Source organism: Bicyclus anynana, chromosome 15 (assembly GCF_947172395.1).
Source record: "Bicyclus anynana chromosome 15, ilBicAnyn1.1, whole genome shotgun sequence".
Classification (NCBI taxonomy): domain Eukaryota; kingdom Metazoa; phylum Arthropoda; class Insecta; order Lepidoptera; family Nymphalidae; genus Bicyclus; species Bicyclus anynana.
Window position 1 is genome coordinate 12,832,920 of NC_069097.1, and position 109,552 is coordinate 12,942,471.

General features: G+C 37.0%; 9 protein-coding genes across 11 annotated transcripts; 4 read left to right on the plus strand and 5 right to left on the minus strand.

Moving 5' to 3' along the window:
* Positions 1-2,262: 2,262 nt before the first annotated feature.
* On the minus strand, positions 2,263-15,103 carry LOC112055064 (condensin complex subunit 2). Its single transcript, XM_052885743.1, has 12 exons — positions 14,833-15,103; positions 13,384-13,548; positions 12,544-12,744; positions 11,702-11,861; positions 10,652-10,760; positions 10,032-10,205; positions 9,118-9,242; positions 7,991-8,200; positions 7,256-7,496; positions 5,959-6,133; positions 4,543-4,653; positions 2,263-3,534 (listed from the first exon to the last, which is right to left on the minus strand). Exons 1-12 carry the CDS (start codon positions 14,956-14,958, stop codon positions 3,229-3,231), a joined length of 2,103 nt encoding a protein of 700 aa, XP_052741703.1. The 5' UTR covers positions 14,959-15,103; the 3' UTR covers positions 2,263-3,228.
* A 689-nt stretch (positions 15,104-15,792) lies between these two features.
* LOC112055061 (protein LSM14 homolog B) lies at positions 15,793-29,480 on the plus strand. Of its 3 annotated transcripts, none has more exons than XM_052885746.1 (9): positions 15,793-16,019; positions 17,838-18,248; positions 19,867-19,976; positions 20,243-20,618; positions 21,236-21,435; positions 22,188-22,342; positions 24,057-24,221; positions 25,225-25,373; positions 25,955-29,480. In XM_052885746.1, the coding sequence occupies exons 1-9, from the start codon at positions 15,899-15,901 to the stop codon at positions 25,960-25,962; spliced, it is 1,695 nt and encodes a 564-aa protein (XP_052741706.1). In that variant the 5' UTR covers positions 15,793-15,898; the 3' UTR covers positions 25,963-29,480. The 3 variants fall into 3 exon arrangements, with proteins under 3 accessions (XP_052741706.1, XP_052741705.1, XP_052741707.1); XM_052885745.1 differs by having other exon boundaries at positions 15,794-16,019; positions 20,243-20,633; XM_052885747.1 differs by having other exon boundaries at positions 15,795-16,019; positions 17,838-18,140; positions 20,243-20,633.
* Positions 29,311-41,005, minus strand: LOC112055062 (15-hydroxyprostaglandin dehydrogenase [NAD(+)]-like). Its single transcript, XM_024095049.2, has 6 exons — positions 40,796-41,005; positions 36,958-37,081; positions 36,396-36,502; positions 35,410-35,583; positions 34,203-34,357; positions 29,311-32,849 (listed from the first exon to the last, which is right to left on the minus strand). The coding sequence occupies exons 1-6, from the start codon at positions 40,886-40,888 to the stop codon at positions 32,744-32,746; spliced, it is 759 nt and encodes a 252-aa protein (XP_023950817.1). The 5' UTR covers positions 40,889-41,005; the 3' UTR covers positions 29,311-32,743.
* A 239-nt stretch (positions 41,006-41,244) lies between these two features.
* LOC112055060 (kelch-like protein 10) lies at positions 41,245-48,375 on the minus strand. Its single transcript, XM_024095045.2, has 7 exons — positions 47,400-48,375; positions 47,139-47,320; positions 46,691-46,902; positions 45,545-45,693; positions 43,972-44,158; positions 42,601-42,723; positions 41,245-42,165 (listed from the first exon to the last, which is right to left on the minus strand). Exons 1-7 carry the CDS (start codon positions 48,240-48,242, stop codon positions 41,975-41,977), a joined length of 1,887 nt encoding a protein of 628 aa, XP_023950813.2. The 5' UTR covers positions 48,243-48,375; the 3' UTR covers positions 41,245-41,974.
* A 139-nt stretch (positions 48,376-48,514) lies between these two features.
* On the plus strand, positions 48,515-50,760 carry LOC112055063 (60S ribosomal protein L18). The gene is made up of 4 exons (XM_024095050.2): positions 48,515-48,602; positions 48,732-48,818; positions 48,903-49,164; positions 50,534-50,760. The coding sequence occupies exons 1-4, from the start codon at positions 48,600-48,602 to the stop codon at positions 50,731-50,733; spliced, it is 552 nt and encodes a 183-aa protein (XP_023950818.1). The 5' UTR covers positions 48,515-48,599; the 3' UTR covers positions 50,734-50,760.
* Positions 50,761-51,091: 331 nt separating this feature from the next.
* On the minus strand, positions 51,092-60,214 carry LOC112055057 (folliculin). Its single transcript, XM_024095041.2, has 7 exons — positions 59,798-60,214; positions 58,679-58,864; positions 58,013-58,148; positions 57,358-57,611; positions 56,759-56,963; positions 56,362-56,464; positions 51,092-51,317 (listed from the first exon to the last, which is right to left on the minus strand). Exons 1-7 carry the CDS (start codon positions 60,062-60,064, stop codon positions 51,185-51,187), a joined length of 1,284 nt encoding a protein of 427 aa, XP_023950809.2. The 5' UTR covers positions 60,065-60,214; the 3' UTR covers positions 51,092-51,184.
* Positions 60,215-60,583: 369 nt separating this feature from the next.
* LOC112055058 (cytochrome c1, heme protein, mitochondrial) lies at positions 60,584-68,741 on the minus strand. The gene is made up of 7 exons (XM_024095042.2): positions 68,589-68,741; positions 68,241-68,291; positions 67,154-67,302; positions 64,415-64,541; positions 63,722-63,839; positions 62,422-62,603; positions 60,584-61,205 (listed from the first exon to the last, which is right to left on the minus strand). The coding sequence occupies exons 1-7, from the start codon at positions 68,655-68,657 to the stop codon at positions 60,975-60,977; spliced, it is 927 nt and encodes a 308-aa protein (XP_023950810.1). The 5' UTR covers positions 68,658-68,741; the 3' UTR covers positions 60,584-60,974.
* Positions 68,742-69,011: 270 nt separating this feature from the next.
* LOC112055059 (protein arginine N-methyltransferase 7) lies at positions 69,012-78,214 on the plus strand. Its single transcript, XM_024095044.2, has 9 exons — positions 69,012-69,170; positions 69,260-69,501; positions 70,192-70,437; positions 71,427-71,605; positions 72,699-72,924; positions 73,804-74,579; positions 75,575-75,723; positions 76,221-76,380; positions 77,985-78,214. The coding sequence occupies exons 1-9, from the start codon at positions 69,121-69,123 to the stop codon at positions 78,093-78,095; spliced, it is 2,139 nt and encodes a 712-aa protein (XP_023950812.2). The 5' UTR covers positions 69,012-69,120; the 3' UTR covers positions 78,096-78,214.
* Positions 78,215-96,762: 18,548 nt separating this feature from the next.
* On the plus strand, positions 96,763-98,907 carry LOC128198776 (uncharacterized). The gene is made up of 2 exons (XM_052885749.1): positions 96,763-97,037; positions 97,888-98,907. The coding sequence occupies exons 1-2, from the start codon at positions 96,763-96,765 to the stop codon at positions 98,771-98,773; spliced, it is 1,161 nt and encodes a 386-aa protein (XP_052741709.1). The 3' UTR covers positions 98,774-98,907.
* The last annotated feature ends 10,645 nt before the right edge of the window (positions 98,908-109,552 follow it).

Here is a 109,552-nt window from a genome sequence, read left to right on the forward strand (position 1 = left end):
TCGTGCGTGCGGGGAAGTGACGTGCATCAGTTGTGGGTTTTTCATTCATCGATACACGCCCCCCGGCCCGCGCGGTGCTTCGGGAGTGTTGCCAAGCTATAGAAGTTAACATATTGGATTGAGTCTGATAGCCAGACACCTAGACAGGTTGAGGTGAGGAGGTTGTATAGCCAGAGGTTGATGGTCAGGGCTCATGTAACCTACTATAGCTTGGCAACTTCGTTCGTAACACTCCCAATGTTCCGCTCGGGGCGGGAGCGTGTAGCTTTGAATGAAAAACCCACGACAGATGCACGTCACTTCCCCGCACGTATGATGTAACACCTACGTCTTTCCGCCCGTCACCCGCATATCATGGGAGTGTTATCAACAAACTAGCCTGACTATACCTTTTATAGCCACAACAGTTCGTACTATAATTGGCTACCATATTTCTATGGTAGGAGCATAGAGACCTTTTGTGGAAGGCAGAAATTACAGAGGTGAAAAGTGAATTTTGGTTCGAGAGCACATTCTTCAATACTATTGGTTAAGGGATCCGTTATGAGGAAAAGTGACAAAATACATCAATCAGTGAAACCACCATGGTTACTTTTATAACTTGAAGTAAGAAATAAGTAGGAGATGAATCCTACATAATTTAACAGCACAATTAGTAAAGTTGTATCAGTTTTTTGTTTGAATTGAGTTTACACAGCTTTGAAATCTCTGGAAAACGATTACCAAATTGTGCGCTGAATTGTCTTTCAATGCGGAATCTATTGTTTTTCTAAAATTCTAATTAAGTGGTGTGCATTTCATAAATGCACTGCTTACCCAGAGGACTTTGAACATTGTATTGGCAAAGGAACTTTCGTAGGTATGATTTCTACCCTAGTTAGATACTTTGTGCACGCCATCGGGGGCTATAAATTGTGCTTACCAATAACATTAAGCAATAGCATTATGAAATGCACACCACTGACATTTAGAATTAGAAAAACAACACATTCCGCATTGAAAGACAATTCAGCACACAATTTGGTAATCGTTTTCTATAGTGTTACGTAAATAATAATTTATGTTTTTAAACCTTCCTATACAATTACTTTTTAAAATTTAACGACGTATATTTTGGAAAAGCCAAGTTTTACCACTACGATTTATTTGTTTTAGGCGACTAATAATAACATTTAAAAAAAGAAATACGTATCTCGCAACTTTCTAGTTATTAAATAAAAAATATTGTATGTTATTAAGTTAACCACAGAAATATTGTTGTTGTGAAATACTAATTTTTTTTATTTTTAAAGTACATAATGCCTTTTTACAAAATGTTCATAACAGTTTAGGGCTAAGAAGAAGAAAATTGTTTTTTTTTTTATTTAAATAAAAGTGTAATTTTCACTAAAACGCTTTTTCTTTTTTATATTAATAATACATAGCTTTGCAAAAATATTCGTTTATTACCTACCCAGTTGACAAATTCCGCCTTATTATAATTGCGCTGTAAAAATTTTCAAAATTAATTAAAAATTACTAGTTACTCAAAATCTACTCAACCGATTTTTAAAGTTTCACTATTAGCAGCTATATCTTTACCGAGTCACAAGTATAGATATCATCATCATATCATCCGATGGGCGTCCACTGCAGGACTTAGGCCTTTTTTAAGGACTTCCAAAAGTCACAATCCCGAATAGATATCCAGCTAATTTCTACGACTCGCTTGATGTCGTCAGTCCACCTGGTGGGGGTCTACTAACACTACGCTTCCTAATGCGGGGTCGACATTCTAGCAACTTAGGACCCTAACGTCCAGCTCTTCGAACTATGAGCCCCGCCTATTGTCGCAGTATTTTATAATTCATACAAATACCTACGAATAACATAAATGTGGTTTCGAATATCAAAAAAAATACATCTCTAACATAAAAATTAATCTTCAGTCTTCAACGAGAACGGCTGAACCGATTTTATTAAAACTTTTTTTAGAATACTCCTTGAAGTACGAGGATGGTTCTTACAGAGAGAAAATTTTAAAGTCTAAAAAAAAACTACGCCCATACAAACGATTCTTTTAGGGTACGGGTTAGGGATACTTTAAGTAGGTAGGGGTAGGATGGGAGTAGGGTAGGGTAAAACAGGGGTAGGGAATGAGCCAAAGCGAAGCATGACCGGCTCCACTAGTATTTGAATACATATTCAATTCCGCAATATATTATTTTTTTCGCAGGGGCCATGTAATAAATGGAAATATATTTTCAAATGAAAATGCCGAACTCTCCATAAAATCATTTATTTATTATCGATAATTATCATTAATAAAGTACGTAGGTATACAAAAATAAATCCCTAAAAATAATCTGTACACTGTCGAATATATTCGATGTCATGCAATGATTATATACTATTAGATATGGCACTAGCGTCACCAAAGTCATCTAATTAGCTTCATTTAATTTAATGTTATAGTAAACAATCAAAGTTATCTACAATGCCGAGTTGTGTAGCCCCTGTAGCCAAGTGATACGTCGATTCTCTTTCTACGATCGCAAACGCTTCGAAAACTAGAAAAATGTATTAGAATGACAGATCTTGATCACGTGACCTGTCGATAGCAAATGTCATTCCCATACATTTTTCTACATTTCGAAGCGTTTGCGATCGTAGAAAGAGAATCGACGTGCTACTTGGCTACAGGGGCACGAAGTGTAAAAACTATAAATATACCTAAATATATAATGTAAGTTAACACAAAATTGTGCATGTGTGCGCCCAGTAGAGTGGCTGAATTTGGAACACTTAGCTGCGGATTTTGTAGGCACGTAACATATCTAATAGCATAAAATCATTGGTGTCATGCAAAATGTGATGTCACTACAGAATATCTTTCACTAATATAAAAAAAAACATACGTTAAAATATTTACAAGACGAAACATGTCCAGCATATATAAACAAAGTATAGTTAAATGGCAACTGGTGTTTTCAAAAAAAAAAATGCATCAAAATAATCATATATTAATGAATTTAATAATATTAATTAATGTACTTATATTTTTAAAATGTTAAAACATGAAGCTTGGCAACTTCGTTCGTAACACTCCCGATGTTGCGCGCGGGTCGGGGGGCGTGTAACGATGAATGAAAAACCCACGACTGATGCACGTCACGTCTTTCCCCCCGTCGCCCGCATATCATGGGAGAGTTATCAACGACCTTGCCAGACTATATATAGACAATGGAATTAATTCTTAATTAAACCCAAAATGTCGAAGTCCTTGAGGTCGTCCCTTTTCTCCAGTATGAGGCCCTTTTCATTGGCCGTATGGAGTATAGATAATAAAGCTAGTGGCACACTAAGCGCCTCCCTCATACTTGGAGACAGTTTGTTCGGCAATCGGTTATAGATGGTAGCGAATGTGGTTGGTGTGACATCTTCTTTTTGTCCCAACGGAGTGTGCTCCGTGAGCATTTTCCACGTGGTGAGTTTCAATAATTTCATGTCTACCTTCTTCGCTCGCATTGCGTACGGTATGAAGATTTTTGCAACCTGTAGAAATATTAAAAAAAAAATAATGAAAAAATTTACGCCCACACTAGTAACTCAGATATTTTTTGAAAGTTTTCCACGACCAGAATACCATCATCATATCCTGACATGATAACTATGGGACCGCATGGGGAGTACATTAAAACAAAAAAAAATCGGTTGTCTGTAAAGACGGTTTACTGACGATAGTTTAATGTTGCATTTTTTCAAAAGAAAATGTTGGTTTTTATAAAATACTGTTTAATAATCTTAAAAAAGTTGGCAACCTAGAGCTAGGGAACGACGCATGACGTCATCTTTTTTCGAGTGTGCAGCCGACTCCATCGAGTTATCGAGTCACGTCAAAAATAATTTTTCAAATTGGTTTGGGCATCTTCGAGTAATCAGTGTACAATTGTACATACATAAAAAACATACCAATCAACTTGAGAATTTGTTCCTTTTTGAAGTCAGTTGAAAATTGATTTAAATTATCCTATCTACTGATATTATAATCGTGATAGCCTAAGATCCATATTAGAAACAACCTTCACCCATCTGTTTATTGGATGAAGTGTTTTTTTTTTATCAAATTTAGTACGTTAAAATTTTGCGAGTAGGTTGGCTAGTTACCACCCTACCGACAAAGACACACCGCCAAGCGATTTAGCGTTCCAGTACGATGTCGTGTAGAAACCGAAAGGGGTGTGGATTTTCATCCTCCTAACAAGTTAGCCCTCTTCCATCTTAGATTGCATCATCATTTACCATCAGGTGAGATTGTAATCAAGGGCTAACTTGTAAAAAGTAAAAAAAAAAAAATCTTCCCCAGTTTTACATCCCACAACTTTTAAACGGCTTAACCGATTTTCATCAAACATGTCAAAGAACACTCGCACATAAGTCACCTTTAATATGGAAAAAGACTAAATTGATATCGCTTCATCCGGTTGGGATATTTGGTGCCACAGACAGACAGAGACACGTCAAATTTTTAACACCTCTAAGGCCAGGAACAAAGAAAGATACCTTAGTGGGAGGTTCCAACATGTCGCCGATCTCCTCCAGCTCCGCCGACTTGGCCTGCTCGTGCAAGTCGCCCGCCGCCGCGCCGTCTTCGTTGCACCAATCGTCTGCATCCTACAAATAAACAAGTAATACAGGAATGCCATGGGAACTTAGAAGAACGTGAAATCTTTATGAAGCAGCGCCATCTACATTCTAGATTTAAGATTCCAGGATAGTAAATTCAATGACTTAAGGTGTGTATGTAATAAAATGTTTTTAGAGATTGAAACCGTATAAGCACAGAAAAAAAAAGAATTATTTTTCCTTTTAATTATGACGCGTAATAGGAAGAATGTGTTTGTATTTCTAAAGCAAAGGGATTATTTAAGAAAGACAGTAAGTGTACATTAATTTCAACAACGCTCCACATAGTCATTTGGCCTAGTGGTGTATAACAAAGGTACGATTTAATAACCCTGAGTTTCGAGCCTGGGGGTATCATTGGAAAACTTTTTGTCTTTTTTTTTGTTTTTCTCTATTGGTTTCTTCAACTATTACAAAATCAAAAATCTCTCTCCTTTACAAAAAATATGCATTATTATTTTTATAACAATAATGGATACTAAAAATACCGTAGCTAGTTACTAGATGGCGCTATCACAGGCGTTCCGAAAAAAATTAGAGTAGCCTATCCAATAATACATTGTAATCTTTGATACAGGATACGAGCCGTGGTAGCCCAGTTAAACTTTATCAGAAATAAAATACAGAGCGCCATCTATTAGCCTCAGACGTAACTACATCGCAACAAGGTTCTTGAAGTGTACAGAAATGGATTGTTTCAAAGTTATCTGAGAACGCCATCTACTGGTAGTTTAAAATAACAAACACTGTTTCATTGTGCCATTAGATGGCAGCACGCAAATAGCCTTGCCTGATTACAATTTTCGTAACGAGTTCGCCATGTTACTCCCCAAGTCGAGCGTGCCTAAGTTTTACTACTTCCAGAATTTCAATAGCAGTCGTCCGTGTTTACATATTGTCTAAAGGATAAACCTGGCTGAGTTTGTTGTGGGCTCTTCTCGGACCAAGGCGCGTTTGGAACCCTCGTAAATTTAATTTTTCGAATAATTATTTATCAAATTATCTTAAGTTTAATATTATTACCTAACGTTTCGAAAGAGCTTGTAAACTAAGCCTATTTGAAATAAATGAATTTTGACTTTTGTTTTACACTTTCTACCCTCAGAGAATACCTAACTACTAAAAGCCTATGTGCTGTACTGCTAAGGAACTATCATAGTGGAGGAATTGAGACTACTCTTTTATTTGGAAAAATAAAATTTACAATATTAATATTATTGAATGTTTCCCGGCTTCCTTTCAACACACAATGAATTTTGTCGGTAGAAGGCTGACCCCTGGGCAGTCACTTACCATCACGTGGTTGGGGCAGTAGGACGCGTCGTTCTCGTTGTTGTAGTCGTACTCCTTGCTCTCCTCCACGGTGAGCGGCTCGGCGCTGCGCTCGGCCGGCTGCTCGTCGCGCTCGCGGCTCAGCAGCACGCTGCGCCGCAGGAACAGCTTGCGGAAGTGTGTCTCGTCCAGGCCTCTGCGACAAATACAATATTACAAGTTGTCATAGACAATATAACAAATCATGCTCATATATAACAATTTAACGGTAGACATAAGATGCCGCAGAATTTAATGTACAACTCTTAATGGTTAACAATTCTGTCATGTATTATTTTTGCGTAACTAACCGATTACAACGACCAACGACGTAACGACGACCAATAGGAACAGAGCATCCATGAAAAATGTAGCTTTATATAAATAACAGAAATATCGTTGGACATACATAAAAAAAAACACATACAACCGAACGTAGAACCTCCTTTTTGGAAGTCGGTTAAAAAGCTGTGTAATCGGTTAGTTACGCAAAAATGATGTATGACAGAATTGTTAACCTTTAAAAGTTGTACATTAAATTCTGCGGCATCATATCTCTACCCTTTAAGGATAACTCACTATAATCTTTTTTATGGCAATCCAAAATTTGTTCTAAAATAACAAATTATTTTGCCAAAATAATTTGTTATTTGTCATTAAAATTATATTAATTTCAATCCAAATGAGTACAATATTCATCACAAGTATTTAATTTCCAACAAAATCGCCCTTGACATCGTTTGCTTTTAATTAATATCTTACGATATATCACAGTTAAAAAAAATATTTTAGTCAAAACAAAATCATACTCAAATAGGTATACTACACACACAAATCCGCGGACCAGTCGAAGCAGCTTGAAACACATTCTTTCCTCACTTTATTAAAAAAAACATATCCCGGGATTAACAATATTTTATACAGTTCATTTATAATTATTAATATACTTAATAGTGGGGGATTTTAATTTATTAGTAATTTATAATTTATTTGAGGAAGATTATATTATATTAAAGAGTATATTTATTTTATTATTTATAGGATTCGTTTCTGGGAGATCATTAGATTAATATTTTTTTCTTATCCGTATATAATTTATTTAACTTTTAATATAAAAATAATAGTAATTTATGTTAGATTAATGGAATTAATTATAGGAATTATAAAAATTTATTCTTTAAATAAATTTATGATAACTTATAATTTGAGTTTTTTTTACTATATGGATGTCTTGTTTTTTAAATACAGTGTTCTGTCATAGTAGTCTGTCAAATCTCACCGGTCCACAGGAGTCTTGTAGTTGGCCTCGTTCCACGTGTGGCCAGTGTTGAGGGTCTTCTTGCTGATGGCGATCTTGGCGGGCTGCGCGGGCTCGTAGTCGGGCACGTTGTTGGTGCGCGCGTCGAACGCCAGCCCCGCGCCCATGAAGTCCAACTGCTTCTTCGTGCGCGCCGGCCGCTTGCCCTCCACCGTCGAGCGGCCCGCCGCCGTCGACTGTGTGCGCTCGGACAGCTTCGATGCTACAGGAATGGAATAGGGTAGTTGACTCATAGCAAAAATACAAAAAATAATAATTTCGTGTAGTACAACAAATAAGGGTCCGAAATATATCGAAATTAATTAATAAAAGTTAAGGGTTTCATAGAAAACTTAACTTTTATTAATATTTCCGAACGTCAAAAATCACGTTAAAGTAAACGCAAATTTATATGGAATTTAAACAGTTGTGCAGTAGTGCCACTAGATGGCGCTGTTTCAATTCCTTAGAAATTCGCGTTTACGTTACGTGACAGTAGTATCAAACTGCCACTAGGCCCTCAGATAAGTAAATACACATACTAGTAAAGCGTCCATCGCATCCCCTTGAAAAAAATCCTGTACTAGTTTCTATTTTTTCATTTAATGACAAGATAGCACAATTCCAAGTAACAGCCCTCAGTCTCGGGGAGTATGTTTAAGGCAGCACTTTGAGGCGCTTCTCTTCACTTGAGACGATGTCTCCCCCGGCACGTACCTCTATTGTTCTTGAGGCGCCAGTGCGAGGGCCCGGCCCAGGCGGCGACGATGGCGGCGCAGTAGCTGTACTCGAGGCGCGAGTGGCCCGGCGCGCTGGGCCGCATGTCGGTGAGGCGCGCGGGGGGCTCCGCCGGCAGCCGCGCCACGCACGCCGCCACCGCCACGTCCGCCTCCTCGTCACTAGAGATGCCCCCCAGCGGCTCATCGTCTGAAAAAAAGAACGAGTGCGCTATAGACCACACGACTGAAGAAGAAGAAGAAATACTTTATTGCACACAAAAATACAATTATAAAATAAAACAATAAAAAGATAAATTAAACTTAGCATGCAAAGGCGGCCTTATTACTAAAAGTAATCTCTACCCCTGACGAGAGAACTTGCGAAGAAAGAGCGGGAAGGTGCAATACAATATATGTAATTATATATATAATTACATATATGACATATATAATTACATATATGACTGAAGTAAAAGTTCTGTCAAAAATGAAAAACAAAGCGCCATCTATGAGCCTCGGGCATAACTACAACGCAAAGGGTCCTTGAAGTGTACCAGAAGGGATTGTTTCAAAGTTCTCTAAGAACGCCATCTACTGGTAGTTTAAAGTTAACACATTCACTATGTATGTCCAGCGACTCGTCATCTGAAGATTAAAAATCGAGTGTGCTATAGACCACACAACTGAAGTAAGACTTCTTTCAAAAATTAAAAACAAAGCGCCATCTATGAGCCTCAGGCATAACTACATCGCAACGGATTCTTGAAATGTACAAGAAGGGATTGTTTCAAAGTTCTCTAAGAACGCCATTTACTGGAAGTTTAAAATAACTATCACTTTCACTATGTAGATGGCACGCATCTTAATGAATCTCGCCCGATTACACTTTTCGTAAAGACGTATTCACCATGTTTTTTTTTTATTCTTTACAAGTTAGCCCTTGACTACAATCTCACCTGATGGTAAGTGATGATGCAATCTAAGATGGAAGCGGGCTAACTTGTAAGGAGTATGATAAAATCCACACCTAAAGCTAAATCGTTTGGCGGTACTTCTATGCCTGTAGGGTGGTAACTAGCCACGGCCGAAGTCTCCTACCAGCCAGTTTGGCTTTAGTATAGTTACCATATAGATCGTTGTGCGCATCCTCGAGTGGGATGGGCTCGACATCAGCGTTGACGTCGAAGGCGAGCGCCTGCTGCGACAGGTTCAGCCGGTTGTTCTCCTCCACCCAGTTCGTGACGCGCTCGCTGCAACCGATGAAACAACGTTGTTTGGTTTCCAGTCACCAATGAAACTGTCGTTTTGAGTTCAAGTCACAGATGAAACAACGTTGTTTGAACTACAAGTTCAAGTCAATGAATAAATGAGACTAATGATTGTGGCGTAACCATCTAAGACCTGTAGCGAATCTACTTAAAGAAAAGCGTAAAGTCAAATATTGAAACTTTTTGATGTACAAAGATGAAATTTATTAATTTATTTACATTAACAACTAAATGTAGAGACATGCACAAATAAATAATGTTAATAAATAGCTCACATTCACTTATATGTGTATCTATGATGAGTGCACCCAACACTCACAAAAAATTATAAAAAATTGGCAGGGAGATATTTTACAGATAGTAGATGTCAGCTAAGAACAGATTTTGCGACAGGGCCGGATTAAGGAGATATAAGGGCGGACGAAGTCGCGGGTATATAAATAACTTTCGAAACTTTCGGGATAATTAAGAATATTAAGTAACGCATTTAATGTTGGACATTTTTGAGCGCCCCACGGCAAAGATGTCTCATACTTCGATACTAAAAACCACAGTTAACCTGTTACTTCTACTAAATTTATCTGCTAGTAACGTACTTTTAAGATATATAATAATAAAAAATGGCCTACTAAAGCTACGAGACCCCAGAAAAATAGTCGCATTTTTTTTAATGTCTATGATTACTTCAAAAGGTCAGAACTCGGACCATGGGCCCTTGGCACTTGGCCAGCGCTACCGTCACTGCGATGGCGTTTAGTAAAAAATGCTTACTTGTCCTCAGTATCAGGGTCCCAATTGCTAATACAGAAGCCGGTGAAAGGCTCGCAGATCTGATCCTCCACATTGAACTCCGGCAGCAACTTGGCAGCTAGAGTTATTCTGTCGGTGAGCGATATGTTCTCTGGTACATTCTCTTTGATAGGCTCCAGAAATTGATCATCTGTCCTGTGATAAAAAAAAGACATTGTTTTAGAGCCTCAATAGCTCAATGGTAAGAGCACTCATCACCGAGGGGTGGTGGTTCGATCCCCTCCCTTTTGGTCTATTGTCGTACCCACTCCTAATAGTCTTTTCCGACTAGTTGGAGGGGAATGGGTATATTGGTCATATTTAAAAATATGGCAAATATTCTTTAAAAAAAAAGAGTTTCACAAAACTTGACCAACTTCTGTCTTCTTATAAATAAAAATTTTTATCTATTACATTACATAGTTATTTGTTCAAACTTATTTTCTTTTTAGTTAATTTCTAATGTTTTTAACCGACTTCCAAAAAGGAGGTGGTTCTACGTTTGGCTGTATGTATGTATTTTTTATAATAAAATGTTTAATAATCATATTTTATTGGAATTATTGATAATGTGTTTTTTGAGGATTAAAATAAATTGTTACCTTAAAATCAGTGCTAATGTTTTGTCGTGTATAGGCAAAGTCGCGTTGAACGCTCTGTTTGAAGACGTTATCTCACCCCCAGTAGCTGCCAACCTTTCGAAGAATGGATCTGTAAAATAATCATTTAATCTGAAAATACTATGCGACAGCCACAACTTTGTACACATACTGTACAAAGTTGTACATATGCACAAGCACATGTTATCTGATCAATAATTATATAAAGCTGAAGAGTTTGTTTGTTAGCTTGAACGCGCTAATCACAGGAACTACTTTTCTCAAATTGAAAAATTTCAAATCAGAGAAAAGTAGTTTTTTAACTCCTTCCTCTAAATTTCTTTTAGTGTAAAATAGCTCATTTATCGAGGAAGGCTATAGGCTATATATTATCCCCGTATTTCTACGGGAACAGAAACCACGCGTGTGAAACCACCTAATGTTGAAAGGGGTAGGCCAAGGCATATATTCCTGGAACAAATCCAGGACATAACCAATCAAGGTCAGCTCAACCTATTCACTATTTTGGTCTTTATTTTCAACCTATTAAAATACTGTCTTGTAGCAATGGAGCGATGGCGACGCTCGCCCAAACCCCCCGGTGAAGCCGCTGAGGTCCCATAAGGAGCCTACAGCACTTACACAATCAGAAAAAAAAAAAGCACTGGAGCACCATTGTAATCTCGCTCTGACAATGAAACGCGTTGCAATATCGCATCGACGCTGCGATATTGCAACTGAACCATCAATCTCCTATTAAAAAGTGGATGCAATCAGCGACCAAAAAACGTCCCCACTCAATGAGTGCCAAACGCAACTTCTTGGCACTCAATTCAAGTAGTCGCGTTTGCAAATACAACCTTAAACTCATTACTTAAGGTTGAATTTGGGATTTTATTGAATATTGGATGGACTATATTTAAAGTCCTTCTAAAACCAAATCTAATGCCAAAGCATAATTGGCCAGTTTTAAGTGACATTTTCTACATGATTGTGGGTTATTTTAAGAGGTCAATGCACGGAAAGTCGCCCAGTAGATGTTTGCTAACTTACCCACAGCCTCGTTAGCATCAAAATCTCCATTAAGCACTTCAGGGTTGGTCGCTATGGCACCTTTAGACCTCTTTTTCTTCTTTTTTGGAGCCGCGGCCTCAGCACCGTCCGCCGGTGCGTCGTCTTGCACGTTTTCGTCATCTTTCTTGCCTCTTTTCGTCTGTAAGGTGTTAACGCCAATTTTAGAAAGAAAGAATGAAAGAAAAGTTAATTTTTAATTTAGTGTTACCATACTTCTCTACATTAGGTACAGGTAAAGTGTGCCAAAAGGAGTATATAACCATTTCCATATAATTAATAGAAAAATATATTGTTTAATAATTTAGCCCAATGTCATGTCAAGTGTGAATTTAGAAACATAACTAAAATCTTGATGAAATTGAAAATTTATAAAAAGTAATATGTATGTAGGTAGGCATACTGCATTTTATGTTTCATGATATATTTTTGGTATTATGAGTCATATTAAATTGATACAAACATTGTTTCAAAGTTTATTTGTTTAATAACCAATTAAAATAAAGTCTTTTTAAAAAAAAAAATCTTGGAAATATTGCTCTTAGGTAGCAAGGACGAAAGAGAGCGCTATTTTCGATCTGCCGCTATTGGTCAATAATAATTGTCTTTTTGTCTTCACGAGATTTATCGTATATACGTTAGACTTATTTAATTGTACTTTGAGTGAACTCACAAAGATTGTCCAGTGAGCTTTTTGCTTTTTTTTGGCTACACTAGTAAATTTGGGGGTAACCTGTAATGTTAGTGTATGTTTCAAATAAATAAATAAACAGACCTACAGGTCAGGGGTAATATGTACATAATTTTAAATATATTACACATACCTGTGCCGCTTTGCTCAGGCCACCTGCTATTTTCAGCACATCCCAGTGCACTGCATCCACTCTAAATGAGTATATCCGCGCAGTGGCGTCCAGCACCGTGGACGCTGTTTGGAAGTTTTCCATGCGAGCGTCATGTCTCCGCACCATGGACGACATGAAGTCTATGAGCTGCAGGTTCCATGCATTATCTTTGGTGATTTTCTGAAATATAACACGTTTTTAAAGAATTTTTGGCATATGATTTTTTTTTATACAACCCATTTTCACATATCCCTCTGTTTAGTCAGAAACTCAATAGTAGAAGCGGGGAACCCATGACCTCTGTCCTGAGTCTGGTCCCTTCACAGTGGAGCCACAGAAACTTCAAATAGTCAGATTCATAACACAATTTCAAGCCTCAAAGGTTTCACATTTAAGGATTGGATTCATCTACTATAGGTCTATTGTAGCTTTTCACAAACTTTATTCTACTGTGACGGGTAAATTGCATACTCCTCCTTTGTGACCCACTTAAGTTTTTGGACCCATAATACCTACAATCCGCCCGTCGACGTCGAGCGATCATTATTGTCTCTTGAAATAAAATCAACCATCTCTTAGCACTTAGTTAAATTCGCAGCATTGCCTCTATAATGGTATTGGACTATTGTTATAACCACTTTTAGCACAAGCTTAGAGGACAAAGTTCCCTTTTCCTATTAGGTCATATACAAATATAGATTTACATACACAAGCAACATAATAATTCTATTGTTGCATAATGATAATTGAAAAAATAATATTCACTATGAATAAGTTAGAAAATATCATTAAAAATATATTATATGTTCATAGCCTTACATTTTCAGCATAAAGCTTTAGGCAGCCTTGATAGTGCTCCTTCTGTGGGGATGACGACAATGATGCAGAGTCTCTGCCGCGACGCGGAGACTGTGGTGTGGAGGTCGCAACTGCTCGCTCTGAGGCCAGCAGAGATGAACGTTCTGCCTCATCATCGTTACAGGCCTGAAAAATATACATATAACTTTATAAAGTACATGTATAATGTATTATGAATTTAAAGGATTTAACATTTAGATCCTTTGGTTTTGTGTTGGTTCCTAAACTTTGGATTAACTAACAAATCTTGGATTTATACTACCTCCTTTAGTTTTTCCTTTTTTTAAAAAGAATATTTGCCATATTTTTTATAATATGACTAATATTCTTATTCTCCTCCAACTAGTTGGGAAACACTGTGCTAGGAGTGGGTACGACAATAGACCAATGGGGTGAGTAAACACCACCACCCCTCTGTGATGAGTCCAACCGCTCTTACCGTTGAGCTATTGAGGTTCTAGTCCTCCCTTATTTATAGTTCAAATACCCAATCATCTTGGATTGGGTATTTGAACTAAATGCTTCTAACATATTAGAACCTAATATGTTAGAAGCATTTAGGTTCAATGCATAGATATCCTCAGATACCAAATATATTAATAGGACATCCACATTTACCCATAATGAGTTCCATGAACTTTGAGAAAGATATTAGGGCAGGCCCATCACATTGCTCCGAAGCGGATTGGCATGCTTTTTAGGGTTCTGAACGTACATAGTACAAATCAGAACCCTTATTTTTATTATTTACAAGTTAGCCCTTGAGTACAATCTCAACTGATAGTAAGTAATGGCGGAGGATGGAAATCCACACCCCATTCATTCTTCACAATATCATACTGGAAAGCTAATTTGCTTGGTGGTACATCTTTGTCAGTAGGATGGTAACTAGCCACAGCCAAAACCTCCCACCAGCCAGACATGGACTAATCAAGACAACCTCAATTGGCCCAGCCGAGGATCGAACCCAGCGCCTGTCTTGTAAATCCACTTTGCCATGAAGACCATCAAAAAAATTATAAATTTGACTTTGTAGCAATAACTATTGGATGTTAATGATAATGATAGGGACTGATTGTTCATGCTCTTCGTGGCACAGTTGTTTACCACTACCAACACTGGGCTGTGTTAGTGTATGCATTGTAACATTGCACAATTTCTATTGCAAAAAACAGGTTGAATTGTTATACTCTTCAGTAAATTGTTATCCTTTCATGATACTCTTATCTAAAGCTACAGCACGGTATGTTGTTGATGCAAGAAGATTGGCAAAATTTAGTCTTGAAAGAAGACAGAGATTTAAATTGTTTTTTCCTCACATTACAAGCAATGGATTTGAGATTTCAGCAAATCTCGGCTTTATGAGCTCTTTATTTATATATTCCAAACTAAATTATCCAGAAAACGTACATCATTTCTAATATTAGCGACTCGCGGAATTAAACTTCGCCTTCGAATGGAGCTGCTGCTGCTCCCGCCAATACTACGCCGTGGCAAATTGATCGGTGTTGATGTTATATGATTTTCCACCATCATTGCACATGTAAAATTTCGGACCTACAGTCACAACAAACACTTTATCACGCTTAAAAAGAATGTAAAAACAATCAGAATAATTACAATGTTTTGAAACGCAAATACAAAATTTTATTATTCAACCGTCAACGGACAACCGACAACGAACAATTAGTACCACAGATTATAATAGTACATGACAATGACAATCACAGAATACAACATCTCGTTAGTCTGAGTTCCTAGTAGTCGCTCCTATAGATTATATTTACTAGTTTGAGAACGTTCATGTTCAGAATTTTGTTTAAAAAATACTGTTAGCGCAGTTTAAAACGTCATAATTTCTACAAAAGAACTACTATAGAAACGTTGAAATAATAAAATTATTTTAATGGTAAATTAAATGATGATGATAAGAATTAATAAAATAATATTTTTAAAACTTTAAATTAAATAATCTTTTGTTTTTTTTACCTTATCATTTTGTGTAATATATACACTACTCACAACGCTAAATATTTTATTTCATTTGAGTTTATTAGATTACGCTCGCAAACAAGTAAATCTGTGGTCGTATATCGTGATCGTGGTCATGATCATTAGGATCGCAAAGTGGAACGTAGCGTGTAGTACATAATTTTTTTTTTCATTACCATTATACATAATTTTTTACCGGCTTACTATCCAATATATTTGTATAAATCCTGTATAAATGCTGATTTTCATTTCAAAATTCTAAATGCTGCTTCTTTGTGTCCCTTTTTATATAATTATACCGGAACATCGGTAAAATTCATTTATCGGTTATTACCGGTTTTTATAATCTACAGACTCAGCTGTTTGTAAACGCTCCGCTTGTTGCCAACTTCAATTCAGTCATTTTAATCGGTGGCTGTTGGTTTGCGGGCGAAAATATCGTTAAAAATCTTCGTCATCGGCAGTTTATTTACAAAGTGACATTATGAGTTCTGGAATGCCTGAATTGGGCTCCAAGATAAGCCTAATATCGAAAGCAGACATCCGTTACGAAGGCCGACTCTTCACCGTCGATCCTCAGGAATGTACCATCGCTTTAGCTAGCGGTAAGTTGACAAATGGATGCTGTTATCTTGTTGGGTGTTATTTTCCAATGATGAATTTCCTAATTCACACAGTTCTTCTATTGTATTATTGAGATAATGTCTAAATTTTTCACGTGCATATTTTTTTCTGAACCCGCTTGTACTCCCTAACGTCCTGGTAGATTTTTTTCAAGGCTCTAAATAGCTTCCTTCATGATTAGTCGTATACGTGCACTTTATAAAATATAGGTCCTTAACGGGTGTTTTCTAGAAAGTATTGTACGAAATTACCTAATTATTTATATCTACCCTCAAAATTGTATGAAATTGTTAGCCTTTGTGGCCGCGGTTTCACTTTGATGACGTTGATAACAATTTAATACTTGTAAACAACAGGGACGACTTTGTGTCGAATTATATGCTCTATATTCATGTTTTACGAATATTTTATGAGTACAAAGTTTACACACAACGCAATTTTGTTAAATGGATTTAATTTGTTTGCTTTATTTTGTTTTGCAGCTGTCTGTCCAGTAACTTGATAATTCAAGCGTTCGAAATATGATAGCTTACAGCTGCTATATTATACATTTAGTTTATTGTATTTTTAATCTTGTAAGAATCTGGTTTCAATTACAGCTGACAATACTTGGATAAATAATTTCAATCTCACCTGCTAACTCATACTCTAATACGGTATTTACTGTAATTTCTCAATGTCGAACACAGTACATATTCATACATACATACACACATTAACATAAGTTAAGTAGTCAAAAACACAAGTTTCAACTATAACCTATAAAAACACTATGTTCCGACTATAACCTTGAAAATTTTTGTTACACCTTGAAATTAAGTTTCCCTATGATTTTTTTTTCGTATTTTCATTGTCTTGAACTTAACTTCTAATATGCTGGATGGTTTCAGTTGAAACACACATAAAAAATCCTGTATGTTAGATAGCCTATACAAAACAAAGTTCTTGAATTTAGCAAGTACAATATAAAAAAAAAACAGCTTTATAATATTAGTATAGATTTATAATAATATTAGCATTAATATGAATATTAATCCCAGACTAGAATAATAATGTCAAAAAGGTCAAAAATTAATTGGGAAAACATTAATTTCACTGTAGGGTATGCTGGGAAGTTGACAGTAAAACAAAAAATGTTAGCCAACAAAAAACATGCAATAGTTGCTTGCAGAAAGATAATTTTGATTGACATTGTTGCATCGTTTGACAGCTTCAGTGGTGCAGTGGCATGCACAGTGGATTTACAAGACAGTTCTGGGTTTGATCCTCAGATGGGCCGATTGAGGTTTTCTTAATTGATCCAGGTCTGGCTAGTGGGAAGCTACAGCTGGGGCTAGTTAACAGCCTACTGGCAAAGATGAACTGCCAAGCGATTTATGTGTTCCAGTATGTGATGTAGAAGCCGAAATGGGTGTGAATTTTCATCCCACGCCTAACACGTTAGCTCGCTTCCATCTTCGATTGCATCATCACTTACCATCAAGGGCTAACTTATAAAGAATAAAAAATAAAAACAGTCATTATGGTTTTTATAGGAGAATAATAATACATGTCCTTAGATGATTAAGTGCTCATTTGAAATTTTTTTTTGTCTGTCAATTTTAAATCTGTTCTTCCACTATTCAGCAAACAGTTAGAAAGTAATGTTTGACTTGGAGGGCAAGTGGTCCAGTTGAGCCCTAGAATAAATATTCATGTTTAAGTACTTATTTAAACATGAATATTTATTGGGTTGGGTTGACCGATACATTCCAGAATGCAATAATGAATTATATCTAATGAGTGTTATCTGTTTACAGTGAGATCGTTCGGCACAGAGGACCGTGAGACTCAGTATCCTGTGGCCCCTCAGAGCCAGGTGTATGATTACATCCTATTCCGCGGCTCTGACATCAAGGATATTCAAATTCTCAAGAATGTGCCTTCTCTGCCAAACGATCCGGCCATCGTGCAGATGTCGGTCCCGCCGTCGCTTGGGAGTGGGGGACAGGGGCAATTTGCGGGACAATATAACCATCCAGTGGTGGGGCAATCGCAGTATCCCCAATATCACCCAATGGCTGGTTTCCCCGGAAGTGTGCACCCTCAACTCAGCAAGACGAGTGAGTTATCCCCACAAACATCAGTGGACCTGACCCCACAGCCCCAGCCTGTGACTGCGCCTATCGGATCTGGAGTGATACACCATGCCAACCAAGTGAAAGACCAAGGTTTTTGTTTGAACATTTACATATAAGGCTTCTTCTGCACATGTCACGCTTGCGATTTTTGTTTTTAATTTTTATTTGCATAAGAATTCATAAATTCTTGCTTTGGGCTCTTATGTATTCTATTTATGTCTATTTTCATTTATTAACATTATTATATTTATTGTCTTATTTATTAATATGATAATATTAATAAATAAGACAAATTAATATTAGTATGATAATATTCCAATAAATTCTTACAGTATTGTATAAATTATTTATATTTTTATTTATATATTTCTCAATGCAGTTCAGTTTTCATTAATAACCATCAACAAATCAAAATTCATGCACTTAAGAAATGTCAAGTTTGAGTTCTTATTTAGGCATTAAATGTATAATTAATCTTTTTTAAATTTTTAATAAAATTCTCATGTTGTTTTTTCATAAGATGTACTGTACAAATAAAGTATAAAGAAATAGCCTGATATCTCCTAATATATTTGTTATAAGTATAAAAAAGACACAAATCCATTATAATATTAGTATAGATTAGGATCCAAATAGGCTACTTTTTGTAAATTATTAAAATAAACATAAAATCAATTGACAAATGTCATTTATGTATAGTATGATATCCACAACAGAAAATAAAAGAATTATGTATGTAATGTATGATCATTTATAACAACTAATCCTAACATTTTTATTTCAATAGTTGTATAAACTAACACAATATAAAATTATAACTAACCATTCTATAAAATCGCAAACTGCACATTATTATGATGCCTTGGTCTGTTGCTTCAGCATCCTGTGGGCATAGCACGGAACTGTAAATATGTGCATTTCTATCATATTACAACTTGTTTCTCACATTGTATTAAAGATAATAGATGAAATTATTGGAAACTATGGTATTCAGTATTGCTATCCCTAGCAAAGTTCTGTACTATCTAGTATTAACACTATAATTAATATAGTTTGACTGTTTAATTTGAAAAGCCATTTAATACTTGACAATATTTTAAAAACCAAATTCAAAAAAACATCCTTTCTTCAAAAAATCTTTGGAAAAGTAATAGTTGTTCTATTGATTAGACTTTTCTTAATTTATTAATATTTAGTTGTGTACAATCAGATAATTAAAAGCTACTATTAATTTTAGGCCATTGTCATAAATTATGGTTCACTTTCATATTATTCATGACATCCTTATGTAATATTGCTTTGAGTTTTTCCTATTTGTATTTTCTTTATAATTTCATCATGGTATCCCATATTCTAAACTTGTAAAGTTATTGCTTCTAATAATAGCAATATAATCATAAACTTGATACTTCATTACTTCTACTATCATTAAAACTTGAGCATGGGCTTTAGTTACCACTTGTAATAGATAATATTGCAATTGTAATCTTGCCTTTAATGCATTCCATTAATTATATAAATTATGTGTAACTCTTACTATAACTATAAAGTAATAAAATAAATGCATTAATATATTTTACTTGGGTTGTACCTTTTTCTGGTTAAAATATTGACCTGTCATTCTTAAATTTTGCACTTTTCATTCTTCAGCTTATCCTTTATATTTTAATTAATTATCAAACCAATGTATTATGTTTTGTTACTTCAGGTTCGATGCTCGATCTGCTTGGAGGAGGGTCTCAGCAAAGCACATCTCGTTCTGGCACCCCGGCTGCTGTGGGCCACAGGAAGAGCCCTACAATTGACCAAGGCACTCAGGTAGGTTTAGAGCATAAGGCATCTGGAATACTTAATTCTATATTATTTTACCCAAATTTTTCTTAGGAGACATTCTTAAACATGATATATAAAGGACCACACGGCGCCGTTATGTACAGCGATGCGGCAAAACGTCTCCACCACACCATGTGGCATCTCCCTTACTGTGTAATACATTTATAGGTGGTGGTTTTCCACTTACAGTCAGGTGGGTCAATTATGACCCAAGAAAAATGTATATAAAGTTATTATTAATCTATGAACAGGCTGGACCTGGGGCCAGCGGTTCCGGGCAGCGCGACAGTCGCCGCACTAGCACCGGCAACGGCAACAAGGCGCCGGGCACGCAGTCTCGAGCGAGGCCCACCTCGCGCAACCGACAGCGCGCGAGCAGCGGATCCATGCCCACGCCGCAACCCCACCAGAACCAGCACCAGAACCAACACGCTCACCAGAACCAGCACCCTCACCAGAACCAGCACCCTCACCAGAACCAACACCCACACCAGAACCAGCACCCCCATCAGAACCAGCATCCCCACCAGAACCAGCACCCCCACCAGAACCAGCATCCTCATCAGAATCAGCATCCTCACCAGAATCAGCTCCCTCACCAGAACCAACACCACAATCACCAGCCCGGTGAGCATGTAGAAAGTGAGTTAGTTGTACTTAATAAGTTTGACGGAACTGTTACAATGGGATGATGGAGTTCAACAGACAGTTAGCTGTGGTTTTGTTATTAAAATTCTGAAATCAGGACATTTTGCAGGACTACATGTTACAATTGGCTAGTTGACACTTTTTTAAATGGTCTTAAATAGTTCATTATCGTTTTACTGAACTGAATCTTTTTTTTCATATTTTTTGAGACGTGGTGGACATGAATATTTTGGTTTTAAATATGTTTTTGACAATATGAGCCAAAACGCCTGTCGGTCTATATTTCAACTGTTTCATGACGTCACTATAATAAATCCCATACAAATAGAGCGTTTCACAAAAGTATTAGTTAACAATTGTTGTGTGTTAGTGACGTCACAAAATGGACGACAGCGTTTTTGACGTTTGGAAAATTAAAAAATTCGTGATATTTAAATTAAGTTTTGTAAGAAATCCTTAACTTTTATTAATTGATATCAAAGTATTTCGGATCCTTATTGCATGTACTACACGAAATTAATATTGTTTATATTAAATTTGATATGAGTCAACTACCGTATTACATAGATTGCAACATGAATATAATTTGTACGCAGTGCAAAACTACAACCGCGGAGGCTGGAGAGGGCGGTCGCGCGGGCGCGGTCGCGGTTTCGTGCCGAGGAACAAGAATACTCTGAAGTTTGACAACGACTATGACTTCGAGCAGGCCAACACGGAGTTTGAGGAGCTACGCATTCAACTTGCCAAGGCCAAAATTGCTGACGGGGAAGTCGTTAAGCCTGAGGTGTTGGAGGTATGTAAACGTACAACGTCATCATATCAGCCGATGGACGTCTACTGCAGGACATAATCCTTTTGTAGGGACTTCCAAACATCACAATCCTGAGACGCCTGAATTCAGAAAATACCTGACTCAATGATGTTGTTCGATTCACGATGATTTTTGTGGAGTGGGTCACTATTCCAGCACCTTGGATTTGGGGACCCCAAACACAACATAATATATAAAACATAGGTACAATGTTCAAAGACATAATTTAATTTATTTCTTTTCATCGACCAGTACTAAAATGTGTGCCATGACAAATCTCGTGAAGACAAATGACTTGTCGACCAATGGTAATGGATTGGTTGCTTTCTTTCGTTACATCACAACGAAACAGAGATATTTCCAGTTTGGGCACTATTGGTAAGCTATGTCTTTTTCTTTTTCACGAGATTTTAGGCCTACCAAGGTTACTTACTTGTTTTTTGAAGTAATTTTTCATTTGTATTGTTATTATTCATTAACTTGCTAGTCTAAGTCATGCATAAATAATATTTCTACTGGCTTCAGAGTTGATTTGAAGTTAAAAATGAAATTTCTAATATTTACTAAAAGAAATTAAATCGTTGTCACAGTGGCCTATATTCTGTTCTGTTGCTCAATATAAATTTCATACAAATCAGTTTAGCGATTTAGATGTGAAAAGGTAACATACAGAAGGATACTTTTGTATTTATATCATATAGATGTCAGTACATATGTTATTTTGTTTGTTGTAGGGTACGACACCTGAAACTTTCCCAGAAGTTGACAAGAAGGATGACTCTGGCAATGAGACAGGAGCAGGTGAAGCGGAAGTAGAGGATGACGGCTTCACTGGATACGACAAGAAGAAGAGTTTCTTTGACAACATCTCTTGCGAGGCTGTGGAGAGGTACAATCATTTTAATACTTACAAATTGTTGTTATACATGGATAACAGTTTATATTGTTACTAAAGACCTTAATAGTAGGTGCCTAAAAGTTGAAAATTATATTAAAAAGTATCCCCAGCCTCTGACTGTTAGTTTCTATGTAGCATTTTATTTTTTATTTATTTATTATTATACAAAAGTGTTACAGTTAATATGTAATGTGTACCTTAAGTTAAATCTTTACTAATATTAATACAGATGAATGTTTACATGTACAAATTACATATACAAATTATTTTTAACAGTACAGTAGCTATAAATAGGAAGTAAATACATTTTTTTTTTATTGCAATATAAAGATGTGTGAAGCCTAGGTACAATTTACAACAACTCCTGAACTAGTATAAAACTGTATTACAGTGAGTTATTATTCCTCGTGCCCAAGTTTTACAATCTACATATATTCATCTTGAAACATAGATCATTGTACTGGAACACTAAATTTCAACAAAGATACCTCTTACTGGTAGGGTAGTTGCATACCTGAGCTAATTTTGGAAACATAAAATCCTAAATTAATCCATGCTAGGTATCGAAACCAGGACCTCTCTGTTGAGAACTTTCAGACTAATTACATATGGGGAGAGACAAATATCTTTCCATGGATTTGCCGTGCAGGTGACGAGTCCATCGCGTTGCGCATAGTATTGCACCCAAATTTTTGAACAAAATTGTCTAATTTTTAAAAAAAAAAAAGAATGATATAACCAATATTCCCATTCCCTCCAACAAGTCGGGAAAGACTATTACTATATAGAGGAGTGGGTACGACAATAGACCAACAGGGTGGGGATTGAACCACCACCCTTCGGTGATGAGTCTGACCACTCTTACCAGTTAGCTAGTGAAGCTTATAATACTTTGTTATTGACTGTTTTTTTACACTATTCAACTACACAAAAAGGTATTTTTACGGAGCTCTTTAACCTATTAACACGGTTACAACTATGAAACATCGATACTACAGAGACAGTTTCTATAATCACATTCACATTAGATTGATCTACATCACATATGATCAATATATACTTTGAAACAAAAGTAACGTCTAGCGAAGCAGGTTTTTATGTAAATTAGTCTTAAGTTGAGAACCACGATACGTACTACCAACTACTCCAGAGAGGTTGTCAATCATCATCATCAATATTCATTCTCCGTCATTATTCATTATTCATTACTCCTTGTATTTATTTTCTTTTTCGATTGGTTGGAAGAGATCGCTCATTAGCGAGCGATAAGGCCGCCAATTGTACATTTTTTATTATTTACAAGTTAGCCCTTGACTACAATCTCACCTGATGGTAAGTGATGATGCAGTCTAAGATGGAAGCGGGCTAACTTGTTAGGAGGAGGATGAAAATCCACACCCCTTTCGGTTTCTACACGGCATCGTACCAGAACGCTAAATCGCTTGGCGGTACGTCTTTGCCGGTAGGGTGGTAACTAGCCACGGCCGAAGCCTCCCACCAGCCAGACCTGGACAAATTAAGAAAATCTCAATCTGCCCAGCTGGGGATCGAACCCAGGACCTCTGTCTTGTAAATCCACCGCGCATACATTAGTTTTTAAGTTAATTTCTTGCTTGTTATTATTCGTTTTGGTGTACAATAAAGTATATTTCATTCATTCATTCATTCATTCATTCATTGATCAATGGTCACTGTTTGTGTTCAGGTCGAAAGGGCGCAGCCAGCGGACGGACTGGCGGACGGAGCGCAAGCTCAACTCGGAGACGTTCGGCGTGGCGTCGGCGCGGCGCGGCGCGTGGCGTCCGCGCGCGTCGTGGCGCCACCCGCCCGCGCACCACAACCCGCACCCGCACATGGCGCCGCACCACCCGTGAGTGGCCTCGGATGTATCGCTCTTGGTCTAACATCCGGCATTCAGCGCCGTCCCGAAGTTAATTTTTAAATGGAGCGAGATCCAATTATGGCGCCTCTCCTGTTTGCTCCTAATAATATGTAGATACCTATACCAAATTATGAGTGTAAAGTAAGAATGGAACGCAAAGATCTCGACCATACTCTGGGGTGACCAATTGAATATCAGGCGCAGTACCGTCTACGGTTGACTAGGATTATCATTTAGGCGCTCTCTAGGATTTGGCGCCTGGAGCGACTGCTCCGTTCGTCGTATGGACGGGCCGGCCCTGTCGGCATTAGAAATATATACCCTCATTTGTTATTCATTAGTGATGAGAAATAAATGATAATGTTCACAGTGACATACTGCAAATATAAAATATAGATTGTCTAGTTGAATTTTTCATACAAAACCTAGGAAACCATGATGATCAAAGACAATCTAATACAGTTAATTATTACTTTTATTTGACATATTAGACAACTAAATAACTGATGAGGGTATATAATAGTACATATATAGTAAACTAGCGGACGCGCGCGACTTCGTCCGCGTGGAATTCAGTATTTCATAAATCCCGCGGAAACTATGGATTTTTTCCGGGATCAAAGGTAGCCTATGTGTTAATCGATTTGCGAAGGAAACACACTTTCTGAAAATGAATTTGCAAGCATATGATGAAATTCTTATTACAATATTTTGATATGCATCTAAGTATATATCGGTTTTTTGGGCACGAGGCTTTTTACATGCTACCTTTAGGCTTCTCGGGTAGCACTAGGGTAGGGATAAGTGCACATATGTCTAAGCCAAGCTTGACCGGGTCATTTTATAACACTAGCAGTGTTTTATAAAATAAATTTCATAATTGGTATAGTAGATCCAGACTTTACTTTCTACAACACCACAAACTTTAACTCTGTTTATTATTAGTATAGATGTTAATGTGCCAGAACAGTAACCATAACTTAGAGGGCAGTATGTCTTACTTCCCCAGCTGGAGGCCGATGCGCGGCGGCCGCGGCCGGCCCAACAACAACATGGGCAACAACAACAACATGCGCCGCAACAACAACGCCTCCGCACCGCAACAACAACCCGCCCAGCCGCAACCCGTCTCTGCTGCAGGTAAATAACTAAGCGCCCGTTATTACAACATGCGCCGCAGGTAGCAAATTGGGCAGGGAGAATAACATAATATGAACAGAGAAGGGGAGTGATAATTTTTTATGAAGAAGCTTTTTTTTTCTTTACAAGTTTCCCTTTACTACAATCTTACCTGATGGTAAGTAATGATGCAATCTAGGAATGAAGCAAGCTAACTTATTAAGAACGCAATGAAAATCCACACCCCTTTCGGTTTCTACACAACACCGTAATGAAACGCTAAATCGCTTGTCTTTGCCGGTAGGATGGTATCTAGCCACGGCCAAAGCCTCCCACCAGCCAAACCTGAACCAATCAAGAAAACCTCAATAGGCCCAGCATAGGAACAAACCCAGGACCTCCGTCATGTAGATCCACCACACATACCACTGCACCACAGAGGCTGACGAAACTTAACCCTAGACCTCGGTCACAAATCCTAGGCTCTGCTTTGATATTTTCTCTGCCACACAATTGACCTGGCACCCGCATGGTGATATGGTATGCCCAGATCTGTTATAGAGATAATAAAAGATTAACAAAAATTTTTGTTTAATTTTCAGCAAAGTAGGAGGTGGATAAGTGACGTGATGAAGCAAGCAGTGAATCTTAATTTATTATCGCAAGGACTTAATCACAAATGAATAAGTAACAGAAAAGTGTATGGCTGGTTTATAAAAATAAAAAAATGAAAGTTTGTAATAAATTGTTTAAAATCTGTAACGTGGGAAGAATTAACTCGGCAAGGAATTATGTGATGGACATTGCTTTGGTGTGACAGTGTTTGGTATCCAATATAATGGAAGGTGACAGTTGGAAATTCCCCACGGAGGGTGTGTTTCTTCGTACAGAAGATTTTAAGTGTACAGTAGGCTGATTGTTCAGTGTTTTTGGAACTGCTGACAACCTATTTATGATATCACGAGCCGACATCTATGTAAACCAAAGATTTTGTAGTATAGATATGTTACAAGCAAGTCGAAACTGAGCCGATCATAAGTGGCTAATTGCCTTAATTTCATTTAGTCGCAATGTAAACAACGAAAGTTATTTCAATTATACCTAAATATTGTCTACAATGTCAAGATGTGTGTTCAAGAAGTGTAAAAACTATATATATACATAAACACAAAATTGTGCATGTGTGCGCTTAGTTGAGTAGCTGAATTCGGATCACTGTTTGCAGTGATTTTGTAGGCGTGTAACATAACTAATAGTAGAAAATCTTTGATGTAGACAGTGTTCTATACACATGTACAAATTGGCATTGATTTATGATGTATAGGTTCCAATTTTGCTGATCGGCAAAACTAGATTCTTTTGTGAATCACTTCCAATTATGTTAAAATAACTGAGTATGTGCTATTTTTTGCTTGAATCGCTGCTCGGTTGCTTCGGCTTTTATGTGCCGAATAATGCTGATCAGCATATGTGTATAAAATATTTTCATTTTACAACTAATTTAATAATGTTATTTGACTTTTTTCGAATCCCATAGATCCCAATTTCTAAATATCTTTTAAAACTATTTATTTAGTTCAAGATCAAGTGTATATTAGATAGCATTCATTGTATCAGTCTTGGTGTTTGAAATGCAAATATTCTTGAGATATTTTGTATATTGAATTTTATGAAAATTAATTTGGGAAAAGATACAATTAAATTATGTATGGCCTCGAATTTTATTTCTAAGGTTGATGTCACAGACTTGAATTTAGACGTGGCTTGTTCATTCATTAGTTGAAATTTGTGTGTGTCGTATGTTTTCTGTGTATACAACCTAATATCGTAATTTAAAATAATAACTGAGGTATTTGTATGTTTATTTTATTGTTTTACAAATATGATATATGTATATACATATAATGCACCCACCCGCTCTTTCTTCGCAAGTCCTCTTGTCAGGGGTTACCTGGTAGAGATTGCTTATAGAAATAAAGCAGCCTTCGCACACTAATTATTAATTTATATTATCCATTTTTCTTGTTTTACATATTTATATATGTTTGTGTGTAATGAAGTATTTCTTTATGTTCTTCTTCTAAAAAGTAAACTAAATAATTTAAATTGACACTCATAAGTGAAATTGATTCAAAAACTACTAAATTATAACGAAAGCTCTTGGCACCAATTTTGCGGACACATTTGGGTGAATGGCTAATAAGATATCTAGCTAAATCCATATCTGTGTCATTAATCAACCAATTTTTTGGGAAGCTCTAGTTATTAAATAGTTTAATTATTATTCAATGAAGTAAGTTGATTGTCTTTTAAGTTCAGAATTTCACATTATGGAGGATGTATGAAAAAAGTTGATTAACATTATTGATTTAGTATGATGTCAGGCTGAATTCTGTGATAAAGGTTGTCGCAAGTTTATCATTACGATTATTGTTGCCTTTGAAAAAGTAAAAAGAAAAATCGGTTAGGGAGCCCTGCAATTGTGTAATTAAAAAAAAAAATACGTTTATTTATATGAATATGTTACATCCGAACGAAACTTGTATATCCTCTCTATAACGCGCACTTGTGCCTATTGTAAAATTAACGAGAGGTAGATTTATTATAATATTTTTTTTGTTGTTGTTTCCAATGTGTCATTGTGATATTATTACATTACTTGAGAGGCGAATTAGCCACTAAACCCATCTTTATATTGAATAAACAATATAAGTGTAAATTAGAGGGACATATATCGGATGTTTATATCAATTTAAATTCGTCCTTTTAAACTAAATGAGCATTTACACAGGCCACCGATTATAATCGGTTTAGCGATATATTAGATTTGTATTATTTGTTGTGCATTTTGTAATACTTGCTCCTGTACTATCGTAGTACTATACGCAACTTGTATTGCTTTAAACTTGACAGTTTTACATGATGGGCTGTCTGTGACGGTTTAATTTGATTAACAATGACACATTGGACGTTGTAACAGCAGTCCTACTAGATGATAGTGTATAATGAGCTTATAGAAATACTATTGAGCTGGTTGGTTTGTTTTTGCCGGGCGGGTATCGGTTCTATATAGAATAAAATTAGGGCACGCGTAGACATCGGACACTTGGCCACTTTGAATCAGTCCTCTGGAGGCATTTTTAATGACTTCTCAGTTCTCTGGTAATGATGGTAACCTCATTCCTCTCTGTAAAAGAGGAATTAAATCCAAAATGGCTGTTATTCTCAGCTTGTTCTCAGATTATTTTATCTAAGTTGGCTGAGGACTGATGCTAGAAATTAAAAAGAGGGATATTGAATGAATTAGTTCCCTTGAGTTTAAGCATAACTGCATCGTTGTTTATTAAAAAAAAAGATTGTCAGTAATGCTTCAAAACTGTGTTCATGGTCACATTTGTGGCTCATTCTTGGTCGGTAGTATATCAGCGTGCGCTTAATCAGTTTATCAACTGCTCGACGTGTTTCAGCTCGAAATTGAAGTAAAATTAAAATCTACGACTTATTGTGATTTTATTGACTGTTTTTTTTTTTCAATTATTGTTAGTTGTAGAGTAATTAAATGTGATAGTAGGACTGCTGGCGCGGATCCTCTGGCGGTCACGGTTGTGTATCGGATTGTAGTACGAAGATTTGTTTATATTGTATAGGCTTGCGGCTGCTATGAGGATTTACTGCCAGGGTGGTAATTGCGCAGCCGAATTGCGATCGCATATCGCCTATTGTAGTTCAAGTTAAGTGATTGTAATGGATGCATTAAATGAATCTGTTTGAGAAGATGTAAAAGTAGCCAGGTTACTGATGTTGCGTTGCGCGATTACCCCCCACAAGTGAGCTACGCCGATGTGTATGGTAGATCACACAAATTTTTAGTGTATTTGTTGTAAAAGGGACTTTTCTTTCTCATATCAAACTGTGAACTGTGTAAAGTACGTTATAAAAAAAAAATCTTAATCGTCTAAACGTCCCTTTGATATAATGTGTGGATATAATAAATTTTGTGACAAATAAGATATATTTGTAAAATCACTCAAAAACAGTACCTGGCAATTGTATTAAAGAACTATAATATACATTTACTACAAATCTTCCAGACAACTATTTGATTAAAACATCTTTTTATTTTACTTTTATAGTAGTTTTTATTGCAAATGAAAAACTTAAAGCTGGTACAAAACGTACATGGCGATAATAGGAATCAACATAAGTACAAAATGTTTATAAAACATACAAAATCTCTCCACTGGTGAAAATGCTATGGATTTTTCTAGTAATTATGTGTTTTTCTGATACATAATACAATACAGTTGTATATACTAGAATCTGACTTATAAGTTTTGCCATATTTTTTCAAGACCACGATAAAAATTGGTTTCCAAATACCATTGAAAATTATGTAGCAATAAAGTTGCGTATTTGCGCGTATATTTACGTAATTGGATTCAGTTTTTTCTCATCATAATCGCAAATTCTAGTGGAGATTTTAACTATAATATATGAGTACATGAAAGTTCTTACAAAAAATAGTACAGAACGCATTGCATTGTAAAATAATGGTTCCGTTTTTGTACGTACGTACGTTCGGAAACCTAAAAAACTGACCTCTGTCTATATGCTACTCTTTGGGGCATTTCCTATCTAGATAAGGGTTGATTTGAAGATCACTATAGGGGTTGAGACAGTAAATTGAGTTAAATATAAAAATCACCTTCGAAAAAAGCAAATAAAATCAATGCATTTTATGAGTATATTATAAAAATGTTGTGTTATAAAAATTGAACACTACATGCAAGGTATTCAGGTAGTCATAAAGGTATATAGGAGAAGGTATAAAAAGTGTAGATCTCTACGAAAATTGATACTTCATCAATAGAGACCTTGAAATTACTAACTAATAATAATTATGAGTACAACAAATTCATACATAATGTCTGACATTCGTAACTTACATTAAAAGCACAAAACTTTTTATTTTATCATATTACGTAATATCAAGTAATTACGCATTACATACTCGAGTTAACGCAAAGTTATGATTTGACAACTCCATACAACAAAGTGTATCGGTGTTATGTATTGAAGAAACGATCTAGATATTGACTTTGTATGGATTTGTCAAATTCTAACATTTCTACAACATTCATACAAGTCATTTACCGTTACGTCACATACATCACTCGAAAGGGATACATCATACAGTACAGCAGGGTTATTATGTAATTCGGTGTACCATTCAAATAATGAGTCGCTACATCGTTTTTCAACATATTTTCGTTTATTATCATCTAACATTGTACTTTCAATGAAATGACAAAGTATCTTCATTTTACATAAAGTGGCAGTAATATAGAATTGGTAGTAGGAAGTTAGTAAGTATTTCAACGAAAAACCGTTTTTTTGCGTTATTTCGTTGAAATAATTATGTTAAGGTTCATTTACACGAGGGGAACTCTACCGACGACCGCAGTCGACTGCAATCAGTGACGTCTCTGCGGCAGCCAACGGCAGTCGACTGCAATCGGCGACGTCTCTGTGGTAGGTAACGGCGTCGTCGACTGCAGTCGACTCTCGGCGGCGGTCGCCGTGTATATGAACATTTAGATGATCGTAAAACAAAAAAACATTGCCATTTGATGTAAAATGCCGTAGTCAAGATCATTTCGATGAAATAATTATGTTGTGTGTGTATGTGACCATGATTCTGAAAATACGATGAAAAACGATGTAGTGACTCATTATATGAGTGGTACACTGTGATACATAGTAACCCTGCAGATCAACTCTTAAGGTGTCGACCGATAGAAGCGCTTACGATTTTAATTTATATTACACTTTATAAAACATTGTATAAAATATAAATACCGCTCTTAAATTACTATCGCTACGAGAAGAAAATATTTACACAACCACATCTTATTATATAATTATTTATTTAAAAATATCTTATGAAAGAATATAAGGGGTATCTTCAAATTAGCCTCCAGATTCGGTAATGTCAATTTTGTCAATCAATCAATCAATCAATCAATGGGTGAAGTTCGTTTCTAACAGGGAACTGAGACTATTAGATTACTAAAAACCCATGATTTGAATTTGTCAATGTCACGTGTGTCATGATGGCTAATTGGAATGCACCCTAAAGACAGTAGGTAAAGAGGCATAACTCATTTGAATATACTTCGATTTTCTTTGTGTGACTCAGGATCAGGGGCTGCTGAGGAAAGTAGCTTTCTTTGCTTTTCGTAGAAATCATAATCGCCATTTTATATGCAAAAATTAAGCTATGCCTCTGTACACAGGTAAGCCGTTATAAGTAAGTATGCTTATTCAAATATTAATTCAGCATGTGCTTATAATCGTAAATGTTTTGAGCCTTAATTAGTAGATTATTTTGCCATATAAGGGGCTTTTTATGAGCATTTATCGAAAGATTTTTCTAACAATATACATATAACAGTTTCATTTTACCCAAAAATAAAAGTCAAAAACTATTATTTACTTAGGTTTTAGATTGTGATTATACATATTGTCTTCTTCAGTTTTTATTCATTTATCTGAGAAGTATCTATATATATAAAAAAAAATAAAGAGGGAGGCAAAACTCTTTTTCTTAGTGCCTAATACAATCAATCTAATAAATAATATTGCCTACGTACTATATTAAAAATAAACATAACTTGGCTCGCCTCAATACATGAAAGCTTTTAACAAAACAAATTACACCATTTTAACTTAACGATTCAATATAACATGCCTACCAAGCTAAGACATTAAGTAGGAAATAATAATGCAAAAAGACAGCAATATTATAAGGGTTTATTTACTCATATCAAGCACGTCAATTAGTCTTTAAATTTTAGACAGGGGCGTAGCTATCGCCGTCCCAGCCGTAGTAATAATACGGGGCCCTTAGGCCTAGTTCGGACTACTTTAGTATTTTAGTCGAGTACGAACGATTTTTAGGCAGTAAATACAAAAGTTGTTCATACTCGACTAAAGTACTAAAGTAGTCTGTACGGCCTCACAAGTGTAAAAGCAAAAATTAGTAAAATTTATTCCACAATCTAACTCTGGGCTCCCCGGAGGAAAAAAAATAATATCTAAAGAGATTTATGGGATTTGATTTTCCGCGCGTCTATTGGCCATTTAGTGTCGATATTGACTATATAGTATGGCAAGGTTTTACTCAAGGGTAAGAGTACAACTCACTGAGTTGTACACAGTCAATATTATTTCTTTAGGCAGCCTTCACGGCAATATTACTTTCTTAGGCAACTGTAACTTACTTTATTGACTATGTTATTGTGTGTAAACCATAAACTTGTAAAGGACAATAATTTTGATGTGATTGATATGTGTGAATGAACCCTCAAGTCTGCTTGGATAGTGCAGGTTTAGCCGCGCCACTCCCTCGGCGGCTGTCCGTTCTCCACTATCCAGACTGATCCGCTTTGAGCCTTCATCAGAACGTCGATGAGAGTCCTAGCCACGTGTTCGGCGCTGCAACCAAAATGTTTATTATTAACAGAAACAAAGTTGAACTTAACAAGGCGAGGTTTACACATAGCTAAGAAAAATAAGATGGAGCGTGATCACTCTCTCAGCTGGTATGGTATGGTAAGTGAAGACTGAAGATGCCTATTTATTTTTGTCTTGTGTGAATCCAATAACACCAACTTCGTGATGAAATTCAATATCTATGCGTATAACAAATGAACACTATCAACTCTTCCTACGAGTACGAAAAAATCCACCCGACCCTCGCGATACCCAGAACAGATTTCTAGAGGACGGAACGGCTCTCTAAGGGCGTCTCCTATGAGACTAGGACCACGGCTTAGAGGGCCATTCTGGAGGAGGTAACCGGGACCTGAGTGAATCAGTCCGGACGCCCCCAAGATCGTGAGTTAGAAAACCCACGTCCGGGTGACGTTAGATATCGGGGACCTCGTCTTCGCCGGCGAAGACGCTGTGTAGCTTGTGATTGTGTTGCCTGGGAAGCATTGTCGGTTGTTATGTCATCGTCTGGATCGTAAAGGACGTTCTTGGGACGCCTCTGCTTGCAGTTAGCGTTTAGGTTGGGAGTGTAATTACAGACCTCAACCACTAGTTGGTTGGGATGGATGGCAGCTCTGTCGAAATAGTTTTGAGAGAGCTGTTTCATGTACTTAGCTATTGTCGGTAATTCTAGATCTCTATGGAGGTCTTATTGCGTAAGAACCACGGCGCGCCCGTGATTTGACGCAGATAACGATTCTGTAGGGTTTGAAGCGGCCTAAGGGTCGCTTTGGGACGGTGGGCAAACACTACACTAGCGTAGGTTAAGATCGGACGGATGTATGTTTGTATGTGGGTATGTGTCTATGTATGTATTTGTATGTGGGTAGGTAGGTAATTTCTTTGGCACGTCCTACAGCCCAAACCGCTTGACGGATTTTGACATGTAAGGTGTCATTGAGTTTATCAGAACTGTGGTAGTGACAGGCTATATACATTTTCAAAATGGCGTCCGTAAATGAAAAAAAGGCGGGGGTTGAATAAGTTTTTTTTACCTTATTACTATGGGTATCAAATAAAAGGTCGTAAAAAGCCCATTTCAAATATATATACATATATATATTATATCATGTATATATTACTGTTTTAACATAAATTAATTATCATTAAATAATACTTTTCACTTAAGGATAGGAGGGCCTACAGTGGAACATTGCTTAGGGCATCAAGTAACCTTAATCCGGCACTGGTGTCTAAATGCGGTTCCCAGAATAATATGTAGGTAATAGATATGATCTTAAGTATTCATTAGTTTTGTCTACGAGTGAAGATTAAATGAAAAAAATCACTACGTACCTCTGCGCTTTACAGTTAGCGTTGTCCCTCTGCCAGGCAGCTTCGTAGTCGGACGACATGAGCTGCTTGCGGATCTCCTTCACGAGCCCAGTGTCCGTGAGACCGGGGCAAAGCGCTATACTCCTTACGCCGGTCAGGTTTACGTGGTATTGGTCCTGGAAATATTACATCATATTATTTTTTACTGAACCCATTCATCATCATCATTATCAACCCATATTGGACTCGCTGTTGAGCTCGAGTCTCCTCTTAGAACGAGAGGGGTTAGGCCGATAGTCCACCACGCTGGCCTAATGCGAATTGGTAGACTTCACACACGCAGAGAATTAAGAAAATTCGGTATGCAGGTTTCCTCACGATGTTTTTCTTTCACCGTTAGAGACATGTGATATTTAATTTCTTAAAATGAACACAACTGAAAAGTTGGTGGTGCATACCCCGGACCGGATTCGAACCCACACCCTTCGGAATTGGAGGCAGAAGTCATATCCACTGGGCTATCACGGCCACTGAATCCATTAGACATGTTTTAATATGCTGGATTGTTTTTTTTCATTTGTAAATAATTTAAAGTATTAGTGTTTTAAAGACAAACATTTCCGAGCTGAATGATAGGTGTCTTCACCATAAAAGTAGGAAGATATTATGTAGAAGTACCTACCCACAAACTAAGCTTACATAGATAAAAATAAAACAGGTATTGGATAGTGTTAAGTTAGCCCCCCATAATCCTATACACCCATATGCCTGCAGCGCTGCCGGCATGACGTCCGGTAAAACTTTAGTTATTGTTTGCTTGACTTACGCAATGGTGTGAAGTTAGAATAAGAATTGTTTATTTGAAAAAACTCATTACACAAATTGCAATGACGTCCCTGACCCTTAAACTAGGTAAGCCCATGTCTTTTAGTTGCTACGGCATTCAAATAGTAATGTAATGTTTGTTACTCTTTCACGCAAAATTACTCGTACTGAACTTATTTAGCTGAAATTTAGAATAGTACCTACAGTGGCGTGCACTTCATAAATGCAAAAATGCACTGCCTACCCTATAAAGACTCCTAGAGGAAGGAATATTCTATTTTGTACGTATAGTGCATACCCTAGTTAAAATCTTTGTGCACGCCACTGAGTACCTACTCTAGATTAACATTGACATTTTATCCCAGAAAAATCCATGGCTCGTAAGTTTGTCGTAACATCTTACCCCGTACGACCTCGTGAGACCGACGACAGCATAATTGGTGGCGGTGTAGATCGGCGTCGACACCTGCGGCCTGGCGAAGGCGGTGGACGCCGTGTTGACGATGGTGCCGCCTTGTCCGCCGCGGTCCTTCCCCATGAACCGATAAGCCAGCAGTGTACCGCGAATTACTCCATTCTGAAATAACCATCATGAACTAACAACATATAACGTCATGCTTTCCTTCGTATTCGGATTCCGAAGTAAATTTTAAAATGGAGCGAGATCCAATTATGGCGCCTCTCCTGTTTGTTCCTAATATGTAGATACCTATACCAAATTATGAGTGTAAATTAAGAATGGAACGCAAAGATTTCGACCTTTCTGGGGTCACCAATTGAATATCAGGCGCAGTACCGTCTATGGTTGAGTTGAGTAGGATTATCATTAAGGCGCTCTCTAGGATTTGGCGCCTGGAGCGATTATAGGGTAGGTATATGATTACAGAATACAAAGCGAATCCATTTATAATTCTCTCATTTATTTATTAGTTCTTTTTTTTATTTTTAACAATGCCAATATAAAATACAACACTAAAAATTTATACAAAAAATCAACCCTCCCACTGCGGGACATTTGAGTGCCCAAGTAACCGGCGGTCAGGGCTCTAGAGTGAGGAACCTCCTCACAATACGCGCCGTCTCAAAAATCACTGCCTTCTGTATCCGACCCTTGATCCAACAGTTAAGCGAAAGCTTCTTAAGATGTTGGTCGAAGCTTTTCGCTATAAAATCATTGACTGAAACAACTATCGGAATAATAATAGTTGACTCAAAATTCCACATGGCGGTAATCTCGTGAGCAAGGTCCAAGTATTTTGATACTTTTTCCTTTTCGGCTTTAACCAGATTATCGATTATAATTATTATTATTTGTTTGTTAGGGTGATTCGGATGTACTACTATGTAGTAGGTAGGTACTAGATACATAGTTGTTTGATAGATACTTACCAAATTGACATCGACTTCGAGTTCCCAAAATCTATCATTCATGACACCAGCGTTGTTGATGACTATGTCGAGTCGATTGAACACTTTTATCGTCATTTCAAACGCCTCTGAAAATTAAAATTCTTATAAGAATATACTTTTTTTTTATTATTTACAAGTTACTGGACTACAATCGCACCTGATGGTAAGTGCTGATGCAATCTAAGATGGAAGCGGACTAACTTGATAGCAGGAGGATAAAAGTCCATAAAAATAAAATCCGTCGAGTAGTTTTTGTTTCTATAACAAACATACAGACAGACAAAAATTTTTCTGATTGCATTTTTGGCATCAGTATCGATCACTAATCACCCCCTGATAGTTATTTTGGAAATATATTTCATATACAGAATTGACCTCTCTACAGATTTATTTTAAGTAGGTATAGATTACGTAAAGTATAGATCACGTTACTAATAAATTTACTGTTTTTTTTTTAGAAATAAAAGCTCCGATGACTAATTTAATTCGAACGCTATGATTGTGTATGTATGCCAGACGTCTGTAACTCTATAGTCCTCACCTTCATACTGCGGGTAGTCGGTGACGTCACACAGGCAGAATAATACATTTTTCCGACCGTACTTCACGCCGAGCTCGTCTGCTACCTGCTCTCCGATTTCAGAATCAATATCGCATAATGATACCTGCAACATGCAACGTTATAAAGTATGACGAATGCGGAGTGTCATACAAATAGGCATTCTCTCTGGCACACTCGGGTATTTAAAATTTAGATGACTAACTAGCGAAAGTTCATATGAAATTCAGTTTTATCACAAACCCACAGAATAAAGATGATCCAGAATGAGTCTTTACAAGCACAAGCAGCGTGTGAAGCTGGTGCAACCCATAAAAAAAAAACGTCACGCGTCTCCTTGACATCCGCATAAACAAACTTTTTCTTAATTTGTATTTCAAAATTTAACACTAACAACATTTAGTAAATTAATATAATAAAACAATCAGGGCCTTACTTAAGTACTCTTACCCACCTACGAGTATGATGATTCTATTTACGAATGAAACCTTTTTCGTTTTATAGTAGGCTACCAGTAGTAGGTACTCGTAACAGAGAAAAATTAAAAAAACAAAATTACTTGTTGCTGAAATGCTTGTTTTGCCCCGCCGTGGAGTGGTGTTTTTGAGCAAGAGTAGTGAAAAATATGTTTTACCTTTGGAAAGCTTCATTATTAGGAAGTAAGATAGGCTATATATATTTTATCCCGTATTCCCACGAGAATGGAAAAAAAGCAGTAAACAATTTAGCTGGTTACATTTTTTCATGACTCCGTTTATCTTCTATGTATCTTGGGGGAGGAGAAGAAGGGGAGGTACAAAATGACGGAGATCTGGCCGTCGCAGTCTCTTGCGATTAACCAATTTACTAAAACTTGTAAGATCTAAAACGAAGATAAGTAAGTAGGTATATATTTTGTCTTTTTGAGCTCGAAACCGTTGCTATAATCGCAAATGCATTTCGCATTTTTTAGAATTCTGTACTCAAAAATAGTGGGAAGTTGTAGGCAGGGGCGTAACTACCGCCATGTCAGCCGTATCAATGATACGGGCCCATCGGACTACAGGGGCCCCTTACGTGTGAAAACAAAAATTAGTAAAATATACTTAATCCACAATCTTACTTAATCTGGTGCTTTCTAATTCTGGAGAAATAAATACCTACATAAAAACTGCCTTCTCTTTTTCCCGGGTTAAACGTGCGCCCAAAAGATATGTGTGATGAACTTAATCTTTGCATCCTTTATTTTAAGCAAACATTTTTGTTTCTTTTGTTACAAATCTTTTTGGGCCCCTTAACTAATTTTGGCACGTCACAGGGCAAGGCACGCTACGCCACTGGTTGCAGGGATGATCAACCGTTTGCAATTTTTTCACTAGAATCCTCGTTGGTCGTGGTCAATTAATTTAGAGGCAATATGTGAATCAATACTTGGCCGGTTATGTAGATAATGGAGCTATAGTAGGTATATAAATAAATCTCTTTGAATTGAGAGTACATTATGTACACATCCAATCGCACAGTTCAATTTGAAAGCACTCTAATCGTTCAATACTAGATTGGCCGGCCAGTAGTAGCCCAGTAGGTACCCATATGTGTATGTACTTGTAGGTTATTACATACCTTTCTGCATAAACCAAGCAGCACGAATAAGCAATTTAGGTACCTACCTACATTTATCGTAAGTGGCAACCAGATAGGATCTGTACCTAATAACACTGATATTCTTTTTATACAAAATATTTTAAAATTAAAATTGGTTAAAAGCTGATAAACGATAAATAAAGTTCAAAACATTTCTCTATAAAAAAAACATAGTTTTCCAATACCCCAAGCTGGGGATTGTCCAATTATTCGATACCTAATAGCATTATCCTAACTCTATAATCTATTTAGGTATCAATCTAAATAATTTCTCGAGAATGGAGTTTCTTCTCCAAAAATTTCGTTTAGGGTAAGCCCGGGCAATGTGGACACAGTGGGCAAAGTGAATACCTTCAATTAATTCAGAACCATGTCTTCCACTACTATCGTCGTATGTCATGTGGTGTGGTTCCTCCTTTACCCTTCAATCATAAATGAACAGCTATGCCGCGCCGTTACCAGTCGTTTTAGAAAAAAAAAATATCAGAACAGAGGTTCCTTATTAAGATAATTCAAGGTAAGAATATTCGAACTACTCATGTAAATGTGGTGTTATAGTTTTACTTGATTATATCCTAATAGTGCAAAATTTAATGCTAAAATACTGTCAGTTTCTTTGAAATGTTATGTCTGGATTTGATTTTAGGTTACCTAAAATTAGGTTTAAAATTTTCCTACTAGACCTATTGGTCAAAGCGCAAATTGGTCAAAGTAACGGCAAAGTAGATCCATATTTAGTATGAAAGTAAAGATTTTAAAATGTTCAAACATTGTAAAATAGTTAAAACTTACATTTTAGACACGTAGTGAAGATTAAATTAAAATCTATAGTCAAGAATTGGTGATTTCATCCAATCGATTCATGTATGCAATAGAGACACAAGAAATACACGGTATGAAGAATATTCCGGTTGTATCATTTTATTTCAGTGACACGACCAGAATTATCACTAATGTTTTTTTTTAACAGCTGATCCATATTGGTACCAAATAGTATAAGACATGTTTGGAGGAGAGGTCGTCACTCAATCTGCATAATACTAATATTGCAATATGGGCAAATATGTTTTTTTTCTAATATTGCAATATGGGTATCAAATTCAAGAGCTTTTTGTGAGGATTCTAAAATTGTATATCATGGCCATGTTTTAAAAAAACTACAATTAGAAAAACGTTATTTATTAGTTGTCTATACAAAATACGCGAGGCGGATGACTATAGGTGCGAGCAGGTTTGTGAATTGAAGCTATAAAATAGACTAAATGAAATATTTAGTCTATATTGTAAAAATCGGACCACCGAGCGTTCCGTAGAATTTTTTGAATATTTGCTTAATCTCGGTTGAACGTATAAATTATCGTACTTTGCAATAAACGTAATAAATAAATCCGAAATTAACCATCTATCGTCACTAAAAAGTGTGAAATAAATAAATTAATTAAACAAATAAAAAACCCGACTGCATAAAGTAAAAAAAATCTTGTATTAGATAGAATGATTTTCTTCTACATTATTTAATAGGTCCCGACTGTTGTTGACTGTTTAATTAATTTATTTACTATATTTATTTGCTCAATGATCCTTTCCACTTTACCCGATCAGTTGGGCAAAGCGGTACGCGATGCATATACCAATATTATATAAATGTTTACATTTTCAAGAAATGTATTGTATTTTTATTGATACAGTACAGTACAGTTATTTTTATTGATTATAATATTAAAAACTAAAAATATACAATTACAGTTTTATTTGTCTTTCCATAAACTGTAAACGTTAAGGTGTCTGCTTTTCCCGAACTTCCACTACATAATTATAATTAATATTTCTCTTTTATCTGTTAAGAATATCTAGATTTAAGATAAGGTGTGGCGACTCTTTTCAGATTTACGGTGGCTTGTAAGAATCTAGTTACACAGAGCAATGCGCAGACAAGGGTTATAAATTACAATGCTTCATAAAAATAGGTAAACATAAATGAAAAGAATCAACGACCGAGGCGGTGCAAAAATCAATACAATAATAGGCTGCCGCAAGTGAAGATACTTGACATCTTTTTTTTATACATCAAGAACTTAGTGCGTGGATAAATTATATACGAGATACGCATCGTTTTGGCTGCTTTCCAACCTAGTTGAACCTTTTACCTTGAACTTAAGATGAGTAATGTATTAGTGTCGTATTGAACGCGACTTACCTTAGCTCCTTGCTTCAACAACTCCTCACTGTAAGCGAGACCGATGCCGGCCGCGGCGCCGGTTATCAAAGCAACCTTGCCTTTTAACTCCATTACGATATTTTTCTATTTTGAGAGAACTGCGCCCGAATGCGGCAACCACTACGCTCAATGTGGGTGCGCTTCGATCGCGACGGAACTCGGCTCGAAAGGGGAGGCAGGGGGAAGCACACCCAACCTCCCCGAATTCCCCTTCTGTAGTAAATATACGCACGATTGCACGCCACTCTCGCTAGCCTACGTCGATTCAGTAGCGTGTGGACGGTTCATAGGACACTTTGTACACCGCTATAAATAGGGCCCGTAGTACGACACTCATATGTTTTATGGTATGAATGCGTTTGTGACCCATGCGCTTTGAATACGCCGCCATAGCCCGAGTGGGAAATAAAACGATCCACTCATTCAGTTTACTTTATTTGTAAATTTCTCTTCATTTCTCGTGTGGTACAATAAATTTTTTCTTTGTAAAAAAATAAATTAGGTAACTAACACCTTATATTTTACATTTTTTTGAATTTTCTATATTGACTAGTGAAAATATCACAGATATTCACGGTCGCAACATTTACCTACCTATCGTTGCCAACCATTTTTATACATAAGCATCTATACAAACCGCATCCTCTGATTGTACGGATACGAACTATACACGACATAATACTAATATAAAATTTATTACAAACAATATTGCTATTTAAAAAAAACTTGTTAATTTAAAAATTTCACGTTATACATAAAAAAAATGTTTCTAAAATTGAAAGTTATATAATATATATTATTATTTTCTTGATTTCGCTAATTATTTATACAAAATAAATACAAATATTCAGTCAATAACACAAAAATGATTTCAGATACATTTAAAAATAAACTATTTACAATGTATAAATTGATACGGCAGCGAATCTATAATGCCTCTAAGAAATTGCCTCCCAATTTCCTATTAAGGTTTATTTATATTTGATATTCTTTTGATGAATCAATTAAAAGTGGTGGGCAAAAAAATATTTACAATGTAAATGGAAATAGATTTCATACAAAATTAAAATAAAGGACACTAAGTTTTGAATTTTCGATAAATTGATTAATTTTGATAAATCTTTCAAATTTTGTTGTATCCGAATGGGTTAAATGATATCAGGAATGATGAACCTGGTCGGCCCCAGCGGCCGGAACAGCTTTAGCCAAATATGAGAAAGATCTAGCATTCGGAAGACCAACAAGAACACAAGCACTTAGCGCTGACCGAGTCAGATTCATAGGGGCTGCATCGTACCATTCTAGCGTGTCACCGTCATAACATTCTACGTGAGGAATAGTCGTTGAACCTGAAATTGCAAAAAGTTTGGGATTTATTTAATAAGTACGTATTGCATCGGTACCTACGTAGGCCAGCACTTACTAACGCGTTTACTTAAAAGTGTTCATTCTCACTAAAAGTTAGCAATGTTGTAGATGGTAGAGAAAACTAAAGTACGAACAGCATTCCATATTCTTGTGATGTGAATCAGAAAGAGATATTAAAACATTTTGTAAGAGAAACTTCATAAGGATGCTGATTAGTGTCTGGGCCAGACAAATTGTAATTGTAAATACCTCTTTCAAGTTAGCGCATTACACGTATAACAATATTCGCGTACAACCATCAAAGTAAGTAATCTTATTCTAAAGGTGACATAATTAGACAATAGTTTATTAATCTTGCTCTTTTGTTACCGCAAACAGATAGCTATTAAATATCTAAAATTAAAAAAATGACTAACCATTGAATCCCCCGATAACGAAGATCATGTCGTCGAGCAGAACAGTAGCAAAGTTACTTCTCGCGCTGAACATTTCTGTCACTTCCTGCCATTCGCCGCCGCGATGTGGACAAAATCGTTCACCTTATAAAAATAGATACCATGTGTTACATTATATTGAAAATTACAAAACCTATTAAAGTCGGTGGTTATTAAAAAGATATAGAAGACAAAGAAGTTCCACCGTAAAATAGGTCATTAACCCTGATAGGCGTTGCTAAATTTAGCCGTTATAACAACCCAGTGAAAGTAGATATGCATATCTACATATGACATAATAAATAAGGATTTATGTCATGATTAATTATTGTAAATAACAATAGTCCTTGATAACTGAGCTCTATTTCAAGAACTTATCGTGTAATTTTTGTAAGATGAAATTAGTTAAATTTAATACCTCTACCATTATGAATTATGAACCAGACTCAATAGATGTCTTGGATTTGAACCCTTTGGGCTTTTGCTGCATTTACTTCCTATCCTCTCAATGACAAACTTCGCTTATTTGAAGGAGTACTCGTAAAGTAGAGTTAAAATATAGTTCAAATTCTCTAAAAAATCTGACAAAGCCTTTTTCCAAAGTATGTAGATGTTGTCTTTAATCAGAAAGCCATTTTATTATTCAACCCAAATAGCATACCCTTTGTACATTGATAGGCATATTTTGAAATATATCTACGCTTCAAGTCCTGTTGCGTCAGCGCTGGGCTTAGCGTATCAACAGCGTAGATGGCATGATTTTGGTTTATTAAAAAAGGCAAGACTTTTATTTCATGAAGTCTTGTTTTCGGTCAGATCAAGAGCACTTCTTTCAAAGGTATATATGTATTGAACTGCAAAATCATCATTATCAGCCCAATTTTAACGGCACATCTAAAGGACCAGGCCTTTCTCCTTAATATAAGAAGATTAGGCTTAGGGTAATAATGTTAAATCCATTTATAACGACCACTATCGGATCATAATGACCGGGGACTGTTGACTTAACGTGCTCTCGGAGGTACAGTGGTGTAACGCCTACAACTAAGAAAGAAAAACTCAATATTTCAAAGCCTAACCCAGGATCTCGAGATCCGAAGCCACATAACCACTACAGCCACTGGATCAACGAGGCAGTTAAAAACCAAGTTGAACTTAAGTTAAACTGTCATCATCATCATCATATCAGCCGATGGACGTCCACTGCAGGACGTAGACCTTTTCCTATCAACCAACCAATTTAAACCAAGACCAAGCCTCGGAACCATAGGTCATCACTAGCCACACGCACTGTTCGAAGACTTTTATCTTCAGGCACTGAGGAATTTTGAATGAAAACTGTCAAATAATAACCAGTATTAAGCCGACTGTAGCCGTTAAATCCTCCTAGCGCATATAAACACTCCCGATACGCGATGAGGCTGACTCCCGAGCGAGGACTGATCATGGACCGGATATAACTCCACTGCCTCGTGTCAGGGTCGAACATCTCCGCTGAACTCAGCACTTCTTGCCCGTTGAATCCACCAACTATGTATATCTGTTTAAGGAATAATAAGTTTAATTGAGGGTTCCACTGAGGGTGGAGAGAATACGCTTAAGCCAGTTTGCCAAAAACTTACATATACACATGGAATATTTCATTTTCAGCTGCTATTTTTTCATTATTTCTGTTGTTTTAACCTATAACTAACTGCACTTTACCTGGTGAGTAGGGTAAAACGGTAAGCGGTAGTACTTTACCCTGACACCTCAAAAGTGCTTGTAAACTACTTATATACTACTTACTTAAAATAAATGAATTTTGACATTTGACTTTGAATTCGTTCTATTTTTTTTATTGTAAATTACAATAGCTGCTGATTAATATTATATTAATTGTTTTATTTACATAGTTACCTACTTAATAGTTAATTTCTTTAAGAAGACACAGAAGACAATTTATTCACTTTGCCCCTGTTTCCCCTATGTCGTATTATGCATTAATTTGCAGTTAATTAAAAAAAAAACTCGCGTTATTGCTGTCGGAGTATGCTCGCTTAGATTTGAATCTAAGCGAGCATACGCCCTTAGTCATGATCTTGTTCATGCAACGCAACGTAAGCCATAGTTTAAGTTTTAAAAATAAATTGATTGAGCTATGAGTAGGTACACAGTAAAATATAGTACCTACGAACCAGTGGCGTGCACAAGTTATTTAACCAGGCTAAGTTCTTGTCGTACAAAATGGATTCTCCAATACAGGTTCGTAATGAGTCCTCAATAGGCAGAGAATTTATGCATCTATATTTATTAATTTTTTGAATGACGGGTGTCTGGATATGACTTCTGCTTCAATTAAGCGGTCGTAGGCTCTGTTATGTGCATTTTAAAAAATTAAATATCACGTGTCTCAAACGGTGAAGAAAAACAACGTGAAAACCTGAGAATTTTCATAAAAAAAACTATGAAGTCTGCCAATTCACATTGGACCAGCGTGGTGGACTAAACTAGCCTAACCCTTCTCATTCTGAGAGGAAACTCGTGCTCAGCAGTGAGCAGAATATGGGTTCTTGATGATGATTATCTATGAAGTGCACGCCACTGGTACGTCCATAGTACCTAAGGCTGAAGGCACACGATGCGTTGCGACGCCGTATCGCAAAAAAAGAAAACGTTATTATGTCGCAGCGGCGCCTTAGCAGCGTTGGACAGTCTGTAGATCCTTGTGACGTATAAACAACTAAGCTGTGCCGCTCTGACGTCAACACATTCACACCTCCCCGACTCGTCTCGGTGTTTACAAGTCCGGTACGGCGCTGGAGCTTATCGTGTGACATGCCACAGATATTCTATGTAAGACGACGCAGCGACACCGCACCGGCGCCGCACCGTCGCCGCAACGCATCGTGTGCCCCCGTTGTAACGAACGCAGTAGCTACAAAACCTTTCCACCGAGCGAAGCGGCGCTGGCATCCGAGCGCTGTCTGTTCATGGGCGTGGTCATCTCCCACTGGTTCTTGCCCGGATAGTAGCGCTCCACCGACGACATGCGTGTGCGCCCGTTGTAGCCGCCCAGCGCGTAAATGAGACCATCTAAAGACAAATCTTATAGCGTGGAAAATTCCATAACATTCCCGATGGTCCGCGAGAACCGAGAGGGGAATAACATCTGCTATTAATTTATTTTATTTGCTGTCTCAATGTCTTGCTTGACCTGAGCCATTTTTTTAAAGTCTTTAAAACGCCCAAATGTTATCGCCGCGTTGGCCGCTTTTAAATTTACATGTTTTTAATAAATAGTGTAGGAAATAGTAGTCTGTGACGGATATGACGCCGCTCGATCTCGTGTTGGCTTCAGTGTGCTCGTGGCGTTCGAGCCGTCCACATCTCTTGTTGTGTAATTCTTAATGGTTTACTTGGGATAGGCGGGGAGAGTGACTTGAGTGGAAAAGGGGAGCGTTTGTTAACAGTCAAAGGTACCTTGAACCCTACACACATCGTTCACAAGTGCGTGACTCCACTCAAGGTCATTCTCTGCCATTCTAGGGTCTTATTTTGGTTACAATTTGATTTGTTAATTAAGTCGTCCTGACAAGTGTTGTGAATCATAACCTTTGTTCGACATTAGTTTTCTTATATTTGTAATCACTTTTGAGTCCTACTACACAAAAGACCTCAATATCTCAACGCTTATCACCAAGAGGCCGTGGTTATAAGGCCGCTTGACTATTGCCGTAATTGGAGAGAAATGGAAATATTGGTCATATTTAAATGATATGACCAATATTTCCATTGGTGGGGGGAGGAGGGGGAGGGGTGAATCCGTGATTGCTACCCTAGAATGGATCTGTGCCCACCTTAGGATTTTGGACTACCAGCCTACAAATATGGAATTCTATTATGATACTAATAATTAATAGAATTGATGTCGGGGGCAAGACCCACCCTAGAAAATAATCCTAGATGCACCAATGCTGACCCGAGCTGGGAATCGAACCCAGGACCTCTCTGTTTATATCTACAGTACTACCAACTGTAGCAGAGAGGTCGTCAAAAATGTCCAAGGTTTTATAGCTTTAATGAAACTTACCATGAACAACTACACTGACATAGCACCTCGCTTGATACATACAAGCTCTCTCGTGCCACGTATTGGCGACTGGATCGTAGCACCGGACGGTGTTGAAGTGGTCGCTGCCATCGAATCCTCCGATCATGTAGATCAAATTGTTCAACGTGCATAGGCCGTGATACGCTCGTGGTGATAAATCCATGTGAATAGAAAGGAACCAGCGGTCGGCGCTGTAAGATCACATTAACGTACCTCTATAAGTTTAGAAATTAAAAAAATAATTATGGAGGTATTTTTAAATTTGAGTTCTAACGATTTTTTAGATATACTTTTTTTTAAGTATCAGCTCTGCGTTCTAGCCTTTTGTGAAAACATAATTTGTTAAAAATTTGTTACCATATAAAAAAAATACGGTAGGTACTAATGAGAGGGAAAAGAGACGAGATTTTTATAATTTGTTTACTACCGTGTGTCATACGTTTCAACGAAACTTGTTGGGCTGCCGGCACTCCAACCTCCTACTGCGAAAAGTATTTCGTAAGGTATTCTTGGTCTTGCTAATGGATCATTAAGATCTGCCTCTGTTTCAGGTCTGGAGTCCAGTATCGTAAGGAAAACTACGGCTGGATATAGCGCTTCTTGACATTTCTGATAAAATGTTAGATAAATTTTTAAAAAAATCACTTATAACTCATAATTGTATATCTGACTGAAAAACAATAATTACCGCATCATCGATTACAGGTTGCCATTGTAAAATTTTGGTTTTAAAATATTTAAAACTTATGTGGCCATATCTAACACAGGATAATAGAGACGGAATATATTTTTTTCTGTTATCCAAATCATGCTCTACCCACGTCTTTAGTGCTTGGAAAACAATTTCTTCATTTTTAACGTTTAATTCATCATCACGCAAAACATCTTCTAATTCTTCATAGGATAGTGATTTAAATTCGCTACATTCTTTTAAAATTCTTGCAAAATTTTGTCTTATATACAGTTTGCCCTTTTTTTCTAAATCACTACAAAAGTAGCATCTGGCGAATTTAAATATTCCAAGACAGTTGTGAGGACGCAACTCTTGTAAAAGGAATTGGCAGCATAGTTGAATGACACCAACTACATCAAACTGGTCAGCATATGGTAGCAAATATTCTACGTTTTCGGCAGTCACTGTACATGTTCCTGAATATGCATAGTCAAGAATCAAATTCATATAATACGACGGAACATCAACAAATATTACTCTTTCTTCAGGCTCTCCTTTTTTCAAGGAATTTACAAATATAGCTTTGAAATAGGGACTAACCGCCGAAAGTATGGCGCGGTGCAAGTCTATAGAAATATTATCTGTACAAAGGATTACCCCATCACAAAGTTGGCCATTCTGTCTCAATTCATTCCATATTGCTGGAAATTCTACAATTGAGAAATTTTCAGGGAGGCATACACATTTTCTTTTACGAGTTACAATTCTTTTTTTTGCTAAGCGAGGCTTAGTGGATGCAGGAATACGAACGGAATTTTTATTTTTTGATAATTTTCGATGTTTCGTATTAAATTCCATCCCTTTCGAAAAAACGGCGGTCGAAACTTGTTATTCTGTCGCGATGACAGAATTAAATCTCGTCTGAAAGTTCTATTTTTTTGAAAGTAAAGTTTTACTAAATTTTTAAAAACTGCCTGTTCAAAAGTCACATCCTTTCTATGTATCTAAGCATCCTTTACTATAAATAACCACAATGTTCTTTTCAATTGTCTGTGGAGTAAAGTATAAGAGTGACGTTTAGATTCCAAAAAGGCTAGAAGTTAGAATTGTAAAGTGAATTTATAAAAAAAACAAAGTTTATGATTTTCATGTCAATGTCAAATATTGTTTCTCTATTTTTGTCTATAGTCACGTCTTTTTCTTCTGGTTGTCAAAATGGTGAGTTTCGCACGGAAGATAAATAAAATTAATCGAGAAAAATCCGATCAAAATAAATGTGAAGTGAGAGTTGAAAGTGATTTTCAGTTAGACGAGTGTTGTTAAAATGTGTTGTAACATTTATTTCAGGGTGTCGACATCAACCATAAACACGACAGGAAAGTTCGGCGCACCGAAGTTAAATCCAAGGATGTATACCTGAGATTGCTGGTTAAAGTACGTATAACTCTTTATTCAAACAGCCGATTGCTAAAACATTGTGTTGTGCTATGTTTTCCTAACCTATATCTTTGTTGACAGTTATACAGATACTTGGCAAGACGTACAAATGCCAAGTTCAACCAGATCATCCTTAGACGGCTATTCATGAGCCGCATCAACCGGGCGCCGCTCTCGCTGTCCCGGTTGGCGCGTCACATGAGCAAACCCACTCGCGAAGACCTGATCGCCGTGGTAGTTGGCACAGTGACCAATGACACCAGGCTATACAAGGTCCCCAAGCTAACAGTGGCTGCTCTACACGTCACTGAGAAAGCTCGCGCACGGATTTTGGCTGCTGGAGGTATGTTTTTCCATGTAAATAACATTTCAGTTGTGTACTGTGTATTTATTTACTGTTGTATGAATAACATAACCTTAATTTTTCTATCATATAGTGAATAATATTTTGAATACTACACAATGTATTGAACTCATAGCTACTGAAGATAATTATATTATTCAGTTTTTTGTTTACAAAAAATCTAATGTAACTTAAGTTAAGACTAGTATTAACTTGGGTTTACTTAGATTAAACTATTTTTACATTTTAATTGCAAAAATTCTGCTGCCGCACTTCTGGAAATGTAACTTCATAGCAAGTGCACCTACTAGTGCAGGTTTTCTCAAAGTATGCGAACCCCTAGGATTCGCCATTCATCAGCAGGGGCTTCGTGACGAGATTTACGTAATCGTGGCTTTGATAACTGATACCAAGTCAGAATTAAGGTTAAAATTGTCCAAAATTACTCGTAACATTGAATCTATTTGCGACAAGCACACCCATCACATTAATATTACAAAGACATTTCTTTTGGTACTTATGTGTTAACTTTTATTCAAATAAAAACCTTATTTTCTTCAACAGTCAAATTAATTTTTTTCTTCGGGAGGGGGTTGGGTTCATTAGTTAGTAAGGGGTTTGCTGTCACTTGGAAATTTTAGCAGGGGTTTGTGGAGCCGAAAGTTTGAGAAACCCTGTACTAGTGTTAATAAAAATACTCATGAGAGTGATTTTATAAAAAAATAATAGTGTAGTATATAGTAAAAAAATAATAGTATAAAAATAGTAGTGAGTACCTGATGACGAAGCCATTAAACAAAGAATTTTTCAAATTGGTCCAGTAGTTTTAGAGCCTATTCAATGCAAACAAACAATCAAATCTTTACTCTTTTTATTTTTATTATATAAGTAATTATTTTCTAGTGTTACTCTGGTGCTCCCGGAAATGCCTTTGTTTATATCAGTTTCGAAGTTAGTTCCTGTATTGTATGAATTAAATTTTTTATGTCATCGTTATCAACCCATATTTGGCTCACTGCTGAGCTTGAATCTCCTTTCAGAATGAGGGGTTACATCAATAGTCCACCACGTTGGCCGAATGCGGATAGTCTGACTTCACACACGCAGATAATTAAGTTAATTCTCAAGTATGCAGGTTTCCTCACGATGTTTTACCTTCACCGTTTGAGACATGTGATAATTAATTTCTTAAAATGCACACAACTGAAAAGTTAGAGGTGCATGCCCCAAACTTGATTCGAACCCACAGTCTCCGGAATCGAAGGCAGAGGTCATATCCACTGGGCTATCATGGCTATCCACTAGGCTATTTCTATTGTTAAATTAAAAGTAATACTTATTAATGTTTACTTTTATGTATTGCTTCCAGGGGAGATCTTAACATTTGACCAGCTTGCGCTCCGTGCCCCCACTGGCCGCAAGACTGTCCTGGTACAAGGCCGCAGGAATGCCCGTGAAGCTGTCCGTCACTTTGGCCCGGCGCCTGGAGCACCTCGTTCACACACCAAGCCCTATGTGCGATCAAAGGGACACGAGCGTGCTAGACCTAGCCGTCGCTCTAATGTGTAATCTTTTAAATATAAGGAGTACAATCTATTTTGAGTTTTCATTTAACTTTCCCTAATATTGAGACTTGCTTTACCTATTAAAATTGGGGAACAGTGATTTTTATTTAGCAAATCAATGTTTTAGCTATTTTAGAGTCAACCTTTTATTCAGGCTGCTCCCATTTTTGAGCTAAATGTGAAGCTTGGATTGTCAATTTTTTACTGGGAATGGAAAATGGAATAATTTCACTGTTCTATTTACTGTAGCCATTAAGTAATAGTGATCTTGAACTACATCTTCTGTCTCTTCTCTTTCACCCAAAGGGAAATGGCTTTAACAAAACAAAAATTGTAGTGTTTTTGAGTAGTAAGACTAAAACTTGTTTCAGTTAAAATAAACATTTAATAAATAATAACAATTTTTAACACTTATTACATAATTCACAATATTATTATCACAGTTTTTTTTATATTCAATCACAAAATGTGTTTGACCAATAATTCACTAAAAATTCATCTTGCTTTGTCACACCCAAAACTTGTTCCAAATTTTTGATGGCGTCAGGTTTTCCCGACAGTAATGCTGCTTTTAATGTTCTTGCTATGCTAAAAAATAAATGAAAATTCATCATGTTTGACGTTTATACATTTCATTGGCTACTGTCATCTCGAAGGTATTTGATAGCATGCTTAACTCTCACTTAAATAAATTCTTTAGACCGCACGATAACCAATTTGGTTTCCGACATGGTTTGTCTACTGAGAGTGCTGTTTTGGGGCTGAAGCATGCTGTCACATACTATGCCAAGAGGAAGACTCAGATTTACGCCTGTTTTCTGGACTTGTCTAAAGCATTTGACCTGGTTTCTTATGACATCTTATGGCGAAAGATGGAGGAAGCAAAACTACCTCCAGAACTCACCAATATTTTTAAATATTGGTATAGAAACCAGGTCAACAATGTCCGGTGGGCAGGCGCATTGTCAGACTCGTATGGGTTGGAGTGCGGAGTGAGGCAGGGGGGGTTAAGCTCACCTACGCTATTCAACCTGTACGTGGATGACTTGCTTGGCGAGCTCAGCAGCACTAGAACCGGCTGCTACATAGATGGAGTGTGTTTAAATAACATAAGTTACGCCGATGATATGGTGCTGTTGAGTGCGTCAATCTGTGGTCTCAGGAAGCTCATAGCTGTATGTGAGGCTTATGTGGAGAAACATGGTCTTGCCTATAACACTAAAAAGAGTGTAGTGATGGTCTTTGAGGCAGAGGGTAAAACATCTAAAAATCTAACCCTTCCACCCATCTCGCTGAATCGCGTAGCATTAGAGAGAGTGAATAAAGTCAAGTACCTTGGACACATGTTGACCCCTGACCTTAGAGACGACACTGATATCGAGAGAGAACGGAGAGCGTTATCAGTAAGAGCTAATATGCTGGCCCGCAGGTTTGCGCGGTGTTCCTATGCCGTTAAAATTACTTTGTTCAGAGCATACTGCACTAGCTTCTACACGTGCAGTCTGTGGGCCAAATACTCTCAAAAATCTTATAACGCTCTCCGTGTACAATACAACAACGCATTCAGGGTGCTGATGGGGTTGCCCCGCTTTTGTAGCGCATCGGGGATGTTCGCGGATGCACGTGTTGACTGTTTTTACGCCACAATGCGCAAACGTTGTGGATCCTTGGTGCGCAGGGTGCGGGGCGGCACCAACAGCATTCTTGCAATGATTGCGAGCAGGTTGGACTGTAAATATGTGAATCACTGCTGTTCCATGTCAAATGGATTGGAGCGGCAGTGACACACATATTACTAGTACGATATCTATACTTATAATAAATCCGTAGAGAGGTCAATTCTGTACATGAAATATATTTCCAAAATAACTATCAGGGGGTGATTAGTGATCGATACTGATGCCAAAAATGCAATCAGTAAAATTTTTGTCTGTCTGTCTGTCTGTCTGTCTGTCTGTCTGTCTGTATGTTCTTTATAGAAACAAAAACTACTGGACGGATTTTAACGAAACTTGGTATAATTATTCTACATACTCCTGGGCAGGTTATTGTATACTTTTCATTACGCTATGATCAATAGGAGCAGAGCAGTGAAGAGAAATGTTGAGAAAACGGGAGAAGTTACTCAGCTTTTTAAGCTTCCGTCGCATGTACAGCCTTAATGGTTAAAGCTACATAGAAATAATGTATGACGGAAATGTTCTCCTTAAAATTATCTATAAAAACACAACAGCATATATATATCTATCTTTTATGGTTGACTCACAATAACACGTGTAAGTCCCAGTAGCTTAGCAGTTCGGAGCTTTCTAATTATATTTGTCTACTCTTATGTTTATAACACTCATCACTCATCTCTAATAAGAAAGTTAACATTATAACCTATTCAATAAAAAAAGAATCATAAAAATCGGTTAAGAAACACCAAAGTTATACAAGAAATAATATGCTAAGCCATTGCGCGTGAATACTAATTCATTCTATATGGATTATTTTTAACCGACTTCCAAAAAGGAGGAGGTTCTACGTTCGGCTGTATGTATGTTTTTTTTTTTTTTTTTTTTTTTTTTATGTATGTCCAGCGATAATTCCGTCATTTGTGGACCGATTTTGAAAATTCTTTTTTTGTTTTGAAGGGTTTGATTCCAGAGTGGTCCCATTTTTTTCATGTCAGAATCTGATGATGGCATCCTGGAGAAATTGAGGGGAACTTTCGAAAATCGTAGGGACGGCTAGTGCGTTTGTTAGTGTTTCCATAAGGTATTTTAAACCACTACAATTTTATGAAGGTCTGGAGTTGGTCTGATGATGGAGCCGATACACAGACGATGGAACTCGTCAACGATTTACGGCAGGTACCTTTTGTTTGGGCTTGATTTATTTGTATTGATGAGAACTTTCCAGCTAGATGGGTTGTGACTGTATTAAGGGTCTGATGATGAAGACGAAGGAGAGTTAAGAGAACTACTCAACGGTTCACAGTAGCTACCTTGTGTTTGAACTTGATAAATTTGTATTGATGAGAACTTTCCACCTAGACGGGTTGTGACTGTATTAGGGGTCTGGTGATGAAGACGACGGATAGTTAAGGGAACTCCTCGACAGTTCACAGTAGCTACCTTGTGTTTTAACTTGATAATTTTGTATTGATGAGAACTTTCCACCTGGATAGATTGTGACTGTATTAGGGGTCTGGTGATGGAGATGAAGGAGAGTTAAGGGAACTCCTCGACGGTTCACAGTAGCTACCTTGTGTTTGGACTTGATAAATTTTATATTGATGAGAACTTTCCACCCATATGGATTGTGACTGCACAGGGGGTCTGGTGATGAAGACGGGGGACAGTCACCTTTCACGTTTTTCTGAATATTCATATTACGTGTGGATAAAGGGGTAGTGAAATTTTGTATATGAGTTAAGGTAGTATTTTTAAAATTGGGATTGTAGGACTTAGATACTTATCATAAGAATATAACGTTTCAACTAATTGCTCATTAATTTTTGTTTACACTCAGTAGGAGTGCTAACACTAAAAATTTTAAAATAAAAATTTTAATAAAAAAAATTCAACCGACTTCCAACTCAAAAATTAACCTAAACTAAAAAGCAAAAAATAACATCTTAACTATGTGCTACCTTCTGATCAGTTTGAAGGCGGTGCCAAGCCAGTGATGTTTTAATTCAAGCCGTTTAAATTACACAATTTCTGTGATTCTTTCAGAAACGGCTTTAATTAAAACATGTCACTGGATTGGCACCGCCTTCAAACTGATCAGAAGGTAGCACATAGTTAAGATGTTATTTTTTGCTTTTTAGTTTAGGTTAATTTTTGAGTTGGAAGTCGGTTGAATTTTTTTTATTAAAATTTTTTGTGTAACGGTTCCCGCGCTCGACACGACTCGCGGTGGGAGGAATAAATAACGAAGTGCAGCCTTAATGAGTAGGGTAGGGGTAGGGTAGGGTAGGGGTAGGGTAGTGGTAGGGTAGGGTTGGGATAGGGTAGGGTAGGGGTAGGGTAGAGGTAGTTTAGGGTAGGGTAGGATAGGGGTAGTTGAAAGTTTACAACGACTTTCACGCGGATGAAGTCGCGGGCGTCCGCTAGTATTTAATAGAATAAGTTTGCTATAGTTTATAAGTTACTAACACATTCTATTTTTACTAACACAATTATGAGCCTATTGAAGCTTGAAATAAATAAATTATTATTATTATTATTATTATATACTAGCGGATGCCCGCGACTTCGTCCGCGTGAAACTCGATGTAAACTTTCAACTACCCCTACCCTACCTCTACCCTACTCCTACCCTACCCTACCCTACCCTACCCCTACCCTACCCTACCCTACCCTACCCTACCTCTACCCTACCCCTACCCCGTTTTCTAATTATTATTAATATGAACTTTATTCAATAACAATAAAGCTCAAATTGACTACGTTTTAGTTACAAATCATTTGTATGGGAAAAAGAAAAGGGCTTTTTTAGGGTTTTTGCCAAAAAATTAAAGTTTATAATTAACAAATAAAAAATAGGGGTTGATCGTAGAGGGGTGAAAAATTGAAAGTATTATGAGATTTTTTATTGTAAGTCATCAAAAAATAAAAAAAAAATTTACCAAAAAATATTATAGTTTTTAGTTAACAAATAAAATATAAGGGTTGATCGTAGAGGGGTGAAAATTTAGGGTTGTATGTATTTTTGTATGCTGTGTCATAAAAAAATAAAAACAAAAAAATTTGCCTAAAAAATAAAAAAAAAAATTTAGGGGTGGACTACCCTTAACATTTAGGGGGATGAAAAATAGATGTTGGCCGATTCTCCACCCTGGCCGACAATCACGCTAAGGATCACAAAAATCGGTCGAGCCGTTTCGGAGGAGTTCAAGTTCGAACACCGCGACACGAGAATTTTATATATTAGACTAGCGGATGCCCGCGACTTCGTCCGCGTGAAACTCGATGTAAACTTTCAACTACCGCTACCCTACCCCTACCTCTACCCTACTCCTACCCTACCCTACCCCTACCCTACCCTACCACTACCCTACCCCTACCCCGTTTTCTAATTATTATTAATATGAACTTTATTCAATAACAATAAAGCTCAAATTGACTACGTTTTAGTTACAAATCATTTGTATGGGAAAAAGAAAAGGGCTATTTTAGGGTTTTTGCCAAAAAATTAAAGTTTATAATTAACAAATAAAAAATAGGGGTTGATCGTAGAGGGGTGAAAAATTGAAAGTATTATGAGATTTTTTATTGTAAGTCATCAAAAAATAAAAAAAAAATTTACCAAAAAATATTATAGTTTTTAGTTAACAAATAAAATATAAGGGTTGATCGTAGAGGGGTGAAAATTTAGGGTTGTATGTATTTTTGTATGCTGTGTCATAAACAAATAAAAACAAAAAATTTTGCCTAAAAATAAAAAAAAAAAATTTAGGGATGGACTACCCTTAACATTTAGAGGGATGAAAAATAGATGTTGGCCGATTCTCCACCCTGGCCGACAATCACGCTAAGGATCACAAAAATCGGTCGAGCCGTTTCGGAGGAGTTCAAGTTCGAACACCGCGACACGAGAATTTTATATATTAGATTTCTCATGTTACTGAAAATGTCCTTACCCCAGCCATTCCAGTTGCAATGATTTGATATGCTGATTCAGTACTTCATCATTAAATTTAGTATTTTCTATGGCATTTTCAATTTTCTTCATAAGTGTAGGACCTAAAAGATAAAATTTTTGCAAATTATGGAACACAACCAACTTTTGGTGCTTAATGTTAAATATAATAATCTAAAAGTAGTATCACATCAAAACTGAATAATTTAATACATATCATTTTTATATTTTTGGTTCTTTATTTAGATATAAAACAAGGCCTGTTTTTATTGTCGTGTAAGTTCCTTACTTTATTTTTTTTTAATTTGCCAACTGAGTACATAGAAATTAGAAAAGAAAATTATAACAGCTGAGAATAGTACATTAAGTGAGTTAGATGCCATAGATGTCGCACTTACATTTCAGGGGTATACTATTACTCCATTTGCACTCAAAATTACTATTTTCTGTTTCCTCTAGAATGCAGACATCTTGTGAGGGTAGCAATTGTACAGAACTTTCGGCTTTGATGTGACTAATGTTCTGATGTACTCCACTTGGTGTTAAACTTGACAGAGTATTTATAATTTTAGTAGGCTCAATATGTTGAGATTTGATCACTATCTGAAAAAGTAATCAGGATTTGTTAAAGTACATTTAACAATGCATATTATGTAAGAATGGTTTTTAAAAATGTCATACAAAATATAATAATGATTGATGACTAATAACTATAATTATGAAATTAGAAATTCCATAAAGATCTATTTTTTCAGTCTGTTATACTAAATATCCCACATTTGTAAGTTTGTCGCTTTCAGAAAATTTGCTCCAATCAACTTATTTGCCATTTAGTTTCAGGTTTTCTACAGAAGATATGCTACAATTTTCTTTTCCATCAATGAAATTAAGTTGCATTGAGACACTGATGTCAAACTGGCTCAGTAGACTTAATTGTCCACAAGACATCTAAATTATGCTTTTATGTCTTTTTTTAAGTAGATCATTTGTAACTTACATCTATTCCAGTCAAAGTACAATACAATAAAGTTCTGAAAACAGGTTTGCTCAACAATTTTTCTAGCTCTCTCAAAGACATACTGTCGACTTTTTGTACTGAACATGCATTATTGTCAAAGATTGTACTTTTAGTTGAGGTTATCTTTTTCAGTAGATCCTGACTAGTGTACAGAGTTTCTGAATATGTTACAGCACCAGCCCTCAACATCCATGTGAAGTGCGAGTGCAATTTCTTGAAAACATCTTCATTACCTGAAATAATCATGATTATCAGTCTATGTTTAGTGGTCCACTGAAGGGCTTTCTCTCTTAAATGTGTTCTCACCATGTTCCTTGAATTGTTTTATGGGTTCAGTTGATTTTGAGATAGGTAATACAGACACAGACAAAAATTTAGTAAATCAGTACCTATTTAAATCTTCTACTTAGACATTGGTTTTTTGTTGAAAATAACACAAGGAGAAACTCAAATTAAAAACATATTTTTCCAAGTTAAAGAACTAAAAAGCCTATTGGCTAGTCTACCTATGCAAAATATGTTTGCGTAGGTAGACTAGGCATTTCACAATTCATTAAAAAGATAAATGGGGTTTTGGAAAGTACTACCTGCACTTGGATATGATATTATACAATATGTAATTTATATTTTATACCTGTTAGCTGCAACAATGATCTAGCCTGGCCAAAATCATTTCTGCCAGTCTTCAATCTCAATGCTCGCTGTGAGCATATGCTTTGCTCATTCTCATAGACCACATCTGCTAACTGCTGTAGCTCCTTCGCTATTTTCTACAATAGAATTAAAGACATTTCTGTTATAATATACTACAACAATGATTATCAAGTTTAGTATCACTTCACAAATATCAAAGATTTTTGATATTTTGATTGACTTTGGCAGGGAGGTAGCTTATCGTTTTAGTTAGTTTAAAATGTTGACTGTCCATGCATTATATGTAATGTATTTTGGATTTGGCTGTAAAGTTCATGCATTACATTCCATGTATTTGCCAATGTCTACTTAATGACATTTATGGGACTGGACGTGTGAGCTACAGTTTTGATTTTCTATGGATGTTTAAACAATAAAACAGAAAAAAATTATCACAAATGTTCCATAGTATTTTTTAAAACAATATTTTTTTATTCTCTCCATCGCTATCTTCTAAAATAAATGTCAAACTTGTCTGTCCAGTGATGGTCTAAAACTCACTTATGCACTTCAACACCACTAATAATTTTAACTACAACACAATGTTTTGTTGTCATAAAACTAAAAATTATTTCAAATTACCCTCAAAAATATCAAAAATACTAACCTGCATATGTTCAGAAAGCACAGGTGTTATGTTCAGTAACAGCATCTTATCCTTCATCAGCACCACAATGGAGAACAATCTTTTCAGCCCCCTCGCTCTTGTGTCTTTCAGCTGGAACATGAGGCTAAGCACATGGCCCTGGGCATCACTGAAATATACCACTCCACCTTCTTTACTCCAACTAGTCTGAAATTAAAGAACATTCTTTTTATACTGTTGACCGTGTAGCATAGTAGATAGTGACCCTGTTTTGGGTTACCTATGGGTTCAATTCCCACAACCAAAAGGAGTGTGGATTTCATCCTACTCCTAATAAGTTAGCCTGCTTCCATCTTAGATTTTTTTTTTTTTATTCTTTACAACTTAGCCCTTGACTACAATCTCACCTGATGGTAAGTGATGATGCAGTCTAAGATGGAAGCGGGCTAACTTGTTAGGAGGAGGATGAAAATCCACACCCCTTTCGGTTTCTACATGGCATCGTACCAGAACGCTAAATCGCTTGGCGGTACGTCTTTGCCGGTAGGTGGTAACTAGCCACGCCCGAAGCCTCCCACCAGCCAAAAATTGCATCATTACTTACCATCAAGTGAGATTGTAAGTTGTAGAGAAGAAAAATTAAAAATTGTTAAATATTTGTGTGATGAACATGGCTGTGTTTATACATTACTAGCAGAACCAGTTGAGCTTTGACTTATGTACACCTCTTCCCTACCCCTTAGTACTATGTGCCCAGTCTATTTTCACTTCAGCTTCACAACTCACTGAACTATGTCAGTGACTTTGTTTCTTCTGCAGATCTCCTCATTTTGATTTGATCATGCAGAGAAACTTCAAGCATAGCTCAGTCCATCGCACGCTGAGTGACTTTGAGCATTTGTATGAGAGCCACAGTTGGCAACCAGGTATCAGATCCCTAAGTCATCATTGGCAACACATACTGTTCAAAGGAGTTTAGGGTAAGTAATACTATTAAATTCTATCAGATATTGTCGATAATCACAGTGTTCAAGAGCTTTGCATGCTCTTATGATATGCTCACCATCTCCACTCTCTATGATCCCTATTAGACGAGTGAGGTTTAGTTTTCATAAAAACTAACAGAGGGCAAATACTTACTTCACAAGTAATACTTCGTAGAGCTGCCTGCCTCAAGAAAGTAGTAACATCATCACTAGGAACAGACTCTCTGCTACAAAATATAATTCCATTATCATCTCGAGACACAAACACTGTATCGGGACCCAAAGAAGTACATCCACTGCACTGGACCGCGCGCTTCGAAGCTTCTGTAGTATGAGCCTCGTCGTCTGTCGTGAACGTGCAGAAAAGAGGCCGCGGTCCGTGGGCCTCACAAAAATGACATAAACCGATTATAGCATTCATTATGAATTTGAAAAGATTTCATCACTACGCACTTCGATTTATGTCTGTTATTTCTCGAGCTCAGCTTGTGTAATAGCAGTTTATTTTTATAAATAAAGAAAATCTTCTATTTGAACACAATCAAAATTCAAATCAATCAATTCAAAATAATTAAATGTCAATGTCACTGTCAAGTGTCAGATGCCGACCGGAATCCATTCCACAGATTATTATGATATTACGTAGGTACTTGTTCCATTCTATTGACGTAGTGGTACGTTCCACTAAGCAGAACGAACATCCCCTCTTGCAGTCAGGTAAAAATACTCAGGCCCTTCGACCATTAATAACAGGACCTGCATTGGTAACCGTTACCCCTCTGGCAAAGATCTAAACTTTTCTTCATTCTGTGCAATACAGTGTAATTTATTTACACTAACCATGCACCCTTTGCATTTGCAAGTGTCTTAAATTACACACTGCTTAAATTAAAATTAATTTAAACATTTTGATAAACAAAACACAAAATTAAAACATCAATTTCACGATTTTCAGTACTTCGTTTATTGAACTGCACACCATTATTCATCTTTCAACAAACTCCACATAACAGGCACAGTTTACAAAATAATTGATATAATTTTCATTATATTAGCAGAGCCGCATTCATTTGCACGACATACGTTAATATACGTTAGTTAACATTAGATAAATTATTAACATTAAATATACCTCGCTAACTAAATTCACTAGCCAGGTTTACTGATTGGTAACGGTCAAAAAGCGACGAACACTTCACATAATTCCCAGGAAAGAAAACATGGCAGCAAGTTGAGAAATAAATTATTTTTAATTACAACAAATCAACATGATGAATGGTCACCTATCGGAAAAAAAATTGTCTAAATTGTACGCTTTAACACTACTATATTTATTTCTTAGATACAGGTTTGTAGGCTAACTTTCTGGACTTGAGTGACGACCACTTGTGCCGTTTGTAGTAGTAGACAACGGCTGCTAGCATTGAGAACATGCCGATGGCTTTGATGGTCATGAGCCTGCGGTCGTCCAGCTCTGGCTCCGAGCACCACCTGAGGAAGGTGGCCACATCCTTGGCCATCTGCGATGCTGTAGCTGGTGTTCCGTCGGTGTATTCAGCAGCCTGTAACAATAGTATAATAAGAAGTATATCTTCAGGGGGGGCCCTACCGCCGCATCAATGATATGGGGCCCCCTAGGGGGCCTATGGGCCTCTTACATGTGAAAGCAAAAATTTGTAAAATGTAATCCACAAATTCACTTAATCTGGTGTTTTTGGTCACAACATTTTAGGTATCAGCAGTAACGTAGGGCGCGCCCTCCCATACCAAGTCGACTCACGCGTTTTGACTTTGGCTAATTTTCGAGACGTCATTAAGTTTGCTTGTACACAATAATAAAAGAGACCTTGAAGCATAAACATAGGCTTTGATTTCGGAAAAATCCACGATTTCAGCGGAAACAGGATTTTACAAGAACGTATGAGCTTTTTTTCTCTAAAGAATTTTTTTAAACCTTTAGCGGGAAAAGGCTCATTGCATACGCTTACGTACGCTATCCCTGCACTTGGATATAATGTGTTGTACATCTGTTGTTATTTTAATTTTCTTTTTAGGGTTCTGCACTCAACAAGGAACCCTTGAAAAAAAAATGTACCACCTCATACCTAAGAGTTTCACTATGTCCATCTGTGGTTTGGCTCAGATTATAACTACTAGGAAGCTGTAATTTTGTATGTCTATATGTACATTAAAAACGCTAATAAAGTCGCAAAATAAAATCTTGAAAAAAATTTTTTTTAAGATACCTACCTAGTATATACATGTAAAGTGGGGATGAACTTTTTCAATATCTATATCAGTTGGAAAAGTTCTAAAAATTTTGTTGGTGTGAGATCAGCATTTGTGCATTATTGAGGTTTAAGGAGCTAATTTAATCTACGGAACCGTACATTGCGCGTAGCCCGACACCTCAGACCAATTATTGTATAGGACCTGCCTCGCTAGACGTAACTTTTCTGTCAAAGTATATGATCAACGATCTAATGCGATTATAAAAACTGTCTCTATAGAATCGATGTTAAATTGTTGTAATCGTGTTCGTCGGTTAAAGAACTCCGTAAAAATACCTTTATGTGTAATTGTGTAAAAAACGGGCAAAAACTTTTAGTTTAGTATAAGATATATACAAAATCTAAGCTCGTTTTCTTCAGAAAATGACAGACAATTTTGTTCGTGACTATGAGTGCGATACAGGTCCTTCTATAATTGGTCTGAGCCCGACACGCACAAGGCCTATTTTTTAAAGTCTCAAATGCAAATTCCGTCCACAGTACATACCTCATCAAATAGCACTTGCGCCATAGAGATGGCGCCGCCGGGGAAGTAGGGGTTGTAATTCTGCCCCTCGCGCAGCACGACGCCGGCGGGCGCCTCCACGTAGCCCGTCAGCAGAGCGAAGATGTAGTCCTCGCCGCCCTTGCGCCCCGACACGATGAGAGACAGGTCCGGTGGGTAGGCACCTTTAAATTACATCATCATCATTATCAACCCATATACGGCTCACTGCTGAGCTCGAGTCTCCTCTCAGAATGAGAGGGGTTAGGCCAATAGTCCACCACGCTGGCCCAATGCGGATTGGCAGATTTCACACACGCAGAGAATTAAGAAAATTCTATGGTATGCAGGTTTCCTCACGATGTTTTCCTTCACCGATTGAGACACGTGATATTTAATTTCTTAAAATGCACACAACTGAAAAGTTGGAGGTGCATGCCCCGGACCGGATTCGAACCTACGCCCTCCGGAATCGGAGGCATAGGTCATATCCACTGGGCTATCACGTCTCTCTCACGTGTCACGTTCCCGTATGAATACGGGGATAATATATAGCCGATACCCTTCCTCTATAAATGGGCTATCTTACACTGAAAGAATTTTTCAAAACGGACCAGTAGTTCCTGAGATTAGCGCGTTCAAACAAAAAAACTCTTCAGCTTTATAATATTAGTATAGAATAGGACATTTATAAATATATATTAATCACTATCGTGAGCCCGAGTTTTTATTCAATAGATAGACCTTTATATTATTAGTCAATCTTACTTATTATGCCTACCACTCCTTCTAAGAATATTATTTCCTTTATCAGAGTCCCCAATTACTTATAATTTTGAAATTTCACTCAATATATTTTTTTAACGTTTCTTTTGCATATAATATACAATTTTTGATACCCTATGGCACATGTGCGTAAAGTAATGTAATGATATAGAAATTGGTGAAATAAGAGATACTTTACGAGCAAATGTGTTATAAATAGACTGTTACTTAACTGATTATGTATATCTGGCAACAACACAGTTGAAAGCAGGCAACTTTTACTTTTTCAATTTTTTTGGATATATTGTATTAACTAGTGTAAGACTTTTTTAAATTAACTATGAGGGAAGGTGATTAGATGAATTAAAAAAAAATATGCATTTAACTAGGCTCTCCACGTGCATAATTGTGCAATGTGTCAATCTGAATATTTTCCATCAATTATTTCTCATCTCAATTAAATAACAGATGAGGGTATATATTTATTATGCCGGATCTTATACTATTAATAAGTTATAGAATTGTTAAGACTAATTACCATTGTTGGCAGCTCGGGCAGCATTCTCATTGGGATAAGGAGACGGGAAGTAGTCCGAAAGCTTGCCCGGCCTCTCGAAATAGTTGCCCTCCTCATCAGGACCATCCTTCACCATTACCTGGAAAGTATTAATAGTGACTTAGTCCCAATTTCTTAAACACAGTATAAATATTCTTAAATAATGTAGATTATGGCATTTTCTATTGTGAGAAACTGCATTGTGGGTCCAATGGTTAACCTATGTCTCTTTGGGTTTGTATTACAAGGAGGATCTTAAATTAGAGTTGTTGGTCAGGTTATGAGATATTGGGTATTTTTCTTCTAAGACAATCTACCGGCAAAGACGTACCGCCAAGCGATTTAGCGTTCCGGTACAATGACGTGACGACGACAAGAGGTCGCAACGTAACGCAATGCACTAATGGGGCATCGCTATATCGTTATTTTTGATGTAAGTCTCTGCAGGTCTTCAAGAGGTCATCACGTTGACCGCTTTCGATCTATTGTGATCGTCGCTCTAACAGTGGAATTCATAGACATTGCAGGGTCACCCCCAGGGGATCGTTCGTCGTTTGTCGAGTGTCGAATTGTCAAACGCATAGAGTTTAAATTCGACACTCAGCAGTTGAACGATCCCCTGGGGGCGCTCCCACAACGTCTATGAATTCCACAGTAAGTCAGAACTAGTCTTACCTCAGCCGCCTCAGCCTTGGCTTGTTCCTCCGTGTGGGTCACGTCCACCAAGTTGCGGTAGGCGATGTACTGCAGCGAGTGACACGCCTTGCAGACTTGCTTGTACACTTCGTAGCCTCGCCTCACACTGTGTATGAGAAAGAGATTATGAAACTCATAGTCCTCGCCCACGCCAATGGTGCTTACAAATGTTACGAGTTCCTCCTCCTTAGGAGGTATTTGTAAGAAGTTATTGCAACACTGATGGTATGAATGAGGGTATTTGACGACTTGAGTTCAGTTCTTTGTTAGGCAGCGTAAACACCGTCACGCTGCTAGTCGCGTTAGTAATTTTGTGCAATAATGTTTTGTGTTGTAATTATTGATAATGTGAGATTGTAGTCAAAGGCTAACTTGTAAAGAAAAAAAGTGTTTTATGTTGTAATCCTACTAACATTATAAACGCGAAAGTTTGTATGGATGTTTGTTACTCTTTACGCCGCAACTACTGAATCGATTTAGCTGAAATTTGGAATGGAAATAGTTTTGGCTCTGGATTAACACATAGGCTACTTTTCATCCCGTCCAAAAATCCATGGCTCCCGAAGGATTTGTGAAAAACTAAATTTCACGCAGTCGAAGTCGCGGGCGTCAGTTAATTATTGATCATAAATTGTTTAGTCTGAGCATGGAGAACATGTCATGCATGGGAGGTAAGTGTCAATACATTCTAAACGGATCCCTTAAACCTACACCTAAGGTCACAAGTCCTGGGACCTGCTCGAGATGTTTCCTCTACCCAAAATGATGGTACAATCACTGTCGCTGCTACCCGTCACATTACACACATACAAATTGTATGAAATGGAAAATTCCTTATCAAAAAATACATATTCGTCATAATTACGTGATTTCACAGGGTAGACAGAGCGTTTTTATTACATCTATAAAGTGCCACACCCAACCAGTAAAGATGTAACACCAAGCAATTTAGCGTTCCAGTATGATGTCGTGTAGGAACTGAAAGAGGTGTGGATTTTCATTCTCCTAGTAAATTAGTCTGCTTCCATTTTAGATTGTATCATCACTTACCATCAGTTGAGATTGTAGTCAAGGGCTAACTTGTAGATAATAAAAAATAAATAAAAATCACACACTTGTCAATTAACAATGTAGAATCTGCCTACATAATGCCCTCTGGCGCTCCCCTGCATTATGCATAATAATATGTAGACTCATGTTAAGTGTTTCTATAGATATCAATATGGTGGCATATAGAGGAAAAACAAAACAATTATATCTAACATGACTAATGGCTAGTTGATAGAGATAACAGACTCTGATACTATTTGGTCTAGAATATGATATTAGTCCTTATTCTGACATATTTTTATTGCAAATTCACAAACTGCTACAAATGTCTAATATACAGGGTGATGGGGAGTATTTATTATTACTTCAAGGTGTGGACGAGTCCACTCATATGAGTAGGAGGAGCTAATATTTTATTAACTAAACAATAAAAACTTTTTATGTTTCATACAAGATAATTCAAATAATTCCGACTTTCCATGTTATACACGCCTTTATCTATGCTTGCATTTTAACCTTTATAGTTTCGCTACGTCATAATTATTATAAGGATGGGTATAAGAGACATTTTAAGATCTATTTACAAAAGAAATATTATTATTATAACTACAAAATAATATATATTATTATTACTACGAAAATAATAATTTTAGAACACATATTAGTGTGTGTGTTAGTCAAATTGTTAGACTTCAGGGACTGCGAATTCCGCCTGGCCAACATAGTATAGTAATAAATACTCATTCCTGGAGGGAAGCTACATCAGTGGATGTGCAGAGTCCGAAACGACATCCTAAAAAGACATTTGATCGAATTATGGTCCAGAGACTGATCTCCGATAGACAAAGGAACAAGAGAAAAAAAAAAATTTTTTTTGAATTAATTTTTGGTAAAGATTATAGCCCCAGAGTTATTGGAAGAACTCCCCAGCACCCTGTATAATATAATATATTATGCAAAAGAAGAACGTAATACTATATTACTAAAAATTTATATATTAACTTAATAGTCTTTCTTAATTATGACTATTCCACACTAGGGGACTCTTTCAATTTGAACCAGTAATTCCTGAGTATAGCCTGATTAACCAAACAAACTTTTCAGTTTTATAAATGTATTTTAAAGTATTATATATTTTTTCATTTATTATAATTTTAAACATTGTTGAAAATTATGAGAGAAAAAAAAATGAAAAACCATGGTCTAATTGTCACATTCAAGGCACACATCCTATATGTCAACCTGAGAGAGTGTTGAGCCTCATATTCCTGTAATTACACTTTTGTATATTGTATTACACTTTCAACCATGCTCTTCTGCAACATAAGAATGTTACATAATACTGCAGTTTTCCTTCTTGTTTCTAAATATCATCTCAAATAAGTTCCATTATTATTTGCTCATTAAATGTTCTACATATCCTCTGTTATAAAGAAAATGTAAAAAAAAAGTAATAAAAAAATTCATCTCATATAGAAAATTGTTAATTTACTCCTCTGAAATGGCTTAAATAATTATGATTAAATTTTTATGTTATGTGTATTTACATGTCTGTGATGTATCTGGGTATCGTGGGTCTAATAATAGGTTGTAATCAATTATTCATAAACCCTAAATGATTCAATATGTATAGTCAATATGAAAAAGTACACACTATTAAATTCTCACCTAGCATGATCAAATGACTTGAACCATCCATCATGGCTCCAAGGCTGGTGATAGGGATGTGCCTCAGTCCCTGAGGCCTGCACCGACTGTTCCAGGGCAAACAGCAGTGCCCCCACGCCTCCTCCCACCACTCCTAATGTGGATAACCACTGGAACAAATAATAACATACCAAATTAAACATACATCATCCTTTTAATGTCTTCTTAAGCCTCTATCCATAAAGGAGATATAGTTGCATGGAATCTTTATGATGTCTTTGAAATAAGCTGCAGGTGTCTTTACATACATTAAGTTACTTCATACATTGAGTACGTTAAAATCAAGACGCATCAGGCGACTCTGGGTGGGTGTGACACCCCTACGTAACCGTGATTATCTATAATCTTGTACTGCACATCTTAACACATGATTCTTGTAAACATCAAAAAATTGCCTCCTACTATACTCTTCATCATAGCCTCTTATAAACTCTGTCTTTCAGGCCCATAATAAGGTTATTATGGGCCTGAAATACAGAGTTTGTACCCACAACTCAGATACAAAGCTTAGCTGGTTTAGGGTGATAATGAATAAAATATAAATCTGTAACAATCACTGACAGTTGTTAATTTAAATGAACAGGACATACGTAAAATCACCAACTTCCCGACTCTGCTTTTGTCAATTAAAAAAATATTATAATGTTAAACTAAATAATGTTAAGGAAAAGAAATCTTGGAAGGAATATTCAATATTTTATAGTTTGAGTTACATAGGCTAGTAACAAAACAAAGAGCCAGGTATGATTGAGATAGAATAAAATAATTTTGATTTTTATTTTAGTCGACTGCTTCATTATTAAGAATCTAAAGTTAATATTTTGAATAAAATAAGATTTAAAAAATAATTGTAAGTAAATTAAATGTATACTATAACATCATAGTGTTTGTATGTTTGCATGTATATGAGTATACTATGTAATGATAAAAAATATAGTGAATATTTTGTTTCTATTTCCATGTATTGTGCTTTGTGGTTTTATTACTGGGATGTGTTTTTCAATTATTATGTATGATCACAAATAAGATAATGTGACTTTGTACTTACCAATTTTCTATTCTTCGTCCATCCCTTAGCACTAGTGGACAGCTGACAGACCTGTAAGTGATCGGTTCACATTAGTTTTCTATAAACTTATTACATAATGTTGAGAAGGTTATACTTTTCTTCAGCAATTTTCCTTGAACACTGAGCGAAAATCTCTTTACTCTTCGTCCTAAACTCGCACTTTCTCAAATAAAACACGTTATTATTTGGTAAAAACGTTCAAATTTAGCAAATTACAGCACTTTTTCTCAAAACAGCGACTTCTGCAAACGTCAGTTTCTTTAAGGGAGGACACTTTGGTAAAAGGTAAAATAATACAGGAATTATTTCTACACTTCTAGGCAATACCTGGGGTGCAACTATCCCATAATTTTTCAAAAGTCGTGCCCCACAAATCCTGCCTACGGCGGCCGCCATGTTAATAAATCTACTAAAATCGCTAAAATCTAAAATCGAAAACGTCTATGAAAGACGATAATGTCAACTGTCAACAACTGACATGACAATTGACAAGTCGATCAGCCCATAGTCAATAATATAAAACTATTTCTAGTATAAAATATTTATTAAAGACTAAATTCTCCTGCACACCTCAGATAAACGAATTATAATTGGTATTTATGGGTCAATGGATCTCCTTAACTAAATCCTCTATGCTCCATGATCATTCCGACTGTGAGACTCTATGACAATTTGTCAAGAAGTTAAAATAGTTAGAACCAGAACCCAAATAGCAAATATGTCAATGTCAATGTAATAAAAAAATTTTTTTTTTGTTTTCCTTTTCAGTTTCCATTTTCTTTTCATTGTGGTCAGTTTCAGAAATTCCAAAATTATGTATTATTTATTAAATAATGCGACTCAAATAATTTAGAAATAAATGCGCATTGTATTGTTTCCTAGGTTCCGTAGATTGTTGTTAGATATCAGGTACGTTTTAATAAATAGGACATAACCTCCAACCGGTCATTTATTAGAAGATTTATTTAATGAATTAATTACGATATGTATGCATTTAGGTTGAAAAGTACGGCAGCTACATCCAAAATGCAAGTTTTCACTCAGAAAAGAAATCCCATTACCGGCAGTACAGAATGGGACGTGCAACACGAAGATTACGATTATCACCAGGAAATCGCTCGCTCCGCTTTTGCGGATATGCTGCATGATACAGAGAGGAATAAAAAGTACCACAGGGCTCTGCAACTGGCGATAGAGAAGATGCATGACGCTGGAAAAAAAGCTAATGTTTTGGACATAGGTAACATGACATACTCAATATTCTCTTTTCTATAAAGTAAGTGGGGCTTACGCTTAGCCCTTTATTAAGCTTTTGAAAAATGGCTGATAACGATGACAGTGGACCACTTAATAATATTGGCCTCTCATGTAATCTAAGAAGCCTATTAGAGTGTTTAGATTATTGACTTTTCTATGCTTCATGAATTCTTATCATTATAATAATTGATCATTGGTACTTATTTTAATTAATATATAAATGATGTTAAATTCTAAATATATTGTTATATTTATAATATGCTATCTGTGATAGCCCAGTGGATATGACCTCTGTCTCAGATTCCAGAGGGTGTGTGTTCAAATCCAGTCTGAGGCATGCACCTCCAACTTTTCAGTTATGTGCAATTTAAGAAATTAAATATCACATGTCTCATACAGTGAAGGAAAACATCATGAGAAAACCTGCATACCAGACAATTTCTTAATTCAGCATCTGCTAGTTAATAAATGGAGAACAACATGAGCGTGTGTGTGGTGTTAATCAATTGTCAAGGACTTCCTTAAACCTTTGCCCTTTGTCCAGAAGTCCTAGACTTTGCTCTGAGTTTTTCTCTCTACCATGCAATAGACCCGGCACCCGCACTGTGAAGCCATAATCCACCAAGATATTTGTCTCAATGTTTGTTAGAAGTTTTACACTATTCATTTTCAGGAACAGGTACTGGTTTATTATCCATTATGGCAGTAAGGTGTGGAGCTGACACTGTCACCGCTTGTGAAGCGTTCAAGCCTATGGCAGAATGCTGTTCGAAAATTCTGCAGAGGAATGGTGTTGCTGATAAAATCACTGTCATACCAAAGAGGTCCACTGATTTGACAGTGGGAGAAAATGGGGACATGAAGGAAAAGGCTAATATCTTAGTGACTGAAGTGTTTGATACTGAATTGATTGGAGAAGGTACCTTTATTGTTTGTTTCTTATTTTTTTTATTTATTGATTAAAAAATACCGTTTCTGTATATTATACAGGGTGCTCGGGAGTATTACCCATAACTCTAGGATATAGAGTACTTATTTAAGGAAAATTAATTAAAAATGTCTAAGGAACATGTGTTCCTTAGTGTGTAAAATTAATTTCTTATGCAAATCTTAAATTATGTCCCTTATATTGCATCCTTGTATTATGACCTAGCCAAACTTATTCATTGATAAATATCATGAAGTAGCTTACTATGTGTGGAGTGCCAGTTGCAATATCTTGTTGATATCAATACTCTTACCACTATGATTACGTATTTTGAAATGCAAGGATGAAAGCTAGATAAAGCTTCAGCTAGTAATGAATATAAAAAAAATATTTATTACTAGCCGCCGCTGCGCAGTTTACCCTCGTGGTACCTGTTTCCGTGAGAATACGGGGATAAAATATAGCCTGTAGTACTCGAGGATAGTGTAGCCGCCCAACAATGAAAGAAATTTTCAAATCTGTTCTGTATTTTCAGAGCCTGTTCAGTGCAAACAATCAATCCTTTCCTCCTTATAATATTAGTATAAAAATTATAACAAATGTATTGTAATCCAAAATTAGTGCCAGTACATATTAGGCGTTTCGAAACGCTCGCTTTCGTAACGCGCGTTTTTAGAAAAAAGAGGTTGTTCGAAGGTTTACACATGCAAGCGTGCGCTTCTGATCAAGCGCATTTCAGCTGTAGCGCGTAGTCAGCGCGCTTGTAGATACATGCACCGCCGTGTTGTTGTACATTTGAACGCGCGCTTCTTCCATTTCTGAAGTAAACCAGTAGTATGGATACCTTGACTGCGCTCGTAAAACGTCGTGTTGAGCGCGGTGTATGTACGCTATTAACTAACGCTGAACGCAACGCCGCGCGCCTAATGTGTAGTTGCTCTTAAGGTAATACTTGAAAAATTTATTGAAACTTTTTATAGGTGCTCTATCAACATTTGCTCATGCACACCAGTACCTTTTGGAAGAAGAGTGCGTAGTGGTTCCTGACTCTGCTGTGATCTACGCACAAGTGGTGGAATGTCCCACTCTGCAGAAGTGGAATAAACTTAATGATCTTGCAGATGAAGACTTGAAGGTTATATTGAGGACTCCACAAAAGGTATAAAAACTTCAAGTTTTTCCTAATAAATTCTCTTAACAATCTTATAATTATTATGATTAAAATTTGAAGTGTCAGTGTGTGATTATAGTTATTTACAACAAGCTTTTATACATTTTTGTCTGTGTGGGCTGATTTCTAAAAAAGCTACTTCCATTCCAAATTTCGGTCAAACCGGTTTAGTAGTTGAGTCGTAAAGTAACAAACATATAAAGGCTAAAGGCACACAATGCGTTGCGGCGCCGCGTCGCAAAGATTTCACCGTATCAGCGGGCACACGAGCGGTGCGGCGCCGCAACATTGTTAAGTCGTTGGTCCTTTCTTGAACCAATGTTATGAGGTAGTCCATATCCATAAAATCTAGGTTGGTACTAATTTTTCATCACATCACAATGAACAAAAAACTTGGAAAAAAAATGGTAACGAACGAGTCTTTCCTTGTGACGCATAAACAACTAAGCGGTGCCGCTTTAATTGTTTCTTAATTTATTTAATTGTTTCGGTGAACAGTTCGTGATATATTAATGAATTCTCATGTTGTTTATTTAATTACTATAACACCACTTCTGTATTGTAATATCAGAAGTGGGATAGTATTCTATCGATTATGTCTTGACGTCATGGGCGTTGCCAGGATTGTATCTAGGGAGGCAGCCATACCTACTTATATTGAATATCTCACATTACTAATTGATACTGTCCGACCAGACCAGTTTTTCTGGCCGAAACCAAATCAAATCAAATCAAAAATCATTTATTTCAAGTAAGGCTCTGTTTACAAGCACTTTTGACACGTCAGTTGACTATTTGTAAAGATTCTACCACCGGTTCGGAAGGCAGGTTCTGCTTAGAAGAAACCGGCAAGAAACTCAACAGTAGCTCGTTTTAAAAATCATACAGTATATTATAATTTAAAATAGTTAACTGAAACCGAATTACAGTTTCAGCCTCAGTTTCGGTCGGTTTTCTGCCGCAACGATTATTTTTTAAGTAACCGACCGCTCTGCTAGGGGAGGCAACTGCTCCCCCCCCCCCTGCCCGTACCTATACTCACTACGCCCATGCTTGACAGTATACTTTTGTGTATTTGCAGATGAAAGACTGCGCCGGTTCAGCCGCGGTCCACGACGTGCAGTTGTCTCAGCTGCCTCGTCACAGCTTCAAGGAGCTGTCGGACCAGATCCCCGTGTTCTACTACGACTGGTCGGGTCGCTCGCCCGTTGACTGTCGGAGGACTGTCAAACAGCAGTTCACTGTGACCAACACAGGGCGAGCTCAGATTGTGTTCATGTGGTGGGAGCTTAATATGGATATGGAAGGTTAGTTTGTTCAACTATAGCAGCTTTATGATTGCCGCAGGAGAACTAAATGGGAGGATAAAAACACCTTCAGATATAATGCAAACAAAGATTACCAGGAAACTACTGAAGCAGGTCCCAGGACTTGTGACCTTGGGTGTAGGTTTAAGGGATCCCTTTAAAATGCATTTACACTCACCTCCCTTGTCCGACATGTTATCCACGCCCACACTAAACAATTTATGATCAATACTTACAACATAAAACATTATCAATAATTACAACACAAAAAAAAACACAACACAAATTCAGCAAAGAAGGGGAAGGAAAAGAGGAAGAAGGAGAAATAACTGAAGGGGAATAAATGTTCTTTTTCCTGCGGGCCGCAGGACGGAATGTTTATTAAAAACTTTTGGGTCGTGAAAGAGAAAACAACACAAAATATTATTAATACTTACTATTATTAATGATTAATTATTATTATTAATAATGAATAATTACAACAAAACATTATTACACAAAATCACTAACGCGACTAGCGGCGTGGCGGTGTCCACGCTGCCTAACAAACAACTGAGCTCAAGTCATCCTGTCATCAAATGCCCTCTTATTTTGACCTTCACTGTTGCAACAGCTTTGTATAAATACCTCCCCTCCGCAATTACATAGAGAGACGAATAACTTAGCATTCCATGGATTCACCGTGCAGGTGCCGGGTCCATCGCGTGGTAGAGAGATAAACAAAATTACTATGACTCAAAAAGCTGCTTATTCTAACTATGCTAGGACTCAGTTTGTACTGGATTTATTTTCTTATATCTGTATGACATGCACAGATCGACAATTAGCATTTTTAAATAAACCACTGTAAATAAAAATTATAATTTAATTTGGTTTTAGGTAAAATATTGCTAAGCTGTGCCCCATGGTGGACTCATCCTGACGCTGACTTATCATCAGAGAGACCACAGGACTCCATACCCTGGCGAGATCACTGGATGCAAGGCGTCTATTACCTTCCCCAAGAAATCACAGTACAAAAAGAATCAGATGTAACATTAGTGTCCTGTCAAGATGAATATTCTCTATGGTTCTATTTGGAAGATGAGAAAACTAAGCACAAACATTATAAAAGGCCTATTTGTGAGTGCGGTGTTCACATGGCTTTATCGAGAACTCACGTTTCTTACTTAAATGATGGGAAACGAAGTAAAAAGTTACTCGCACAAATTAAAGATGATTTGGTTAATGATGCAATAGTGTTGGATTTAAATGGCAGTAGTTTGTTAGGTTTGGCTGCAGCTAAAATGGGAGCCAAGACGGTATACATACTAGAGAATACCAATCTTAATATTGGCATCTTGAATGATTACATCCAAGCGAATAATTTGGAAAATGTGGTCATACTTCCAGATGTTACCGATGAACTAACAGAGAAAGTAACAAATGTTGTTTGCGATCCTAATTTCAGCAGTGCTATTCTGCCATGGGAGAATTTAAAAATGGCGTATCTGTTATACAAATATAAGAGTAAACTGAATGAGTCAGTGAAGATTGTTCCAGAAAGTTGTGAGTTGTGGGCGATGCCTGTCGAGTTCCAGGATTTACACAAAATAAGGATACCGTTGGGTTCTTGTGAGGGCATCGATATGACAATATTTGATGATCTAGTTGAAGTAATTATGTATTTTTTTGTAATTTTGTTTTTTTGAAAGATCTTTAAATAATCTATTTTAGGCGCATTAACATTGCAGCTTTCTGAAACTAGCGAAATATTATTATTCGATTCTCATGTTTGAAGTTCGTTTAGCGTAAACATACAATAGACCATTCTCTAGTTCTCTGTCTGTGATGATTCTGTTTTAAAAATGTTTGCTCGCTTTAGGTATATATTGCGAATAGTTGCTTATTACTGTATTTTAATTGTGATATTAACTTACATGATATAATTCTTGCTTGTTGATATTCTTTTGGTATGAACACAAAAATTAGTTTTCATTTGAAGTACAATGCTATTGTTCTAGCTCTTTGTATGTTTAGTGTAAATTCACCCTTACAAAGAATATGTCATCCACGTGCTAAGTGAATGTTTCAAAACCAATCCATAAAATCGCGAGGGATTTAACATCACAAGAATTTGCCTCCTTTATCTCATCTGCCGTTGCACAGGATTCTATTTTTGAATCGCTCTCTTTGCTTGTGGTTCAATCTTAGAATCCTTCGCTTCCGCAATATTCTATACGTGCACTCACAGTAAACAATAATTTTGCACCTTATTTTGAATATGATCTTTGGCTTGCCAACGTTGTATGTCCCACTTGTTTAGATAATTTTGCTAAGGTCATTGTGCAGTGTTATATGGTTATCCAGAGTCTCTGCTATGACGTCAGATTATTGTAAATGATGTTTACCGCGATTGATGTTGATGCCTAGTTCATCCAGTCTTTAGAAGCTTAAAGATGTCTTCCAATAAGGAGGGAACCAGCCTCGGGGAGTCTCGTCTCTCTGTCGCCCTCATCGCTGCAATTGGATTGACCTCGTAGTCTGATTCTGTGCACGGACTGACATAAAAACACTTCAATACTTGGATGTACCTGTAGTTGATTCAGCCTCTCAGAGTCGTGCACCCTTAATCGATAGATAATTAACTTAGATTAAATGATAATTCCAGAGTTCCCGTATAATAAGTGACGCGGAGATAGAAGCGCAGCCCCTGTGGGAGTATCCGTGCAAATGTGGCGGCCTGCCGCGGAGATTGATCGAAGTGAACATGAACGATTTGAGAGTGACGTACGCTTGCGACGGCGATCACACTGTAGCGTAAGTATGACATGACGGGTAGTAGCGACAGTCATTATTTCGTGGTAGAGGAAACACCTCGAACAGGTCGCAGGACTTGTGACCTTGGGTGTAGTGTGTTTAAGGGATCCCTTTAGAATAGAATAGAAAAACTTAAAACTAATACATGTATTGATACTTATAACTATTATTTTATACTTAGACTCAGCATAAAATGTTGCGGGTACATTAGTACCTACAACGCTGATATTCTGCCAGATCCTATTGAGGAAAGAACAGAACACAGAAACTTAGAAGAAGCCATTATAAACCTAATATGAAAGTATGAATAGAGAAAGCATATCAAAGCTTATCAAAATGTCATTATATAGAAAACAGGCAAAGATGCAAATTCATTTCATCATCAAATTCAGAAAGTGTGTTCAAATTGTGTTTCTTCGCAAATTGCAATGCAATATCGCCTCAGCTGTAATTTTGAACTTACCGCACTTATATCATAATGTACTATTATGTTTTAGTGATACAGAATCCGAGCTATCGCAGCCAGTGAACGGGTTCGTGGTGTGGGCCACGTGGTCGGTGGGCGGCAAGCCGACGAGTGCGGGCCCCGGTGAGTGGCCGCGCGTCGGCGAGCGTGTGATCTGGGACATGCACACCCGACAGGCCGTCAAAATACTAGTAAGTGTTGATTTTTTTTTTAATTTTTTTTTTTATTCATAATAGACTTGCGCTTGACTACAATCATGCCTGGTGGAAAGCAATGATGAGGTCTAGGTTGGAGCGCGCTTGCCTAGAAAATGCCTATTCACTCTTGTCTTGAAGGTGCACAAATCATAAGTGTTAGGAAACACAAAAGCTGGAAGGGCATTCCACATCTTCGCTGTTCTTATTAGAAACGTCGATGCGAAACGTTTTGTGCGAGTCGACTGGACATCGACAACAAAAGGATGCCAATTTGCACGGTGTCTCGCTGTTCTGTGGTAGAATGGGGATGGAGGGACTATATTAAAAAGATCCCGTGAGCACTCTCCGAAATATATTCGGTAAAAAACCGAATATATTTTGTTTGTATATACATATTCTTTACAGGTTAGCCCTTGACTACAATCTCACCTCAATGGAAGCGGGGGCTAACTTGTTAGGAGGACGATGAAAATCCTTTCGATTTCTACACGGCATCGTACCGGAACGCTAAATCGCTTGGCGGTACGTCTTTGCCGGTAGGGTGGTAACTAGCCACGGCCGAAGCCTCCCACCAGCCAGATCTAGACCAATCAAGAAAATCTCAATCGGCCCAGCCGGGGATCGAACCCAGGACCTCCTTTGTAAATCCACCGCGCATACCACTGCGCCACGGAGGCCGTCAAAATGAATGCTGGCAATAATGTTGTCCATAATATTGCCAATATTATTGTCAAAGTTGCCCCTAAGGAGAGGACATGCACACCCGGCAGGCGGTCAAAATACTGGTCAGTGCTGATGGATACAAGCAAAATGTTGTCAATATTAATGTCAATATGTTGGGTAAAGTTGCCTCATAAATCATTATCTCATAAATCATTATTGGGTGAAAACAGACGTAACGCCAATTCCAACGAGCACTATTATTATACATATTTTCAAAATTAACACGTTTTTGTAAATGTTAATTCGCCCAAAAGTCGTTTTGATGTATAATGTCGTACCCCAGCAGTATGATGAAATTATCTTCTTAGGGGTAACTAACCTACACAATTATTATTAAATTAGGGGCAACTTTACCCCACATATTGTTAATATTATGGACTTAGGGTCAACTTTACCCTAAATATTGATAGCACTATGATCAATCTTACAGAATAGGTACTAGCGGACGTCCGCGTAGAATTTAGTTTTTCACAAATCCCTCGGGACCCATGGATTTTCCGGGATAAAAAGTAGCCTATGTGTTAATCCATGCTATAATATATCTCAATACCAAATTTCAGCTTATTCGGTTAGGTAGTCGAGGCGTGAAAGAGTAACAAACATTCATATCATTAATATCATCAGTTTTCGCAAATCTCGTGAAACCATGGATTTTTTCGGGATAAAAAGCAGCCTATGTGTTAATCCAGAGTAACATCCATTGCCATTCCAAATTTTAGCCAAATCGCTTCAGTAGTAACGGCGTTAAAGAGTAACAAACTTCCAAACATCCAAACATACATACAAACATCCATACAAACTTTCGCGTTTATAATATTAGTAGCATGTTGTGGGCAATGTTAAAAAAAATAATTAAATGTACGTTTTTGTTTCAGAAAAAATCTAAAATCGTGAGCGTGACAGACAAATGGAGTTATCAAGTGGCCTGTGATTTAGAAAAGGGCCAGTTTAATCTCAATATTGATTGGGCTAAAGAAGAGACATAAATTATTTATGCATTATACTAATGAATGAATGAATGTATATATGTTATTGAAATGAATGCTTTGTGCTTAAAACATATTTTACGAAATAAATATTATGATGGATATATCAATTAATTGTTTATGTATTCTTTTTGTCTACTGATCTCCCATTATTATTAGAATGAGAGGGGTTAGTCCGCCACGCTGGTCAAATGCGGATTGGCAGAACTCACACAAGTAGAGAATTAAGAAAATTCTCAGGTATGCCTTCATGATGTTTTCCCTTCACCTTTTAAGACGCATGATATTTAATTTTTTAAAATGCACATAACTTGAAAAGTTAGAGATGCATGCCCCGAACCGGATTCGAATCTACGCCCTCCGAACTGAAGGCAGAGGTCATATCCCTGGGCTATCACGTCAATCTACTGGTATAAAATCCCCTATATATGACGACCTTCACCGATCTGTCCCTACAGGTTGATTTTTTTTTTATATCCAATTAATTATATCAATAAATATATAGCCAATGGGTTGCGTAAGTAAAGTTAGTCCAGAATATGATTTAACGTTTGATTTGGTAAATAAGTAAAGAAAACTATTGAGTTCCCTAACCAGCTACAGATTTCTATTCCCGTGGGAACATTCCATACAAAACGCTACTTTTTTATGAAAAAACTAGCGGTCGCCTGCGACTTCGTCCGCGTGAAATTTAGTTATTCAGAAACCCCTCGGGAACCATGGATTTTTCCGGGATTAAAAGTAGCCTCTGTGGTAATACAGAGTAATTTCCATTCCAAATCGGTTCAGTAGTTGCGGCGCTATAGAGTAACAAAAATCGAATCATCCATTTTCGCGTTTATAACATTAGTAGGATTTGATATACAAAACCTGATATGATGATATGCAACACTGCCAAAACGTCGCTTTTTTAGGGTTCAAGTAAAATTGTATCAAGGTGTCCAAACTACCCCTACCATTTAAACAATACAACAATGTTGTCTAGCGATATCTAAAAATGTGCTAAATTTTATCAAAATAAGTTCAGTGGTTAATTCGAAAATGCTGGCTGGGTTGCGGTCGCTTAAGAGCTTTCCCTTGGCCCAGACACCAGGTGACGAGTTGGAACACCGTGGTGTTTAGTCGGTTAAAGATTGACATAACCGCCTTGCCTCCTCGTGGCGAGAAGGTATCCAAAAGGATTTCCTCACTTAAAAAAAAGGTTACCCGAAAATGGGTAGGTAATAAAAGTAACAACAAACTCATTTTCCCATTTTGTAACATTAATATGACGTCGGTGATGCCATCAACTTTGGGAACCAGCGATAAGGCATCTACGTCTAACCACTTGCTAAATATAGTAATGCAACTAAATAGAGAAAGGGACAAGAAATCGGTCCTAGAAAGGCGTCCGAGGCGCAATATTAATTAGTTTGAACACATCCTAAATGATTCGTAATTACTTTTCGACAGATATGTTGGTAATTAGTTTTCGATAAATGTGGGATTAGATTTCTACGCCTTTTAGAAGTGGATTTACGGTCGAAATGTTAAATAATTACAAATTCTATTCGTCTTGGCGATACGTCCCGACAGATTGATTGCGACAAATAAGTTTATGGGGATAGCTATTTCTTTTTAATGTGCTTGGATTGATCACATCGGAGGTCTCGTAGTTTATTAACGACATATTTGACGTGGTCGGGAATTATAACCGATCCTCTTCAGTCGTGTTCCTCATAATATATGAGGGTCGGGACTCGTGACCATGATTTTGAATTTTATTGTGTTACCCGGAGAGCATTGTATAGATTGTGAAGTCTAGTGTGATACTGATCTGATCAGACCAGTATTTAATAAAAGTACTCGTATATCTCTATCCGAAACTTGGTCGCTGACTATGGCCATCATAAGGAGGCTCAGAGTCACACAGCGATGAAATGAGCTATGCTCTGAGCATCTCTGCGTGATCGAATCAGAAAGTCACCGACATAGCTCAGATGAAGTGGCAATGAGCGGGCCACATAGTTCGTAGAGCCGATGGACGTTGAGGTCCCAAGGTGCTGGAATGGCGACCCCGCACTACAAAGCGCAGTGTTGGTAGACCCCCCACCAGGTGGACTGACGACAACAAGCGAGTCGCAGGGATTCGCTGGATGCAGGCGGCTCAGTATCCTGATGTTTGGAAGTCTCTACAGGCCTATGTCCTGCAGTGGACGTCCATTGGGTGATATGATGATGATGATGATATCTCTATCATCACTTACCATTATTCTTCACAAGTTAGCCCTTGACTACAATCTCACCTGATGGTAGGTAACTGATGATGCAATCAAGATAGAACAGGCTAACTTGTTAGTAGTAGGATGAAAATCCACACCCCTTTCGGTCGGAATAAGCATCTTTAACACGTTCGCTGCGGCACTGATATTTCTGTACTTTCCTCTCATACTAAAACTTTATGTGGTGCGGTACGAGGTCAATTGACCTCGTAACTCTTGAAGACGCTGGGCGTACGAGGTCAATTGACCTCGTACCGCAGCGAACGTGTTAGCTTGCATCTATAAAAGTAAGAAATACAAAAGGTGCGGTAGAGTAACGGCGTCGCACAACACATTTTATTTGTACGCACTCATTATAGTTGTTCAAATCCGAGCAAGAAGTAACAGCCGTTATCAAAGATCCGCCACGTCTTCCAGCGAAGCGACTCCGTAAAAAGATCGGATGTTAAGTATGGTAACTAGAAACTCCGGCCACCTACCGCAGCTGCACGAAAAAGTTTAATAGCGCCTTAGCGATTCCACACTCGTAGACCAACCACGCTTTTTGTGGCGTCTTCACGCAATCTCATTATACTGTCTAGAACTCACACGATTAATTAATTATTTATAGCTTATTAGAAAATCAGTTTAGCGCCCGGATCGAGCCTCGGATGTGGAATCAATCTGCAGGATAACGGTACTGTTTTTTTAGGGTTCCGTGTCTGAATGGCTGACCGTTGACGATCGCCAAGGCTTCTAAGGCGCTCAAAGTTTGTCTATGTTTATGTATAAGGTACGTGACAATTTCAAAAATACAATACAACTATTGTATTTTTGAAAGTGTAGGTACTTACCTGTTGAGTTATATTAAATACTAGCTGACATCGCGCGGTTTCACCCGTTCCTGTAGGAATACAAAGATACTATATACCTAGTCTATAGCCTTCCTTAAATTGGCTATCGAACACTGAAATAATTTATTAGATTAGCGCGTTCAAGCAAAGAAACAAACAAACTCTTGAGTTTAAGGCTGAGGCTTTAAAAAAAGGAGGCTTTTAAGTCTAATGGAGATTAAGAACTAGATTAACATTGATCTAAGTTTTTATTCAAAAGAGTAGCCTTTTACGTCGCTTTTTACCGACTTACAAAAAGAAGGAGGATCATGTTCGGGTCTGTGTATGTTTTTTTAATTATTGGTGGTACTTTCCGTTGATCAACAATCTTAACGTTTGGCATGAAACGATGTCTACCTTATAGGAACGGTAAAGAACCTATAGTTTACGAAAGCTGTAAAGTACCTATTGTTTAATTTCCAAAATTTTTAAACTTAAAACAATAACTTAAAACATTTTATATAATTCCATATACGTTTATTATTAGATCGATTAGTTACTCCCATTTGTAAAAACACTACCATATTATGCGGAACCCACAGTGCTAGACTCCTTCACGCATTTGCCGCTTTTTTGTCTCGGCCATTACTAATCTGCTGGAACATCGAGCTGTATAAAGTGAGACTGTGAGACGGGGAGGTTTCCCCGGTTTAGTCCGTATGTTGTGTGTAAGTGACAAACTAGGTTCGTACATTGTAGGGATGACAGTTTTTTTTAATTGTATATAAATTTGGAGTATGCTAAATATAAAGCAATTTTGATAAAGTAACAGGATATCTGCGATCATTACTTTCGGAGCTACAGGAAATTGAAGGATTATATTTGCGGCACTTCCACGTATCCTTGAAAAACGCCCTATACAAAATGGCACGAATTAATGACGTCGCAGATCATAATGATCGTTAGATTTATATGGGTGTTCAAACTTCAAACTGTGTTCTAAAATTAATATTTTCGGAGTAAGCACTGACATTTTAGCTCATAGTCTTCCTGGTGAAGACTATGAGCTAAAATGTCAGTGCTTACACACTGGCTAGCACGATGAAACAACTACACCTCCTTTAGTAGATTGAAGGAACTAAGTATGTATCGATGTTCTGACCATAGAAAGGTAAGGTACACAAATGCGATCTTCAAGACAATGCTGTATGGTTTTCCTCTCGGCACATAATATCGGTTTTATTGTTATGTAAAACCGTTATATTGATGTGCCTATTGAAAACCATACAGCATTGTCTTGAAGACGTGTTTGTTATCTGCTGGTGAAACACATTATAGACACAATGCTATGATGATGATGATGATGATGATGTCGATAGTAAGATCTGACATCAAAATAATCGTTAAGTTAACTAGGTATTTGACTTTTGCTTATAATTTTTATCATAGTTTTGCTGCTTTATATAAGCAAATATGTGTTTAAATAAAAAGAAATCATATTCATTTCATCAAATTTTTATGTACTTTGATTACAAATGTAAAATAAAAATTGTACTAGCGTTTGTATTATTACAGTTGAATTAAATTTTTGAAGATAAATCGTACGATAATAAGAAGAAACAAAATATTAAGCAGTCTTAATTGTATGAAAATAAACTAAGATCAAAAGCGTAACACTTATTTGGCAAAAATCACACCGCGCTGAACGTTTTAAAAATATATAATATCATGTTTATTTTTAGGAAAATCAATTTCACATCAATAATGATTAAAAAATGTGACTGATAATTTCCAGTTTTCGCACAATAATATATCGTCAATCGGCTGGTTATCTGACCAACATAAAGATGCTACTACTTCTACAACTGCCTGGGGAGGCGTCAATGCCGCTTTGGATAGGAACTGTTTGACCCCAGTTCCCTATTACAGAACGAGAAGCAGCTTTAGGTGTATTACCTAGTATGTAATATGTAATAAAGAGATTATTTAAGTTCTCAACTTTGCCTATTTTAGACTTACTTTTAACAATCAAAAACCTGACTATCGTTACTGGGCATATGTATATGTCGTTATGTTTGAAAGTTTCCATACCGATTGTCTATATGAGTAAGAGTAATTTTTTGAACCATATTCCGGTATTAAGAATATATATTCCCCAGTATCACAAAAATTATCTTTTGCAATTTTTAGCAAAGTAAAGTCGTGAACTCTACGACCTGATGCTAGCAACAAAACCGTAGCTGAAATTGAAATTGAAATTTTATTTATCCTCTCCACAACATGATATGTACAACAACATAACTGTGTTAGGTTACAATTTCAATATGTGACAATGTGGGAACCGGTGCTCGCACCGGGTACAAAACCTGTGTTGCAAGACACCACGCTGATGTAGCTGTTCTCCTAGACATTTCAAAAAGGGTATCTTTAGGTGGATTTGTGATGCAAGTCATCTGAGCACAACCTCGGGATCCCATATGGAAATTGACTTAGCGACTTTAGGTTTAGCTTTACTAATAGCCTTAAGGGCATGTTTTATTATGAAAATTAAGACAGCGGATTTATGTACTAAGATTCTGCTATAAGATAGTTACTCATTTAAAAAATTAATATATCAAAAATTTTGTTAACTCTGCAGATTGGGGAGATTTAGGATTTACTTGGGAGGTTTCGCACCAGTTTAACCATTTTCTGATGGCTGGTAAGTAGGTTGACAAGGTTGATTGTCTTTAACTTTTTTCTTTCCTGAGTATACCATTCTTTTATTTGGGCACCCCACCCCTAATTGTCCAGACTTTCGGGGTCAATGTGTGCACCTGGGGTGGCCACTGTGACGTGGCATCTATCAAGGTCTTTGGCAGGCTTTGTAGTTCGTGTGGGTGATCCAATGCTCTAGCTTTCAGATTCTGCATCCAAAAAGCATGCGGCCACTCGGGTGCCACTGTTAGCGACGTTCCTGTCGCATTGTTTAGATGTGTCAGTACATTTGGCAATAAATTTGAAGGAGGAAACACCCGTGCTACTTGATGTCTCCACGGTCTGCTGAAGGCATCTATGTAGTATGTCTATGATCTCTGCAGTCTATCGAGACGTAATTCGATACCACAGCAATGTTGTGTAGCAAACAATTCTATCTCGGGTCGTCCCCATTTCATGAAGATTTCCTTTGATGCTTGAGGAAGTAGATGGCACTCGGCGGGCGGTTTTTTCGCGAGACAGTCTGTCTGCGATATTGTTGTAGCAGAATGGAAGGTAATGAGCTGATAACGTCATCTGAAACTTGTTTGTCATGTGACTTTGATCCACCCTCCTTCCGAACGTACGCCACAAGTGTTCGATTGTCTGATTGAACATGGGGATTTCGTAGAACCTTTGCGTTCCTTCTGATCGCCGTTATAACTGCATACAGCTCCTTTTTGTGGAGCTCATCAACATCGTTTTTAGCTGAGCTGACCAAATTCCTGACAGTAGTTTTGATTGAGCACCCCAACCTGAATCTGAGGCATCCGTTGCCAGGAAGTGGGATGCAGGTTGTAGATGTACTGGTCACTTGAGTCATGTGGCTCCGAGCCACCATTTTATCTCCTGTTCCACTACTTGTGAAATCAGTTGTTTTAGACGGGGGCATTTCTTGTCGAAACTTCTGAGGAATCTTTAAATATTGCGACCGTCTAGTCTGCGTCTGAGAATCACAAAATCGGCAAAGTTTAATTGGCCCACCAACCGTTGTAATTCGCGAAGGGTGATGCGACCTTTCAACGTCGAATTTCTCAGGGCTTTGTTGAGAATGTTTATACTGTGGGCAACGATATTGAATTTTTTGGAGGTCTGTCAATGAGTACCAAGGTAATCCAGATCTTGGGTAGGTATTAAGATTAATTTTTGATAATTGAATTGCCAGCCCAGATGTTCCAAGTGCCTCACGGCTTCCGCAGCCTGAAGACATAACTTGGATTGGTCTTGATTGACCAGAAGGGAGTCGTCTAGGTATGCCAGAACCCGACAGCCCTTCGCACGTAGGGTTTCCGCAACCCAACATGTTACAGATGAGAAAAGATGAGGTGCTGGCGCCAGACCGAAAGGTAGATATGTCAACTGGTACAATTGCCTTTTGTCGCTGATTCTCAGGAATGGTCGATGTGATTATGCAGCCGGTATGTAGAAATAGACCTGAGAAATTTCCAGCTTTATCATCCAGTCTCCAGGTTGTATAAAGCTGGGAACTGACGCATGAGAGACCAGACGGAAATGTTTCGTTTTTACAAATTTGTTTAGTTCTCGGAGGTCGAAAAAAAACGGACGCTTAGAACCACCTTATCTGTTCCGGAGAAAAGGCTTTGAGATAAAAGCTGAGTATCTTCCTGTGAACTACTTCCAGTATACGTTGGTCTAATAATTTTGGTATCACTTTCATCATGGCAGGTGACGCCTTGGTTGCATATTGACGCATTACTCGTTTTGTGGGCATTAAAAGAAGGTGTTTCTTGTATAAGGCTATTCGAAAGCCCGTTATTATTGAAGTTAAAAACTGTTCGCGCCCAGAGCTTGCCACCCGTTTTTGAAAGTAACTCTGAAGTTTATCGGATATTATTATTATAATTTTTTTTCTTCCTTAGTTGTATTATGTTTTGCTTGTTAGCACTCTCTTTTACCCTTGTATATTTGCTTTGTCTTTTGTTGCTTATAGGTGTCGTGTAAGTTATTTTTACTTTGTTACTGTACCCTTATGTGTATGTTCTTTGTATTTTCTCTTCAGCTGTTCTCTATTGTAAGAAGATTGCGGAGGTGATAGCCAGAAATGTGGGCCACCAAGAGATTGAATAAACGCATACCAATTTTGTTTTATCAAATGAGAATACTCCACTAGGGGCATATTGCAAAGGGCCGCTTGGATAATTTTATCCAGAATCATAACTATTGCACCTTGATTCTATACATTCGTAAACTTTGTTCGGATAACTTGTAAGACAAAGACGATTTTCCAAAAGTTTAGTAAATTTATTAAAGAGGGTATCGATATTTAGGTAGGTTGGATTTATGTTAGCCCAACCGATGATTTCTTGTAAACCCGATTGCAATAGCTCTCTTTGTTATAGCAGAGCATTAGTAGTGGTGTAGCTAACATCCTATATGTTACCATGTAGGTGAATAATGTTGCAATTCGATTAAACGACGTAAGCGTTTTACCTGGCTGTATAATATTTTTATCGTCCAGGTCAGTCTTACAAAAAACCTAAATATAAGGATTTTGATGCTATCGACGGGTTTGTTAAGAAATCGTTATTGTTTTCATTTGGTTTTTCAACCAGTAGGTCTATCATTCTGATTCAAAGTCATATTAGACACAGGATTGATGCATAATAAAATTAGTGAGCAAACTCACCTGTTCGCATAACGCGTCGATCCGAGGATCGACCGTTACCTGTAAGGTCAGTTTTCGTTTTTCCTGTTGAGGTTCCTCTCGTTCCTGCTCACTGTTAGAACCGCTGTTGAAACTCGAAGTATCCTCGTGTATGGAGTTCCTCTCAGGCGCCATTGAGTCCGAACCAACAGAAGGATTGGCTTCCGTTGTCTCCATGCTCCGTGCGCCATTTTTCGTGCACTATTACCGCTGTATTATTGTATTTGTAAATCGTATAAGATAATATTTTTTAGAAAAATAAGATATTATTTCAAATTTTTTTGTGTACGCGGTGACAGTACACAATGCTATGAGCTAAAATGTCAGTGCTTACACACTGGCTAGCACGATGAAACAACTACACCTCCTTTAGTAGATTGAAGGAACTAAGTATGTATCGATGTTCTGACCATAGAAAGGTAAGGTACACAAATGCGATCTTCAAGACAATGCTGTATGGTTTTCAATAGGCACATCAATATTTATTAATAGATCTTAAAATGAGTCCCTTATTACGCATCCTTATAATTATGACGTAGCTTAAAATATTAAAATGCAAGGATAGATAAAAGCGTGTCTTACATGGATAGTCAGAATTATTTGAATTACTTTATATGAAAACATAAAAAGATTTTATTTTTTAGTTAAAACATATTAGTTATACAACACTTCTATAAGTGGACTCTTCAACACCTTGAAGTTATGGAAAATACTCCCTAGCATCCTGTATGTTTTGCGTGTAGCGGCCAATCAGCTGCGGCTGATTTCCGAGGCGTCATAAACATTGCGGCCGACTATAGTATTACTGAGACGGGCAGCTTGACGTCAGGAATGTGTATTCAGAAATTAAAATCTTCGTACAGTTCCAACAAAGTGTATTATCACCTACAAAGATCGCGCTTGACTTTACACTTGACTTGACCAGACGACAAAATAATTACTATCAGGGGAATTCATATGACTCAAACAGTTTTACAATTCAAAATGGTTTGTGTATCTTACAACTACTTTTTAATTATACAGTTCTACGGCTTAGTCTAACATTATGAAATTAATATCATTATAATATTAAAATTAATTATAAAATGTAAATAGTTTAATCTGAGTTTAAATAATAATTAATAAAGCTAAAGATAGAATCTTTAGGTTTAGTCAAATCAGTATCTTATAAACGAAAAACTGTAATCATGACATTGAAGAATTATTATCAGCAAATAACAGACAATGTTTATAATAACATATAGATAGTTTAGTATATTTATAGTTTGTTAGATGGAACTCGTAGGCCCTCGTAAAACTAGGTAATACACAAGTAGGTAATACTTATAGATACGTAATCAACTTGGTTAAGTATCGGAAGCAACGTAGAAGATTTATTATAATAGGGTTTATATCGACTTGAGGCAGAATGTTCACATATTTTAAGCAACGTTAACACGGAGATAATTTTCTAAGCTATTGAATATTTATTAATTTTATACGACTCGTGTTCGCCTTACTGGGCAGACGACAGGGTTTTACTTCTAAATGTGTTCAAATGTAAGTGTAATTAGACTTGTCCGAGTCAGGGCACCCTGACAGTATTGTGTCAGGCTCAAATAAAAAACATTTGCCCGTTCGTTTCAACGTTCTATATGAACGTTGTTAAATTTTTATCTGCTTTGAGTTTAATGGAATGGTTCCCCTTTAAAATCTCCAAGAAAAGTCTGCGAAGATGTCCATCTCCAAGGTCAATGCCGGATTAAGGTAACTTGATGCCCTTAAGTGTTTTGCAGACAGCATGGGTATGGTGATTGTTGCCTTATGACGTTCATAATACTATTATTATGGAGAGCCGTGGAAGCCCAGTGGATATGACCTCTGTATCCAATTCCGGAGGGTGTGGGTTCGAATCCGGCCCGAGGCATGCACCTCCAACTTTTCAGTTGTGTGCATTTTTTAAGAAATTAAATATCACACGTCTTAAACGGTGAAGGAAAAATATCGTGAGGAAACCTGCACTCTAGAGAATTTTCTTAATTATCTGCGTGTGTGAAGTCTGCCAATCCGCATTGGACCAGCGTGGTGGACTATTGGCCTAACCCCTCTCATTCTGAGAGGAGACTCGAGATCAGCAGCGAGCCGAATATGAGTTGATCATGATGAATACTATGCTTGTGAATCGCGGCAAACATTAAAGAGTGAAACGAACTGTCACCGTACCCACGCTATCTGAAAAACACTATAAGCAATCCTCCCCTGTGGGGGGATCCTTAAGTGAACTATTAATAATTAATTTGTGTGCTCGTTTTTTTCTAGCTCGTGTTGCCTCCCTAAATGGCTAAATCCCTAAGCTAAGCAATTCCTTAAATAGCTTCGTTATCAACCCATATTCGGCTCATTGCTGAGCTCAAGTCTCTCTCAGAATGTGAGGGGTTAGGCCAATAGTCCACCACGCTGGCTCAATGCGCATTGGCAGACTTCACACACGCAGATAATTAAGAAAATTCTCTGGTATGCAGGTTTCCTCACGATGTTTTCCTTCACCGTTATTATAGGCTAATCCAGGACTGTCTAAGATTGACTTTCGTCAAGTTTTTGCACGCGGACGATGTCACAGGGGTCCGCTAGTTTCTTTTATAATGTCTATTATGAAACCAGATCTTTAATCTCATTTTCGTGTATTGGTACGTACTACGTAGTCCGGACAACCCTGACATTGCTATCTCTGCAATGACCTGCAGATCTCCTAATTTAATTACTTATGCTTGTGGTCTGCATTATTTAATGTTTAGTTTAACACGAAAGTTTGAATATTTAGTAGGTGTGAAATGCGAGAATATTTTATGAGACTGTTGTTATTTAAGTAGTTAGGCACTATAACTATGGTATTTAACTAAACTATGACCTGTGAAATAGGTACTTTCTTTTGAATTTTTTAAGCCAATAAAGCCTTTTTCTTAGAAGTCCTCAAGAACAGCTTAAATTTTGATGATTTTTTTTTAATTTGTTTTGATATTATTTGAAATCAGAAACCTTTTGGAGTGGGATGGAATGATTTATATAGTTTAGGCAATATCTATGACACTTAGTCGCCGGCCTCCGTGGCGCAGTGGTACGCGCGGTGGATTTACAAAACGGGGGTCCTGGGTTTGATTCCCGGCTGGGCCGATCGAGATTTTCTTAATTGGTTCAGGTTTGACTGGTGGGAGGCTTCAGTCATGGCTAGTTACCGCCCTACCGGCAAAGACGTACCGCCAAGCGCTTTAGTTTTCCGGTACGATGTCGTGTGGAAACCGAAATGTGTGTTGATTTTCATCCTCATCCTAACAAGTAAGCCCGCTTACATCTTAGACTGCATCATCACTTACTACCAGGTGAGATTGTAGTCAATTCCGTTGTATTAAATGCATGGGTATATTTATATTAGGGAGGATTATTTTTTTTTGTCGTCTATTCCATAGTGTGGGGTATCGCTAAAGAATAAAAAAATAGTAATATTGTGTTAAAATCAAAATAACTGTCAAATCAAAATATCAAAATACGTCTTTGAAGTCTGAATAAAAAAAATTGTCACTTGAATAGTGTCAATTTATGATTCTTTTAATTTCGTCGATTCTAAGTAGGCTATAGAAATCTTTGATTCAACGTTGTATCTATTATGGTAGAGGACGGCTCTCGGATTGTGTTCTGTTTTTTGTGAGATAGCCTATTATTAGCGTGTTTACAAAACCAGTAAAATAATAACAGTAATTACAGCCGTGGATGCAGAGCCGCTCTGTGTGGCGCCAGCTTTTCCGCCTTCGGACATGCTCGGTGGACTCAGGGTTGTCACTTGGTGGATACAATAATAATATTGTAACTCTATATTAAGCACACCAAAAAAAATTACAAAAAAATACAATAAATAAAATATAGATTGGTAGGTCTAAGTAGTTTTAATATTAAAACAATAAATAAAATACAATATAATGAATATTAAATAATTAAAATAAACGTATTTTAATTCATGTATATGAAAGTAAATAAAAAGTATAGATATTAAACAATCCATACACAACCGTCATATACATTTATAAGATATTAAAATTACATAGCGCGGTAAATGTTGGTACACAATTAATGTCAGTAAAATATAACTTAATTAGTTTAATATTATAATTATAATTTAGAAGCTTAAAAAGCTTGATATTGACTTGCATAAAATATGCACTAATACGAGTGTGTAGGTACTTAATTATACATATATGTGTGTATTTGTAAAATGGTGTTAAAAAAACCCGGGCTTAGTTTGTTGTGGGTTTTGGAACCCTCGTAACTTTAATTTTGAGTTTTCAACTAATTATTATCACCATTACTTAATAATATTATTACCTGACGTTTCAAAAGCGTGAACAAAGCCTAATTGGAATAAATGAACTTTGACTTTACGTGTAAATACAACCTCAAAGACTTCAAAAACACAAACGTACCAACGAAACTTAAAAGTGAAAAAACATTATAATAAAAAGAAAAAAAAATAAAAATGTTGGAGGCAGCCCTAGCGTCGGTTGCCAGTACAAATCAAGAATCCAACCGTAAGTAGGCACAAAGTAGATAAAGCGATGTTTTTGTCCGCTAATCGGTGGAACGTCTTCGCTTGGTGCGAGCGGACAGGTTTAATATCCTTATTTAGTTATTTTTTCTTAATTATGCCTCCAATGAAGAATGTTCAAAGAAGTTGCACTAAAACCAGAACTTCTACAGTTAAGTATTGGTCGTTCGGCGCTAGCGAGCCTTTCCTCTACTGTAAAGTGCAATAGTGACTTCGTTTATTGTTAGAAAAAAGTCCCAAGTTTGATTCATTATTCGAAATTATTCCGACTCCCATTCTGCTCAAAGATCAAAGACGTATAAAATTAGATAGTTATTCTATCCTTACTTATATTACAAAAGTAGAGGTTACTACAACATTGATGAGTTCCTTAAAGATAAAAGCGCTTGGAGGCCATTGGATCAGCTTCCACCTTCACACAGGAAATAAAACTATAAGAAATTGTAATTGTTATCAATTGTAAATTATAATACTGTATGACTTTTTCAAAGGAGCAACTGTTGAGTTTCTTGCCGGTATCTTCTCAGCAGAACCTGCCTTCCGAACCGGTGGTAGAATCTTTACAAATAGTCAACTGACGTGTCAAAAGTGCTTGTAAACTGAGCCTACTTGAAATAAATGATTTTAGATTTGATTCGAAAATGAGCTTTTTTACAAGAATTTTCAAAGCTATATTATTAGCGTATAGCAGACGCCACCGCGGTTTCGGCCCGTGTATGTCAACGTCTGCGCGGCCGCGTTACGATAGATATAAATATGTAAATAAACACTGTAAAGATATTAAAGAAGAATATTATTTTGTCTGCCACGGCCCGTGTCTGGCACGCTGAATGTCTGTAGATATAAACAGACCTTAATATGTGATCTAATTTTCTCTTGCACATATACCTATAACACTCAGGACAACAACTTTCAATTCCAACGTTCAGACCTATTAACTTAGAAACAATGTAAACCACAAGGCAGTAAAGCTGACTATATTCAGTTAACGATTACCATTATAAAATGTAGTAGAACATAATGTCAATCAATAAAAAGGTCTTACAGAATGTTTATCTAACGTGAGATAAAAATAATAAAAACTACAAAACTGGTCTTTAGTTATGAAGGAATGACAGTTAATAAATCAAATTTACTGTACTAATAGACTCATTTATGATCATAAATTGTTTCTTCAATAATCAACCATGATTGGGCTACTTTTTTACAGTTGAATGTTTGTTTGCCGATATCTGACTGGATATCTGTCATTTTTAAAGGCTCGAAGGTAATTAGGTTAGACATTGCAGTAAATATTGTAGTATATGTCTAGTAAAAAGTAAGCAGGTAACTATACAGGGTGCTCGAGAGTATTTTCCATAGGGGTTGTATTCTTAACCGAAAATTAATTAAAAATGTTCAAAGCACAAGAGTTCTAAAATTAAGATTTTCGGGGTAAATAATATTTCTTTTGTAAATAGATCTTAAAACGTGTCTTATATATGCATGTATGCCTTATAATTATGACGTAGCCAAGTTAGGCGTATTTTAAAATCCAAGGATAGATAAATACGTGTGTTACATGGACAGTCGGAAATCTGAATTGAATTGAATTACTTTAATAATAATGAAAACATAAAAGTTTTTATTTATTAGTAAAAAAAAATTTAATCAACACCTTCAAGTTCTTGAAGTTCATCTTCAAATTCAAAACTTACATAACAGTAATTTATTTAAGCCTTGTTTTTTTATAGGCTTGACTGATTTAAGAAGATATATTTGAAGGTATAGTACAAAAGACGGCCTTATCGCTACGTAGCGATTTCTTCCAGGCAACCTTGCGTTTTGGAAAACCCGCTTCCCCGGCAAGCTCTGTCACAAGCCATAAAATAAAATTTACTAATTGGTCCCTTTAAAATAATAAAAACCTTCAGTAGCACAAACTGGCACACCTGTTGCAGATTTAAAAGATAAAAGTATAAAAAAAAGATAACAAATCAGATAAAAACAGATCGCCATAAAGCGCTCTTCAAAAGGAGGTTATTAGTCCCAAGGTACTTACACGCAATTGATATCTAAATATGGACTCCTACAGATTTATATAGCAAATGACCTGAGTATCAAGGCTTAGTATACGCGCTCCCATTAGACCCCCTGACGCGTCTATCTACTAACGAGACGATATTTTAAAGCAAGATGGCCGTTACCATAAAAATGAGACCTTTTTCTGATTTTCTCCAGCTCAAAATGAATGTCTTACAATGCTTAACGACGTAAAAAGTTGGATGTGATAAATAGATGGCTGGCTGACAGATGACAAGTTCATTGTGACTCAGCTGTTTTTAACTGGCGATTGACCGTGACTGCTCTTGCTCTTTCAGTTTCATGAGATGGGTCTTTGCTTCTATGTTCAGTTTAAAATATCTTTGTAACTAAAGGCGGAATTATATTTGTCTGACGTGTCGTGTCGTGGCAGAACAGAATCGGTATCATACATTTTGTATGGCAACGTTTACATGTTGTGACATGTCGTGATGGCTTCTGATGTGTCGTGTCGTATCAGAGCGGCGGGTGCTGAAACGACGACATCACGACACGTCAGATTAATGGGCGCGCGCAGCAGTGCTGTGTTATGACGCTGTCAGCGTTCGAACACGACATATTAATGTAAACACTTGCCATCACGTCATGACACGACATGTGGCGTCACGTCGCTCCTTAAGACTAAAGTAAAGGCATGTGTAGAGACAAAGTAATAAAGAAAATTTCATATCCGGTGGATTTGGAGTAGGAATCCACCTTGCAGCTCTGATGCGGTTTGGCCATAGGGTGATAGTGCTTTCCGTCGCTCCCCGGCTGATTGTATTCCCGATGCGCTTCCAATGAGTCAGGGTTCTTGGAACTTGCTTTTACCGTTTTATGATGTTCCATGTTTCCATTTTGAGTTTAAAATATCCTGTAACTAAGATTAGTAGAGTAGACAAAGTAATGAACAAAACTTCTTATCATCATCATCATCATCCTATTTTAAAAAGGCCTTCTCTCTTTCTTATTTAAGAGATTTCTTCCCAAGGCATACAGGTGTTCGACCAACACTCTGATTCCATACCTATTCTTCTATGTATTTGTAGAAGAAAAAATAAAACTTATAATATTGTCTCATTTCGTCCAAGTGTAATTACCACCGCTTCATAAGGGCTTTATGTTCTCTGGCAATTACCCTGTTTCCCGTGATGATTTTAATGTTTTTGTTAGATATCAATGATAGAGATACCTAAGTAGGGACTCGTTAAACCGAATCACACTAATATTATAAAGGCGAAAGTTTGTGTGTAAGTGTGTAAGTATGTTTGTTCCTCTTTTACGCTGCGGCTACTGAAGCGATTTGGCTGTAATTTGGAATGGAAATAGATTTTACTCTGGATTAACACATAGGCTACTTTTTATCCCGAAAAAATTCATGGGATTTGTGAAAAACTGAATTCCACGCGGACGAAGTCGCGGGCTTCCGCTAGTTGATTAATATACCGAATAATACCTACCATTGAAATATATTGGGAATAGGTAATATCTACGAGTAGGTAAATCTTCACATATTTTATAGATGCCATGAAAGCCTGGCTCTCGCAATACCTACTGTATAGGTACCTGCGGGTGTTCAACACAATAGTTCGGTGTCTGTGACGGGTACCTTTGGTACACCGATTAACCTTTGACGTCGCCTCGAGCGGTTCGACCTTATTATATCTTTGAGATTATAAATTGAATATCTACACAACAGCCCAAGGATATGTTTGGTAATACCATACATAACTCTGATGCGGTATCGAGATGTGCAAATTCACGTTTCTAAATTCATAATAGATGTCTTACATTGTTCGACTTCTGCGGCAAGAATCAGTTGATACTCAAATCAGTCCCTCATTTTGTATTGTTAATAAGTGAATAACGACCATAATAACGAATATTAATTCGAATTGTCCTGTCCTTATTTGATAACAGAATTACAGAATTACTTTAATTATAGAATGTGAGCTAAGAAACTAAAAATCAAACGTTCGACGATCGAAAAGTTGTAGAGAAAAAAAGAATCGCAAGGAAGTTAGAAGTTTGATAAATAATTCGTCGCGGCTGAAGTCGAAAGCTACTAAAAACTTGCACGTTTATGATTTTACAGGCAAAAATCTAAAAAATCGACTACAGTAGTGTAAACATCGCATAATGTTCGTAGGTATGCTTAATGGCTTACCCATGCTTTCATAATTTCAATACTTTATAGATTGTAGTTAATTTTCTTAATGGATGTGGGTAATTTATTTCTCTATTTCCTATGCAATCGCTGTGGGACAATCATTATATTTTGAAATATAGGCGTGTCGTCGTTATTAAATATCGAATGGGACATGTCCATTACATTGATTTAATGCCTAGGAATTATAGAAATAATGGAGATAATTATTCGTTTATGTAAAGTTCTACAACTAATCACAATCGGCTGATTTAAGGATAATATTCATCCTCAATCGTTATTAACATCCTCAAATCACTCTCTTCCATTTTAATTGGTATCGTTACTTAGTTGAGATCCAGATATAAGCAAGCATTTTGATAATAATCATTGACAGTCATCTGGCGGAATTATACATATTTGTCTGACGTGTCGTGTCGTGACGTATTAGAAGAGAATCTGTAAGTGCCGATTTTGTTCCGATCACGTGAAAACGTTGCCATACAAAATGTATGATACCGATTCTGTTCTGATGCGTCACAACACGACATGTCAGACAAATGTAAATCCGTCTTAAACCTAATGAATGACTGAAATTCCATCATAACAGAAAAACGCTGATATCTTTGAATTAGTTTATCGGATCTTCATCGTATATAGCTAAGAACTTTCAAATTTAAAAGTCGCGTAATTATCGGCCTATTCGTTTAGAAGTTATATAGAGACACAGGAACTTTATAACCTCCTCTCCGTTCTGCCACAGAAAAGCCAGAAGTCGTGAAAAATGACATTCCTTTTGTCTACGTCCAGCACGAAACGTTTAGCGTCAACATTTCTTATTAGAACTGCTAAGATGTGGAAATGCCCTTCCGGCGTCTGTGTTTCTTGACACGTACATTAGTGGTCCTTCGCGATATATTTTCGTCCGAAATTCCTCAGTGCCTGAAGACAAAGGTCTTCGAACAGTGCGTATTGCCAGTAATGACCTATGGTTTCGAGGCTTGGTCGTTAACTATGAGCCTCATAAGAAGGCTCAGAGTTACATAGCAGGCGATGGAAGTTTGATGAGAGAGAAGTGTTGATGTTTGGAATAAAAAAGGGCTGTCCTGCAGTGGACGTCTATCGGCTGACATGATGATATGATGACAATAAGTGTTCCTTCAAGGCAAGAGTGAATAGGCATCTTCTAGGCAAGCGCTCTTCATCTTAGGCTGTGTCCCCAGTAAGCAAACTGTCAGCGGCCGACTGAGTGAGCCGCAAATTTGCAGCGAACTGAAATTTGAGTTAGCTGCAGACTCAAATCAATTTTCGTGCGTCGCAAGCAAACTTGAGAGAGTTAGCCGCTTATTTAGCCGACCGACTTAATTATCACTTTACTTTTGTTGTACGAAGGGAGTGGTTGTGTTGGTCACGATGGATATTTTTGAAGTAATTGGTATCTTAGAAGCGCTGAAAGAGGATAAAAGGAAGCACTGGGTTCACCCATTATACAAGAAAAGGTTGAGCATTGGACAATTTCACACTCTTTATCCAGAACTAAGGAAACATCCAGAAAAATTTTACGACTATTTCAATATGACTTCTCATACATTTGATGAATTGCTTAAATCTATAACCCAGTACATAGCTAAAAATAATATCACAAGAGATACATTATGTCCCGAAGAACGGCTTACTATAACTTTGAGGTAAGTAAATAATTAACGCTTTAGGATTTTAAAAAAATATGTTATTTTTATTGTAATACAAAGTCACTTTCGCATTTATAGTTTTTAATTTAACAATCACTTTTCAAAGTTACTGTATTATTTAAATTGAATTAAGAACATATATGGTAACATTAAGTTGGTAACCTGTCATTCCTCATCTTCAGTGTGGTTTGAATCGCCTCGCAATATTGCTTCTATGTCTTCTATTTCCGCTGAAGAACCTGTAGAGCTATGTGATGGACTGTTTCGAGGGTAGTTTTGCACATTTGGTGTACTGCTGCTTCCACTCGCATAGCCATACTGATGTGGGTACTGGTAGGCATTCGTCCATCCAGTTAGCATCATACCACCGTCATAATTATTATGTACACTATATTTTATATTTTTAATAATTTTCATCACTTCGAACCGAAATTCAAAATTCTGTGTTGGGGACATTGTCTTCATTTCCGGTAAAATATTTAGTAGAAAGTTCATATCTGGATCGTTTTCTCTTTTTTTTTCCATCGAGTTAATTAGGGCTTCTTGAAACACAGTCATCTTTTTTGGTCTTCTTGAAACACAGTGATCATTTTCATCTAAAATAGCGCTACTGTCGCTAGACGTCTCGGCGCTAATATTGCCAGATCTCTGGTTGCTAGCTCTAGAAACATTTAAAAACTGTAACATGTCCAAGTATGGTGTCTTGCGTTTTTTGTTGCGCCACTTCCGCTTTTGACTGAGGAATCCTTATTTTTTTCTCTGGTGTGATAGTCGCGCAAACCCTTCCATTTTTTTTGTAGGTCTTTTACTGAAACAGAAATAATCGGTAGTTCAATATTCTTTCCAGATTCTTGTCAAGTGGACTAAGTTACAGAAAAATTGCACAAGAGTTTCTTGTTGGAAAATCGACGGTATCGAAAATAATAAGTGAAACTGCATGCATTATATGGGATATTTTACAGCCACAGGAAATGCCGGAACCTTCTGAAGAATTGTGGCTAGAAATAGCAAAACGATATTATAAAAAAACCAACTATCCTAATTGTATAGGATCTATCGATGGCAAGCATATCCGTATTAGAAAACCACCAAAAAGTGGGTCTAACTATTTTAATTATAAGAAGTTCTTCTCAATTGTTCTGTTAGCCGTAGCAGATGCAAACTGTTCTTTTATAGCTATTGATGTAGGTGCTTGCGGACGAAATGCTGACAGTAATATATTTAAAGAAAGTGGTTTTGGCAAAAAATTGGCGTGTGGGTCTCTGAAGATTCCTAACTCAACTAAATTGCCTAATTCAAATGGATTGCCCCAACCTTTCGTGTTTCTTGGAGATGAGGCATTTGGATTACAAAAGCATATCTTGAGGCCTTTTCCTAATAAAAGTTTAAATAAGGAAGAGCGAATTTACAATTATCGTCATAGTCGAGCTAGGAGATGCGTGGAATGTGCATTCGGCATCCTAACAAGCAAATGGAGAGTTCTGCATACACCGATCGCTACTAATGTGAATACAACCATCGCTATCGTAAAAGCCGTTTGTATTTTACATAATTTTGTCATAGCAAGAGAACAAGCACAATATGCACATATTTCGCGACGTACCTCAACAACTCTTACAAGTTCAAGGAGCCAAATTATTACTGTATCAAATTCTGGAAAAACAACAAGAGAAAACTTTAAAAACTATTTTCTTAACGAAGGAAAGCTATCCTGGCAAGAGAAATATTTGTAAGTTGTAGCTACAGGAAGAAATAGTGTAACGGAGTGTGTAAAGCCGTAAATACTATGTAAATTATGATACTTTGTTTTATGTAGTGAGTGATACAAGTATATTGTTGAATAAATAATAAATTCATTAGAATGGAACTTACTTCTTTTTTGTTTAGTGTTTTCTTCTAAGTTTTGCCAATCATCGTATATAATTTCAGCGACTTCATTCCAATTGCTCTGCTTTAATACTCTGTTGCTGTATTCTTCACTCGACATGTTCCATATGCATGGTCTATTCTGTATTTCACTAATGAACCTTTCCGTATCAAAGGACATCTTGGATTTTCAGTGATGTGTGTGTGCGTTGAGATTAGTTAGGTGCGATGCAAAAAAACACGTCCTAACACGATGATAGCTTTTTTCCAACTATCCGAATAATCAGTTTGCGGCAAACTGAGTCACTACGCCCGGCGAACAACCAATCGCCGCCGCCGACTGGAACCGGTTTTGGTGGGAGTCGGCCGCTCACTAAGATAGTCGGCGCGCGTAACGCTGCAAACTGCGTACAGTGAGCGCAAAACTAGCAAACTGTGAACACGCCATTTGAAATATATGGAAGGGCGTACTAAACCGATACGCCGCTAACTCAGTTGGCCGCTGACAGTTTGCTTACTGGGGACACAGCCTTAGAGCTCATCATTGCTTTCCATCAGGCATGATTGTCAGGCAAGCGCAAACCTATACAACGTTAAAAAAAACAGACACGTCAAACTTTTCCCGCCCCTCTTTTATATCGAAGTTAGTCGAAAAGAAATAGCTTACCTCGTTGTCATCAACCCATATTCGGCTCACTGCTGAGCTCGAGGCTCCTCTCAGAATGAGAGGGGTAAGGCCAATAGTCCACCACGCTGGCCCAATGCGGATTGGCAGACTTCACACACGCAGAGAATTAAGATAATTCTCTGGTATGTAGGTTTCCTCACGATGTTTTCCTTCACCGATTGAGACACGTGATATTTAATTTCTTATAATGCACACAACTGAAAAGTTGGAGGTGCATGCCCCAGAGCGGATTCAAACCCACACCCTCCGGAATCGGAGGCAGAGATCATATCCACTGGGCTATCACGGCTCAGCAAGCTCACCTCACCAGAGTTTAATTTATAAATTCGACCGATGTAACACCAAAGATGACTACTAAGTATCTATTAAAACTAAAATGTAGGCAGTGGTATTTTAATTGAAATGGATTTGGTAATTCGTACTATTCGCTTATTGACGCAACCAGGTCAAATTGAAGCAACTAAAATTGTTTCTACGGCATGCAGATAGGACTGCATTGCAATCGTACATGTATTTAGCATTCCCAGCATTCAAATCAAGAGGTTTACAAGATTCGGTTACAAGTTACAAGCGAGGGCCTTTTGAACTGTGGACATGGTTAACCAATACACGGACCGTAGCGAGTAATGTTTTATGTATTTAGTTACTCGGCTACAAGTTTCTCTAACTGTAATAAAACATAATAATGTACCTAATTATGATAATTTAGTTGTAAGTAAATCGGTAAAAAGTAGTTAGGTATCCGTTTTTCTGTCAATAAATTCTGAGTGGACGTCTGAAGTTGGTAAGTTGGTAGTTATTGTGATAGATACAAGTAATATGATTATTTTTAATCGACTTTTGAAAAGAGTTACTTCCTCAGTGAGTCAGGATCTTTTATTTATTTTTATGTCAGTTCTCCGATGAATCGCAGACGCATCGACGATTTTGGAAAATTATTTTATTGTGTGAAAGGTTAAAAAGAATGCGGTCCTCATATTACGCACTAAGGTCCTCACAGCACGTTCTGGCCTATTCGCTAACTTTGGTCTACTAGCCACTTTATATAATTAACATCAAATTAATGATTATCGTAATGTCGTATTCCGTAAAACCCATTGTTTACGAAAATTACAATATCAAACACAAACGTGTGTAATTTTGATCAATTAGCAATACATTTTCCCGTATATCCATTAAAGTTAATCAATGATAAAGAATAGATCATCATCATTATCAACCCATATTCGGCTCACTGATGAGCTCGAGTCTCCTTTTAGAATGAGAGGAGTTAGGCCTTAATCCACCACGCTGGCCCAATGCGGATTGGCGGACTTCACACACGTAGAGAATTAAGAAAATTCTCTGGTATGCAGGTTTCCTCACGATGTTTTTCCTTCGCCGTTTGAGACACGTGATATTTAATTTCTTAAAATGCACACAACTGAAAAGTTGGAGGTGCATGCCCCGGGCCGGGTTCAAACCCACACCCTCCGGAATCGGAGGCAGAGGTCATATCCACTGGGCTATCACAGCTCTAATCACAGAATAGACCAGCTGCAGGCTAATTCACTACCTTTAGTATGTTAGTTGACATATACGAAATTGAGATTCTATGTAAAAATGTCATCCGAAACACTGACAACACTTTGTGGATATCATACAGTTAGTAGATATTTCTCAGTTGGCTTCATGTTTATTTAAATAGGTTGTTTATAAAGTTTTTTATAAGAAGGGAAAAGAAAAATAATGTTGTAGTATTTGGCCTAGAAGAAAAAGAAACCTCAAAAAAGAACTAAACAAAAATCTGAAGCAAGATTTAAATTACTAACTAAACGAAATTACTAACGAAATAAACAAAATCCATCGGTTAGGAACTAAAAATGAAGATAAGAACAAGTCTCGACCGGTTTTATGTCTCATCATCATCATCATATCAGCCAATGGACGTCCACTGCAAGACAGGCTTTTTGTAGGGACTTCCAAACATCACGATACTGAGCCACCTGCATCCAGCGAATCCCTGCGACTCGCTTGATGTCGTCAGTCCATGGTGGGGGGTCGACCAACACTGCGCTTACTAGTGCGGGGTCGCCATTCCAGCACCTTAGGATCCCAACGTCCATCGGCTTTTCGAACTATGTGCCCCGCCCATTGCCACTTCAATTTTATGTTTAATAGGTTGTTAATAAAGTCCAAATTAGTGAATAGGCCAGCAGGTCTAAAAGGAAACTAACGTCAATGCGTTTTATTTCGATGCACCGGCGACACAAACGCTCTCCTCGCGCTGCCAATATCATTAGCGTACGATTTACTGCTCCATATCAAAGTGTGTTAGGAGACTCCTCCATAAATACCCAGCGAAAGGTCAGCGAGGAATTTATACCGCAGATACGTGTGAGGTGATAACGTTCAATTAGTTTGATAGCTGGAATACGATTGGCGCAATCTGAACTATATCTAGAAATCTATAGAGTAAATGTCGACATACGATGCACATTAGAATGCGTTAGGCAACGTAGGTTATGCCTGGCATCAAAGATTTTATACTATTAGATATGTATATATCACTAGCGTGAGAGCCGTGATAGCCTAGTGGATAGGGTGTGGATTCGAATTCGGTCTGCGGCATGCACCTCCAACTATTCAGTTGTGTGCATTTTAAGAAATTAAATATCACGTGTCTCAAACGGTGAAGGAAAAACATCGTGAGGAAACCTTTGCACACCAGTGAATTTCCTTAATTCTCTGCGTGTGTTAAGTCTACCAATCCGCATTGGACCAGCGTGGTGGACTGTTGGCCTAACCTTTCTCATTCTGAGAGGAGACTTGAGCTCAGCAGTGAGCCGAATATGGGTTGATAATGATAATGTCACTAGCGCGTCGAACAAAAGTGACTAAGTTTTAGTTTCTTTTAGTGGCATTGTAAACAACAAAAATTATTTATACAAAATATAGCTAAAATATTGTCTACGATGTAGAGTTGTGTGTTCAGGAAGTGTAAAAACTATATGTACATAAAATAGCGTTCAGTAAAGTAGCAAAATTCACTTTTTGCGGTGGTTTTGTAGGCACGTAACATGTCTAATAATGTACAATCTTTGCCTAGTATGGGTAAGTTGTACATAATATACAGTACACAGATTTACACACTTGTTTCTTTAGTGTCTATGAATAAAGAAGTTCTTTAAAGCTTCTGAAGAAATAGACTATTGCGTTTATTTAAAAGCCTTAATTTGCATTTGCAAAGCATTTATTGCTTGTATGTGCATGTAATTTGGATATCAATGGCTCAATATTATATATCAAATATTCTAAAAGCTCTTATAGGTGAGGTCGAAAAAGATGAACAAAACATCGTTATTGTGGGCTTATAAGAATATCTCTCCATACGAAATTATTCACTTGTTATTCCCCTTTATCTTTCCGGCGTGAAATAATGAGAGATCATTAATTTTGAGAGCGAAATACTATGGTAACCTGTTATTATGATTTATTATTATTGATGCCTTAATGCCTTCGCCAACACGGCCAGATATTGGGAAATCATTTACAACAATATGACCTCTATTATCTATGCAGTAAGGAATGCATTCTGCGTAGTTGTTTCCATGGCATATATCGTATTTATTCCGTGGGGTGGCCAGTTTGAAGTTTAAAAAAGCAGGACTGGATTGTAATTTGTTTCTTTAGCACATAATAAGGGTGATCACTATTAAGTGCAGTCTCTCTAAGAGTTTCAAATAATACATGAACATGATGGCGTGGATATGTGATATATCTCTTCCTCTATCGATCATTACTAGCTTTATTCGAATATTTAATTAAAAATATTGTGACATTTCACTCAAAATTGCAAAGGAAAGAAAATTTTTTCGGTGTTAACGTATCTATGTGAACAACTAAATGTCACAAACTTTTTTACCTAATGTCAAATTTGTCTATTTGTAGGGTGTTTACTACTACTTCAGAAGGCAGAATCTATAGAAAAAAGACTGTAAAAAAATCAGGTGCTCTTTATTTATTTATTTATTACAAGGAAACAAACAATATAACATACTCAATAGCCAGTAAAGGGGCCGGTCTCATCACGGTGGTGGTTCGATCCCCATCCATTATTGATTTCCGACTAGTTGGGAGGAAGAAGGGAATGAGAATATTGGTCATATTTAAAAGATATAGCAAATATTCTTTAAAAAATCAAGCTAATATGAAGTAAAATACAAAAAAGGCGGACTTATCACTTCATAGCGATCTCTTTTAGGCAACTTAAAAAAATGCGTCCGTAAAATTAAGGTTTTTTAATTCCTGCGTGAAGGTCAAATAATTCGATAGCTTCCAAGAGTTTTTGCCATGTTTATTGTATTATGTAGAGAAAGGTAATGTCCTGATAGAAATAGTCCTGTGGTCCACCCTAACATTTACAAACCTCGATTGATTTTATCAAAGCCGTGTAAGGAAATGGGTGTAATTATATATTTAATCATATTGATTACGCTAAACCTTGAGTGTATAATTATACGTAACTAGATATCGAAATAACTACGCCAATATATTGCGGCATTGAAATCTTTTGTTCACTGTCCCGATGTTTTTAAATTTTTATTCCACTAAAAATATAGTTTCTTATTGGGTTATAAGAAATGCTAACAAATTTTATTTAAAGCACAATTTTATTCTAAGTTCTAAGCTTTTACTTTGACGTAGCCATAGTCTACTCCTACACTTTTAAAGGCTTTGCGTATGAGTACCTATAAATGAGCACTTATAATCGGCGGCTTGATTGCTTTCCTCTATCATCGGATTTTGCGAATTTTACTCATATATTATAGAGATATAGGCATAGAGAGCCGTGATAGCCCAGTGGAAATACCTCTGCCTCCGATTCCGGAGGGTGTGGGTTCGAATCCGGTCCGGGGCATGCACCTCCAACTTTTCAGTTGTGTGCATTTTAAGAAATTAAATATCACGTGTCTCAATCGCTGAAGGAAAAAATCGTGAGGAAACCTGCATACCAGAGAATTATCTTAATTCTCTGCGTGTGTGAAGTCTGCCAATCCGCATTAGGCCAGCGTGGTGGACTATTGGCCTAACCCCTCTTATTCTGAGAGGAGACTCGAGCTCAGCAGTGAGCCGAATATGGGTTGATGACGATGACTCATATATTATTTTTGTATGGATGTATGGCTGTTTGTTACTCTTTCACGCCGAATGACACATGTATACTTAAAACTTATGTTACTTTTCATCCCGGAAAAATTCATGGTTCTCGTGGGATTTGTGGAAAACTGAATTTCAAGCGAACGTATTCGTGGACGTTCTCTAATGAGGAAATAAAGAGTTCTACGAGTAGTTGCATTTTGTATTTGACTTGACTTTTATTGATATTACCAACAATGATCATCATACTTCAATAAAATAAAAAGTTTGATAAATTATACCAAAACAAAAATCACTATCTATTGATAAAAATGTATAAAAAGTAGTCATTGAGGTTTTTTATCGCAAACAGATAGACGAAGCAGAGGATTTTTTTTACTGTATATTAATACTTGCCGACGCCCCTGGGTTTCACCCGCGTAGTTCCCGTTCCTGTAAGAATACGGTGATGAAATATATAGCTTTTATGACGTGACTTTCTAGTGGTTAAAAAATTTTCAAAATTGGTCCAGTACATTCAGAGAATTCAGTGATAGCCCAGTGGATCATCTGACTTCGACTGGGAGGGCGTATGTTCGAATCCAGATTTTTCAATTATGTGCATTTTTAAAAAATAAATATCACGTGTCACTAACGGTGAAGGAAAAACATAGCGAGGAAACCTGCATACTTAAGAATTTTCTTAATTCTCTAAGTGTGAAAAGTCTGCCAATCCGCATTTGACCTGCGTGGACTAAAGCCTAACCCCTCTTATTTTAAGAGGAGATTCGTGTTCAGCAGTGAACCGATTTGGGTTGTTAATGATGACATCCAGATATTACCCCCTACAACCTCAAAAACTTTACCTTCTAAATTAGTATATACGTAGGTACTTATAGATGTATGTTGGAGTATAAAGCTATAGCCATTGCTATAGTTGGTACTTGTTATTTGTCAGCTGCGCACTGCATGCGAGCCGGGGGCGATGCCGAGCGATCGAGATGCGTAATTGATACAAATTATACCTCCCACCATAGATATTAACGGATATAATCTGTAATTTGTTTGTGCTAAGATCCATGGGTGTGACTCATCGTTTATACGCCTTTGAATAATAATATCGTGTGGCGGCGCAGAAATATTGAGTTCTTTATGTTCATAAATAACATGTGAGCCAGTGAGATGTTACGCTATGCTAGAGGGATACCATACGACACAATCCCCGCTTTCCATCTAATAAGATGAATATACAATTTGCTGATGTGAAGATTCGACGGCCTCCGTGGCGCAGTGGTATGCGCGGTGGTATACCCGGCTGGGCAGATTGAGATTTTCTTAATTAGTTCAGGTCTGGCTGGTGGAAGGCTTCGGCCGTGGCTAGTTACCACCCTACCGGCATAGACGTACCGCCAAGCGATTTAGCGTTTCGGTACGATGCCGTGTAGAAACCGAAAGGGGTGTGCATTTTCGTCTTCCTCCTAACAAGTTAGCCCGCTTCCATCTTAGACTGCATCATCACTTACCATCAGGTAAGATTGTAGTCAAGGGCTAACTTGTAAAGAATAAAAAAAAAACATAAGGTCTCTATTGCGCTACCCCTGTTAAGCTAGTCTCGTAGAAAAAATCTTTGATCGTTTTTGTTGTGAATGTACATATAACTGTTACTCTAATTTACCAATTTTTTTGCATTTTTACATCTTTAAAAACATAACTTTTACAAAATATATAAAGTTGATGTTGATTCATTTAACCGTCTTAGTGTAGCCACTCTGCCTTTCTTCTAATTCTGATTTGTCTGTCTGGCTGACTCTAAATAAAAGATCCCTTTTATTATAATCTACCTTTAGGAAATGAGACAAGTTATCTAACAATTGAAATATCTGAATTCAGTCAGTAAGCCCACCCCAGTGACTACTAACACAACCACAGCACACACACACACACACACCCAGCTAAAGGGTTAGAGCAACTAACATCCGTCAGCATATAGACCGCGTGGTTCCCTGCTGAATTAAGGGTATAATTCAGTAAAAATGGAGGCTATTTTAATCCAGTAAGCCTAAGATACTTACGACGACACGACACAAGATAAAGAAAAATGTCGACCAATAAGTGAAGTTGAAAATATCTATCTACTAGCGGAAGCCCGCGACTTCCTCCGCGAGGAATTTGGTTTTTCACAAATCCAGCTGGAACCTGCGGATATTTCCGGGATGAAAGTAAAGCCTTTGTGTTAATCCAGAGTAAAATCTATTTCCATTCCAACTTTCAGCTAAATTGGTTCTGTAGTAGCGGCGTTAAAGAGTAACAAACATCCATGCAAACTTTCGCGTTTATAATAATATTAGGATTTTATTGCGCTGGGAGTGGGACAACTCAGTCGCTATTGATAGATAATTTTTCTCTTCATTTGATATTTCATTAACCTATGCTACGTCCACATGTGACTCAAACAGCTAGCAGAAGTCCGTACATATTTTTTCATCCCTGAATACAAATAAAGAGTGCAGTGACTCTAATGTAGTAACATCTGGTTAAAGCTAACCTCATAATACCACCCTTCATAATCTCTATATTGCTCTGATCAGGGAGCTAATAATTTTATCCTACTATAGAGATAATTATGGAGATGTTGACTCTACAACGTGCAATTGCAAAGTCAGTTGTAGAGTCAACATCTTCTGAGGATGCTCCGGTTTCGGGGTGAAACGTACGTAGAGAATATTTTGTCGGACCTGGGTGACGTTGTCGCATGGGTTCGTCGACTTTTCGCGGATGATAGCAAAATAAATAAATCATTATATAATCATGATGAACTTCCGCAAAGTAACGCCTGCTTCTATCCAATATAGAAAAGTGTAAGTATAGCCAGGAAGGAGTCAATAAATACCTAGAGTTTCTTCTTCTACTTCAAATAGAGTAACTAAAGGCGCATTTATATTTGCGATTAATCTGGTGTTTCGAGTCTATCACTATATTAAAAGTTACATCATCATTTGGGAAATGCCCAATGCCCATCCCGGCAATTTACTTATAATATCTAAAAATATCTTGTTCTACTTTAAAAATGAAATCATTAATTTATCAAAAAAAGTTTGCTACGACGTTTTACGACTTTTTAAATTCATCTTTAATTTGTCCACAACGAGGACAAGCTAAGATCGTTGACCACACAGCCTTAGTACTCACGATCTCGGGGGCGCCCGGACTGATACACTCAGGCCAAAACTCCCATCTCGAACGGCCCTCTAAGCCGAGGTCCGAGTCTCAGAGGAGACGCCCTTAGAGAGTCGTTCCGCCCATCTGCTCTGCTTGTCTTCGGGCTCCATTAGGCGATGCTTCTGCGCTCGTCTAAACCCCCCGGTGACGCCGCTGATGGCCCATAAGGAGCCTACGGCACTTACACAATCAGAAAAAAAAACAGCCTTAGTTTTACGATATTTTTTAAAGACTTATGATTGGTTTGTTTGTTCAGCTTCAAATGTTACTTTGCTGCTTTGGTACACCGGCGAACATTTTGCCCTAAAATAGTGATAAAAAATTATTTTTCTTCAAAAAACATACTCTACTCTATTAAGCCAATTATTTACATCAGATTATCATCTCCATATTTTTTTTTTTTATTATTCTTTACAAGTTAGCCCTTGACTACAATCTCACCTGATGGTAAGTGATGATGCAGTCTAAGATGGAAGCGGGCTAACTTGTTAGGAGGAGGATGAAAATCCATACCCCTTTTGGTTTCTACACGGCATCGTACCGGAACGCTAAATCGCTTGGCGGTACGTCTTTGCCGGAAGGGTGGTAACTAGCCACGGCCGAAGCCTCCCACCAGCCAGACCTGGACAAATTAAGAAAATCTCAATCTGCCCAGCCAGGGATCGAACCCAGGACCTCAGTCTTGTAAATCCACCGCGCATACCACTGCGCCACGGAGGCCGTCTAAATATACTTTTATACGGAGGTATGCCTGGATTCCCTGGGCCTATGTTGTATGGGTCGGTGGATATTCCCCTATAAACAATTTTACGAATTACTAGATTGTTTATCAAACTGCGTAAGTTCTCTGTTATTGGTAGAAAGTTGACGCAAACTTAAACGCCAACCACAAAGGACTCTCCAGATTGATAGACGACTACAATATTAACCAAGTGATTAATAGATCATATTGCCGAAGAGAAAATAAACGTCCTTTATTATTTATGGTCCAGTCACGCGTTTAAAATGTCGACCATTAACATAGAACAATCAACCTTTGTCTTATTTGTCACAGTAATAGAGCCATAATTTATAAACTCCAGAAATAATAAACGGAACTATTTTCCAAGTTGAAATTAATTCTAAGCGAAATAAATAAAAGAGTACTGAATTTATTGCAGTAAACAACTTTAAATGTTAGTTTCAGAAAAGCTGATTAAATCAATTGTCAACTATTTGACCGTGATGTGCATTGACCTCTTATAAGAGAGGAATGGTCGTTTGATCATTGGGTTAGAGAAAAGGTAATTGTTGTAATATAACCGCTGATTAGTGTTAGACCTAAGTGTAACTTGACATTTGAAAATTCTTGCCTAAAGTCTCTAAATTAAAAATTTGTCTTCATCTATACCATAGGTATATATTCGTATATGAATGTAAGCAAGTTGAATTTTATCAATATGGGTATTTTTAACCGATTTCAAAAAAGAAGAAGGTTCTCAATTAGACGCGTATGTTTTTTTAATTAATATAATTAAAAAAACATACGCGTCTAATTTAGTTACCTCATAACGTCGTCATTTATTTACCAATTTTGAATATTCTTTTTTTGTTTGAAAGAGTATCCTTCCAGATTGGTCCC

Coding starts and splice junctions, on each gene's coding strand:
- LOC112055062 (XM_024095049.2), bottom strand. CDS start 40,888: ATGGAGTTAAAAGGCAAGGTTGCTTTGATAACCGGCGCCGCGGCCGGC. Junction 36,503..36,957: donor CGACTACCCGCAGTATGAAG/GTGAGGACTATA, acceptor TTTAATTTTCAG/AGGCGTTTGAAATGACGATA. Junction 32,850..34,202: donor GCTAACTGTAAAGCGCAGAG/GTACGTAGTGAT, acceptor TTTTGGTTGCAG/CGCCGAACACGTGGCTAGGA.
- LOC112055064 (XM_052885743.1), bottom strand. CDS start 14,958: ATGATGGTGGAAAATCATATAACATCAACACCGATCAATTTGCCACGG. Junction 9,243..10,031: donor GACCCTGATACTGAGGACAA/GTAAGCATTTTT, acceptor CATCGGTTGCAG/CGAGCGCGTCACGAACTGGG. Junction 4,654..5,958: donor ACTGCCCCAACCACGTGATG/GTAAGTGACTGC, acceptor GTTTATTTGTAG/GATGCAGACGATTGGTGCAA.
- LOC112055063 (XM_024095050.2), top strand. Junction 48,819..48,902: donor ACCTGAGATTGCTGGTTAAA/GTACGTATAACT, acceptor CTTTGTTGACAG/TTATACAGATACTTGGCAAG. Junction 49,165..50,533: donor ACGGATTTTGGCTGCTGGAG/GTATGTTTTTCC, acceptor TATTGCTTCCAG/GGGAGATCTTAACATTTGAC.
- LOC112055061 (XM_052885745.1), top strand. CDS start 15,899: ATGAGTTCTGGAATGCCTGAATTGGGCTCCAAGATAAGCCTAATATCG. Junction 18,249..19,866: donor CAACCAAGTGAAAGACCAAG/GTTTTTGTTTGA, acceptor TTGTTACTTCAG/GTTCGATGCTCGATCTGCTT. Junction 20,634..21,235: donor GCCCGGTGAGCATGTAGAAA/GTGAGTTAGTTG, acceptor ATTTGTACGCAG/TGCAAAACTACAACCGCGGA.
- LOC128198776 (XM_052885749.1), top strand. CDS start 96,763: ATGGATATTTTTGAAGTAATTGGTATCTTAGAAGCGCTGAAAGAGGAT. Junction 97,038..97,887: donor CGGCTTACTATAACTTTGAG/GTAAGTAAATAA, acceptor TATTCTTTCCAG/ATTCTTGTCAAGTGGACTAA.
- LOC112055060 (XM_024095045.2), bottom strand. CDS start 48,242: ATGGAATTTAATACGAAACATCGAAAATTATCAAAAAATAAAAATTCC. Junction 47,321..47,399: donor AACCTGTAATCGATGATGCG/GTAATTATTGTT, acceptor ACATTTTATCAG/AAATGTCAAGAAGCGCTATA. Junction 42,166..42,600: donor CGTTATCGGGGGATTCAATG/GTTAGTCATTTT, acceptor TTGCAATTTCAG/GTTCAACGACTATTCCTCAC.
- LOC112055057 (XM_024095041.2), bottom strand. CDS start 60,064: ATGAATGCTATAATCGGTTTATGTCATTTTTGTGAGGCCCACGGACCG. Junction 58,149..58,678: donor TGCTTTCTGAACATATGCAG/GTTAGTATTTTT, acceptor ATTCTATTGTAG/AAAATAGCGAAGGAGCTACA. Junction 56,964..57,357: donor GTACTTTGACTGGAATAGAT/GTAAGTTACAAA, acceptor TTACTTTTTCAG/ATAGTGATCAAATCTCAACA.
- LOC112055059 (XM_024095044.2), top strand. CDS start 69,121: ATGCGCATTGTATTGTTTCCTAGGTTCCGTAGATTGTTGTTAGATATC. Junction 74,580..75,574: donor TATTTGATGATCTAGTTGAA/GTAATTATGTAT, acceptor TGATAATTCCAG/AGTTCCCGTATAATAAGTGA. Junction 76,381..77,984: donor GACAGGCCGTCAAAATACTA/GTAAGTGTTGAT, acceptor TTTTTGTTTCAG/AAAAAATCTAAAATCGTGAG.
- LOC112055058 (XM_024095042.2), bottom strand. CDS start 68,657: ATGGCGGCCGCCGTAGGCAGGATTTGTGGGGCACGACTTTTGAAAAAT. Junction 68,292..68,588: donor ATGGGATAGTTGCACCCCAG/GTATTGCCTAGA, acceptor GATCACTTACAG/GTCTGTCAGCTGTCCACTAG. Junction 67,303..68,240: donor GGACGAAGAATAGAAAATTG/GTAAGTACAAAG, acceptor TATTTGTTCCAG/TGGTTATCCACATTAGGAGT.